The 117,022-nt window shown below is 44.3% G+C and overlaps 2 protein-coding genes across 3 annotated transcripts in view; both read left to right on the top strand.

Annotated features, from left to right (window-relative positions):
• Positions 1-25,085, top strand: part of LOC137362204 (uncharacterized) — a 130,597-nt gene extending 105,512 nt beyond the window's left edge. Inside the window, exons 13-18 of the mRNA XM_068026658.1 lie at positions 6,116-6,244; positions 9,676-9,871; positions 11,076-11,200; positions 12,325-12,512; positions 20,666-20,799; positions 24,643-25,085. Of these exons, the coding sequence (XP_067882759.1) occupies positions 6,116-6,244; positions 9,676-9,871; positions 11,076-11,200; positions 12,325-12,512; positions 20,666-20,799; positions 24,643-24,875 (1,005 nt within the window). The 3' untranslated portion in view covers positions 24,876-25,085. The remainder of the gene's footprint in view (positions 1-6,115; positions 6,245-9,675; positions 9,872-11,075; positions 11,201-12,324; positions 12,513-20,665; positions 20,800-24,642) is intronic.
• Positions 25,086-43,729: 18,644 nt separating this feature from the next.
• On the top strand, positions 43,730-114,523 carry cfap206 (cilia and flagella associated protein 206). Of its 2 annotated transcripts, none has more exons than XM_068026646.1 (13): positions 43,730-43,811; positions 43,909-44,023; positions 53,318-53,401; positions 65,672-65,762; positions 70,550-70,738; positions 79,573-79,731; positions 87,884-88,098; positions 94,873-94,992; positions 101,202-101,400; positions 101,814-101,954; positions 108,803-108,996; positions 113,018-113,149; positions 114,007-114,523. In XM_068026646.1, the coding sequence occupies exons 2-13, from the start codon at positions 43,916-43,918 to the stop codon at positions 114,238-114,240; spliced, it is 1,866 nt and encodes a 621-aa protein (XP_067882747.1). In that variant the 5' UTR covers positions 43,730-43,811; positions 43,909-43,915; the 3' UTR covers positions 114,241-114,523. The 2 variants fall into 2 exon arrangements, with proteins under 2 accessions (XP_067882747.1, XP_067882748.1); XM_068026647.1 differs by having other exon boundaries at positions 43,749-43,811; positions 43,887-44,023.
• The last annotated feature ends 2,499 nt before the right edge of the window (positions 114,524-117,022 follow it).

Raw genomic sequence — 117,022 nt, 5'->3', positions numbered from 1 at the left:
TCGCGCTCCCTCTCTCTCTCTCTCTCGCTCGCACGCTCCCTCTCTCTCTCTCTCTCTCTCGCGCGCTCCCTCTCTCTCTCTCTCTCTCTCTCGCGCTCCCTCTCTCTCGCGCGCTCTCTCTCTCGCGCGCTCTCGCGCTCGCGCACTCTCTCTCTCTCGCTCGCGCGCTCTCTCTCGTTTTCTCTCCCTCGTTCTCTCGTTCTCGTGTGTTCTCTCTTTCGTTCTCGCTTTCGTTCTCACTCTCGCTTTCGTTCTCGCTCTCGCTCTCTCGTGCGCTCGTGCGCTCGCGCGCTCTCGCTCTCTCGCTCTCTCGCTCTCTCGCTCTCTCGCTCTCTCTCTCGCTCTCTCGCTCTCTCTCGCGCTCTCGCGCTCTCGCGCGCTCTCTCGCTCTCTCTCGCGCGCTCTCTCGCTCTCTCTCGCGCGCTCTCTCGCTCTCTCTCGCGCGCTCTCTCGCTCTCTCTCGCGCTCTCTCGCGCGCTCTCTCGCTCTCTCTCGCGCGCTCTCTCGCTCTCTCTCGCGCGCTCTCTCGCGCGCTCTCTCGCTCTCTCTCGCTCTCTCTCGCGCGCTCTCTCGCTCTCTCTCGCGCGCTCTCTCGCTCTCTCTCGCGCGCTCTCATCGCTCTCTCTCGCGCGCTCTCTCGCTCTCTCTCGCGCGCTCTCTCGCTCTCTCTCGCGCGCTCTCTCGCTCTCTCTCGCGCGCTCTCTCGCTCTCTCTCGCGCGCTCTCTCGCTCTCTCTCGCGCGCTCTCTCGCTCTCTCTCGCTCTCTCGCGCGCTCTCTCGCTCTCTCTCGCGCGCTCTCTCGCTCTCTCTCGCGCGCGCTCTCGCTCTCTCTCGCGCGCTCTCTCGCTCTCTCTCGCGCGCTCTCTCGCTCTCTCGCGCGCGCTCTCTCGCTCTCTCTCGCGCGCGCTCTCTCGCTCTCTCGCGCGCGCTCTCTCGCTCTCTCGCGCGCGCTCTCTCGCTCTCTCGCGCGCGCTCTCTCGCTCTCTCGCGCGCGCTCTCTCGCTCTCTCGCGCGCGCTCTCTCGCTCTCTCGCGCGCGCTCTCTCGCCTCTCTCGCGCGCGCTCTCTCGCTCTCATCGCGCGCGCTCTCTCGCTCTCTCGCGCGCGCTCTCTCGCTCTCTCGCGCGCGCTCTCTCGCTCTCTCGCGCGCGCTCTCTCGTCTCTCTCGCGCGCGCTCTCTCGCTCTCTCGCGCGCGCTCTCTCGCTCTCTCGCGCGCGCTCTCTCGCTCTCTCGCGCGCGCTCTCTCGCTCTCTTCGCGCGCGCTCTCTCGCTCTCTCGCGCGCGCTCTCTCGCTCTCTCGCGCGCGCTCTCTCGCTCTCTCGCGCGCGCTCTCGCGCTCTCTCGCGCTCTCTCGCGCTCTCTCGCGCGCGCTCTCTCGCGCTCTCTCGCGCGCGCTCTCTCGCGCGCGCTCTCTCGCGCTCTCTCGCGCGCGCTCTCTCGCGCTCTCTCGCGCGCGCTCTCTCGCGCTCTCTCTCGCGCTCTCTCTCGCGCTCTCTCGCGCGCGCTCTCGCGCTCTCTCGCGCGCGCTCTCGCGCTCTCTCGCGCGCGCTCTCTCGCTCTCTCGCGCGCGCTCTCTCGCTCTCTCGCGCGCGCTCTCTCGCTCTCTCGCGCGCGCTCTCTCGCTCTCTCGCGCGCGCTCTCTCGCTCTCTCGCGCGCGCTCTCTCGCTCTCTCGCGCGCGCTCTCTCGCTCTCTCGCGCGCGCGCTCTCTCGCTCTCTCGCGCGCGCTCTCTCGCTCTCTCGCGCGCGCTCTCTCGCTCTCTCGCGCGCGCTCTCTCGCTCTCTCGCGCGCGCTCTCTCGCTCTCTCGCGCGCGCTCTCTCGCTCTCTCGCGCGCGCTCTCTCGCTCTCTCGCGCGCGCTCTCTCGCTCTCTCGCGCGCGCTCTCTCGCTCTCTCGCGCGCGCTCTCTCGCTCTCTCGCGCGCGCTCTCTCGCTCTCTCGCGCGCGCTCTCTCGCTCTCTCGCGCGCGCTCTCTCGCTCTCTCGCGCGCGCTCTCTCGCTCTCTCGCGCGCGCTCTCTCGCTCTCTCGCGCGCGCTCTCGCGCTCTCTCGCGCGCGCTCTCTCGCTCTCTCTCGCGCGCTCTCGCGCTCTCGCGCTCTCTCGCGCTCTCTCGCGCTCTCTCGCGCTCTCTCGCGCGCGCTCTCGCGCTCTCTCTCGCGCTCTCTCTCGCGCTCTCTCGCGCTCTCTCGCGCTCTCTCTCGCGCTCTCTCGCGCGCAGCTCTCGCGCGCGCTCTCGCGCTCTCTCGCGCTCTCTCGCGCGCGCTCTCGCGCTCTCTCGCGCTCTCTCGCGCTCTCTCGCGCGCGCTCTCGCGCTCTCTCGCGCGCGCTCTCGCGCTCTCATCGCGCGCGCTCTCGCGCTCTCTCGCGCGCGCTCTCTCGCTCTCTCGCGCGCGCTCTCTCGCTCTCTCGCGCGCGCTCTCTCGCTCTCTCGCGCGCGCTCTCTCGCTCTCTCGCGCGCGCTCTCTCGCTCTCTCGCGCGCGCTCTCTCGCTCTCTCGCGCGCGCTCTCTCGCTCTCTCGCGCGCGCTCTCTCGCTCTCTCGCGCGCGCTCTCTCGCTCTCTCGCGCGCGCTCTCTCGCTCTCTCGCGCGCGCTCTCTCGCTCTCTCGCGCGCGCTCTCTCGCTCTCTCGCGCGCGCTCTCTCGCTCTCTCGCGCGCGCTCTCTCGCTCTCTCTCTCGCGCGCTCTCTCGCTCTCTCTCGCGCGCTCTCTCGCGCGCTCTCTCGCGCGCTCTCGCGCGCTCTCTCGCGCTCTCTCTCTCGCGCTCTCTCTCTCGCGCTCTCTCTCTCGCGCTCTCTCTCTCGCGCTCTCTCTCTCGCGCTCTCTCTCTCGCGCTCTCTCTCTCGCGCGCTCTCTCTCGTTCTCTCTATTCCAGCTTGAAAGTTTTCACATCCTGCCTGTAGGTACTCCAGCTACAATCAGAAACCCCGTTGCAGGAAATCATCCACATTGCTGTCTCCAAGAAACCCACTGAACCAGTCATCTATCTCTTCAAACTAAAAGCCTCAGGACCACCGAATTCATCTAGAAGCCAGCCGAATCACCAAACTCCATAGACTGTATACCCTTTTTATCTATGGACTCTAATTCAACCAATCTACCTTTCCCCACTCTGTAACCTGTGTGTGTGTTGTGCAGTGTATGTGTGTGTTCTATTTGGTTTAGGTACAATGAAGGTAACCTCTTTTATGGTTAAATTCAAGAAAACCTGAGGGGGGGAAAAGAGGGAAGCCTTTGATCCCTCTCATTTGACCATAACAACAGCTATTTCATTAGCCTTGCTATCATTCAAGACCTGTTAACCCCCAGCTTCACAATGATCAACAGGGTCTCTCCACATTTCATCAACTCTTTCACCATCTTCATCCTCTTCTCTGCCTCTAACTCATCCACCCTCTCTGTCTATTCCTGGAGGGAAAACTCATAATTTCTGTAACGACACCCAGCGGCCTCATCGCTCTGATTTGCACACATGTTGCCATTGATCGCAATCAAATCTGTTCAATCTGCCTTTCCTCCATCTTTGATTTTTTTTTTTATTCTCACGAAATTATGGTTTCCCAGTCCCACCCATCCCCAATATAGTAATCAGCTCTGTGCTCTCAAGCTTCACAAATCTACTGGGCAAATACATGGCAGATGTAGTATAATGTGGATAAATGTGAGGTTATCCACTTTAGTGGCAAAAGCAGAAAGGCAGATTATTATCTGAACGACGGTAGATTGGGAAGGGTGGAGGTGCAGTGAGACCTGGGTGTCCTTGTGCAATAGTCGCTGAAAGTAAGCATGCAGGTGCAGCAGGCAGTTAAGAAGGCAAATAGTACGTTGGAACAAAGAAAACAAAGAAAATTACAGCACAGGAACAGGCCCTTCGGCCCTCCAAGCCTGCGCCGATCCAGATCCTCTATCTAAACATGTCGCCTATTTTCTAAGGGTCTGTATCTCTTTGCTTCCTGCCCATTCATGTATCTGTCTAGATACATCTTAAAAGACGCTATCGTGCCCGCGTCTACCACCTCCGCTGGCAACGCGTTCCAGGCACCCACCACCCTCTGCGTAAAGAACTTTCCACGCATATACCCCCTAAACTTTTCCCCTTTCACTTTGAACTCGTGACCTCTAGTAATTGAATCCCCCACTTTGGGAAAAAGCTTCTTGCTATCCACCCTGTCTGCACCTCTCATGATTTTGTACACCTCAATCAGGTCCCCCCTCAACCTCCGTCATTCTAATGAAAATAATCCTAATCTGCTCAACCTCTCTTCATAGCTAGCGCCCTCCATACCAGGCAACATCCTGGTGAACCTCCTCTGCACCCTCTCCAAAGCATCTACATCCTTTTGGTAATGCGGCGACCAGAACTGCACGCAGTATTCCAAATGTAGCCGAACCAAAGTCCTATACAACTGTAACATGACCTGCCAACCCTTGGCCTTCATAGCGAGTGGATTAGAGTACAGGAGCAAGGATGTCTTGCTGCTATTATACAAAGCCTTGGTGAGACCACACCTGGAGTATTGTGTGCAATTTGGTCTCCTTATCTGAGGAAGGATGTTCTTGCTATGGAGGGAGTGCAGCGAAGGCTCACCAGACTGATTCCTGGGATAGCAGGACTGACGTATGAAGAGAAATTGGGTCGATTAGGCTTGTATTCACTAGAGTGTAGAAGAATGAGTGGGATCTCATAGAAACCTACAAAATTCTAACAGGACTGGACAGACTAGATGCAGGAAGGATGTTCCCGATGACGGGGCAGTCCAGGACCAGGGGTCACAGTCTAAGGATAAGGGGTAAACCATATAGGACTGAGATGAGGAGGGATTTCTTCACCTAGAGAGTGGTGAACCTGTAGAATTATCTACCACAGAAAGTAGTTGAGGCCAAATCATTAAATATATTCAAGAAAGAGTTGGATATAGTTCTTAAGGTTAAAGGGATCAGGGATATGGGGAGAAAGCGGGAACAGGGTACTGAGTTTGCATGATCAGCCATGATCGTATTGAGTGGCGGTGAAGGCTCGAAGGGCCGAATGGCCTACTCCTATTTTCATTAGTCTGTGAAGAAGTCTAGATTGTATGAGTCCCACCTGGCTGTATATTTCCAGATCTTTCTGGACCACCTCCTCTTTTCCATGGCCAAATGTTCCTATTGCTTCAACATCACTCTGTAGGGCAAAGACAGCCCTATTCTTCCATTCCCTCCCCCCCCACCCCCCAGCTTCCTGCAGCCTCATCTCTAATTCAAGATGTGAGAAGCTAATTAAATTTTGTTTTACTGTCAAGGCCACCTGCTCAGCCTCCTCCATCCTCTATTTCAAAACTTGTATTACTCATGTACTTTGCAGATTCCCCATTTTAACTCCAGGCAAGGAAGAATGAGCAATGGGCAAAACATCCACCCATTCCTGCCAGCGAGAGGCCCCATTCATTTTGAACACCAGGCATCGTTGCCATGCCACCGATGAGCTAACTGCATGCCCCAAAGAGTCATCCTGCTGCATTTCACCGACTCCAGCCCGGTGCAATACTGGGCTTCCCAGCAGCCAACCTGGCCTGCGGGAGGTGACTGCAGGAGAGTAGCCATTCTGCCTAATCCAATTTCATTCTCCTGAGTTGAGATTATGGTTTGTTTTCCCCCACCCCCCTCAACACCAGCTACAGAGCTCCATCTCTGTCCTGAAATCCCCCTTTTTGAAACATTTTGCTGGTGAAATTCTTCATGGGTGATTGTGGACAATGGGGGATAGTCCATCTGTTTAGGAAGGAAAACTGGGTGGATTGTAGAATGGACTGCCAGTGTGCTGTCACGCAAGAACAATTTCACCCCCCTCATCAAAATTTTCCTGAAAGATGTTTCACCTGTGTCTTTTGGTCTGTATTTTCTTATTGTTGTCCACCTGTAACCTTTGAAATATGCTGAGACACTCCTCTATGGAAGGGGCACTATGTAATTCTGTAAATTGTTGTTGTAAGGCCCTATTTTCCAAACTCACGCTGCCCACAATTTTACAAATAGATGGATAATCCTGGTCATGTGAACTTGGCAAATTACCCCTGAACGTAACAGCCTGTCTTTAATGCCAAAGCAACCTGTTACAATCCTGTTTATTTTGTCTTCAGAATGTTTGTAGTGGGAGGAATCCGCAAGATGTTTACATTGGCCATGATGCTCAGCACATGCGAGGCGTTCTTTCCTTACACTACCCATTGGAACATGGAATTGTGACCAACTGGGATGAAATAGAAAAGGTAACGCTAGAGTGGAACAGACTGAACTTTGAAAGCTTTAGATTTCAGAATATTTACCCTATTTCTCCAAAGCTTACTGGGTAAGGAAACCAGTGTTATAACACGCCTGGGCTAGCAAGCTGGATAAAACCAGTCAGGGTTCCGATTCCTAATTGCTACCCGCACATGCCAGCTGGAAAGTGCCTAGATGTGGGTGTTTCAGGGTGGAAATTCAAATTGGTGGAGTCCAAGTATAATTGCAAAGCTATCTTATGCTACTTGGCTGTCAGAATCTAATTTTAAATGGGTTGACAATTGTGTAAAAATAATGCACACCAGAATCTACAAGGGGATTAAGCTTTCTCTGAACGTCACCAATTGAAATTTCTACACTTGGTGATTGGACTCAGCCATGGCACCCACATAGTGGAATAGCCAGCCAACACTCAGCTTAAGCTACAGCCGTTTGGATGAGGCATTTGACAGCTGTGGTCACCCATTTGAAACATAGCCCAGTGAAAGACAGCACCTTTTGAGAAATGCTAAGAATGTAATGTAAACATAACAGATAGAGATTTAGATTTGGTTCTAGAGTTTTTATGTTGTGGAATGCTCCATTTAGTTCTTGAGTTATCTTACATATGCCAACTCAATTAACCCATTTAACCTTTGACTCACCCCTAAGGCATCATTGGTTATGACACTATGGGGTGAATGTAACTAAGGGAAAAAAGAATTTTTGAAGGGATGGCGAGAGGCCATCTAGACCTAATGGCACAGCTCTGAAGAGTGTGCAGGGACAGAGTAACCTGGGGGTGCATCTACATAGACTTTTGAAAGTAGCAGGACATATTGAGAGTGGTCAGCCAAGCATATGGGAGCTTGGGCTTGATATAGAATTATTGGGTACAGAAGTAGGGAAGTTATGCCAGACCTTTATAAAGCTCTAGTTAGGCCACAACTAGAGGATTGCATCCAGTTCTGGTCACCACACTTTAGGAAGGTTGCAAGGGTCCTTAAGAGGGTACAGAGGAGATTTACCAGAATGGTTCCAGGGATGAGTGATTTTAGCTACAAGGTTAGGTTGGAGAAGCTGGGGTTGTTCTCCTTGGAGCAAAGGAGATTGCGGCAAGATTTGATAGAGGTATACAAGATTATGACTGGTTTGAATAAGGTTCACAAGAAAAACGGTTCCCGTTAGTTGGTGGTACAAGGACCCGGGGACATGGATTTTAAGCTTTTGGGCAAAAGATGCAGGGGGGTGTAAGGAGGAACTATTTTATGCAGCAAGTGTTAATGATCTGGTACACTCTGCCCACTAGGGTGGTGGAAACAGAGACAATCAATTATTTCAAAAGGAAATTGGATGGGCACCTGAGGGAAACAAACTTGTGGGGCCATGGGAATAGAGCAGAGGAGTGGGACTGTCTGGATTGCTCTACGGAGAGTTGGCATTGACTCGATGGGCCGAGTGGCCATCTTCTGTGCCGTAAATGACTCTATGACTCTATGAAATATGGTTAAAGAATCTTGGCCCGTGATTGAACTATTGAACAAGATGCGGTTTTGGCTCTAATTAATTACTTTACACTGCTTCGATGCTAACCTTTGAAAACATTTTGAATGAATCATCTGTAATACTCTTTCTAGTTGTCTTCCTGTTTTAGCTTCACTTTGGTTAACACCTAGCATGCAGTTGCACAATTATACTATGATTCTTTAACTGCCACAACCGCTGTTTAACTCCTCTGAACAGATTTTGAGCACAACCTAATGTTCGGTTTACAAGTATCTTTCTCATGAAACTTCTCTTTACTTCTGAATTAAACTTCTGAATACTAACTTCCAGAATCAAGCCAAGACCCCTCCCTTTTTAGTTTACCTGATCCATTTAATCCCTCTTCAGTGAATTTAGACATTTTATTAAAAATATACATACTTACTAAAATAAGCATTCATCATTTTGAATAATCACTTTATTATCCATAAATTCAGCTGTAAGCTTTTGCTGTTCAGAAGGAACCTTTATATAGAAAACATTTGTTTGCCAGAGCCCCCCAAAGTCAACAGTTCAGCCAAGGACCACGGCTTTTTTGATCATATTTCAGAAGTTCTCTTTTCCTCAGTTAGATTAGCCTTATAGTGTCAGGTTAGCACAGCTTTTCATACAACTGGATGAAAAATACATTTTAAAGTGTTCTTCTGCTTTTCTCTAATCCTACTGTAAATTTTACAAGAAATAGATTTGTAACACATTTTCAGAAGTTTTTTTTTTAACATGTCCCACCTTCCCATGTAGAAAATGTAGCAATCCTTCACCTACGCTGTTAGGGTTAGATAATGTAGAGTGGGAGGAGGCTCGAGTGGAGCATAAACACCAGCACCGACCATTTGGCCTGAGTGGCCTGTTTCTGTGCTGTAAATTCTATATAATTCTATGTAACTCTGTTCATCCCAAGGTAACATAATTGGAATGAATCTGGCTTTGCTAGAAATATTCCAGAACAGTATATGAACATTGTGATATCCTTGTTTAACTTGATTTTGAGCAGTGTACAGAAATTGATTTCATTATTTTCAACGTATTCAGAAAGCCTTCATAGGTATTCCTGGTAAAAAGAAATGTAACTTACGGCATGGATCACAATTCAGTACTGCGTCAATGTATTTTTGCTATTTTGACATTGGCGCTCTCACTCCTCCTGCATCCCAAGAAGGATGTCATAGGAACACCATGACCTCCAAGATCCCTTCCAAGTCACATGCCATCCTGACTTGGATAATATTGCTGATCCTTCATTGTTGCTGGATCAGTATCCTGCAATTTCCTACCTACGGCCATTGTGGGAGCATCATTATCACAATGACTTCAGGAGTTCAAGGAGAAGACCCACCATCACCTTCACAGGGCAATTAGGAATGAGCAATAAATGTGGCTTTGCCAGTATCGGCTGCATTCTTAGCACATTTTTTTAAAAAAAGTTAAATTTATGTCGGAATTTTCACATCTTCCAGACATCCCAAAGTGCTTTGTCGATAATGAAGGCACTGTTATGTGGCTTAACACAGCAGCTAGTTTGTACACAAAGTTCCCACAGACATCAAGTGAGATAACGGACCAATTATTGGTCGAGAGTTAAATATTGGCTGGGCCTTAGTGAGCTTTTCCTGCTCTTTTTCAAATAATGCCAAAAATCATTTATGTGTTGAACCGGCCTCAATTTAGTATCTCACCTGAAAGACAACACCTGCAACAATGCAACACTCTCTCAGTACTGCAGCAAATTATCAGCCTAGATTAAGCTTTGAAATTCACAGCAGTGATTGAACCCAACCTTCTGATTCAGAGGGGTTTGTGTACTGATATGGAGCCATGTTGACTGCTAAATCACATTTTATTGAATATGGTTTGATGAAAGCAAATAAAGGATTAATAAGTATATTTATTTCAGATCTGGCATCATACATTTTATCATCAACTCCGCATTGAACCAGAAGAGCACCCAATCCTCCTGACAGAAGCAGCCATGAACCCACACCAGAACCGAGAGCGAATGGTTGAGATCATGTTTGAAGTCTTTAATGTGCCTTTCTCTTATGTGGCAATGCAAGCTGTCCTAGCACTTTATTCTTCAGGGAGAACTACAGGTATATAAGAATTTTTTATTCCTTAATGTGTGCAGTCTCAGTGAGGGATGTTAGTGCTGGAACTCTTCCTATTGGAGACACCCAATGTCAACAGTCAGTGGTGATCCTGCCTCCGCCAGGCCTGGGGATCCAGTCCGTATTTTGAGGTCCCCAGTCCCTTAATTGGCCTTGGGCGTGACTTCCACCTCATTGAGGCAAGAAGTCCTGCCTCATGGAGCTGCCAGCCAATCAGCGAGCTGGCAGCTTAGTCCCAGCAGCGCCACCGGGAGCGGTGGCCACTGCTGGGGCTGCAACCCAGCTTCAAGATGAAGTGGAAGGACGGCCCTGGAAAAGAGGTGAGTTTTTGGGTCCTCGCCAGGGGTGATTGGTCGAGCCCCGGCGAGGCAAGGGGGGCCAATTGGGGGAGGGGGGGCCGTCGGGCATTGGGGGTGGTTGGGGAGTCGGCAGGTGACCCTCTATTGGACACGTGGTGTCCAATCAGGAGGCCTCCCCCCTCCCTCCCCAGGCTGTCAGATGGCCGCCTACTTACAGGTGGCTTTTCTCAGGCCGAGCCCGTCTGCTTGCCAATGGTAAAATCCCCATGACAGTAGGCGGAGACCCTTAAGTGGCTGTTAGCTGGCCACTTAAGGGCCTTGATTGGCCTGGGGCAGGCGGACCATTTTTTGCTATCGCTGCCCCGCATAAAATGGCGGTGGAGGCAGGAGCGGGTTGGGAAGGGTTCTTGAGCCTCCCCCTCCATTTTATGCTCCTCCCCCGCCCCCCCCACCTGCCCCGCTGCCACCCCCCGCCGCCACCATCCCGCTGTTTGGGGGGGGGAATAAAATTCTGGTCCAGGACTTTGCTGTACACCACAGCATTTAAGTCAATGTAAGAAGGAAGACAGTTTGCTCTCTGAAGAGTCGGGAAGTGCATATGAGAATAGGAAAGTTATTTTAACAGGAGACTTCTGTGAACTGAATATAAACTAGGAAAACCAAAGTAATTTAGAGTCAGAGTTTTGGGTTATGTTTATCAAAGAGTTCACCAACAACAACTTGCATTTATGGATTGCCTTTCATGTAGAAAAATGCCCCAAAGTTCTTCGTAGCTAATTAATGTTCTGGAATGTACTATTTCAAGACTTGATACTGATCCCAACATTTTCTGTGCCCCAAACTACTAAATCTTAATTACTTTCTGAATTATCTATTTTTTCAAATGACAGGTATAATCTTGGACTCTGGAGATGGCGTCACACACACTGTACCAGTCTATGAAGGGTATAGCCTCCCTCATGCCATACAGCGCTTAAATCTAGCTGGTCGAGATCTCACAGAATATCTTAGAAAGGTGTGTAAAATGTTTATTTTCAAATAAACAGAACATCTAACAGGTTAGGTGGGAGCTTCATCACCATAAGGACTGGGGCAGCTCAGGGAGAAGGCCCACTACACCCTAGGGCAACTAGGGTTGTGGCTTTGCTGGTACCATCCAAATCCCAAGAACAAATATTTAAAAATGTTTGCTACCCACCGTGTAGTGGCATTCATTGACCTTGGTGTAGATGCATTATCTTTTGTTAGGCAAGGGTGTTAAGAATTACAGAACAAAGACGAGTAGATTGTATTAAGATACAAATCAGCTGTGATGTGATTGAATGGTGAAACAGGCTCGAGGAGCTGAACAGCCTACTCCTGTTCCAATGTTCCTTCCTTATTATTCATCATCACAACTTTGTTTGTGATCTGTACACTAATCCAATTTTATTTTATAGTCGTATTCGCACATGACAATTGACCTTGTACGTATGGAATTAGAAGACCGAGAAAAGAAAGACCTTTCAATTTATCTCTTGCCTTATCAAATCCTCGGGACATCCCAAAACACTTCTACAACCAATTCAGTATTTTTGAAATTCGGTGACGTTGTTTGAAAGTTGCAAATGGTGGCTCACCACCACCTTCTTGAAGGCTGTTAGAGATGGGCATTAAATGCTGGCCTTGCCAATGATGCCCACATCCCATGAAGGAATTTTTTTAAAAAAGGAAAACCTGTGGCCCTTCCCTGAAGTTGTAAAGTGTGTGTCGTAAACATTGCGTGAAAATCCAGTGGGAGGGCTGAATGCTGAGCCTAAGCTGCTTACGAATGGAAATGATTACAATGGCAATGCCATTTGTATTGGGTCCCAGTGGCACTGCTGCCTGTGGAGGAGCCCAGCAACAACATTTCTTGAGATGGTTCTCTGCTGCACTAAAAGCAGCAATGCTGTTTTGGAAAATGTTTTTTCCTTATTTTGGTTTTATGTCAAGAATATGTTTATACCAGCACTTGTCTACAGCAGGAGTGAATGGAAATTAAATCTTTATAGACTGCATTGTATTTCTCAAGGCTCTAATGTAAGGGGAGCATTTTCCTTGCGGTTTGGTGGTCTCATTAAATAAAAGTTAATGTTAAATACCTTTCTGGTTTTGCAGCTGTTGAAAGAAAGGGGTTATTCATTTAATACTACTGCAGAGCTGGAAATTGTTCGAGATATCAAAGAGAAGCACTGTTATGTTGCTGAAGACTATGAAGCAGAACTGGGCAGCTCTAAAAGTGGTGGAGAATTAAACTACACATTGCCAGATGGACAAATAGTTACAATAGACAATGAGAGGTTCAGGTAACATAGAGAATGTGAATGTACCTCTTTTGTTTAGTGGTATAATAATATGTGACATAAAGTTAGGAAAATGGATCAAAGATTATTTGAATCCTATGTGTCATGTGTCTATAGACATTCTTGGTGTTACTCATGCTGTTGATACAACAGACATCTCATGCTGGTATGGCTAGCTGCATTATCGGTTCAAGTCTGTAATTCCCTAACGTGATACATTGCCAATCTCGACCATGGGAGGAGGCTGCTCACTTTCTTAAGAAATGTGTGGAAAGCAGTCAGGAGAATCATCTCTGCTCATACATCTTCTAGCAGTGTAGGTTTGGAGCAAATGGTCAATGGACAGAGAAGAAATAAAGGGAGCCCCTCTCTTTCCCCCCGCCCCCCCCCACCCCACCCCCCCCACTCACAAAAAAACACATGGTGGGGGGTGGAAATTGGTTATAGCCCGCTTTTGGATCCATAACCAGCAGCGAGGCCCGAGGCTGGCCCAAAATTATTCCTCGGACCTCATTTTGCAAGAGCTACTGGCACCTTTAATAATTTCATTTAAAAAGAAATGTTAAAATTACCTTTTGGAAGCAGTTGCTGCCTAGTCTGCAGCGACTGCTTAAGAATCCCAAGCAGAGCATAGGAACAGGAAGAGGCTGATCTGTGGCCTTTGCCCTATATCCCTTATATCTTTGGTTAACAGAAATCTATCAATCTCAGATTTAAAATTAACAATTGGCCCAGTATCAACTGTCATTTGCTGAAGAGAGTTGCAAACTTCTACCACCTTTTGCATGTAGAAGTGTTTCTTAACTTCACTCCTGAAAGATTTAGCTCTAATTTTTGGACTACGTGCCCTAGTCCTAGATTCCCCAACCAGCGGAAATAGTTTCTCTCTATCCTACCCTATCAGTTCCTCTTAACATCTTGAAAATTTTGATCAAATCACCCCTTAGTCTTCTAAATTTCACAGAATACCAGCTCTACTGTTCCTCATAATTTAGCCTTTGGAGTCTAGGTATCATTCTAGTAAATCTACGCTGCAGTCTCTCCAAGGTCAGTATATCCTTCCTAAGGTGTGCTGTCCAGACTGCTCACCAGTACTCCGGGTGTTGTCCAACAAGGTCTTTGTATAGCTATAGCATGACTTTTTTACACCCTTGTATTTTAGTCCCCTAGATATTACGACCAGCATTCCATTAGCCTTTTGATTTTTTTAATACCTGTCCATGACATTTTAATGGTTTATGTACCTGGTCCCTCAAATCTCTTCGGACCTCCACTGCTTCTAGTTTTTCACCGTCTAGACTCTGTTCTATCCTTTTATGCCCAAAAGTGGATGATCTCATACTTCCCTATGTTAAAATCCATTTGCCACAGTTTTGCCCATTCACTTAAGCTATTAATTGCTCTTTGTAAATTTATGTTTCCATCTATGCTGCTTACAATGCCTCCTATTTTTGTGCCAGCAGCAAGATTGGATATGTGGAGCACCTGCTGCTGCTCCACTCACTTGAAACCCATTTCTGCAAGAGAGTCTGAGACAGGTATTAGGCCCCTCATTGAGATGGCATGACCTAACCCCTGTTTTCAGCAGCTTCCCAGGACACCTGCAAAACTGCTTATACCAATATAGCGACACCCATAGTACAGGCACATATCGGGCACATGGTGTTTCTCCCTGCGTTTGGACCTTGATTCCCTCATTTTCTGTTTGGAGAATGAGGACTAATTTGCACTCCATGACGTTTTTGGACTTGTATTGATACAAAAGGCTCCCATTTCAGGATTGTTCTGAATTTGTAGCCAGTTTGAATTTGCATTGAGCTGTTTAACAAGCCTTATTCACACTTGCAAAGCAAGGACTGTGACTGATCATATAGTACAGATAATAATGGTCTGCTTCCGCCTTCCCACCTTCAAACATCCTTGCACAAATAGAACTCATTAGTGTGCAGTACATTGAATGTTGAATTTTAGATCAAAGTCAATTTGTTTCTATTTTCTATTAAATTCATTCAAAAATGTTATTGAAAAGATGATGAGCAACATTTCCATTGAAGATGAAATCAACAGTTACATGTAATTTCACTTGAATGTAATATTGATGAGTGTTTCCACCCACAAGCCAAGCTTAAAGTCTCAAAGCTTCAGGTATTCTGCTGGATTCAAAGTGGTCTTTGAAGCAGTCTCTGTGCCCTACAGCAAGCCCAGATCAATCCTCAATATCTAGTGATGTGCGATGTGGTAGCAGAACTGATGCTGTGACTCTGTTTTACTTGCGTTCTAAGCTTGAAAAGTTTTTACTTTTTTTATGCATGTATTTTTTCACACAGTGATTGTGTGTGTACACAGTTTGCCTGTATACACAATAGCAGGTATAAAGGGGCCACACTGTAATATGGGCATAAAAATCCTCCATTCCTTTCTTTTATTTTGTTGAGTGACCAATCTTCATGAAACTCTCTCTGTCTCGCACTCATCCTCAATACAACCCAACAAGTTTTTTGTTTGTTTTTCTTGCTGCAGCCAAATGCTGGACTGAGTTTCTGATTTTATTCTCCATTTTTCCCATCGTCGCAGGGGAGATAAAAGAAAAGGCATTGAGTTTTCTATTGGTAATAATCTGATCAAAAATCTATACAATTGATCAATTTCATAGAAGCATTAATATTGCAGCAGAGGCGAAGTGACCCACTTCAAATCCAGTTTCCCACCTGTGTATAACACAGGTGAGTGGTGTGGTCCAGGATTTCTCCCAGTTCCATAACCCCTTACCACCATTTCTTTGACCAATGGCTGCAAAGACTTGCACACTTTTAAACAGTTGTTGCCCTGAGCTTAAAAAGGAAGATAATTATTAAATTGTCAGAGACCCTTAATAAAAATTGTTTCTGTGCAAAATAAATGGGACATTACATGTGCGGCACTATAAGTGGCAACTTTGAAATTGACATCGATGCAAATGGGTAGTTTTTGTTTTTTGGATGATATAAGTGACTGTCCATTTTAAACATGGATGTTTTAAATGGTGGGGACTGTAACTTTATTTTGCAGCAAGTTGTATATTTTGTTTTAAGCAGTCAAGCACTGTTGACTTGTGCACTGTGAATATTTCAGTCATGGTAAATGGGAAGATCGTGTTTTCCGCCCTAAACACACACTTTTTACAATCATTTTCTCATTCCTGCAACTAACCTGTGACTTTGTCGGAAACTAATCCTGTTCAATATGTTGCAAATAACTTCCTGCCATAATAGGGCCAAATTACTCAGAAGGTCACAGTTTTGTTCGTTTGACCTGAAATTTGTTTGAAGGATTTGAATGAGGGAAGAATTTTTAATCTCGTGCTATTGTCAAGCCCTAGGATAACAGAACATGGAGGTTATTCTATCTGCCTTAACAAAACCATTATAGGACCATTAGTGTGTGGGGTTGTTTAGTGCTTTATTCTCAAAGTCTGGACATTGCTGTCAGTGCATTGAGACAGCAGCAATTGTTCGGAATGTAGCTCGTAACATTATGTTGGGTGTATTTTCTAAAGTGTGGCGAGTCGAAGAGACTTAGCAATTGGCAGGAAAAAAGATAGAAGCGCAAGGGGAGAGCCAACTGCGTAACAGCCCTGACAACCAATTTTATCTGCAGCACCTGTGCAAGAGTCTGTCACTCTAGAACTGGCTTTTATAGCCACTCCAGGTGCTGCTTCACAAACCACTGACCACTGGTCAATTTGCTTACAGAAAACCTGCAGAAAAGTTCAAAACATGGGTATGGCGCTGTCAGTGACTCTTATGGTAACCATGGCATCAATTATTATTGACAAGTTTGCTGTCCACAAAGTATTAAGCTGCACTATTCAGAAGGGCTATTGACTTCTTAATTTTAACCACTGGCCAACAGCAACATAAAAGTAATATTTTTACAGAACAGCTGCTTTTCCAGAACATCACCCACATCTGTGTTGCCACTTGAGCCCCTGGGCACAATCCTGCATGCTGGATGATGCAAAAGGGACTGTATCTCAAGATGGACAAAGCGTGTGACTAGCAGACAGAACCTTGTAGGGCAAAGCCTCAAGAACCTTGGATGTATCTTGGCATTTTGTTCTCCTTTAGCTTAGCCTACTTAATTAATAATTTCCTTTTATTTATTATGATCTCTCACATCTTGCTGTTAACCAATTCAATACTTACTTCCCAATATTCTCTTTTTGTAAAAAAAAACAAATTGAAACAAAATACTTGTTAAATATCCCCACCAATTTCCATTTATCATGTACTAACTCACTTTGATCCCTTCTGTAGCATCCCAGTTCACTTTTAACAATTCTCTTTTTACTGAGAGTTTTGCACGAATGACATTCTTGAATCTGCTTCCTGGGAGTGCAAGAGAGTGATCTCCAATTTTTGCTTACCTTTTGAGGAAAACCTGAATCTGGGTTTTCCTCTTCTATTGCACCCTAAATCAATTAGCATAGTGGGAAAAATGAAGCAATGGAGGCTACTATCACTTTCCTGTCCTGACCTGGATTTTCCTTGCCCCACCCCTACAGGAACTACCACTGGCCACCTTTTCCCACCCACCATGTGTCAATACAGATGGGAAGATGCGGTTTGGCATCCTGGCATACTTTCATCCCTCCCGCCTTTCTATTGCTATTATTCAGGGCCTTGGTGAGGCCACACCTGGAATATTGTGTGCAGTTTTGGTCTCCTCATGTGAGGAAGGATGTTCTTGCTATAGAGGGAGTGCAGCGAAGGTTTACCAGACTGATTCCTGGGATGGCGGGACTGACATATGAGGAGAGATTGAGTTGGTTAGGATTATATTCGCTGGAGTTCAGAAGAGTGAGGGGGGATCTCATAGAAACCTATAAAATTCTAACAGGACTTGACAGGGTAGATGCAGGAAGGATGTTCCCGATGGTGGGGGAGTCCAGAACAGGTGTCATAGTCTAAGGATACGGGGTTAATCTTTCAGGACTGAGATGAGGACAAATTACTTCACCCACAGAGTGGTGAACCTGTGGAATTCGCTACCACAGAAAGCAGTTGAGGCCAAAACATTGTATGTTTTCAAGAAGGAGTTAGATATAGCTCTTGGGTCTAAAGGGATCAAAGGATATGGGGGGAAAGCGGGAACAGGTTACTGAGTTGGATGATCAGCCATGATCATGGTGAATGGCGGAGCAGGCTTGAAGGGCCGAATGGCCTACTCCTACTCCTATTTTCTATGTTTCTATGTTTCAATACTGCTCCCTAGACTGACAGGAGAAGCGCCCGGTATAGCGCCTTTCATGTCCACAGGACATCCCAAAGCACTTTGCAGCCAATGAAGTATTTGTAAAGTGAAGTCACTGTTGTAATGTAGAAAACAAGGCAGCCAATTTGTGCACAGCAAACTCCAGCAATGTAATAATGACCAGATAATCTCTTTTTGTGATGTTGATTGAAGGATAAATATTGGCCAGGACACTGGGGAGAACTCCCCTGCTCTTCTTCAAAATATTGCCATGGAGTCTTTTAGGTCTGCATGAGTGGGAAGATGGGGCCTTGCTTTAAGGTCTCATTGGAAGATGGAAGGCAGCTGTAGGATCTAGCAGAGGCACCTCTCCCTCCATTTTGGTTCCAAATCCTCACCCCATAGGCCTTGCTTGGGTCAAGGCCTGAAAGCATTTTTTTTTGCCTTATCCTCTTTGGGAATTCTGTCTATTAGATGCCTGACTGTCTGGTCATTGGTAGCAGGGTTTCCTGCCGCCACTACAGTCAACCTTACATGGCAAACGACTCAAAACGCAAGAAAATGGGCTAGGGAGTGCAAGCAGAAATTCTGTCTTACCACTACTGTGCCAAGGAAAGAGAAATTCAACCCCTGGTCTGTTTGTAAACACAGCGGAGATAGAAACTCTGCAGGTTGGGAAAATCATATTTGCATTCCTCTGCATTAGAGCATGAGGCATTGATGCTGCCAAAATGCCTGTGATGAGCTTTAAAGAGCTGAGATTTGATGTTTCATACTCAATAATTCTTTCATAGAGTTGGATTTTATAAGCGCGACGAGCTTCAAAATGGGCTGCACTTCGCAGAGCCGCCGCAATATTAAATACAGCGGCTCATTTAAGTGGTCAGGGCAGACCACCCTCCTCCTCGAGCCCTTCCATTTAGTTTAAATATTTAAAGAGATAGTCATTTGAAATTTATTTTTAAAAATTAAATAAATGTTTCTCTCCTCTCTCCCACACCCCCAATAACCATACAATTCATTCCTTGCCCTCTTTCCCAACGCCTCTACCCCTTGCAAAATACTTACCTGGTGTACCTGACCTTCCCCCACCCCCACCACCATCCACCAAAGTTCATAAACTTTTAACTTCACACCTTCCCACCATCCCCTACACTAATAGTTTGGCCCCGCTCCCCCCGCCCCCCACCTCCCACACTGAAATACTTACCTGTTTCCCCTTCCACATCCGTGTCCCGCATCGGATCACTGATCCGAAGGTGAGAGAGTGCTGGCCACCGCCACCAATATCTGAGCGGGATGGATGGCGGGAGCGGGTAAGTGATTAATTCATTTATTTGCAATTTTTTAAATATGGAACTTCTGCGTCTGTCACCAAGCAGTGGGGGGGTCACCACAAGGCCTTGCCACTGTTGGCAATATTGGGCAAGGCCTTCCTGGCATCGAGGCCCATGGTAGGCCTCTGCCGGAGACATTTCCTGATTTCCCCCCCCACCCCACACCATGATCCCTGACGTCAGGGGGCTGTAAAATCCAGCCCATAGAAAGAAAGACTTGTTTTTGTATAGCACCTTTCACGATTAATGTATCCTCTAAATTTTTTGTAGTGCACGGGCAATTTGTTAAATTGTGCAGGCCCTTCAAATTTTTTTGCATGGCCAGGCACCCAAAGTAACTTAAAGGAGCCTACTTGTGTGCAGCCTGTGTGGCAACTTTTGGGTTGCTGCACAGCTTAGAGGGAATTTCACAATATTCCAAACTGCTTTACAGTCAATTAAGTGTAGATGTACAAAGGGACCTGGGTGTCCTCATCAATAAGTCACTGAAAGCTAACGTGCAGGTGCAGCGAGTAATTAGGAAGGCTAATGGTATGTTGGCCTTTATCACAAGAGGATTTGAGTACAGGAGTAGTGAAGTCTTGCTTCAATTGTATTGAACCTTGGTTGGACAGCACCTGGAGTACTGTGTGCAGTTTTGATCCCCTTACCTTAGGAAGGATATTATTGCTATAGAGGGAGTGCATCAAAGGTTCACCAGACTTGTTCCCGGATTGGTGGGACTGTCCTATGAAGAGAGATTAGAGAATACAGGCCCAGTTTCCCCAGAGTTTTGAAGAATGAGAGGTGATCTCATTGAAACTACAAAATACTTAAAGGGATAGACAGGGTAGATGCAGGTAAGATGTTTCCCCTAGTTGGGGAGTCTAAAACCAGGAGACACAATTTCAAAATAAGGGGAAAGCCACTTAGGACTGAGATGAGGAGAAATTTCTTTACTCAGAGGGTTGTGAATCTTTGAAATTCTCTACCCCAGAGGGCTGTGGAAGCTCAGTCATTGAGTATGTTTAAAGTAGAGATTGACAGATTTCTAAATACAAATGACATAAGGGGATATGGGAATTGTGTGGGGAAAAAGGCATTGAATGGGTTGATCAGCCATGATCGTATTGAATGGTGGAGCAGGCTCGATGGACTGAATGGCCTACTCCTGCTCCTACTCCTATGTTCCTGAGTACTTTTGAAGTGTTATCATGCAGGCAATGCAGCAATTTGTCAATTTGTGCACAGCAAGATCCCACAAGCAGCAATGTGATATTGATCAGATCATCTGGTTAGAGGTGTTCATTGAGGGATAAATATTGGCCAGGACACCAGGGATAACTCCCCTGTTCCACTTCAAATTCATGCCATGGGATCTTTTACATCCACCTGAGAGGGGAGACCAGGCCTTGGTTTAACGTTTTATCTGAAACACTGCACCTCCAACAGTGCAGCATTCACCAGGAATGTCAGTCTAGATTGTTCTGCTCAAGTCTCTGGCTCAGCTGACAGTGAGAAATGCTGTGCTAGAATTTGAGATGTTAATTGCATGGTTACTATGCTATGAACGTAGGAATTAGTTGTAATTTTTCTCCCCTATTCCAGAGCTCCAGAGATTTTGTTTAGACCAGAGGTGATTGGAAGAGATCACTATGGAGTTCATGAGAGTCTTCTCCGCGCCATTATTCTCTGTGATGTAGACCTGAGAAAAACCTTTGCTGCAAACATCATTCTTTCAGGTAAATTGGCTGGCCAGCTGCTTCAAGATAAACTAAAATTGAACTGCATCACTTAATATGGCATTGGTATATATATCGTAAGATTTTATTGATTCCTTTAGAGGGCATTCTCTTCATGAAAAATGGTTGGCAGGTTTTATTTGTTATTATGTAACCTTTCAGCAGTTCATGGTAGCAATGATTTACTTGCCTTACTTCTATTACTATGCTGGTGGAGGACAATGTTAAAGAATAATGCATTTATACACAGTCTGAGAGTACATTTGATTTCATTATTCCAGTTAGAGATATAGGTTGAACTATCTATTCCACAGAATATCATTGTCATGTTTCAGGACTTTATGATCCTTTTTCAAAAGAAAGGATTTGAAAAAGGAGCTCTTATTAATGCTGGATTTTCTAAAAGCAAGTTCCAGTCAAGGGTACCTAGACAAAGGATGGTTGATATGTGAAATGAAAGTTATTTTTCTCCAGATATCAAGCAATTTATTAGCTTGTCAAGATAATAGAAAAATATCTCTTAGCCACTGTGTTGGAATACTCTTGAATCTATGTATGTTTGTTCCTGAAGCAGGAGATAAGAAGAGGGACATGGACACTAAAGAGGTAGTCTAGTTTTGTAGCAGAAACACTTCTGGGACAGAAAAGGTCCAGAATAGGTAGGAGCTAAAAGTCAGAATGCAGAGGTGTACAGAGATAGCATTACATATTCATTGTTTCTGTTATTATGGGGATAAGTTGTATCAATTGAACTAAATAAATCTAATTATCATTCTGCATATTCACCTTATTGCAAAATAAATCACATTAACAATTTGATGGCAGACTGAGACGACACTAGATGAGGCGAGACTTTGTTCCGAGAGATTAAAGAAATGCGCGTACCTGGGAGGCGGATATTCGGTTCAGGTCACAAGGGTGGGTCAATGTTATATTGCCAGGTCATGATTCAGACAAGTAGATATCAGGCTGAGAGAGTCAACTCCCATATAAGGAAGACATCCAGACCACTTAGGGGAGCAGATGACCTCCCTGAACATGAGAATGTGTCTTTGGCAGACTCCAGTTCATAATGCATACATTCTACACTTTACAGTTTAACATTGTTCACTATCCTATACTTCCTCAGCTCCTGGTGTGGATTAACTCATTTTTACAGGTCTGAAGAACCTTGACTGTCCATATCAATTGGTATGGTGACTGGCTTGATTGTCACACTTTCTTGAATCAGCCCAGCAGGACGCTCCCTCTGTCTCTTCTAAACTACTTTCCTTCCCTGGGCTGTTCCGTTGGCTCTGTTGAGTTAGGGTTGAGAACCTGCAGCACTCTGGGATCTAAGCTACAGTCCTGCGTGTAGAACTATGTTCTGGGGGGGGGGGGGTAGGTGGGGGTGGTGGTGGCGGTCTCTATAAGCATTACCTTAGTGTACAATGGCTTTCCATAGGTACCATTCCTGGCCATGTCCCTATTCAATATCCCTCTCAATTGTAGTTACTTTCATGTACTCTTCTGGATTTTACCAAGCCCCCAACGTCGGGCTCTGTGGCAGGAGGGGCTGGAAGATTGTTCCAGCAGAGACCCACCATGGAGCCCAACGCAGGGAGGGTCAGGCCTGATCCATACTGGCTCCGTGGCCTCGTCGCCCCTCACCTCCCATCGCTGGGCAACAGGGCCTGCATCTAAATATGTAAATGAATAAAATGAGTACATTAACATGCACTTACCTGGGATCTTACAGGCCCACCTTGATCTTCAATGCGGCAGTCCGCACTCCCGCGCCTTCAATTTCCTGTCTGGGGAAAGCAGACGTAACAGGGGGAGCGGGGGGGGGGGGGAAGAGTTAAGATTTTTAGTGCCAGTGGGGGATGGGATAAAATAATCATCAGTGTAGGGGATGGTGGGAAAGGTGAACTTTGTCCAGTTTAGGGGGTGGGGGTAGGGAGATGAGGGAGGTCATATTCCAAAGGTAAGTGTTTTGGGGGGAAAAGGGCACATAATTTATTTGTTAGTGGGGGGTGGGAAAGGAGCATTAGAATTTTATTCCTTACATTTGAGGGCCGTGGGGGGGGTGGGAATTCTCTTCAAAAAGTTTAATTTACAGGCAGGGTCGGCTGCCCTTTTAAAATGGCACCAACGCCTGTGCACAGGCAGGTGATGCCATTGCTGGCTTCGGACAGCCTGCTCCCACCTCGAGATTGTGGGTGGGGGTGCAGGCCGACCCGGGTATTTAAATGAGCCGCCGCACGGCAGATCACGGCGGCTCCGCTGTTCCATTTCTTTTGCTTACTGTTCCTACTGTGACTCTTTGCGTGTGCTTCACATCAGCTTGCTGACCAGTTATCTTAGTATTTCAGTCTCCTGGGCTCCTACTCTTCTCTCCTAGCTCCAGTACTCTCTTGATTACTCCACTCACCTACGACACTCCTGGACTTCCTTAATAACCTCACAGCGGGCACTCCCCAGACTCCTGCTGTATTTTTATAGCTGTGCTGCCCAACCCTGGTTTTCTGTTGCTCAGTATTCCTGTGCTTTGTGTATTTGATTCTCCCTCAGACTTCCTGCTTCTTGTTTCCCTACCAGTGCACCCCTCTCAGCCAGCACACAAGTGTTTTGGGGCTCTCGCACATTTCTTTTCATTCCCAGACATCCCATTTCCTCTGAGATTGTTTGCAGTGCCAAAGGTTCCCTTTGATTATGTGCATACACCCTTTAATCTCCCAACCACCCCCACAAACCTTCCCATCTCTTGCTCAAATATTACAAAGCAGGCGATGAGAAGACTTGCAGGGGGAGGGGCGTGCATGACTGGTGCAAGTTGCTGCTATTAAAGGCTGTCTATCATTTCACCTGTCAAGATATTGACGAAATGTAGAACTGACTCCACGTTCAACCTTTCTGATGTACTCCCCTGATCTAACATTTTTTTTTAAAATGCAAATGTGGCATATTAACACATCTGGCTTTATTGATAACTTAATGTGAGATGTGATTGCAGTTGAAAGAATAACTGTTGCTCACTGGGTTATGAGATTTATTTTACTCACTGCAGATGTTAGGCTAAATCTGTTGGATACCAGGGCAAATCATGAAGTGTGGACAGGAAGGACCTGTTTCCCCTAGCAGAGAGGTCAATGACCAGGGGGCACAGATTTAAGGTGATTGGTAGAAGGATTAGAGGGGACATGAGGAAAAACCTTTTCACCCAGAGTGTGGTGGGTGTCTGGAATTCACTGCCAGGAAGGGTGGTGGAGGCAGAAACCCTCAATTCTTTTAAAAGATACCTGGACATGCACCTGAAGTGCTGTAAAGTGCAAGGTTATGGACCAGGTGCTGGAAGGTGGGATTAGTTTGGGTGGTTATTTTATTTGTCCGGCTGGCACGGACACGATGGGCTGAATGGCCTCCTTCTGTGCCATTATTTTTCTATGGTTCTAAGGGATCCTTGTAAGAGCATTGCTCACTAGAGCCTGATTAATTCACATGATCTTCCTTTCCCCATTTCATACTGGGTAAGAGTTATGACCTTCAACGAGTCCTCAGTTGTTTTTCTGGTATCAGTAACAGTAGCTAGCATCTTGTGACAGTCTAGTTAGAAATAGTTTTCAAGCCTTTTCCTTACTGGGTTATGAGATGACAGTTTTCAAATGAGTAACTGATCCAAGTTGGACCAGCAAGAGTCCAGGTTCCATACCCAAGTGGCTAGCTGATTTCAGTCAAGATCTCAGGAAGAGGATTGCAATTGGGTTGGAGAGGAGAAAATTGGATGAGGAGAATAAACTATGCTTAAAATGAAGTTGCTGTTGCCATAAAAAAGGCCTTTTAAATTTGTTTACTTTCTTAAAGGTGGAAACACAATGTTGACTGGATTAGCAGCAAGAATACAAAAAGAAATCTCTTCCATGGTGCCTCTGGACTTGTCAAAATATGTACACATTGCAAGCCCAGCAAATCGGGACTTCACAGTGTGGAGTGGAGGTGCTGCACTGGCAAGTTCATCTGCCATTGAGTGTGCCTGGATCAGCCGAGAAGAATATTATGAGTTTGGTCCAAAAATTGTTCATAGGAAGTGTTTTTAAATTAGAATTCCTGGACAAAGCATTTTAAGGTTTTATTTTATTGATCTTAAATGCAATAATGATTTCAATGTTAATTGAAAGCAATATCCCAAAATAAGGTCTATGCTTCTTTACAGCAGGTGACTTTTTTTTTTAAACTGTGCTTCTATTTATTTGGTGTTCTGACCAGAATCATAATTTCCCACCTGGTCCCTGTTTGCAGGGGGAGCCACAGGCCTTAACGTTTCATTGCTTGAAGCTTAATGTTTCAAAGTTTGTTTTTGCAAGTTCTGTTCTCACCTCTGCTGTTTATCGTGGACAGAAGAAAAATTACTTAGCTGCATCCTGACAGTACTGAACATTTGAGCACTAACCTCAATGCCACAGAGTGGGAGGATGCAGGTACAAATTTTGATCCCTTCATATGTTAATTTTGTATTCTTGGGTGGTTGGGAGATGGGGAAGGCAGAAGATGCTGAGTTGGAGCTGTTGACATCTATGTTGGGGGAAGGGAGGAAAAAGGTGGAAGCAGAAGAAAATGAAATAGGTTTGCCTATTCAGAAGGGGAGTTGTTAGAAGGTTTGAATGCAGGCTACATATACATCTGCCCTTTTGAAAAGGAAAAGGAGAGACTTGAGATTAGCTGAACTGAAGAACTTTATTAACTTGGAAGGAAAAATTAGCAATTAAAAAGAAAATGTATCTTCTGGAGCAATCTGTACCTATATTCAAAGAAATGTTTACTACATTCAGCATCACAGAAGAATTTTTGTTGACATAAATACATGGAAAATCCCCATTCCATTTAAAATTTGTACCAGATTCTGAATAATAGAAACAACCTTAAAATGTCCTTTACCCTGGGTATGTGTCAGTATCTGAGACACAATCATTGACTAGTTGGGAGGATTGAGGCAGAGTGCCAAAATTCTCTCTCCATGCAAAATAGTGGTTCTATTTTAGAGGCCAGTCATATGTGAATATATTTTTAAAAAATCAGTTAAAATACAAATTTTATTGATAGATCTGGGACAATACCATCACGGGCCTTTTCTGAGATTCACTTCATGAAATGTTTTAGCTAGTATAAATTGCCCTGAAACTTTGTACTGTAATACATTTGTTACTTCATGACCTTATTCTAAAAGCTGCTTCTAGAAGAAATATGCCTTAGACAGAAAGGGTAGCCAGATTTTAGGAATGTATTTTTAATGTGCCACTGATGGGGTGAAATTCATGCTCCTTTGGAAAGAATTAGAAACTGCAATGTAAATGTTGCAATGATCATCATTTTTGGGAACTGCTTTTTATTACAATTCTTGTTCCAATATTACAATATGTTTTTCGCTTTTATATCAGTATTGCTATTAAATCCTGATAATGTGAATCAAGTTTGCCAAAAGATCTGTTTGAAATGGAACCCCTGAATAACAGGAGTGTTGGGAGCAGGTTTGTGCTTTCTCAAACTCTGCCGTGATACTGTGATACAATTTACCATCTTCAAAGAACAAGGTAATTCTGAGGGAAATGGGAACCAGTTATCTGCCAATCACATCCATCTGTTTATATTTTTAAATGTAACAGTCTGATACATGGCATGTATCACTCCAAGTGCAGCACATACATGGAAGGCAAAGCATGTCACATTTTTCTGATTGGCATAAATAGCTATGTTTGTTGACCATGCTAACTTGCTCAGTTATTTGGCAGATAGGAAATGCTGCCAGTACTAATTATGAATGAGGAACACTCAAATCTAATCATTTGAATCATTTTTTTTTTGCTGGGAATCGGGAACAAGGAACTGCCACAAAATGAACAATCAAATTCCTCAACCATTTTATTTCAAGCTGCTTTTAGTCATTACTTTCCTTTCACATTCAGATTGGTATATGGCTAAAGAGATTTGATGAGATATTGAAATTGAGTAAATAAATAAAGGAACATGTGCAAGAGACATGTAGAGACATTGGGTGACGTTTGGGAAAAGGAGAAAAAGGCTTTCTGATAAACTGAGAAATACAAGTAAAAAAATGTGGGAACTTTACACAAAAAATTAGACAGAAGAAGAGAAGGACAGAAATTTATGGAAGGGGATTTTATTTGTTCTGGAACAATATACCAGCAATTATCTTTTCTAATACATCCTGTCATTGTAAAACAGCATATTCTCCAACTTGCCAAAGCAATGCCACAGGAGGTCTGCTAGTACCTACTATAAATACACACATTGATGTGATCTGCAGGAAAACAACTACTATCAATATTAACTACAAACAGAAAATGCTGGAAACACACAGCAGGTCTGGCAGCATCTGTGGAGAGAGAAACAGAGTTAATGTTTCAGGGATTAATATTACTTATTTGTAGAGTTAAACACAAATTGAAAAGGATGCTCATCATAATTTCATGAATCACAGTATTGCTGATGGCTTATTTTCTTGAGGTGACGCTTCATTTTATTATGTTGGATTACTTGGACAAAAATGTATCATTTACTGGTGAGCAAAGCATGATGAACAGGACCTTTCTTTCTTTCAAAATTGTGAAATTTTTGACTGTACCATGTTCTGAAATGATGAGGCTTAAGTATTATACAATGTACAAATTTATCTTTTGTTCTAAATAAATGTATTTTTAAATTTAAACATCAGTTTTAATGAGACCTGTGATGACTCCTTGTTGCAATGTCTCTGTCCAACTTGGAAAATATTTATAACATTCCCTTGAGACCATTATCCCTTCCATAGATACAAAACCCAGGAATGTGTCAGAAACAAGGTTACTATTGCACAGATGTCTCTTTGTTTCCTGAACATTTTAAAAAGATTTTTGCTTTTATTAATGTATCAACACTCATGGTAAGTCAGATGATGTGTTATTTTATGCCTGAGTCATTGGTATGTGCTCCATGCTGTGTAAAAAAGTACCCTTCTATTCAGCTTCGATTGCATCCTCCCAGATCCCAATTTGTCCCTCCATGTAAGACAACTCCACAGTAATGAAAAGATGAATGAGTGTTAGGTCAAAGAGAATACAGAGAGACAATCAGCTCAGCACAGAGTAACAGCTAAACTTGGTCAGTTTTTAATGGGCAGGCAACTTTTTGCTGCTGCCTGCAAATCTCTCAGCTCATTTCTGTGTCTGGCAGAGGGAAACTTCTCTGACCCATTTGAGTATCTCAATGGAATGGAATGAAATGTGCGTGGTTGTACATAACAACCACCCCTTTGTTTACCAGTTAACACTCCAAATCATTATTGTTAAAATGAAATTATAGGCTACTGGCCTAAAGAAATTGCTGTCTTGGAAGTTATTCCTTAATAAATTGCATCTCGCATTACAGGCACATACGTTTGGAAAAAAAAATCCACTCAGATGCTACAGGTAAAATCCAAATTGCATAACCTCTTGAGACCTGTGGCCACACCTGATTTTCTACTGCCTGACAAATCATGGGGGCAAGGCTCCCTCCCTACATTCATTTCCATATACAAGGAACCTGTAGGATTTTGATAAAGCAGATGGGGAGAAACTGTTTCCATTAACAGGAGGGTCAGTAACCAGATCTACAATCTTAACTACTAATCTTTATTCATTCATGGGGTATGGGTGTCACTGGCAAGGCCAGCATTTATTGCTCATCCCTAATTGCCCTTGAGAACACTGGTCCCAGCATAGTTCAGGTGCAGACCGTCCCAACAGTACAGCCTCCACTTTCCCCAGTACTGATGCCAGTGCCCCACGAACCGAAACCCACTTCTCCCACAGCAGTCTTTCAGCCACATATTCATTTCACTAATCTTATTTTTATTTATTTAGAGATACAGCACTGAAACAGGCCCTTTGGCCCACCGGGTCTGTGCCGACCATCAACCACCCATTTATACTAATCCTACATTAATCCCATATTCCCTACCACATCCCCACAATTCTCCTACCACCTACCTGCACTAGAGCAATTTACAATGGCCAATTTATCTATCAACCTGCAAGCCTTTGGCTGTGGGAGGAAACCGGAGCACCCGGCGGAAACCCACGCGGTCACAGGGAGAACTTGCAAACTCCACACAGGCAGTACCCAGAATCGAACCCGGGTCACTGGAGCTGTGAGGCTTATGTGCCCTCTGCCAATTGGCATGTGGCTCAGGTAATAATCCAGAGATTATTACCCTTGAGGTTCTGCTCTTCAGTTTGGTGCCTAGCTGCTCATACTGTCTAAGCAGAACCTCAGAACCTAGTCCTACCTGTGTCGTTGATACCTACATGGACCACGACAACTGGATCCTCCCCATCCTACTCCAAGTTCCTGAGCAGATGTCCTGAACCCTGGCACCAGGTAGACAACACAGCCTTCTGGACTCATGCACTGGGCTGCACAAAACAGTGTTAATCCCCCCTCACTCTACTATCTGAATGCACGTAGCATTCATAACAAAGTAGACGAACTGATAGCGCACATTGAAGTAAATAAATGTGATCTGATAGTCACTGCAGAGAGATGGATTGGATCCTGAATATTGAGGGGTATATGATGTTCAAGAAGAATAGGAAGCTAGGTAAAGGTGGAGGGGTAGCACTCTTAATCAAGGATGGCATTCGTGCAATAGTTAGAGATGACCTTGGTTCAGGAGACCAGATGTAGAATCGGTTCGGGTGGAGATGAGGAATAGTAGGGGAAAGAAGTTACTAGTGGGTGTGGTCTACAAGCCCCCTAACAGTAACAATAATGTAGGACGAAGTATACAGGAAGAAATATTGGTTGTTTGTGATAAAAGGACAACAGTAATCATGGGTGATTTTAATTTACATATAAACTGGAAAAATCAGATTGGCATTAGTGGCTTGGATGAGTTCATAGAATGCTTTCGAGGTAGTTTCTTACAGCAGCACATTCTGGAACCCACCAGAGAGCAGGTTATATTAGACTTGGTATTGTGTAATGTGACAGGATTAATTAATGACCTCAGAGTAAAGGCACCTCTAGGTAGCAACAACCACAATATCATTGAATTTTACATCCAGTTTGAAAGAGAGACGAGTGCATCTAAGAGTAGTATGTTAAACTTAAATAAGGGCATGAAAGCTGAGCTAGCTGAAGTGAACTGGGTTACTAGGCTAGGAGATAGATTAATAGAGAAGTAGTGGCAGATATTCAAGGGGATATTTCAGAATACTCAGGGTAAGTATATTCCCGCTATAAAGAAAAATTCTATGGAGAGGACCCTTAACTAAAGAAGTTAAGGAAAGCATCAAACTTGAAAAAGCATATAATTGTGCAAAGAAGAGTGGCAGGTCAGATGATTGGGCAGAATATCAAGAATGACAGAGAATGACTAAAATGTTAATCAGGAGAAAGAAATTAGAGTATGAGAGGAAGCTAGCTAATGAAATGTAAAAATGGATCACAAGAGTTTCTACGGGTATTTAAAAAGGAAAAGAGTTAGTAGAGTGAATGTCAGTCCTCTAGAGGGTGAGAATGGGGAGTTAATAGAAGATAATAAGGAAATGGATAAAATGAAGAAATATTTTGCTTCTGTCTTCACTATAGAGGATACAAATAACATTCCAGTAATAGCTGTAAATCAGGAGGTGGAAGGAAGAGAAGAACTTGGTGAAATTACAATCACCAGGGAAGCGGTACTGACCAAACTAATGGAACTGCGGGCTGACAAGTCCCCGGGTCCTGATGGGTTTCATCCTAGGGTCTTAAAACAGGTGGCTAATGAGGTAGTTGATGCGTTGGTGTTAATTTTTCAAAGTTCACCAGATCTTGGAAAGGTTCCATCAGACTGGAACATAGCAAATATAACCCCTCTATTCAAGAAGGGGGGAGGCAGGAAACAGATAACCATAGGCTAGTTAGCTTGATGTCTGTCGCGGGGAAGGTGTTAGAATCGATCATTAAGGAGGCGATAGCTGGGCACTTAGAAAAACTCAAGGTAATCAGGAATAGTCAGTATGGCTTTGTGAAAGGGAAATCGTGTTTAACCAATTTATTGGACTTCTTTGAAGGAATAATCTGTGCCGTGGATAAAGGGGATGTTAACATAATGTACTTGGATTTCCAGAAGGTATTTGACAAGGTACCACATAAAAGGTTATTGCGCAAAGTAAGAGCTCATGGTATAGTGGGTAACATATTAGCATGGATAGAAGATTGGCTGGCTGGCAGAAAACAGCGAGTATGCATAAATGGGTCATTTCCTGATTGGTAGGATGTGACAAGTGGAGTACCACAGGGGTCTGTGTTGGGGCCTCAACCTTTTACAATTTATATCAATGACTTAGATGAGGGGAGCGATGGCACGGTAGCTAAATTTGCAAATGACACAAAGATAAGTGAGTGGACAAAAATCTGGCAGATGGAGTATAATGTGGGAAAATGTGAAGTTCACTTTGGCAGGAAGAATAAAAAAGCAGAGTATTACTTAAACAGAGAACAACTGCAGAACTCCGAGGTGCAGAGGGATCTCGGTGTTCTAGTGCATGAGTCACAAAAAGTTAGTATGCAGGTACAGCAACTAATGGAATGCTAACCTTTATTACGAGAGGAATTGAGAATAAAAGTAAAGATGTTATGCTTCAGTTACACAGGGTATTGGTGAGACCACATCTCGAATACTGTCTGCAGTTTCGGTCTCCTTACTTAAGGAAGGATGCGAATGCATTGGAGACTTTTTGGAGAAGGTTTACTAGATTGATACCTGAAATGGGTGGGTTGTCTTATGAGGAAAGGTTGGACAGACTGGACTTGTTTTCACTGGAGTTCAGAAGAGTGAGAGGAAACTTGACTGAAGTTTATAAGATCCTGAATGGTCTTGACAAGGTGGATGTGGAGAGGATATTTCCTCTTGTGGGGGTGTCCAGAACTAGGGGGCACTGTTTTAAAATTAGGGGTCGCCGTTTTAGGACAGAGATGAGAAATTTTTTTCTCTGAGGGTTGCGTAACTTTGGAAATCTGTGCCTCAAAGTGGTGGAGGCGGGGTCATTGAAACATTTTAAGGCCGGGGTAGATAGATTCGGCAAGGGAATCAAAGGTTATCGGGGGTAGATGGGAGTGTGGAATTCGAGACCCAAACAGATCAGCCATGATCTTATTAAATGGTGGAGCAGGTTAGAGGAGTCGAATGGCCTACTTCTAGTTCGAATGAAAAGATGGTGGTGAGCTGTCTTCTTGAACCGTTGCAGTCCTTGGGGTGTAGGTAAACCCACAGTGCTGCTAGGAAGGGAGTTCCAGGATTTTGACCCAGTGGCCGTGAAGGAACAACAATTGATTTCCAAGCCTGGATGGTGTGTGGTTTGGAGGGGAACTTGCAGGTAGTGATGTTCCCATGCAACAAAAACAAGAAATGCTGGATTCACTCAGCAGGTCTGGCAGCATCTGTGGAAAGAGAAGCAGAGTTAACGTTTCGGGTCAGTGACCCTTCTTCGGAACTGACAAATATTAGAAAAGTCACAGATTATAAACAAGTGAGGTGGGGGTTGGGCAAGAGATAACAAAGGAGAAGGTGCAGATTGGACCAGGCCACATAGCTGACCAAAAGGTCACAGAGCAAAGGCAAACAATATGTTAATGGTGTTTTGAAAGACAAAGCATTAGTACAGATTAGGTGTGAATATACTGAATATAGAACATCAGCAAGTGCAAACCTGAAGAAAAACAACCTGAAAAAAACAGTGGGTAAGCAAACTGAACAAACTAAGATGAAATGAAATAAATGCAAAAAATGTAAAAAGGAATGCAAAAAAAAGGAAGAAAAAATAACTAAAAATGACTAAAAATGAAAGTAAAGTGGGGGGCTGTCATGCTCTGAAATTATTGAACTCAATGTTCAGTCCGGCAGGCTGTAGTGTGCCTAATCGGTAGATGAGATGCTGTTCCTCGAGCTTGCGTTGATGTTCACTGGAACACTGCAGCAATCCCAGGACAGAGATGTGAGCATGAGAGCAGGGGGGAGTGTTGAAATGGCAAGCAACCGGAAACTCAGGGTCCTGCTTGCGGACTGAGCGGAGATGTTCCGCAAAGCGGTCACCCAGTCTGCGCTTGGTCTCCCCAATGTAGAGGAGACCACACTGTGAGCAGCGAATACAGTATACTACATTGAAAGAAGTACAAGTAAATCGCTGCTTCACCTGAAAGGAGTGTTTGGGGCCTGGGATAGTGAGGAGAGAGGAGGTAAATGGGCAGGTATTACACCTCCTGCGATTGCAAGGGAAGGTGCCCTGGGACGGGGACGAGGTGGTGGGGGTAATGGAGGAGTGGACCAGGGTGTCGCGGAGGGAACGATCCCTTCGGAATGCTGACAGGGGAAGGTAGGGGAAGATGCGACTGGTAGTGGCATCACGCTGGAGGTGGCGAAAATGGCGGAGGATGATCCTTTGGATATGGAGGCTGGTGGGATGAAAAGTGAGGACAAGGGGAACCCTGTCACGGTTCTGGGAGGGAGGGGAAGGGGTGAGGGTAGAGGTGCGGGGAATGGGTCGGACACGGTTGAGGGCCCTGTCAACCACAGTGGGGGGAAATCCTCGGTTGAGGAAAAAGGAGGTCATATCAGAAGCACCGTCATGGAAGGTAGCATCATCAGAGCAGATGCGTCGGAGACGGAGAAACTGGGAGAATGGAATGGAGTCCTTACAGGAGGTAGGGTGTGAAGAAGTGTAGTCGAGGTAGCTGTGGGAGTCAGTGGGCTTATAATGGATATTGGTAGACAACCTATCCCCAGAGATGGAGACAGAGAAGTCGAGGAAGGGAAGGGAAGTGTCAGAGATGGACCATGTAAAGGTGAGAGAAGGGTGGAAATTGGAAGCAAAGTTGATAAAGTTTTCTAGTTCGGGGCGGGAGCAGGAAACGGCACCGATACAGTCATCAATGTACCGGAAAAAGAGTTGGGGGAGGGGGCCTGAGTAGGACTGGAACAAAGAATGCTCGACATATCCCACAAAAAGACAGGCATAACTAGGACCCATGCGGGTACCCATAGCGACACCTTTTACTTGAAGGAAATGCATGGAGTTGAAGGAGAAGTTGTTCAATGTGAGAACAAGTTCAGCCAGGCGGAGGACGGTGGTGGTGGATGGGGACTGGTTGGGCCTCTGTTCCAGGAAGAAGCGGAGAGCCCTCAAACCATCCTGGTGGGGGATGGAGGTGTAGAGCGATTGGACGTCCATAGTGAAGAGGAGGCGGTTGGGACCAGGAAACTGGAAATTGTCAAAATGACGTAGGGCGTCAGAAGAGTCACGGATGTAGGTGGGAAGAGACTGCACCAGCGGAGAAAAGATAGAGTCTAGATAGGAAGAAATAAGTTCAGTTGGGCAGGAGCAGGCTGACACAATGGGTCTGCCGGGACAGTCCCGTTTGTGGATTTTGGGAAGGAGATAGAAGCGGGCTGTCCGGGGTTGCGGGACTATGAGGTTGGAAGCTGTAGAGGGAAGATCTCCAGAGGAGATGAGGTCAGTGACAGTCCTTTGGACGATGTTCGGTGGTGGGGTCATGGTCCAGAGGGAGGTAGGAAGAGGTGTCTGTGAGTTGGCGTTGAGCTTCTGCAAGGTAGAGGTCGGTACGCCATACAACAACAGCACCACCCTTGTCTGCAGGTTTGATGACCATGTCGGGGTTAGACCTGAGAGAACGGAGTGCCTCAAGTTCAGAGGGGGACAGGTTAGAGTGAGTGAGGGGGGCAGAGAAATTGAGACGACCAATGTCTCGCTGACAGTTTTCAATGAAGAGATCAAGAGCGGGTAAGAGGCCAGGGTGAGGGGTCCAGGTAGAGGGAGAATGCTGGAGGCGGGTGAATGGGTCTGCTGGTCGGGGGGAGGACTCCTGGTCAAAGAAGTGAGCCCGGAGGCGGAGGCGACGGAAGAAGAGCTCAACGTCATGCCGAGCGCGAAATTCATTGAGGTGGGGGCGTAAGGGGATAAAACTGAGTCCTTTGCTGAGTACAGAACTTTCAGCATCAGAGAGGGGGAGGTCAGAGGGTATAGTGAATACACGGCAAGGGGTCAGATCAGAAGGGGTGGGGTCAGAGGGAAGTGAAGCGGAAGGAGGATCTGGAGGGGCATTAGTCCCCATCAGCTGCTGGAGCTTGCATTCCTTAACACCTGAAAGGAAGAAAAAAAGTTTTTTGTTAATGCATCGGATGAGACGTAAGATGAGATGAAACTGCGGAGTAGAACAGATTTGAGATAAGGTGAGACGGTGCTGCTGGAGAGAGAGGTCCAGTGTGTGCATATGGCGGCGCATAGCACTCAGTGTAGATCTCAGGATGCGGCGAGAGTAGCAGTCCGAGGAACGTTGTATTTCTCGGAGATACCTGTGATCCTGGGTGGTTTCAAAGCATGATGGGTGAAACTGCAGTTGGAATCCACGTGGAATCAGTCGGAGCCGGAGACAGTCACTGAGGAAGGAGATGTGGCTGTGAAAACGAGTTTTGGTAGATACCTTATCAAACACCAGGAGGGAAATAGAAAGCAATGAAGGTGAACAAGGTAAAAGAGACAAACGAAAATCCCGTCGGAGAGAAGAGCAGAACTTCTTCAAGGTAGGCATTCCTGGAAGAGAAGTGGCAGTGAATTAAACACTAAAATAAAAGCAAAATACTGCGGATGCTGGAAATCTGAAACAAAAACAAGAAATGCTGGATTCACTCAGCAGGTCTGGCAGCATCTGTGGAAAGAGAAGCAGAGTTAACGTTTCGGGTCAGTGACCCTTCTTCGGAACTGACAAATATTAGAAAAGTCACAGATTATAAACAAGTGAGGTGGGGGTTGGGCAAGAGATAACAAAGGAGAAGGTGCAGATTGGACCAGGCCACATAGCTGACATAGTAGTGATGTTCCCATGCATCTGCTGCCCTTGTCCTTCTAGGTGCTAGAGGTCACGGGTTTGAAAGGTGCTGTCGAAGGAGCCTTGGCCAGTTGCTGCAGAGCAGCTTGGAGATGGTACACACTGTTGCCACTGTGTGTCAGTGGTGGATGGGGTGCCAATTAAGCAGGTTGCTTTGTCTTGGATGTGGTGTTGAGCTTCTTGGATGTTATTGGAGCTGCACTCATTCAGGCATGTGGAGACAATTCCATTGTACCTTATAGATGGTGGAATGGCTTTGGGAGTCAGGAGGTGAATTTCTCATCACAGGATACCCAAGCTTTGACCTGCTCTTGTAGCCACAGTATTTATTTGGCTGGTCCAGTTAAGTTTCTGGTCAATGGTAACCCCCAGGTTGTCAATGGTGGTGGTTTCAGTGATAGTAATTTAATTGAATGTCAAGGTGAGATGATGGAAGCAAATTCAATAGCAGCTTTCAAAAGAGAATTAGATAATACTTTAAAAGGAGACATTAGCAGGGCCATGTAGAAAGAGCAGGGGAGTGGGATTAATTAGATAGCTCTTTCAAAGAGCTGGCACAGGGACGATGAGCTGAATGGCTTTCTACACCGTAACTTGTGGAAATTGAGCTGGGTGGTTTTGGGGGTAGATGTGGGGGGCAGGGGAGAGAGGAGAAACACTTGGCTCTGTAGTGGCTAGCTCCAAATATTCCCACATCAAATGTAAAGTACAACCCCAATTTTGCAGGTGTCTCAATGTCAAGGCATATCCTGTGCCAGCCAAGGGGTCAGGTAATATCCTATTGTTTGCTATCAGACTGCTCTGTGCCTCCACATTGGGAATCCATCCACTTTATTTTTACCTGGCACATCTCCCCCTCCAGCTTAGTAAAGGCTGACAAATATTTAAAAGCCACTTTGAGCCTCTTTAAAGGCTGAAACAATGAGGGAGATTTGCTGTTCTAATGTGTTGATGGTGCATGCATCCAGGGCATGGACAGCTGATTATGAATGTCAAAAATGTATCAGAAGTGCAGTGCCCAGTATTTTCAGGCAGCACCAGGGGACTTAAAGTGCACGAGCCTCACTAAACATTGAAAAGTAGGCACATTAAGTCAGCGCTGCACTTCCCTGCATTTTGAAATAGTTTCACCCAAAAAATGACCATCATTTTGCACCTGTGTAAGAACAGGTTCACTTCCAAACTGGCTTCCTGGCCTTCAGATGTATGCAAGTGATACTGAAGGTGGATTTCCTTTTTGCCTCTTTGCTTTGATTTTGCTGAACTTTTTCTTCCATTCACCCTCAAATATGTTGTCGATAGGGAAGCAGCCCCATTGGATAGAATGGTCATTCCTTGAGGAATGATTCTTGCTTAGCATTAAGGACATGGCGGGGGGTTGGGGGGGTGGCGGTGGTTAGTGGGGGAAATAATTGGGATGTCTGCCTGCAACTGAAGCAGGTTGCACATTATTGGAGATGTTACAAGTTTCTGCTTTAGATATTGTCTTGCGGACAGCAATCTTAGTTACTTCAGTAAGTAGTCAAAGCATCTTGCAATTAGAATGCACCCATACTGTTCAGGATCTAATTATATAAATAGCTTAATAACATTAGCATAACAACAGAATCCTGCTGTGATCTGAACTGGATGTCATGAGCTGGGTTTTCAAATGCTGGGGGGGTTGAGATCGGGTGGGGACACCATTTAAAAATTGTGGTCCCAGATGGTGGGAGGAAACAGAGAACCCACTCACCTCCATTTAACAGCCCATCAAGATCCTAAAGGAGCTCGTTAAGGTGCCAGGGAGGCTGGCACTACAATTATCAAATTGGATTCTGGGCAAACCAGAACAGTATAGTGAACATTAATGCACAGTTGTTGGGTTCACAGCTGGGCGAAGGGAAACCTATTTTTTGGGATTAAGAATTATGGAGCCTTGGCAATCTTGTACATATCTTAGATTTGGATGTCTGAAAGCTATCTTGTTTTATGCTGCTGGCCCTCTAAGGAGCTGCCTGCTCTCTTCGGCAAGGCTGCGCCTGGCCCCATCATGCTGCCATTTGCCTTTGCCGCTCGTGCTCTGCAGGCAGCTCCCGCCTCCTGATGACGCTTGGTGCACTAATTGGGTGGCGAGCTTGCCTCCTGCCCAATTAGGTTCTTTACATTTCAAGATGGCATCACGTGAACGACACAGTTGAGACGCGGGGTCAGGACCTGGAAATTATTCAGGTGTTGTGTTCCTTACCCAGTTTTGAAAATATGACCATGTCTTTCACATGTCTTCCGCCCCCCCCTCCCCCCTCATGTGTACACATCTCTGGTCTTTTCGATGGAGAGAATGACTTGGTGAAAACAGGGCCAGCTACAGGCCATTAAGCTTTATTTCACCAACAGAAAAGGAACATACAGAGTAACAGTCAAAGCAAGTTCAATTTACCTCACTCACTTCTCCAAAAATGTGAAAGAATCATAGAATGGTTACAGCACAGAAGGAGGCCATTTGGCCCTCCATGTCAATGCCTGCTCTCTGCAAGAACAACTCATCCACTCCCACTCCCCTATCCTTTCTCCATAGCCCTGCAATTATTTTCATTTTAGATAATTATCCAGTTCTCTTTTGAAAACCATGATTGAATCTATCACCACCACACTCTCCGGTAGCGCATTCCAGATCTTAACCACAGGTTGCATAAAAAGATTTTTCCTCATGTCACCTTTGGTTCTTTTACCAGTCACCTTTAAATTGGTGTCCTCCAATTCTCAACCATTCTGCCACTGGGAATAGTTTCTCTCTATCTACTCTGTCCAGACCCCTCATGATTTTGAATACCTCTATCAAATCACCTCTCTGCCTTCTCTTCTCCAAGGAAAACAGTCCTAACTTCTCCAATCTATCTTATCGTTTATCAGGAAGGGAATTAAATACAAAAGTAAGGAGGTTATGCTTCAGCTATACAGGGCATTGGTGAGGCCACATCTGGAGTACTGTGTACAGTTATTGTCTCCTTATTTAAGGAATGATGTAAATGCGTTGGAGGCAGTACATATAAGGTTTACGAGACTAATACCTGAAATGGGCGGGTTGTTTTACGAGGAAAGATTGGACAGGGTATGCTTGTATCCACTGGAACTTAGAAGAGTAAGAGGCGACTTGATTGAAACATATAAGATCTTGAGGGGTCTTGACAGGGAAGATGTGGAAAGGACGTTTCCCATTGTGGGAGAATCTAGAACTAGGGGTCACTGTATACAAATAAGGGGTGGCCCATTTAAGACAGAGATGAGGAGAAATCTTTTCTCCGAGTGTCATGTGTCTTTGGAATTCTCTTTCTCAAAAGGCAGAGGAAGTTGAGTCTTTGAATATTTTTAAGACAGAGGTAGATAGAGCCTTGATAAGCAAGGGGTTGGAAGGTTATCAGGGGTAGGTGGAAATGTGGAGTAATCAGTTCAGCCATGAACATATTGAATGGCGGAGCAGGCTCAAAGGGCCGAGTGGCCTATTCCTGTTCCTAATTCGTATGTATGTTTGTATGTTCATAACTGAAATTCTTCATCCCTGGAACCATTCTCGTGAATCTTTTCTGTACTCTCTCCAATGCCCTCACATCTTTCCTCAAGTGCGACGCCCAGAATTGGATGCAATGCTCCAGCTGAGGCCGAACTAGTGTCTTATACAAGTTCAACATAACTTCCTTGCTCTTGTACTCTATGCCCCTATTAATAAAGTCCAGGATACTGTATGCTTTATTAATTGCTCTCTTCAAACTGTCCTGCCACCTTTAATCACTTATGCACATACATATATATATATATATACACACACCTAGGTCCCTCTGCTCCTGTACCCCCTTTAGAATTGTACCCTTTATTTTACATTGTCTCCCCATGTTCTTCCTACCAAAATAAGTCTCTTCACATTTCTTCACATGCATTGAACTTCATCTGCCACCTGTCTGCCCATTCCACCAACTTGTCTATGTCTATTTTGAAGTTCTACACTATCCTCCTCACAGTTCATGATGCTTCTAGGTTTTGTGACATCTGCAAACTTTGAAATTGTGCCCGGTACACCAAGGTCTAGGTCATCAATATATATCAGAAAAGCAAGGGTCCCAACACTGACCCCTGGGGAACTCCACTACAAACCTTCCTCCAGCCCAAAAAAACATCCATTAACCACTACTCTTTGTTTCCTGTCACTCAGCCAATTTCGTATCCATGTTACTACCTTCCCATTTATTCCACGAGCTACAAGTTTGCTCACAGGTCCGTTGTGTGGCATTGTATCAAACGTAGCTAACCTAAACCATTCCAAGCTGATGTTTATGCTCCATTTGAGCCTTCTGCCATCCTTCTTCATCTGACTCTTATCAGCATAACCCTCTCATCCCTTCTCCCTCATATACTTATTTAAATTCCCCTCAAATCATTTACACTATTCACCTCAACCACTCCCTGTGGTAGTGAATGCCAGATTCTCACCACTCTCTGGGTAAAGAAGTTTCCCCTAAATTCTCTATTAGATTTCTTGGTGATTACCTCGTATATTGATAGCCTCTAGTTTTGGTCTTCCCTATAAATGGAATCATTTTTCTACATCTACTCTGTCAAAACTGTTTATAATTTTAAAGACCTCTGTCATGCAGGCCCTACCTGCCAAGAATGAGGCATATTGGTCTTGTCATGAACAATGATTTTTAGCTATTGCTGGAGCAAGGAAATGACTTGTTAAACAGATCAGCCGTGGCTGAAATTTTTTTTTACATACTAACAGACATTGAAGGTGAGGAAGTGCATTCCAGGGCCTGTTAAGGAGGATACAGTCCACAAGGGCCAGGACTGGTTAGACCAGTTGGTCACATGACTAACTGGCTGTTCCAGGGTTTTCTTTTGAACTAGTCACAGACAGCTTGAACTCAAAGACTGTTCCTGGACTAAGAAGATATCTCCTGTCTGCTCCCATCTCTTTCTCATAAGCCTCTGAATCCACTGAAGACACATGAACCCCAAAGGAGAAAAGTCTCCTACAGTGAACAAGGTTTAAGAAGAATACTGGGCCCCAATGAAAAACATATAATCTACAGTGAGCTCGAAGAACCAAAACAAAAACACTTCAGATATTGCCTCAAACTTTTCCACTTTTATTTTTCTTTTGCTCTTTTCTGTCTCTATTTGCATTTGTGTATCGCATATGCATGCTAGCATAGGTGTGTCGTGTATCCGTAGGTGTTAACCGAATTAGAGTTTGTTTCATAAATTTCAACCTTTTCTTTATACCTAAGAAAATGTGTTTATGCTGGTTTCTTTGCCTTATAATTGGAAAGCGGTGAACAAGGATTCACCAAGGGGGAGCTAAAAATATGGTGTGTTTAAAATTAAACCCTGTTACGGTAAGACCAGGTGAAGGCTGAAAGGGAACCCTAGACCTCTTTCTCACTGGATTGTAACACCTCTATTAGGTCATTGCTTAACCTTCTCTTTTGAAGAGGAGGCAGACCCAGCTTGCTCATCCTTTCCTGATCGGTGTAACCTCAGTTCTAGTATCATCCTTGTAAATCTTTTTGCACCCTCTCCAGTGCTTCTATATCCTTTCTATAATATGGCAACCAGAACTGTACACTGGGCAACTTTTAATTGAGATAAACTGTGGGCTGTGACATTCCACACACTGGCTCATCTTACTTTAAAGCACTTCCTGAATGTGTGCAGTTGTGGCCTTTTTCTGACAAAAACTGCAAATTCACTTGGTTTTAAAACAGAGCTCTCAAACTTAAGTCAATTCCAAAATCCTCTCCGTGAATCATGAAGGACTGTGAAGAAAAATCTACAAATATGCAAGTCCACAACACATACTTCTTCCACCTCCTGCTGATTTATCTCATTGCTATTTGTGACACCTCTCTGTGATAAATGGGTGCCAGTTTGCCAACATCATAATAGTGATTACAGAAGTAATCAATTGGCTGTGAAGCAATTTAGAATGTTTTGAGGATGCAAAGCATTCCACATAAATGCAAATTATTTGCAAAAGAACTTAAGAAATAGCAGCAGGAATAGGTCATATGGCCCCTTGAGCCTGCTGTGCCATTCAATAAGATCATGGCTGATCTTTGGCCTCAAGCCCACTTTCCTGTCTGATCCTTATATCCCTTGATTTCTTTATAGAGTCCAGAAATCTATCAATATCAGCCTCAACAACTATTCTTTAAGATATACAACTATACTTAACAACTGATGCATCCACATCCATCTGGTGTAAGAATTCCACATTCACAACACTCGAACTGAAGAAATTTCTCCTCCTCTCAGTCCTAAACCTTATCCAGAGACAATATGCACTCATTTTAGACTCTTCAGCCACGGATAACATCTATCCTGTCAAACCCTCTCAGAATCTTATGTTTCAATGGGATCATGTCTCATTCTTCTAAACTCCTTTTATGCCTCGACATTGGGTTTCTTCTAACTTCTCTTTACCAAACCCCCCACCCACGTTAAAAAAAACTGATATATCTCAAATTCATTTTGAAGCTTTAAAAAAGCTGAAATTATATCTTTCCCACTTACCTTGATAGATTTTTGTTAGGTGAGGTTATTAAGGATTACAGAACCATGGTGGGTAGCGGAACTTAATCCATGGCCGGAATTTTATGCTGGACCTGAGGTCCCATACACCGGCTGAAAAGTCAGGGGCGAGCCCACCTCTGCCAGGCCTGGGGAGCCAGACCAGGATTTTTCACTCCGCTGGCCCTTAATTGGTTGGATGAGACTTCCACCTCCTTGAGGTCGGAAGTCCTGCCTAATGGAGCTGCTGGCCTCTCAGCAGGCCGGCAGCCCTTAGTCCCAGCAGTGCCAATAGGAGCGGAGTCAACTCAGGAAGGAATTCAGGTAAGTTTTTAGGGCCTCGCTGAGGACAATTGGCCGTGCCCCAGCGAGGCAAGGGAGTTCAGTTGGGGTGGGGTGGGGGGAGGGGGAGTGTTGTGCGTTGGGGGCAGTTGGGGCTTTGGGGTCTGCCCTCCGTGAGGCACAGGGTGCCTGATTAGGAGGGTGCCCCCTCCCCCCCAGCTGGCAAGAAGGCCACCTGGTTTTACCAGGCAAGGTTCTTGGGGCCTTTGCCGTCCGATGGTCAAAGGTAAAATAACCGTGGTGGCGGGAGGAAGCCCTTAAGTGGCAGTTAATTGGCCACTTAAGGACCTTGATTGGCCTGGGGCTGACGGGCCTTTTCTTGCCGCTGCCCCATGTAAAATTGCAGTGGGGGCGGGAGTTGGTAGGGAATGGCACCTCTCATGCCTCCCACTCAATTTTATGCCCACTCCCATCAGCCAGCTTGTTGGGGGGCCCATAAAATTCCGGCTCGTGTCTAATTGAGGGGTTGTATGGTCTACTCCTGTTCCTACCTTCAAGTGTGCACATCCCTCTAATTTCGACCTGCAGCTCAGATTATATCATCCAGCATTACACTTGGCCTCCGCATAGGCCAAAACTCTGGTCAGGTATGAATTAATCGAATGAGCTAACCACAGAAAAATTGAGGGCAGCCTGTTCACTGCATGCTATTGGCTGGCTTTACCCCAACCACGAGGCAAAAATGTCTACATGTCAGCACCAAAAAGTCTCCCATTGACTGACCCAGCTGCAGTCCTTTAAATCTGAGCTGTGAGCCAGCACAAAGCTGTGCTGGGAGCTCCAGGCTCCCTTTTTGAATTAACTAATCTTGAAAACTAGCAGGCAGGCAGGCAGTTTAGAACACTGTAGGCTGGTTTATTTTTTGCTACCAACTAGCTAACCATTGTGGGTGCTTCACCAAGGAATGCATCATTGACTCTCATTAGAGATTCATTTAGTATGTGTTAACCCTTAAGTGCACCATCAACTGCCGTACAGAAAACCAGTGAACCAAATGCAGTAAAGGGAAGGCTAAAGGTGCCATGTTTAAGTGGAACCTTTCACTTCTGAGTTGCGGTGACGTTGTGCGTAGGAGCGTCAAGAAAATTGACGTCGTCCAATCAGGGTGGTCGGTCGATGTCTGTCTCCAGGGTAACCGAACAGTTACATTAAACAACATGAGGGAAGAAGCGGAGAATAAAAGTATCCGTGAACTCGTAGTGAGTGTCTGTTTATAAAAGCAGGTACTGAAAGGCTGGATTGAACAGACTGGTATCAACAGTTAATTTGTGTCTTCCTTCTAATGTTTCCATTCTTAGCCTCTTGTCTTTTATTTTAAAGCTGCAGAATGGCTTACACCCAGGCTGAATGTGTTATTAAGAATATCATTCGGGAAATAGCCCAGGAATGCGCTGATAGGGGACACTCCATCTCTGAGACACTTGTAGCATTCATGGTGAGTGCAATCAGCACATTTGGATGAGTTGTTACTTGTGTGTGTATTTTCCCCTACTTTGAATTAGTCTTCATTGTCGCAAGGATTGTACATTGTTTGCTAAAACAACAAAACAAATCAAACTTCCTTAACAAAAGAAAATATAATCTTCTGCCTTTGCAAAACGTCACACTGTACCTAGCGCATATTGGAAAGTCGGCTGCTGGGCAGAGCACATGAATTATGAAGCGGGCATTGTAATATTGCACTCCCATTCCCCATCAAAGCGGGTACACTGGGGCTCACAACCTGCTTGATACACCTCAGTGCCTCAATGTGGCGGGTGAGCGCAAAGGAGGCTGAGAGCCCGTGTGCTGGCCTCATTCGGTGCCTTCACAAACCCTCAGTTAATTGCTTTCGAATAGGCATTGAAGGGAACACCACAATAAAATATTTGATAAGATCAGCTACCTCTCCTGTCATCTTCCTCATGCCAAAAAGGTGCACAGCTGGCAATGTCTGACCATATAGTCCTGGGGCATCATGGGAGACAGCCAGAGCTGAGTAGATTTTGCATTTGGCCTTACTTTGCTTTAGCTGATGAGGTCAGCCCATTTGTGTAGAGAAATTATTTCCTCCGGTGGAGGCATCCAGAACTATCTTAAAGTTAGAGCTAGATCATTCAGGAATGAAATCAGGAAGCAGGTCTTCAATTAAAGGATAATAGATATCTGGAACTGTCCCTCAAAGGCAATGGCTGTCAAGTTCACTGAAATTTTCCAGACACAGAGTGATCGATTTTTGTTAGGTTAGGGTATTAAAGGATATGGGCCAAGGGTTAGTAAACAGAGTTGAGGTACAGATCAGGCATAATCTAACTGAATGGTGGAAGAGGTTCCAGGGGCTGAGCGGCCTACTTCTGTTCCTATGTTCCTTTTTAGTTTAGTTTAGTTTAGTTTAGAGATACAGCACTGAAACAGGCCCTTCGGCCCACCGAGTCTGTGCCGACCATCAACCACCCATTTATACTAATCCTACACTAATTCCATATTCCTACCACATCCCCACCTGTCCCTATATTTCCCTACCACCTACCTATACTAGGGGCAATTTGTAATGGTCAATTTACCTATCAACCTGCAAGTCTTTGGCATGTGGGAGGAAACCGGAGCACCCGGAGGAAACCCACGCAGACACAGGGAGAACTTGCAAACTCCACACAGGCAGTACCCAGAATTGAACCCGGGTCGCTGGAGCTGTGAGGCTGCGGTGCTAACCACTGCGCCACTGTGCCGCCCCTTGTATTCCTGTATTCCTCTGTCCCTTAAATAGTGAATTTCAGTAAGTATGGAAACTGTAAACCTGTTTGATGCCAAAATGTTTGCACTTAAGAGATTGATGGTGCCAAATAATGTAAGTTACTTATTTGTGAAAATCTGGGACAATACTTCTCCTTTTAACTATTCGAAGGTATAGTTAACTATTTATGTACAAACTTTTTATTTTTTCTTTAACTCCCTTTTGACACTCTAAAGTTTCTGTTGATGCTGCTCTTTGATTGATTAGGAGGTACTCATGAATCAGAGAAATACGATTATTAGCTTTTCCCTATCGCAAGATGGTGAAGAAATGCTCCCAACAATGGCAGGGCCTCGAGTGATAGACATCCAAAGATTTAAAACAACAGCCATCTGCTTAGGAGACAGGTGGAATGTCATTGGTGGAATCTTTTTTGGTTCTTGGGATGTGAGTGTTGCTGGCAAAGCCAGCATGTGTTGCCCATCCCTAATTGCCCCTGAACTGAGTGGCTTGCTCGGCCATTTTGGAGGACAGCCACATTGCTGTGGCTCTGGAGTCACATGTAGGCCAGACTAGGTAAGGACAGGATTTTCTCCCCTGAAGGGCATTACTAAACCAGATGGGTTTTTATAACAATCAGTAGTTTCATGATTATTATTAATGAGACAAGCATTTTATTCCAGATTTGTTAATTAATTGAAATTAAATTTTCCCAGCTGCTGCAATGGGATTTGAACTTATCTCCAAAGCATTAGTCCATGTTGCTGGATTACTAGTGTAGTAACATTACCTCTATGCTATCATCCCCTCATGTCAGTTGTGACATGGAAAATAATTTAAAACCCTGTAGGGTCAAAAATTGGCACTTTTTCCACAGTTTATTGTTCTTCACTCAGAGAGCAAGTAGAGCAACTTTAGATCCAGCCCTGGAGATGCATAAAAACATTCCAGCTTTCCACCTCCTCCCAGCAACACCCCACCCCCCTTTTCTCTTCCCTTCCCCCTCTCTCTTTTCTTCCTGTCTCTGTTCACCCCATCTGACTCTCATCTTGCCCATTTCTCTCTCTTCCACCCCTCTCTTCTTCCACCCCTCTCTTCTTCCACCCCTCTCTTCTTCCACCCCTCTCTTCTTCCACCCCTCTCTTCTTCCACCCCTCTCTTCTTCCACCCCTCTCTTCTTCCACCCCTCTCTTCTTCCACCCCTCTCTTCTTCCACCCCTCTCTTCTTCCACTCGTCTCTTCTTCCACCCTCTCTCTTCTTCCCCTTTCTCTTTGCTTCCCCTTTCTTCTTCCCTCCTGCTCTTTTCTTCCCCCGTCTCTCTCTTCTTGCCCCACCTCTCTCTTCTTCTTCTTCCTCCCTCTTCTTCCCCTCTTTCTTTCCCTCCCCCTTTCTTCTTCCCTCCCGTTCTCTTCCTCCCACTGTCTCTGTCTCTTCATTCCCTCCTCCCGCACATGGAGGCCCAAGGAAGAGTCAGATTTTCTGTTTGAGATGTTTGATCCTATCAATCCACGGTACATGCTCAATGACACCTGTACATCTTACATTGAAAAAAATAGAATTCATCTTCCCATCTGTACATTGCCCTTAGAGAGCTGGGTTGAACATATTTTGCAATGCTAGTGGCTGCCCCTTAGCCCCCATAATTTGAAAAAATACGTCTAGGAACTTGGCCTGTAGCACAGGTGTTTGATGGGGAGGGTGGCTTGGGTCTAAAATTAAAGAGAATTTTGTCATGGTGACTGAAAAACTGAATAATTGTTCAGACTGGCCCAAAGGAATATGTGGGCAAAACTGTTGCCTTTGATGCTTAAGAGTTGGAGGTCTGCAGGAGATTGGTCTTGTAAAGGCCCAGGTGGATTGCATGAAAGGAGATTGACAACTTGGTCTCGCATTCCTGGTTGCCAACAAGGAAGACATTTCCTGGTATTAAGAGGAAGGTAAGCTAGGTGGGGAACTCCCACACCTTATTGAAGGTTCCATTTCAAATATTGTTCACAACTTTTGCTCTTGTGTGCATATTCTTTCATTGTGCAAAGCTGCATTGTACACCTTTCCTGTCGATGGAATTTGTGCACGTGGAGCAATAGAAAGATTCTTTGCTGTTCCACGATTTCTCAATGGGATTTGAAGAGGATAGCCCTTGTTTCTTCTGCATCATGGATTGCTGCATGATGTAGGTATCCTGTCCTGTTAATGACACCATCCACAGGGAAGATGATAAATTGTTGCCCTCTGTAAACATAGTTCTTGTCACTTGTTTGATGTATGATTGCATTGCAGAGTGCCTGACTTGGCAGATGATCTCTTGAGTGGATTTGAAGGATTCAATGGCTTGGAAACTTTGTGCTATTGTAACCTTTATTTCTACAGCAATGGTCGTCCCTTTGCTGAATGTATACAAGTCATCCTCCAGCACATGGCACAACTCTTGCCAACCTGCACATGGTGAAGACTGATTCACTCTGACATATCATAGAAACATAGAAAATAGGAGCAGGAGTAGGCCATTCGGCCCTTCGAGCCTGCTCCGCCATTCATTATGATTATGGCTGATCATCCAACTCAGTAACCTGTTTCTGCTTTCGCCCCATACCCTTTGATCCCTTTAGACCCAAGAGCTATATCTAACTCCTTCATGAAAACATACAATGTTTTGGCCTCAATTGCTTTCTGGGGTAGAGAATTTCACAGGCTCACCACTCTTTGGGTGAAGAAATTTCTCCTCATCTCAGTCCTGAAAGGTTTACTCCATATCCTTAGCCTATGACCCCTGTTTCTGGACTCCCCCACCATCGGGAACATCCTTCCTGCATCTACCCTGTCAAGTCCTGTTAGAATTTTACAGGTTTCTATGAGATCCCCCTCACTCTTCTGAACTCCAACGAATATAATCCTAACCGACTCAATCTCTCCTCATACGTCAGTCCCGCTATCCCAGGAATCACTGCACTCTCTCGATAGCAAGAACATCCTTCCTCAGATAAGGAGACCAAAACTGCACATAATATTCCAGGTGTGGCCTCACCAAGGCCCTATATATCGATGTATGCATGGAGGGGTCTATTAACACATGCCCCACATAAATCAGCAGGTTGCAGAAATGCTTCAACTCTCTTTGTACCTACATTTGTAGGCGCTTCATGTACTCCTCATGATCGTCTAACACATGCAGCATGTTCAGAACTCCCAAAGAAATTATTGGTGTGATTTAAATTGCAGCAGCAATCAAGTATAATGAAGGAAAATAGTGATAGGAAAGGGAACAAAAATGCCTAACTGGCAAACTATACAGCAAAAACTGCTAATGCATTGAACAAAATTCACCAAAGTATCATTGAAAATGCAAAATCAATCAAAGATTTTTAACAAAAGTTCAAGCTGCAATTTCCCTTAATGCAGCCTGTTTGAGCAGGCCAAGATCTCAGACTCCTGTGTGTTCATTTTGTCTGAGCGAGGAGGGTGCTTTAGATGGAGCCTTACAGGAAATTGCAAGATTTGACTTGGAGGACTTAGGGGAGGTAGTGGTGTAGTAGTATTGTCACAGGACCTAATAACCCAGAGGCCCAGGGTATTGCTCTGGGGACATGGGTTTGAATCCCACCACAGCAGAAGGTGGAATTAGAATTCAACCAATACATCTGGAATTAAAAGCTAATCTAATGATGGCCATGAAACCATCGTCAATTGTTGTAAAAACCCATCTAATTCACTAATGTCCTTTAGGGAAGGAAATCCGCTGTCCTTACCTGGTCTGGCCTATATGTGTCTCCCGACCCACAGCAGTGTGCTTGACTCTTAAATGCCCTCTGCAATAGCCCAGCAAGCCACTCAGTTGTATCAAACCACGACAAAGTCAATAAGGAATGAAACAGGACAGACAACCTGGCATCGACCTTGACACCAGAAAAGCAAAGGCAAACCCAGCCCTGTCGACCCTGCAAAGTCCTCCTCGCTAATGTCTGGCAGCTTGTACCAAAGTTGGGAGAACTGTCCCACAGACTAGTCAAGCAAACGCCTGACATAGCTGTACTCACAGAATCATACCTTACAGACAGTCCCAGACACGCCATCACCATCCCTGGGTATGTCCTGTCCTACTGGTAGGACAAACCCAGCAGAGGTGGGGGCACAGTGGGTTACAGGCAGGAGGGAGTTGCCCAGGGAGCACTCAACATCAACTCCGGACCCCATGAAGTCTCATGGCATCAGGTCAAACATGGGCAAGAAAACCTCCTGCTGATTACCACCTACTGTACCCACCCATCCCTCAGCTGATGAATCAGTACTCCTCCATGTTGAACACCACTTGGAGGAAGCACTGAGGGTGGCAAGGGCGCAGAATGTACTCTGGGTGGGGGACTTCAATGTCCATCACCAAGAGTGGCTCGGTAGCATCACAGCTGGCCGAGTTCTGCTAGACTGGGTCTGTGGCAGGTGGTGAGGGAACCAACAAGATGGAAAAACATACTTGACCTCATCCTCAACAATCTGCCTGCGGCAGATGCAACTGTCCATGACAGTGTTGGTAGGAATGACCACTGCACAGTCCTTGTGGAGATGAAGCCCTGTCTTCACATTGAGGATAGCCACCATTGTGTTGTGTGGCACTACCACCATGCTAAATGGGATAGATTTCATACCAATCTAGTAACTCAAAACTGGACATCCGTGAGGTGCTGTGGGCCATCAGCAGCAGAATTGTATTCAACCACACTGTGTAACCTCATGGCCTGGCATATCCCCCACTCTACCATTACTATCAAGCCGGGGAACCAACCCTGGTTCAATGAAGAGTGCAGCAGGGCATGCCAGGATCAGTGCCAGGCATACCACAAAATGAGGTATCAACCTGGTGAAGCTACAACCCAGGACTACTTGCGTGCCAAACAGCGGAAGCACCATAGACAGAGCTAAGCAATTCCACAACCAACGGATCAGATCTAAGTTCTGCAGTCCTGCCACATTCAGTCATGAATGATGGTGGACAATTAAACAAATAACTGGAGGAGGTGGCTCCACAAATATCCCCATCCTCAATAATGGGGGAGCCCAGTACATCAGTGCAAAAGATGCTGAAACATTTCCAACAATTTTCAGCCAGAAGTGCTGAGTGGATGATCCATCTCAGCCTCGTCCTGAGATCCCCAGCAAAACAGATGCCAGTCTTCAGCCAATTCGATTCACTCCGCGTGATATCAAGAAACAACTGAAGTCACCGGATAATGCAAAGACTATGGGCCCTGACAACAGTTCAGCAATAGGACTGAAGACCTGTGCTCCAGAAATTGCCACGCCCTTAGCCAAGCTGTTCCAGTACAGCTACAACACTGGCATCTACCGACAATGTGGAAAATTGGCCGGGTGTGTCCTGTACATAAGAAGCAGGACAAGTCCAACCCGGCCACTTACCGGCCCATAAATCTACTCTCAATAATCAGTAAAGTGCAGGAAGGTGTCATCAAGCAGCACTTGCTTAGCAATAACCTGCTCAGTGACATTCAGTTTATGTTCCGCCAGGGCCACTCAGCTCCTGATCTCATTACAGCCTTGGTTCAAACATGGACAAAAGAGCTGAACCACAGAGGTGAGGTGAGAGTGACTGCCCTTGACATCAAGGCAGCATTTGACTGAGTATGGCATCAAGGAGCCCAAGCAAAACTGGAGTCACTGGGAATCAGGGGGAAAACTCTCTGCTGGTTGGAGTCATACCTAGCGCAAAGGAAGATGGTTGTGATTGTTGGAGGTCAATCATCTGAGCTCGAGGACATCACTGCAGGAGTTCCTCAGGGTAGTGTCCGAGGCCCAACCATCTTCAGCTGCTTCATCAATGACATTCCTTCAATCATAAGGTCAGAAGTGGGGATTTTGGCTGATTATTGCACAATGTTCCACACCATTCATGACTCCTCAGATATTGAAGCAGTCCATGTAGAAATGCAGGAAGACCTGGACAATATCCAGGCTTGGGCTGATAAGTGGCAAGTAACATTCGCATCACACGAGTGCCAGGCAATGACCATCTCCAACAAGAGAGAATCTAACCATCTCACCTTGACATTCAATGGCATTACGATTGCTGAATCCCACACTATCAACATCCTGGGGGTTACTATTGACCAGAAACTGAACTGGAGTAGCCATATAAATACTGTGACTACAAAAGCAGGTCAGAGGCTAGGAATCCTGCAGCGAGTAACTCACCTTCTGACTCCCCAAAGGCTGTCCACCATCTACACGGCACAAGTCAGGAGTGTGATGGAATACTCTCCACTTGCCTGGATGGGTGCAGCTCCAACAACACTCAAGATGCTCGATACCATGCAGGACAAAGCAGCCCACTTGATTGGCACCCCATTCACAGACATTTAATCCCTCCACTACCGGCACACAGTGGCAGCAGTGTGGATCATCTACAAGATGCACTGCAGTAACGCACCAAGGCTCCTCAGACAGCACCTTCCAAATCCATGACTTCTACCACCTTGAAGGGCAAGGGCAGGAGATACATGGGAACAACACCACCTGCAAGTTCCCCACCAAACCACACACCATCCTGACTTGGAACTATATCGCCGTTCCTTCACTGTCGCTGGGTCAAAATTCTGGAACTCCCTTCCTAACAGCACTGTGGGTGTCCTATCCCACATGAACTGCAGCGGTTCAAGAAGGCAGCTCACCACCACCTTCTCAAGGGCAATTAGGGACGAGCAATAAATGCTGGCCTAGCCAGTGACACCCACATCCCATGAATGAATAAAATAAAGACTGGTTTTAATTAATTTAAACATTTTGATCATGGGAATTTTCCAGATTTCCCCCACCTGCGCCACCCCCTGCCCCCCCCCCCCCCCCCCCGAATTGGTCTAGGTCTTTATCTGGTTCCTTCACCTCTCCCAGGTGAATACCTGGCTTCTGGATGGGGTGGGGAGTGTACGTGTTATGTAGAATCACAGAATTGTTACAGCACAGAAGGCCATTCAGCCTGTTGTGTCTGCACTGGCTCTTTGAAAGAGCAATTTACCCAGTGCTACTTCCTGGCCGCCTTCCTGTAGCTCTGCACATTCTTCCTTTTCAGATAACAATCCAAATCACTCTTGAAGACCTTGATTGAACCTGCCTCCACCACCCTGTCAGGTAGTGCATTCCAGATCCTAACCAGGAAAGGTCAGGATGAATGGACAGGGTGGATGGACCAGTAGGTCTTTTTAGTCTGTCTTTTTTTGTATGTTCGCAAATTTATTAGTGAGGCACATGTGTGCTGGTAGCACAGCCTTAATACCACCACCACTGCCCCCCACAACACTGACCCAGTCAACATGCACAAAATGTAATATGCAACAACAAACTGCATTCACACACCATTAATACAGAAAAATGTCCCGAGGCACTTTACAGAGGCGTAAGGAAAATGACAAACTCCTGTGCCCAATTTTTTTTCCACCTGCCACTAAATCAGCCCCTTGAATATTAACAGATCTGAGAGTCAGATCTTGTCCTCACTTGTACACTTACCCATAAGGAACACAGGATAGTGATAAGTAGTGAGAACGCTGCCTGATTTCCAACCCCACTCACACACACACCTTGCTTGCAGAGGGAAGGCTGAGATTAATTTCTGTGCTAAGTGACCAGCTTTGCTGATTGAAACTGGGACCTTCCTGTCTCTCTGTCCTGTAGCACACCAGGTAACACATTTACCATCAAACCATCTTCAGCAGCTATAATTTTTACACCAACTACATACTGTGTATTTGTAGAGGACAGTTAACGGGCATGCTGCTGAATTCCTAATATGTACTCCTGACAGTACACTGCTGTGCACTGGGAGCACTGAAGATGAAAATTTATTCTAGTGAGTGTGTTTTTTCAGAGTTATGTATCTTTACTTATATTGTTTTACTAAGCAGCCTAAGCTGTCTCTTTGAAAGCTGATATACAGGAAAATCTTGTATGATGTAAATAAGATGCAGAATGAAATAAGCTAAAAGTTATATGATAAATTTGTTTTCAAACAGGTTAAAGCTGTTGTTCTGGATCCAAGATATGAGTTTAATGTGGATAGAACCCTCACAAAGACTGATGTTCGCAAGCTCATCTCGGTAACTATTGATGTGTACTAATATTGCCTGTGTGAAGACTATCAGTATTTTGCCCACTTCGGTTTTCTTCCTTTTCTTGTCCTCCCCCAAAGGTGGTATCTTGTGCTGTGTTACAGTCCCATCTCCTTCATACATCATTCAAGTGACCATTTTTCATGTGAGCTTAAGCAGTGATTCGAGGTGTTTATTCAACCTAAGGAGCTGACCCCAAATATATCCTTTCCCATTGTTCACATGCATTCCAGCTCCAGCAGAGGTCACTAGATAGTTATCATGCGGGACCACAGTAAAGCCAATTTTAGTATCTCAACCATTGCCTTTATTGAGTTCAACTAACTGAATGCATACTTGGGATGGAACTGGCCTGGTGTATATTGCCCACTGCAGCACAACACAGTGATTTTACTAACCAAGCCAGTAGGGGAATTGAAAATATTTTAAATACATGAATCGTTAAAAAAAGGGGATAGTGTTTGACAAATTTAATTGCTGCAACCTGTTATACAAATCGTGCAAATTATTAAGGAATCTCATGAGTTACAAATTAATTAAGATACAAGGGGTCATAAATGCACAAGTGTTATACCATGTGTAAATCATTGAAAGGAATGAATGGTGAAAACTGTCATGCTGTCTGACCTCTCGGGGGTAATTTTAACTTAACCTGCCAGGCAGGAACAGAGCAAGTTGAAGTCAGCTGCATTGAAGTCAATGAAGAGTAAAATTTAGCAGGGTGTAATGCAGGTTAAATTAAAGTTATCCTTCTAGTTTTTCTGTTTCAGCAATTATAACTGCCTGGGTCTGCAGACTGCTCCCTGACTGTCTATTTAGATCAATGAAAAAAAATCATTTTTGAACCAATTAGGAAGCAGCCTTTTCTAATTAGAATTAGAATTAGAACATTACAGCGCAGTACAGGCCCTTCGGCCCTCGATGTTGCGCCGACCTGTGAAACCATCTGACCTACACTATTCCATTTTCATCCATATGTCTATCCAATGACCACTTAAATGCCCTTAAAGTTGGTGAGTCTACTACTGTTGCAGGCAGGGCGTTCCACGCCCCTACTACTCTCTGAGTAAAGAAACTACCTCTGACATCTGTCCTATATCTATCACCCCTCAACTTAAAGCTATGTCCCCTCGTGTTTGCCATCACCATCCGAGGAAAAAGACTCTCACTATCCACCCTATCCAACCCTCTGATTATCTTATATGTCTCTATTAAGTCACCTCTCCTCCTCCTTCTCTCCAACGAAAACAACCTCAAGTCCGTCAGACTTTCCTCGTAAGACCTTCCCTCCATACCAGGCAACATCCTAGTAAATCTCCTCTGCACCCTTTCCATAGCTTCCCCATCCTTCCTATAATGCGGTGACCAGAACTGCACGCAATACTCCAGGTGCGGTCTCACCAGAGTTTTGTACAGCTGCAGCATGACCTCGTGGCTCCGAAACTCGATCCCCCTACTAATAAAAGCTAACACACCATATGCCTTCTTAACAGCCCTATTAACCTGGGTAGCAGCCTTCAGGGATTTATGCACCTGGACACCAAGATCTCTCTGTTCATCGACACTACCAAGAATCTTCCCATTAGCCCAGTACTCTGCATTCCTGTTACTCCTTCCAAAGTGAATCACCTCGCACTTTTCCGCATTAAACTCCATTTGCCATCTCTCAGCCCAGCTCTGCAGCCTATCTATGTCCCTCTGTACTCTACAACATCCTTCGGCACTATCCACAACTCCACCGACCTTAGTGTCATCTGCAAATTTACTAACCCACCCTTGTACACCCTCTTCCAGGTCATTTATAAAAATGACAAACAGCAGTGGCCCCAAAACAGATCCTTGCGGTACACCACTAGTAACTAAACTCCAGGATGAACATTTGCCATCAACCACCACCCTCTGTCTTCTTTCAGCTAGCCAATTTCTGATCCAAAGCTCTAAATCACCTTCAACCCCATACTTCCGTATTTTCTGCAATAGCCTACCATGGGGAACCTTATCAAACGCCTTACTGAAATCCATATACACCACATCCACTGCTTTACCCTCATCCACCTGTTTGGTCACCTTCTCAAAAAACTCAATAAGGTTTGTGAGGCATGACCTACCCATCACAAAACCGTGCTGACTATCGCTAATGAACTTATTCTTTTCAAGATGATTATAAATCCTGTCTCTTATAACCTTTTCCAACATTTTACCCACAACCGAAGTAAGGCTCACAGGTCTATAATTACCAGGGCTGTCTCTACTCCCCTTCTTGAACAAGGGGACAACATTTGCTATCCTCCAGTCTTCCGGCACTATTCCTGTCGACAATGACGACATAAAGATCAAGGACAAAGGCTCTGCAATCTCCTCCCTAGCTTCCCAGAGAATCCTAGGATATATCCCATCTGGCCCAGGGGACATATCTATTTTCACACTTTCCAAAATTGATAACACCTCCTCCTTGTGAACCTCAATCCCATCTAGCCTAGTAGCCTGAATCTCAGTATTCTCCTCGACAACATTTTTTTTCTCTACTGTAAATACTGACGCAAAATATTCATTTAACACTTCCCCTACCTCCTCTGATTCCACACACAACTTCCCACTACTATCCTTGATTGGCCCTAATCTAACTCTCGTCATTCTTTTATTCCTGATATACCTATAGAAAGCCTTAGGGTTTTCCCTGATCCTATCCGCCAATGACTTCTCGTGTCCTCTCCTTGCTCTTCTTAGCTCTCCCTTTAGATCCTTCCTGGCTAGCTTGTAACTCTCAAGCGCCCTAACTGAGCCTTCACGTCTCATCCTAACATAAGCCTTCTTCTTCCTCTTGACAAGCGCTTCAACTTCTTTAGTAAACCACGGCTCCCTCGCTCGACATCTTCCTCCCTGCCTCACAGGTACATACTTATCAAGGACACGCAGTAGCTCCACAATAAGCTCCACATTTCGATTGTTCCCATCCCCTGCAGTTTCCTTCCCCATCCTACGTATCCTAAATCTTGCCTAATCGCATCATAATTTCCTTTCCCCCAGCTATAATTTTTGCCCTGCGGTATATACCTGTCCCTGCCCATCGCTAAGGTAAACCTAACCGAATTGTGGTCACTATCACCAAAGTGCTCACCTACATCTAAATCTAACACCTGGCCGGGTTCATTACCCAGTACCAAATCCAATGTGGCATCGCCCCTGGTTGGCCTGTCTACATACTGTGTCAGAAAACCCTCCTGCACACACTGGACAAAAACTGACCCATCTAAAGTACTCGAACTATAGTATTTCCAGTCGATATTTGGAAAGTTAAAGTCCCCCATAACAACTACCCTGTTACTCTCGCCCCTGTCGAGAATCATCTTCGCTATCCTTTCCTCTACATCTCTGGAACTATTCGGAGGTTTATAAAAGATTCCCAACAGGGTGACCTCACCTCTCCTGTTTCTAACCTCGGCCCATACTACCTCAGTAGACGAGTCCTCAAACGTCCTTTCTGTTGCTGTAATACTCTCCTTGATTAACAATGCCACACCCCCCCCTCTTTTACCATCTTCTCTGTTCTTACTGAAACATCTAAATCCCGGAACCTGCAACATCCATTCCTGCCCCTGCTCTACCCATGTCTCCGAAATGGCCACTACATCGAGATCCCAGGTACCACCCATCCTGCAAGCTCACCCACCTTATTCCGGATGCTCCTGGCGTTGAAGTAGACACACTTTAAACCAGGTTCTTGCTTGCCAGTGCCCTCTTGCGTCCTTGTAACCTTATCCCTGACCTCACTACTCTCAACATCCTGTACACTGGCACTACAATTTAGGTTCCCATTCCCCTGCTGAATTAGTTTAAACCCCCCCGAAGAGCACTAGCAAACCTCCCCCCCAGGATATTGGTACCCCTCTGGTTCAGGTGAAGACCATCCTGTTTGTAGAGGTCCCACCTAGCCCAGAAAGAGCCCCAATTATCCAGGAAACCAAAACCCTCCCTCCTGCACCATCCCTGCAGCCACGTGTTCAACTCCTCTCTCTCCCTATTCCTCGCTTCGCTATCACGTGGCACGGGCAACAACCCAGAGATAACAACTCTGTTTGTTCTCGCTCTAAGCTTCCACCCTAGCTCCCTGAATTTCTGTCTTAAATCCCCATCTCTCTTCCTACCTATGTCGTTGGTGCCTATGTGGACCACGACTTGGGGCTGCTCCCCCTCCCCCTTAAGGATCCCAAAAACACGATCTGAGACATCATGAACCCTGGAACCTGGGAGGCAACATACCAACCGTGAGTCTCTCTCGTTCCCACAGAACCTCCTAATTCTCCAGGCCCAGGAGATTTGAACTGCTCTCCTAAGTCTCCTCTTGCAGACAGAGCACAAGGGGAGAGAACTACAGATTATGAGGATGATATGCAGTGATTACTACATGTGGCTGAGCAGCCCATCATGGATGTGTATATGTATCTTTACGATCTTCATTGCACGGCAAATCCAAGAAAAATGCAGGGTACAATGCCAACCGCTGTACATGGCCTTTTTCAACCTCGCAAAAACCTTTGACGCTGTCAACCGTGAAGGCTTATGGAGCATCCTGCTCAAATTTGGCTGCTCTCAGAAGTTTGTCACCATTCTCTGTCTACTTCACGATGACATGCAAGCAATGATCCTCATCAACAGAACCACCGCAGACCCTATCTTGGTAAAGACCAGGGTCGAACAAGACTGTATCTTTGCACCAGCCCTCTTCTCCATTTTCCTTACTGCAATGCTACACCTCACCTCCAGCAAACTACCAGCAGACATGAAGATAACCTGTAGAACAGATAGGAAACTATTCAGCCTACGCTGCCTTCAATCCAAAGCCAAAATCACTCCAACCTCAGTCATCGAGCTTCAGTATGCAGATGACGCTTCTGTGTGCCCTTACTCTGAAACCGAGCTCCGGGACATTATCGACTCCTTCTCCGAAGCATATGAGAAAATGAGTCTTTCATTAAACACTCGGAAAACAAAGGTCGCCTTCCAAGCAGCTCCCACAGCACAACAACTCCCCACATCAATCAAGATCAATGGTAAGATCCTGGGAAATGTGGACCATTTCCATATCTTGGGAGCCTCCTCTTGGCGAAGGCAGATATAGATAACTAGGTTCATTATCGTCTCAAATTTGCCAGCTCAGACTTCGGCTGACTGAAGAAGAGAGTATTTGAAGATCAGGATCTCAAACCTGAGAATAAGATCACGGTTTACCAGACAGCAGTGATCCCTGTGCTTCTATAGGCTTCATAGGACAACCTACAGCAGGCACTTCAAAGCACTGGAGAAGTACCACCAGAGGTGCGTCCGCAAGAGCCTCCAAATCCAGTGGCAAGAAAGGCGGTCCAACAGCAACCTCCTCTCCCAAGCAAGCAGGCATGAAGGTAGCAGCTCGTAACTGAGTGCAGCTTGAGACAGGTGTGAGCTTGGGAATTTGGTAAATGTGGCAGTCTGCAGATCATGCAGATCCATTGGACTTATCAGCCATCTCAGAACCCATCGAACTGAAATGGAAGCAAGTTATCATCAATCCTGAGAGGCTGCCTTATGTGGAAGCATTAATTTAGGGATGTGAGTTAAGGAATGTTGGGAGTTGTTAGTGGACAGTGTACCCTGCTGCGCAATGTGTATTCATGGTAAACATTGTAAATAAAGTAAGACATTGTGAGTTGGTGGATCATTTGTCAGTAGGAGAACATTTAGGGAATGGCGATCACTGTATCATAAGGTTGAGGTTAGCCATGGAAAAGGACAAGGAGCAATCTAGAGGAAAAATATTTAATTTGGAGGAGGGCCAATTTCAAGGGGGTGAGAATGGATTTGTCCCAGCTAAATTGGAATCAAAGATTGGAAGACAAAACTGGAATGAAATGATGGGCTGCCTTTAAAGAGGAGATGGTTTGGGTACAGTCAAAGTACATGCCCATGAAGGCAGAGCTCCCTGGATGATGAAAGAGATAGAGAGTAAGATGAAGCAGAAAAAGGGTACATATGATAGATGTCAAGATGTCAACTGAGAACTAGACTGAACATAGAAAGTTCAGAGGGGAAATGAAAAAAGAAATAAGAGCAGCAAAGGGAGAGTATGAGAAGAGACTGGCAGCTAACATAAAAGGGAATACAAAAGTCTTCCATACAAATATAAATAGTAAATGGTCGTAAGAGGAGGAGTGGGATCCATTAGGGATCAAAAAAGGGAGCTACGCATTGAGGCAGAGGACATGGCTGAGATAATACTAAATGAATACTTGCATCAGTCTTTACCAAGGAAGAAGATGCTGCCCAAGTCCTATTGAAAGAAGAGGTAGTTGAGACACTAGAATGGACTAAAAATTGATAAAGAGGAGATATTAGGAAGGTTGGCTGTACTTAAAGTTGATAAGTCACCAGAACTGGATGGGGTGCATTTAAGGATGCTGACAAGAGTAAGGGTGGAAATTGCAGAGGTACTGGCCATAATCGTCCAATCCATCTTAGAAACAGGGGTGGTGCTAGAGGACTGGAGAATTGCAAATGTCACACCCTTGTTCAAAATAAGGGTGTAAGGATAAACCCAGCAACTACAGGCCAGTCAGTTTAACCTTTGTATGGGAAAGCTTTTAGAAACAATAACTTGGGACTAAATTAGCAGTCACTTGAACATGTGTGGAATAATTAAGGAAATTCAGAACAGATTGGTGAAAGGCAAATTGTGTTTAACTAACATAATTGAGTTTTTTGATGAGGTAACAGAGAGGGTTGATGAGGGTAATGCAGTTGATATAGTGTACGTGGACTTCCAAAGGCATTTGATAAAGAGCCACATAATAAGCATGTCAGCAAAGCTGAAGCCCCTGAAATAAAAAGGACAGTAGCAGCATGGATACGAAGTTGGCTGAGTGACAGGAAACGGAGAGTAGTGGTGAAACAGTTGTTTTTCCGACTAAAGGAAGGTTTGCAGTGGGGTCCCCCAGGGGTGGGTACTAGGACTGCTTTTCATGATATATATTAATAAACTAGACTTAGGTGTACAGGGCATAATTTCAAAATTTGTAGATGCCACAAAACTTGGAAATATTGTAAACTGTGAGGTGGACAGTGATAGACTTCAAGAGGACATAGACAGGCTGGCGGAATGGGCAGATGTGTGGCAGATGAAACTTAATACAAAGAAGTGTGAAGTAATCTATTTTGGTAGGAAGAATGAGGAGAGGCAATCTATAATAAAGGATACAATTCTAAAGGGGTGCAGGAAAAGAGAGGCCTGGGATTTTATGTGCACAAATCAAGATGGCAGGGCAGGATGAGAAACTGGTTAAAAAGGCATAAGGGATCCTGGCTTTATAAATAGATGCATAGAGTACAAAAACAAGGGAGTTATGGTGAACCTTTTGTATAGCATTAGCCTCAACTGGAGTATTGTGTCCAATTCTGAGTATCACACTTTAGGAAGGATGTGAAGGCTTTAGGGAAGGTGCAGAAAAGATTCATGAGAATGGTTCCAGGGATGAGGAACTTCAGTTATGTGGATAGAGTATGGGGAGGCAGTGGTATATTGGTATTGTCTCTAGACTAGTAATCCAGAGCCCATGGCAGATGGTGAAATTTGATTAATTAATAAATATGGAATTAAAATCTAATCTAATGGTGACCATGAAACCATTGTCGATTGTTGTAAAAACCATCTGGTTCACAAATGTCCTTTAGCGAAGGAAATCTGCTGTCCTTACCCGGTCTGGGTACTCCAGACCCACAGCAATGTGGATGACTCTTAAATGCCCTCTGAAATGGCCTGGTTGTGTCAAACGGCTGCAAAGTCTAATAAAAGGACTGAAATGAGACAGACCATCCAGCATCGATCTAGGCACCGGAAACAACGGCAAACCCAGACCTATCAACCCTGCAAAGTCCTACTTACTAACATCTGGGAGCTTATGCCAAAATTGGGACAGTTGTCCCACAGATTAGTCAAGCAACAGCCTGACATCGTCACCGTACGCTCAGAATGATACCTTACAGACAATGTCTCAAACACCACCATCACCATCCCTGGGTATATCCTGTCCCACCAGCAGGACTGACCCACCAGAGGTGGGGGCACAGTGGTATACAATCGGAATGGGGTTATCCTGGGAGTCCTCAACATTGGACTCCAGACCCCATGAAGTTTCATGACATCAGGTCAAACATGGGCAAGGAAACCTCCTGCTGATTACCACTTACCGCCCACCCCACTCACCCCCAGCTGATGAATCAGTGCTTCTCCATGTTGAACACCAATTGGAAGAAGCACTGAGGGTAGCAAGGGCACAGAATGTACTCTGGGTGGGGGACTTCAATGTCTATCACTAAGATTGGCTTGGTAGCGCCAATACTGACTGAGCTGGCTAAGTCCTAAAGGACATAGCTGCTAGACTGGGTCTGCGGCAGGTGGTAAGGGAACCAACAAGAGGGAAAAACATACTTGAACTTGTCCTCACCAATCTACCTGTCACAGATGCATCTGTCCATGACCGTATTGGTAGCAATGACCACCACACAGTCCTCGTGGGGATGAAATCCTGTCTTCACGTTGAGGATACCCACCATCTTGTTGTGTGGCACTACCACCGTGCTAAATGGGATAGATTTCATACCGATCTAGCAACTCAAAACTGGGCATCCGTGAAGCGTTGTGGGCCATCGGCAGCAACAGCAGAATTGTATTCAACCACAATCTGTAATCTCATGGCCCGGCATATCCCCCACTCTACCATTACCATCAAGCCAGGGGACCAATCCTGGGTCAATGACAAGTGCAGGAGGGCATGCCAGGAGCAGCACCAGGCATACCTAAAAATGTGGTGTCAGCCTGGTGAAGCTACAACACAGGACTACTTGCATGCCAAACAGCGGAAGCAGCATTCGATAGACAGGGCTAAGCGATCCCACAACCAACAGATCAGATCTAAGCTGCCACATCCAGTCGTGAATGGTGGTGGACATTAAACAACTAACTGGAGGAGGAGCCTCCACAAGTATCCTCATCCTCAACAATGGGGGAGCCCAGCATTTTAGTGCAAAAGACAAGGCTGAAGCATTTGCATCCATCTTCAGCCAGAAGTGCCAAGTGGATGATCCATCCCGGCCTCCCCCTAAGGTCCCCAGCATTACAGATACTAGTCTTCAGCTGATCTGATTCACTCCACATGATATCAAGAAACAGCTGAAGGCATGGATACTGCAAAGGCTATGGGCCCTGACAATATTTCAGCAATAGGACTGAAGACTTGTGCTCCAGAACTACCAAGCTGTTCCAGTATAGCTACAAAACTGGCATCTACTGGCAATTTGGAAAATTGCCCAGGTATGTCCTGTGCAGTAAAAGCAGGACAAATGCAATCTGGTCAATTAGAGCATGGCTACCCGACCCGAACCCGACAGGACCCGACGACGTGTCGGGTTCGGGTCGGGTCGCTCTTCTGGGACAGGCATTCGGGCTCGGGTCAGGTTGGGCCAGGTCGGACCCAGTGACAGCCAGAACATCAAGGCAGGAAACACTCCGCACTAGTCTGCAGTGAGCGATTCCATCCAAGGTAGAGCACAACCTCTTCTATAGAGTTGATTATATTCCGGTGGTCGGGTCCGGTCGGGTGCAGGAAAAAAATGAAAGGACTCGGGCCGAATCGGATGTGGTTCTGTCTGGTTCGGGTCGGGTTTCATTTGCAGACCCGAGCAGGCCTTGACGGCCAATTACTGCCCTATCAGTCTACTCTCAATCATCAGCAAAGTGATGAAAGGTGTTGTCAACAGTGCTATCAAGTGGCAGTTGATTAGCAATGAACCTGCTCACTGACACTCAGTTTGGATTCCACCAGGGCCACTCAGCTGCTGACCTCATTACAGCCATGTTCCAAACATGGGCAAAAGAGCTGTACTCCAGAGGTGTGGTTAGGGTGATCGCCCTTGACATCAAGACAACATCTAACCGAGTATCAAGGAGCCTGAGCAAAACTGGAGTCAATGGGAATCAGGGGAAAACTCTCTGCTGTTTGGAGTCATACCTAGCGCAAAGGAAGATGGTTGTGGTTGTTGGAGGTCAATTATCTCTGCTCCAGGAGTTCCTCAGGGTCGTGTCCTCGGCCCAACCAGCTTCAACTGCTTCATCAATGACATTCCTCCATCATAAGGTCAAAAGTGGGGATGTTGGCTGATGATTGCACAATATTCAACACCATTTGCGACTCCTCAGATACTGAAGCAGCCCATGTCCAGGTGCAGAAACCTGGACAATGTCCAGGCTTGGGCTGATAAGTGGCAAGTAACATTTGCACCACACAAGTGCCAGACAAGAGAGAATCTAACCATTTCCCCTTGATGTTCAATGGCATTACCATCATTGAATCCCCTACTATCAACATCCTGGGGGTCACCATTGACCAGAAAATGACTGGACCAGCCACATAAATGCTGTGGCTACAAGAGGAGTTCAGTGACTAGGATTTCTGTGGCAAGTAACTCACCTCCTGACTCCCCAAAGCTTGTCCACCATCTACAAGGCACAGGTCAGGAGTGTGATGGAATAGTCTCCACTTGCCTTGATGGGTGCAGCTTCAACAACACTCAAGAAGCTCAACACCATCCAGGACAAAGCAGCCCGTTTGATTGGCACTCCATCCACCACCTTCAACATTCACTCATTTCACCACTGACGCACAGTGGCAGTAGTGTGTACCATCTACAAGATGCACTGCAGCAACTCACCAAGGCTCCTTCGACAGCACCTTGCACACCCACGACATCTACCACCTAGAAGGACAAGGGTAACAGATACATGGGAACACCACCATCTGCAAGTTCCCCTCCAAGCCACACACCATCCTGACTTGGAACTATGTCGCTGGGTCAACATCTTGGAACTCCCTTCATAACAGCACTGTGGGTGTACCTCCACCCCAAGGACTGCAGAGATTCAAGAAGGCAGCTCACCACTAACTTCACAAGGGCAATTAGGGATGGGCAATAAATGCAATGCCCACATCCCACGAGTAAATAAACAAAAAGATTGGATAAGCCAGGGTTGCTCTCCTTAGAGAAGATAAGGTTGCGAGGAGATTTGATAGAGATGTTCAAAATCATGAGGATTTAGATACAGTAGATAGAGAGAAACTGTTCCCATTGGCAAGAACCAGAGGACAACGATTTAAAGTGATTGGCAAAAGAATCAAGGTGACATGAGGGAAAACTAACGAGTGGTTAGGATATGGAATGCACTGCCTGATAGTGTGGAGGAGGCAGATTCAATTGTGGCTTTTAAAAATGAATTGGATAATTATCTGAAGAGAGAACATTTGCAGGGCTATGGGGAAAGGGCGGGGGAGTGGGATTAGCTAAATTGCTCTTGCTGAGAGCCAGCACAGACACGACAGTCCTAGTGGCCTCCTTCTGTGCTGTAACCATTCCATGAGTCTAACTATGCCACTGATTTAATATATGGTTGTTATTGGCTATTTTACTTGGGCTGCTCTGGTGATCACTGAACCTTTTCCAGCATTGCTGCCAAATCTGCTGAATAGTGCCTATTGCATTCACTTTTAGGACAACCTCTTCCCTTTCACCCTTGGGATTCAGGAGCAATCAGCCCTGTGGAGTTCCTTTCCCTTTTCTGCTTCCAATAATATTAGCTGACCAGAAAAGTGGGCCATGCTGTGGTGAACAGAGGTAGAAACAGACATTACCAGATTATCTTCTTTCTGCTTGCAGTAGAATAACAAATCTAAACGCACCTTTCAATTGCTGTAAGCTATTGAGTCCTTGCACATGGGTTCCCACTTTACAGGGAAGCTCGTTATAACTAAGCAGAGCCTAGAAATTCAGATAGGGTCAGTTTACTGGCACTTGTCAAGTTATGTTTAATCACTCCCAAAGTGCCTTGTGACTTTTTACTATGTTAAAGGTGCTATATAAATGCACGTTGTTGGTTTTATAGTGTGCACATGTAAGTTATGCACCACCCAATCATAGAATCTGAACTCATGAGTCCAGGTGTTTTAGTCAGTCAAGAAATCCACAGTTTCTGCCACATAGGGAGGGATAAATGTAACAAACTTTGAGTCCGTTGGGTCAGTTTTCCACTGCAGGCTCCTGTCAACTTCCCGTGACCACATGGAGCACGTATCATGAAATTACAGGTGCAGTCTTATTTTCTGGCCAAATGGATTTTTCAATATCATTTTTATTTCAGTGTTGCTTTTTAACAAGACTTCACCAACATTTATTTTCTAGACTTGTGTGGACAGATTGCTTGAAACACAACGACCGTCTCTTGACACAATCAAGATGCAAGTTTACTTTGATATGAATTACACAAGTAGAGGTCAGTTTCTCTAATTACCTTTTCCAGGAAGACAGTATTAAATTGTTAGGATTGATAAATATTGAAAAGCATGAGCACAATTTTTCCCTGGGCTGTAGTGTTTTTTTTAACGTCAGTGAGTTTGGGTTCTCCCAGTATACATGCTGACCTTTTCATATCACTCTTGGAAAGGTCAAACACGATTAAAAGGAATGTACTCCCTATCTCCTTTAGCTGTTTCAGAGATTTACCAGTCAAAACCCAGCCCAGTTACTCAATACCCTTATCTGTAAGAAGTACTCAGTAGGCATCCATAGAAAAATCAGTAGTGAACATGTCAAGCTCTTGCCCCTCCCTCAAGAGAATTATGCTCTTGAATCAAGCTTGCCCCCATAACCCGTGGCTAGAGATGGAAACCACATCGAGACAACCCGTTAAAACACGCAGTTCTTTGGAAATGCCAAGAAAAATGCCAACCAAATACCACTGACTGCTCGGATGGAGGTCTGTACCTCCCTGAAAATCCCTCAGGGCCAAATAATCCATTCCCTAATCTGGCAGAGTGGGCCAGCTCCCAGATGCACTTGCTGCAGTCAGGTTCCAAACATGTTGGGCTGGAGCTCAAAAAATGGCGGCCTGCACACACGGCTGCATGCCAAAGAACCGCCGCAGTTTCAAGCGTGGCAACTCATTTAAATAGCCGGGGCAGCTCGCCCCCCCCAATTTCATGACAGAGCCAGGTTGTTCGGCCCGGCAATGGTGTCAGCTGCCTGTGCACAGGTGCTGGCGCCCTTTTTAAATGGCAGCCAGCCCTGCCGCCTAATCTAAATTTTTAAACACATAACCCCCCAAAATTAAATAAATAAAATTCTTATGCCACTTTCCCACCCCCCCCCCCCGTAACAATTACTATAACTATTTCCCCTTACCCCCCACAAAACACTAACATTTTACATCTGACCGTCCCCTCCCCAAACTGCACAAGTTTTAAGTTCAACCCTTCCCAGCATCCCCTCCACCCATTACATGTATTGACCCCATTTCTCCCCACTGCGCACTGAAAATCTTACCTCCTCCCCCTCCCCACTAGTGTCGCGCCGTCTTTCCACGGATGGGGAATTGAAGGCGTGGGTTCGCTGGCCGCTGCGATCTCCCTGAAGATTGGAGGCAAGTCTATGTAAATTTATTAGTTTTATTCATTTGAATATTTAAATATTTCAGGGGTGCCGCCATGGAGCCTTGCCGTTGCCAGGAGGATCGGGCCGGGCCCTGCCAGTGCGAGGTCTATGGCCCGCCTCATCTGGAGCCATCTTCAGGCCCTCTCCCCCGCCACGGATCATAACAAAGGGCTTGGTAAAATCCAGTCTGTTATGAAAAAGGAATCATCAGACTTTAGATACTCACAGCACATAAGGAGCCTGCTCATCCCATCATTTTTGGACTAGCTCAATCCAAAATGTATTCCCATGCCCCCTTCTCTTCCTCTAGCCCTGTTTATATCTCTGCTTCAAATTTGTATCCAACCTTCCCTTCAAAGATGCAATAATCTCTCTCGCCCACTCTCTGTGGCAATGTATTCCATACTCCTACAATTGTCTCCTAACCTCTTCTCACTCTGTTACTGATAAACCCCAGTAATGACTCCCCAGCCAAAGGAAATTGACTTTCTGTATTCACTCTATCAAAATCCTTCATAATTTTTAAAACTTCAAAAGTGTGTCAGGGTGGAAATAATAACTTAAAATTAAGAGGGGTAAGAACAAAGGTCAGGGTACAGAAAGAGATCAAATTAATGGGCTGGATTTTATAGAGACCTCGATGTCGGGATCCCTGGCAGGGGGTGCATGAAGATTGCCCCGGATGCGGCCTGCCACGGACCTCGACGCTGGCAGGGCCCATCCTGATATTGCCGGCGGCGGCGAGGCCTCGTGGCGGCCGCACTGCCGCTTGACGACAGGACTGTAATTTAAATATTACCTGCATTAATGACTTTCCAGTCACCACCTGAAGTGCTGCCACGATCTTCATCCCCGGCGGCCGGCACTATTGCGCCTTTGGATCGCCGTCCAGGGAAACGAGGCGCAACACTGGTGGGGAGGGGGGAGGAGGTATGTTTATCATTCTGGGGGCTTGGGGGACAGGGTCAAACAAACGTCACGGGTGTAGGGGATGGTGGGAAGGGTTATGGTTGAAAGTTTATACAGTTTTGGGGGGGGGGTAAGGTCAGATTGTGAAGGTAAGTGTTTTTGGGGGGGAAAGGGCAAATAATTAATTTAATTGATCTTGGGGGGATGGGAGAGGGGCAAAAGAAATGTATTTATTTTCTTTCAGTCAATCTTTCTTTAAATATTTAAATTTACTGGTCGGGTTAACAGCCCTTTAACAAGGGTATCAGCGCCTGCACGCAGGCAGCTGATGCCATTGCCATGGACGGACAGTCTGCCCTCGCCACGTGATCAGGGGATCGGCCTGTCCCAGCTATTTAAATGAGCCGCCGCGCTTGGAATTGCGGTGGCTCTTTGGCATGCCGCCTGCACGGGCGGGCCGCCACTGTTGGTGGTGGGCTTATAAAATTCAGCCCAATAGAAATACTCTGAGAGCGTAAACGTTTATAGGAAATGATAACAAACATCTGTTTTGAAAATGAAGCAGGAGTGATATTCAAAAATTAGAATAAATATTACATTAAATTTGCCTGCGTGTACAGAGCATCAGTATAAAGTGTGATATGTCAAAAAGTGTGAGAAATATTCCCAGTGCATATAGGCAGAGTGGGGAGAGTCACCTAAATAAAAGTCATGTCCAAGAATGCATGTACCATCAGGGCAATTAGAGATGGGCAATAAATGCTGGCCTTTCCTGCTACCCCCTCCCCCCCCCATCCCAAGAACAAATAACAAATAAAAACAAAAGAGCATGAAAGGATGTAAGACTCTGGTGAGAGTTTTTGACAGATGTTTTGACAGTAGTAATTTAGTGGGGACATGTATAAATATGGATATCAGAGAAGCATGTAGCAGAATCAATGTGATTATACTGAGAAATTTTAACTCAAAGGGATGAGAAATAAATTCACCACAGTAAACTGGGATTTAATGGGTAAAGCTACAGACAAACAGTGGGAAATATTCAAATACATTTCAGTACAATACAAAACCATATAGCACAGAGGCTGGATATTAGTGGGGTGGGGGAGGGTGTTGTCAGGGTGGTGGTGTTTACATGGGGGGTGTGGGGTTGGAGTTTTGGACCGGAAACCTAGAAGTTCAGGTTTCAGGCAGTGCACCTTTTGGCCAGGACAGGTTCCATACCCAGAAACCAGCCTGATTGACAGGCTTGACTTCCAGTCAAGCAGTGAGCACTCTGTGGAGCAGGCTGCAGGACCAGGTAGGTCTGTTCTCCAATCCTGGGGGAGGGGAAGGGGAGTGTCCAATCCCTGATCCCTTTGTATGGGGTGGGACAATCCGATAGGGGGTCGTAGCATGGGGGTGCCAGAAGGAAGCACTCCTGATCTGCATGCAGTGCTGTGAAGACACTTCTGTACAACAGCCTAAATTGTACAAAAACAATATACTGTGGATGCTGGAAATATTGAATGAAAACAGAAATGCTGGAAATACTCAGCAGGTCTGGCAGCATCAGTTGAGAGATAAACAGAGTAAATGTTTCAGGTCAATGAACTTGTGACAGAATTGGTAAAAAGGTAGAGGTGTAACAGGTTTTAAGCAAGTATAGAGGCAGGGAAAGGGGGCCGGGAAAGGGGGAAGTGGGGAGCACAAAATGGAAGGTCTGTGAGAGCGTGGAAGGTACGAGAGATTAAATGACAAAAGGAATGATGGTGCAAGACAAAAGGAGATTTTAATGGGGCAAGTAAAGAAACAAAAGATGGGTCTAGCGAGGTGTAAATGGGAATAATCACCAACAGCTGCTGTCTGAAAAAAATGGGGGCAGAGGTTTTGAACTGAAATTGTTGAACTCAGTTTTGTGTCCAGAGGGCCATAAGGTGCCTAATCGAAAGATGAGGTGCTGTTCCTTGAGCATGCAATGAGCTTTATTAGAATAGTATAAGAGGCTGAGGACAGAGAGGTCAGACTGGGAGTGGGGCAGAGAATTAAAATGACAGGCGACCAAAAGCGCAGAGTTATGCTTGCAGACTGAATGTAGGTGTTCTGTAAATCAGTCACCAAATCTGTGTTTGGTCTCTCCAGAGGGACCACATGATGAGCAACGAATACAGTATACTAAATTGAAAGTAGTAGAAATAAATTTCTGTTTCACCCAGAAGGAGTGTTTGGGGTCTGGATGGTGCGAAGGGAGGAGATAAAAGGGCAAGTGTTGCATCTCCTGCACTTGCGTGGAAAGGTGTTAGGGGTGATTGAGGAGTGGACCTGTGTCTTGGATAAAATGGTCCCTTCAGCATGCTGAAAGTGGAGGGGAAGGAAAGTTGCGTTTGGTGGTGGCATCACACTGGAGGTGGTGTAAATGGTGGAGGATGATCCATTGAATGTGGAGGCTGGTTGAGTGGAAGGGGAAGACAAGGAAACCCCATTGTGCTTCTGGGAAGGAGGGGAAAGGATAAGACCAGAAGTGCGGGAACTGGAACAGACACAGTTGAGGAAAAAAAAACTTAAGTTGTCATGATCACTCAAGCATCTTGGGTTAAAGAGTGTACTTTCTCCTTATGGTAATGTTACATTCACTGGGAAAAATAATAAAACAAAATCTCAGTTGTCACTTCTATGTATAGCTTGTATGTTTTATGACATTATGAATTGGTAATGTGCTGTTTCCATTACCTCACTGTACAGCGGAATTCCTCACCGAGCATCGCTGTGTCTTGGAATCTAGGTTGGCCCCTGTGTGTAGAGAAATCACAGACTGCCGCTCTAAGACACGAGACGAATTGGAATGTCTTTACCGTAAAATCGTCAGCTACATGCTGCTCCACTCAGGCCTTGGATCCCCCACTGAATTAAGTGTAGTAAGAGAGGCAACTGGTAGGTGATTTGGTTTCTCTTCACATTTTAGCATGTAACACCCATAATAAAAATTTACACTTGTATCATCCTTAAATGTAATAAAATATCCCCCAAAGCACTCTGTAGGAGTGAAAACTGAGACTGAATTGTGGGTTGAAAGCATGGTCAAAGTAGTAAATTTTGAAAGGAGAGAGGAGGATAGCCAGGCAGAAGGGTTTAGGGAGAACATTCCAAAGTTTTAACCAAGATGGTTAAAGGCATTGGAAGCAAAGACACAGAGAGAAGGATGCAAGGAAGGTCGTGGTCAAAAGAATGAAATCTGATATATAGGGCTGAAGGAGGTTGCAGCTGTAGGGGGAAGGTGAGGTCTTTGCAGCCCTTTAGATGAAGGTAAGGATTTTGATATTGATGCATTGAGGGATGGGGAGCCAATGGATGGGGATGATAAAATGGTCATACTTATTGTAGGATTGGTAGAACTTTAAATTAATTATTCATACAGTTGTGGAACTTGGGAGACTGATGAGGAGAACATTGAGATACTCAATACTCAGATTTCCAGCATCTGCAGTATTTTGCTTTTATTGAAATACTCAAACCTGGAGGTGATGAAAGAATGGTTGAGGAATTTCAGCACCAGTGCAGGTGAGGTAGGAATTGGATCAGTCAATATTGGAGGTGAGCAACGTTGCTTAGGTAGGACCTAAGGAGATGTCTGAGCTGTGAGCTTTGAAGCTCAACCCCGGGCCATACAGGACACAGAGGTTGTGCACTGTTGAGTTCAGCCCAAGCAAACAATTAAGGGGCGAGATGAGCTAAAATATGGTTTTGGTGGGAGCTGAAGAGAATGTCTTGATCTGACACTAAATTGGAACACGTTTGTGCTTATTCATGACAATGTCTGTCCGAATGTCCAATGGCTGTCTCTGTGCTGGTCCTGAAGTCAAAGGTAGGTTGGAGAAATAAAGCTGGATGTCGTCAACATATGTGCAAATTGACCCCGCGTGTATTGTTATGACCTTCTGGGAGTGGAGCGGACCTGGGGGAGAACGGCGAGAGCGGAGCCTATAAATCAAACCCGAGGATCGAGGCCCAGTCTCTTACCTTCCGGCAGAGCAGTCCAGGCGCTCCGGAGTTTGAAAAAAACGTCAACAGTGACATCACAGGAAAGCTGCAAGGTGATTGGTTTGTGAGAACTGCTGTTAGGGAATAGCTCTAAATAGCTGGCTTAGCAACTAAGGTAAGAAAGGTCTACAGTTTATTTTCATATATAGTAAATAGTGTTTTTTAGGGAGTTCTGTAGTAATGAGGACCAGGGAAGAAGGGCCCCAGAGTAATTGATATTATTTGATATTAAGCATCTTCCAAAAGGTTTAATTTAAAGGGTTAAGTCATGGCAGGAGAGCTCAAAGCCGTAGTGTGCTCCTCGTGCTCTACGTGGGAAGCGGGAACAATTCCAGTGCCCAGGACCAGCATGTGTGCAGGATGTGTCTCTAGCTGCAGCTCCTGGAAGCCCGGGTTTCAGAGCTGGAGCATCTGCTGGGGACACTGTGGAGCATCCGCAAGGTGGAGAGTATCGTGGATGGCACATATAGAGAGGTGGTCACACCGCAGACTCCGACTCCACAGGCAGGAAAGGAATGGGTGACCACCAGGCAGAGGAAGAGGACTAGGCAGGCAGTTGAGGAATCTCCTGTGGCTATTCCCCTGCAAAACAGATATACTGCTTTGGATACTGTTGGGGGGAATGGCCTCTCAGGGGAAAGCAGCAACAGCCCAATTCATTGCACCGGTTGGCTCTGCTGCACAGGGGAGGAGTAAAAGTGTGGGAATGCAATAGTTATAGGGGATTCAATTGTAAGGGGAATAGATAGGCGTTTCTGTGGCTGCAAACGAGACTCAAGGATGTTATGTTGCCTCCCTGGTGCTAGGGTCAAGGATGTCTCAGAGCAGTTACAGGACATTCTGAAAGGGGAGGGTGAACAGCCAGTGGTCATGGTACACATTGGTACAAATGACGTAGGTTAAAAAAAGGGATGAGGTACTAAAAGCAGAATATAGGGAGTTAGGAAGTAAGTTGAAAAGTAGGATCTCTAAAAGGTAGTGATCTCAGGATTACTACCTGTGCCACGTGCTAGTCAGAGTAGAAATAGCAGGATATATCAGATGAATACGTGGCTGAAGAGACGGTGTGAGGGGGAGGGTTTTAGATTCCTGGGACATTGGGACCGGTTCTGGGGGAGGTGGGACCAGTACAAACTGGACAGGTTACACCTGGGCAGGACCGGGACTGATGTCCTAGGGGAAGTATTTGCAAGAGTGGTTGGGGAGGGTTTAAACTAAAATGGCAGGGGGACGGGAACCTTTGCAAGGAGTCAGAGGAGCGGGGGATCAAGGACAAGAACAAAAGACAGTAAGGGGAATAAGAAAAGTGATAGGCAGAGAAATCAAGGACCAGAATCAAACAGGGCCACAGTGAAAAATAGTGGGAAGGAGACATGTAATGTTAAAAAGACAAGCCTTAAGGCTTTGTGCATTAACGTGCGGAGCATTCGCAATAAAGTGGATGAATTAATCGCTCAAATAGATGTAAACGGGTATGATATAGTCGGGATTACAGAGACATGGCTGCAGGGTGACCATGGGTTGGGAAATGAACATCCAGGGATATTCAGTATTTAGGAAGGACAGACAAAAAGCAAAAGGCAGTGGAGTTGCATTTCTGGTTAAAGAGGAAATTAACGCAATAGTGAGGAAGGATATTAGCTCTGACGATGTGGAATCTGTATGGGTAAAGCTGAGAAACACTAAGGGGCAAAAAATGTTAGTGGAGGTTGTATATAGACCCCCAAACTATAATGGTGATATTGGGAATGGCATTAAACAGGAAATTAGAGACGCATGCGATAAAGGAACATCTGTAATATAGATTGGGCAAATCAAATTAGTCACAATACTGTAGATGGAGTGTATATGGGATGGTTTTCTTGACCAATACGTTGAGGAACCAACTAGAGAACAGGCCATCCTAGACTGGGTATTGTGTACTGAGAGAGGAATAATTGACATTCTAGTTGTGCGAGACCCCTTGGGGATGAGCGACCATAATATGATATTATTCTTCATCAAGATGGAGAGTGACGTAGTTGATTCTGAGACTAGGGTCCTGAATCTTAATAAAGGAAACTACGAAGGTATGAAGCGCAAGTTGGCGAGATGGATTGGGAAACGTTACTTAAAGGAATGATGGTGGATAGGCAATGGCAAACATTCAAAGAGCGCATGGTTGAACTGAAACAATTGTTTATTCCTGTCTGGCGCAAAAGTAAAATGGGAAAGGTAGCCAAACCATGGCTTACAAGGGAAATTAGAGATAGCATTAGATCCAAGGAAGAGGCATACAAATTCGCCAGATAAAACAACAGACCTGAGGATTGGGAGCAGTTTAGAATTCAGCAACAGAGGACCAAGGGATTGATTAAGAAGGGGAAAATAAAGTACAAGAGTAAGCTTGCGGGGAACATAAAAACTGATTGTAAAAGTTTCTATAGGTATTTGAAGAGAAAAAGATTGGTGAAGACAAATGTAGGTCCCTTACAGTGAGAAACAGGGGAATTTATTATGGGAAACCAAGAAATGGCTGACAAACTAAATGCATATTTTGGTTCTGTCTTCACAAAGGAACACACAAATAACATACTAGAAATGTTGGGGAACACAGGGTTTAGTGAGAGGGAGGAACTGAAGGAAATCAGTATTAGTAGAGAAATGGTGTTGGGGAAATTGATGGGATTGAAGGCCGATAAATCCCCAGGGCCTGATAATCTACATCCCAGAGTACTTAAGGAAGTGGCTCTAGAAATAGTGGATGCATTGGTGGTCATCTTTCAAGATTCTATAGACTCTGGAACAGTTCCTACAGATTGGAGGGTAGCTAATGTAACCCCACTATTTAAAAAGGGAGGTAGAGAGAAAACAGGGAATTATAGACCAGTCAGCCTGACGTTGGTAGTGGCGAAAATTCTAAAGTCCATTATTAAAGATTTTAAAGATTAAAGATTTTATTAAAGAGCACTTGGAGAACAGTGGTAGAATCGGACAGAGTCAGCATGGCTTTACGAAAGGGAAATCATGCTTGACAAATCTACTAGAATTCTTCGAGGATGTGACTAGTAGAGTTGATGAGGGACAGCCAGAGGATGTGGTTTATTTGGACTTTCAGAAGGCTTTCGACACAGTCCCACATAAGAGGTTAGCATGTAAAATTAAAGTGCTTAGGATTGGGGGTAGCGTATTGCGATGGATAGAAAATTTTTTGGCGGACAGGAAACCAAGAGTAGGAATAAAAGGGTATTTTTCCAAATGGCTGGCAGTGACTGGTGGGGTACTGCAGGGATCGGTGCTCGGACCCCAGCTATTCACAATATATATTAATGATTTAGATGAGGGAACTAAATGTAATATCCCCAAATTTGCAGAAGACACAAAACACAAAAAGGGTGAGTTGTGAGGAGGATACAGAGAGGCTTCAGGGTGATTTGGACAAGTTGAGTGAGTGGGCAAGTGCATGGCAGATGCGGAATAATATGGATAAATGTGAGGTTATCCACTTTGGTAGCAAAAACAGGAAGGCAGATTATTATCTAAATCGCTATAAACTGCGAGAGGGGAATATGCAACGAGACCTGGGTGTTCTCATACACCAGTCACTGAAGGTAAGCATGCAGGTGCAACAGGGGGTAAAAAGGGAAAATGGTATGTTGGCCTTCATAGCGAGAGGATTCGAGTACATGAGCAGGGATGTCTTGCTGCAATTATACAGGACCTTGGTGAGGCCACACCTGGAATATTGTGTGCAGTTTTGGTCTCCTTATCTGAGGAAGGATGTTCTTGCTACAGCGGGAGTGCAGCGAAGGTTTACCAGACTGATTCCTGGGATAGCGGGACTGATGTATGAGGAGAGATTGAGCCGGTTAGGATTATACTCGCTGGAGTTCAGAAGAGTGAGGGGGATCTCATAGAAACCTGTAAAATTCTAACAGGGCTTGACAGGGTAGATGTAGAAATAATGTTCCCGATGGTGGGGGAGTCCAGGACCAGGGGTCATAGTCTCAGGATATGGGGTAAACCTTTCAGGACCGAGATGAGGAGAAATTTCTTCACCCAGAGAGTGGTGAGCCTGTGGAATTCACTACCACAGAAAGTAGTTGAGGCCAAAATATTGTATGCTTTCAAGAAGGAGTTAGATGTAGCTCTTGGGGCGAAAGTGATCAAAGGATATGGGGGGAAGGAGGGAACAGGTTACTGAGTTGGATGATCAGCCATGATCATAATGAATGGCGGGTCAGGCTCGAAGGGCTGAATGGCCTACTCCTGCTCCTATTTGCTATGTTTCTGTGACCAGGTGAGAAAGGTGTCTAGGGGTCTGTAACTATCTTCACCTGATCTTATTGTAACAGGGTTTTAATTTTAAATGCCTTGTGTTTTGAGCTCCCCCTTTGTGAATCCTTGTTCACAGCTTTCCAATTATAAGACAAAGAAATGAGCATAAACAGGCTTTCTTCAGTTTAAAGAAGAAAAATTAAGTTTATTAAACCTTAAACTTAAACTCTAATACAGTTAATGACTACAGAGATACGACACGCCCACGCTAGCATGCACACGTGATGCACACATGCAAATAGGAACAGAAAAGAGGAGAGGAAAATATAGTAGAGAGGGGTTTGAGGCAATATCAGAAGAGTTTCTTGTTTACTATGCTTGGAGCTCACCTGATTGTAGCTAGTCTTGCTGTTCATCGGGGCCCAGTGTTCTTCTTAAACCTTGTTCCTGTAGGAAACTTTTCTCTCTTTGAGGTTCAAGTTTTCACAAAATTCAATTCCGGGGGAAAGAGATGGAGGCAGGCAAGACTGGAGAGGAGGCTCTGTTCCAACTGGGAACATGCGACTTTCTCAGTTCAAATCCTCTGTTGGAAGTTCAAATCTCAACAGCCAGCTAGTCATGTGACTAAAACTGGTCTGACCAGTTCTTCTGTGTTTGGGGATTCTGCTATTTTAGCAGTTAACCTGGAATGCTAGCTTCCCCCACCTTCAACGTCTAGTAAGAAAAAGTCCATTGTTGGTTGAGTGAGTTAGGGCATGGCACTTTGTCCCATGTTCCTACACTGTCTGTTACCATGCAAATGTTTTTCCAGTCAGGAGCTTGCAGTTTTAGGTTGTGGCGAAATAATGTGTGCCTCAGTCTTGGTAGGTGGGGGGCTTGCCTGACAGTATGGACAATGTCATCAAGGGGCAACATGTAGATGAGAAAAAGAATGCCAAGTATGAAACCTTAGGGTGCATACAAGTTCACTGTATGCAGGCAGTAAGGATAATCTTTAACCAAGATATGCTGCCGCATTGAGACAGGGAGGAGTGATACTAAGTGAAGGCAGTGTCCTGAAGCTGAACCACAGATAGAAAAACAACCGAGCTGAAAATACATTTTGTGATTCCAGCTTGGCTCAGGTTGTGGTATGGAAGGATGGGCTAATATTTGGTGGTGTATTTTCCATATATGATTGGTTGCTAACTTTTGTTCTTTACATTTTATTAATTTTTAAAAAGGTTTTGTGCTTGAATGAATGTAGAAATGTAGGGTTCCTCCTGGCTATCAGATTGACCTGTGCTACCAATATAACATCACATGGTTAACAGGGATTAATTTAAAAGTTGCAAATGAAGGTTTAAATAAGTCAAAACAATTGTTAAAAATCAATCCTAACTTATATTTCAATTAAGTTGAAGTTCTGGGCTACTGGACAAGTCTGGGACTTGACTCATGAACAAGTCAAGTCAGACATTTCTGAGGCCTATTCAATTCCAAACTTTTCTTCATTATAATGTCTGAGCAGTACCATAAATGCTCAAATTAATGCCATTAGCATACTTACAGAGAGAACAGTGATGGAATATGAAATGAACTGGAGGAATTATGAAATAGAAATCAACTGTTGAACTGAACTACGAAAAATGGGCACATTTGTGCTACAGGCAAGATGGAGTAGAGGTCAGGTGACCTCTCCTGTACTGTCAATAAACATGTTTGTCTGTTGAAGATGAAACCCATTATCTATGTCTGAATTAACTTTGGGGAATACACACTGAAATTGAAAACAACCCATTCAATGCTAATAACTCCTATCTGCAGGAATGCAGCTAACAAAGACTTTTACAGACAGACTGACTTCGTAGACAAGGCTAAAATAATAGGTGTGAAATAGCACCACTTTGGCAGAATGGACCACGTTTAGATGCCATCATGTAACAATGGTTCCCATATCCTGGAACATTGTATGAATTACCCCAGGGAGAGAGCCCTCAGTCACCTGAACAACATCCCAACCTGACAGGTTTCTACCTTAAAAGGTATCTCTCTGGGGAGAGAGAGAGGCAGAAAAGCAAGAGAAGGACTTTTCCAGCCAGGACAGTTGAGAGACAATTTCAGCTATGCAGGATCCTTGCTGATTACATGTTTAACTACTGCAGCAGAGAAATTGCAAGATGACTTTGGAATTCCCCCATCTGTGAAAGTGAACCAGGATTTCCACCATCGACTTCAGATTGAGGCTTAGCGACAAGGAAATCGCGATATTTCATCCTTTTCAAGTTAAAGATTTCCTCCTGAAAAGTTTCTAAAGGTTTTTTAAAACAACGACCTATTTTACAACAATTGGACTCTAACATCTTTGACAAGTGGTCAGCTTCGTATATTTGAGCTGACTGTGGAATTAAGTTGTCATTCAGTAGAGACTGCTAGGCTGTAATCTTATTTTGTGGCTCAGAAATTGCACGCTACCCTGTACTCTATCTTTTCTTGTGTATGTGTATGTGAATGAATGCGTGAGTGGGTGAAGTCACGAACATTTTTTGATTATTGTATGAAGAGTAAATATTTATCTTTTTTTAACCAACAAGAAAACCTGTCATTTGTCTATTTATTTGACCCTTAAAATGCTCAGGGACTAAAACGCTTTTTAAAACACTATCTGTGGTCAGTTGAGAGGTAAAAAGTGGAATCACTCACACCATTTCCTATTTGTCTGTAACATCATATAAAAATGTAACACATTACCTGTTTCCAATTCCAATAATGAATTCCACCCACTTTCTTGCTTTTACAATGTCGAGTTTTATATTACCATTTCTGGTTTACAATAATATCATAATTGTACAATTTTATAAATCATGCACTTAAAATCCTTGTTTGTGCAACCAATTAAATATATGAATTAGTACAAAAGCGGGAAATAATGTTTAGGCTAGTGTGTATTATCTTTTTCTACAAACATCTTTGATAAGTGGTCAGCTTCTTATATTTGAGCAGACTGTGGAATTAAGTTGCCATTCAGTAGAGACTACAAAGCTGTAATCTTATTTTGTGGTTCAGAAATTGCTTTCAAGAATTAAATGATTTGCAAAAGTCATCAGAACTCTTGAGATTAGATTCCTGCCTTACAGATTTGCTCTACTACCTATTATTTGTTTTATACATTGAACTTTGCTGGATGTGACTGACAATCTACTGCAGGTAATGGTGCATTGTGTAATGGTGTTCCACTGAAATGGGTATTGTTTTTCCAGAGTTATCAAAACATAATATGCTGAAAGTTTCAATGTGAACTATACCATTATAAAATCCTAGTTTTCCTGGGGAAAAAATTCACTGCAAAATTACAAATATTTAACATTTATGAGATAGCGGGTTATGCGGGAGGAGGTACTGCTTATTTGCAAGATTATCACATTTACATTTTTGACTACGACATGATGCCCGTTTCTTTTGTTTTTCCCTCTCTGTTTTCTTTGCCTTAGCTGCTCTGCAAAGTGTCTTTCCACAGTCGGAACTGGGTACCTTTCTTGCCCTCACAAAAAAGGACAAGGAACGACAACTGAATGAGTTAAGCATGATTGTCACTGGCATTCGTCTATTTAACAAGAACTGTAAGAAGGGTGGCGAGGGCATTGATGACTGTAAGTATTGCAGAACAGATTTCGAAACACCTTGTGGCTCCTTATTTAGGTTTCTAGATTTGACTGTTAAGTGAAAAAAAATTCCTTTTAAATTAAGCTCTTTGAATATTACTGGATAAACGCTTTATACAATTTCTGTGTGAAATTCCTTTCTATGCTACTGTAACATAATACCTAGCACAAAGGAGGATGGTTGTGGTAGTTGGAGGTCAATCATCTCAGCCCCAGGACATCACTGCAGGAGTTCTTGAGGGCAGTGTCCTAAGCCTAACCATCTTCAACTGCTTCATCAATGACCTTCCCTCCAACATATGGTCAGAAGTGGGGATGCTCACTGATGATTTCATAGTGTTCAGTTCCATTTGCAATTCCCTACATAATGAAACAGTTCGTGCCTGCAGGCAGCAAGTCTTGGACAATATTCAGGCTTGGGCTAATAAGTGGCAAGTAGTATTTTCCCCAAACAAGTGCCAGGCAATGACCATCTCCAACAAGAGAGAATTTAACTAACTACCCTTGCCATTCAATGGCATTACCATCATCTAATCCTCCACTATCAACTTCCTGGGGGCCACCTTTGACCAAAAACTTAACTGGACCAGCCACATAAATACTGTAGCTACAACAGCAAGTCAGAGGCTGGGTATTCTGCAGTGAATGACTCCCCTCCCATCTATAAAGTACCAATCAGGAGCATGATGGAATACTTGCCTGGGTGGGTGCAGCTTCAACAACACTCATGAAACTCGACAGCATCCATGCTTGTTCAGCACCCTATCCATCGCCTTAAACATTCACTTCCTCCACCACTAGCGCACGGTAGCATCAATGTGTACCATCTACAAGATGCACTGCAGTAATTCAAATTAGCAGCTTTAGTGAAATCTTAAATCAAAAATATTAGTGATTCGAAGGAAGTTTGTTACAATCAGAATATGCTAGAAAAGGTCAGTCAGAATCTGAAAGTCAAAGGTAACATTAAACGTAAATAATAGCAAAATACTGCAGTTGCTGGAAATCTGAAATAAAAACAGAGTACTAGAAATACTCAGCAGGTCTGGCAACATCTGTGGAGAGAGAAACAGAGTTAATGGGCTGGATTTTACCGAGCTCCTGATGTCGGGCTCTGTGGTGGGGAGGCTGGAAGATCGTTCCGGGCAGAGGCCCGCCATGGAGCTGGCCGCTGGGTGGGCTGGGCCCAATCCTCCTGGCGGCGGCAAGGCTCCGTGGTGGCCCCCCCACCACCGGGTGACGGGTCCTGCATCTACATATGTAAATGAATAAATTTAAATACACTCACCTTGAATCTTCATATCATTTTCATCAAACCAATTTTGGTTTCTTATGGTTGAAAAGCCAACCACTTCTGCAGTTGTGTCTTGTAGGATTTCAACTGTTCCCACTGCTCTGCTGGGTTAATATCACTGCCTGGAATTGGTTCACTGTGGAGCCTGTCTTCAAGCTTGCTCTGGAAAACTGCTTTTGCATCTGGTACATACAGTCTATGGACTTGTAGTTTTCCTTGTTTGCAGGCCCTTCCTTTTGGGTGATGGTTTGATTCTGAAGACAACGTTAGCTCAAACCAGCCTGTGGTCGGTGTAACAGTCACCACTGGGCATAACGCTGGTTTGTAGTACGTCCTGTATGTTACATTGGCCCACCAGAATATAATCCAAGAGGTGCCAGTGCTTTGAGCGTGGATACCTCCAGGTGGTCTTAAATCTGGCTTTCTGCTGGAATAGAGAATTAGTGATGTTGAGTTCATGCTCTGTGCAGAATTCCAACAAAAGTTGACCATTATCGTTACAGTTGCTAATGCCATGTCTGCCCAAGACACCTTGCCAATGAAATCTCCATGTAAGATGAGCTTATTCTTGGAGTCAACCTTTAAATAGAAGGTTGTGCAGGTCACGGTAGACGCCTTCTTTGGTTACTATATCAGGTAGTAGGGTACAAGCATATATGCTGATAATGGTGGCAAACTGGTTTTCCTGGATTGGTAGTCGTAGGGATATGAGTTGATCAGAAAAACCAAAGGGCAGGTTCCGAAACCTGCTGACAATGGAGTTCTTAATCATAAGTTCAATCCAATTTACGTACAACAAAGTCCCACAAACAGTAATGTGATGATGACCAGTTCATTTTTTGTTGTGATGTTGGTTGAGGGATAAATATTGGCCAGGACACCAGGGATAACTCCACTTCTCTTCTTAGAAATAGTGCCATGGATCTTTTAGGTCCACCTTAGAGAGTGGGCTGGGCCTAGGTTTAAGGTCTCATCTGAAAGACAGCACCTCCGCAGTGCAGTACTTCCTCAGTAGTGCACTGCAGTGTCAGCCTAGATTTGTGCTTGAGGCTCTGAAGTGGGACTTGAATGTACAGACTTATGACGCAGAGGCAAGAGTGCTACCAACTGAGCCACTACCGCCACCAGGCATATTAATGAAAGACATAAAGGGAAGTATCAGTGGAATCCTGTTACAGATCATCAAAATCAAGTAATAGAAATAAACAACTACAACAATTAGTTAACAATTAACACATTAATGATTCAAAACTTGTGCTTGTGTGAAGTGAGAGTTAAGGAGGTGAGGGGTGAGGACATTATAATAAAATTGATGAAAATGGAAACCTGGATCTAAAGTCACTGTTTAGATCAGAAAGATGCAGGGTGCCTAGAAGAAAGATGAGATATTAGCCTCAATTTTAACCCTACCTACCTGAACTGAATAGAGCGTGCAAGAGGTTAAAATAGCAATAGAGCAATTAATGCGATGTTACCAATGTGCTCCTACACGCTGCCATTCTAATTGCACACTTTTCATCAGCAGCCAAGACATTTTTAGTAAATGCATGATCAAATCCATTTTAGACCTTTTAGTTAATAGCACTTGTGCATACCAGGATAAACATTTCAAAGTGAGGCTTGTTAACAGAGGGTCTCGCTCAATGTGTAAGTGATTTGGAGAATCGGCCAAAATGATTAAAATCAGGGGCTTGACAAATTTTGAGCGCTCACTTCCATCCCTGATTCTCTGATCCACACTTGTATCTCGTGAGGTTTTGTGCTGGAATTGTGTGGAGCAACATATATCCTATTATTTTCAGGCACTGCTGTTTTTACTACTAATTTCCCACAATTAAGCTGCCATTTGTATATTTTGTTACTTCAGCTGAGCCCAGTGATAGTAACATAGGAACAGGAGTAAGCCATTCAGCCCCTTGACCCTGTTCTGTCATTCAATGAGATCATGGTTGATCTGCATCCTAATTCCATCCAACTGTCTTGGCTCCATATCTTTCATACCCTTGTCTAGCAAAACCTATCAATCTCAGATTTTAAATTATGAATTGAACTAGCATCTGCTTTTTTTGGGAATGAGTTCTACACTTTACCATCCTTTGCGTGAACAGTCAGGCTCCAATTTAAGGTTATGACCCCTTGTTCTAAACTCCCCCACCTGCAGATATAGTTTCCCTCTATCTAGCCCATCATTCCTTTTAAAATCCCATAGTCCTCAATCAAATCAATCACAAACCTTCTGTATTCATGGAAATTCAAGCCTATTTTATGTTATCTCTCCTCATAATATAACTGTTGGAGCCCCAGTAATGTTCTGGTGAATCTGCACTCCACTCTTTCCAAGGCCAATATGGTGCAGTCCCTAGGACTGTACAGAGTACTCCAGATGTAGTGTTAGCAGGGTTTTGTATAGCTGGAGCAAAACTTCCTCCCCATTATATTCTAGGTCTCTAATTATATAAAGGCCGGCAAAAATGAATGGTGTAAATATAAACTGGAATGGGAAGACTTGTGAGGCATCTCATTCTGCATTGAAAGGATCTGATCTTTATTGCACTTTATGAAATGTCCAATTTGAATTGCTTTATAATGTATTTTTTTAAACAAATTTTATGAATAAAGTATATTTTTGGAAAAAAATAAAGGCTAACATTCCATTAGTTTTTATGATTATTTTTTGTACCATTTTAGCGATCTGTGCACATGGACCCCTAAATATCTTTGGACCCCCATTGTTCCCAGCTTTTCACTATTTTTAAAAAATACTCAGATCTGTACTTTTTGGTCTGAAATGGATGAGCTCACACTGAAATCCATCGAGCATGGAAATCCATCTGCACAGTTTTGCCCACTCACTTAGCCTATCAATGGCTGTTTTTTGTAATCTTATGCTCACGTCTGCATTACTTTACTGCCAATCCTTGTGTCAACGGCAAATTTGAACATCAAATATGATTTCCTATTGTGTTATCAAATAAATGTAGTGAATAACTGAGGTTGAAGCACAGAACCTTATGGGACACTCGTCACTTCCTTCCGATTTGAGTACAAACCCATTACCCATTCTCTGTCTTTTGCCACCTAAACCAATCTCCTAACCAAGCCAATAATTTGCCTTCAATTACATTTTAGCTAACAGTTTCTTATGCAGAACTTTATGGAATGCCACTAGAAGTCCTGATAAGTGACATCTAGTGACATTTCCCTATCTACTACTTCAGTTACTTTCTCAAAAAAAGTCAATTATGTTCATCAGGTATGACCTATCTTTTACAAATCTAAGTTGGCTGTCTCTAATCAGCTTAAATTTCTCCAAGTGCTTAGTCACTCTGTCTTTAATTATAAATTCCAATACCTTGCCCACAGCAGATGTTAGACTAACAGGTCGATATGTTCCTGGTTCCTTGCTCTGTCCTGTCTTAAATAATGAAGTTATATTTGCAAATACTCAGCAGGTCTGGCAGCATCTGTGGAGAGAGAAACAGAGTTAATGTTTCAGGTCAATGACCTATTGTCAGAACTCCTCTTAGTCTTCTCTGCTGTAAGGAGAATAACCCCAGCTTCCCCAGTCTAGCCATGCAACTGTCATTCCTCATTCCTGGAACCATTCTTGTAAATCTCTTCTGTAATCTTCCCAAAGCCTAAAATGTGGTGCCTAGAATTGAACACATAGGGCTGGATTTTGTTCCCAGCACGACGTCGGATTCCGTGGCGGGGGGTGCCGGAGAATTGGAGCGGCAGCAGCCACTACGGAATCTGATGCCGGGATTGCCGTTCCCGATCTTCCTGGGGGGAGGGGGGGGGTGGGAATAGGCTGACATCAGGAACCACTGCACATCCCAGGAACCCCCCTTCCCCTGGAATGAATGCCCACTCCCCCCCCCCCCACTTTGCCGGGGCCTTCTGGACGGGGGATCCCCGTCTCCTGCACAAAATCCAGCCCTATACTCCAGCTGAGGCTGAACTAATATTTTATATTCTATGCCTCTATTTATAAAGCCCAGGATTCCATGTGCTTTGTTAGCTGCTTTGTTAACGTTCTTGCTGTCTTCAAAGATCTGTCCACAAACACCACCAGATCTCTCTGTACTTGCACCCCCTTTAAAAATTGTACCATTTAACTTGCATTATCTCTCCTCATACTCCCTAACAAAATGTATTACTTTAAATTTACTGCGCTGAAATCCATCTTCCATGTGATTGCCCATTCCACCAGCCTGTCAATGTCCCCTTGAAGTCTGTTACTATCTTCCTCGCTGCTTACTACACTTCCAAGTTTTGTGCCATCTGCAATTTTTGAAATTCTGCTCTGTACCTCCAAGTCCAAGTCATTGAGGTATATCTAAAACAGTAGTCATCCGAGCACTGTACCCGGAGGAACTCCATTGTATACCTCCCTCCAGTCCAAAAGCATCTGAAATTTCCGCCGCTACTTCCTTTAAAGCCCTCGGGTGGAAACCATCAGGTCCTGGGGTCTTTAGTGCCATTATTTTCTCTAATAATGTTTTCTTGCTTATATGTGAAAGGGATATGTGAGAATATTTTCACCATGCAGACTGTAGTGGTTCAAGAAAGCAGCACACCAGCACCTTCTTAAGGCCAGTTAGGGATGGGCAACAAATGCTGACTTTTCCAGTGATGCCCACATCCCATAAATGAATAAAGAACAAAAATAGTGAGCTCTAGTCCATTCAGCTTGTCGATCCTGTGCCGCCTTTCACTTAGGACATGGTTACTCTGTACCTCAGTTCCATTTACCCGCCTTTGCAATATATCCATTCATACCTTTGTCTAATAAAAATTTATTGGCTGGAATTTAACAGTGAGGTGGTGGCCCCACCCACCGGCTGGAAAGTTGGGGGCGAGCCCACCTCCGCTGGACCTGAAAGTCACGCTCCTATTTTGTGTGGCTCAGGCCCTTAATTGGCCTCGGTCAGGGCTTACACCCCTCTAAGGCAGGAAGTCTCATTTCCAAGAGCTGCTGGCCAATCAGAGGGCCAGCAATTCCTCAGTCCCAGTAGTGCCACTGGGAGCAGTGGTCACTGCTGGTACTGCACCCAGCAACAAGAAGATAATGGACATTGCCAATCAAAGAGGTATGTGGGGGTCAGGTCTTGCCGAGAACAATTGGCTGGGCACCGGCCAGATGGGGGTGGGTCAGAGAACAGGGTAGGGGTCAGGGGGGTTGTTTTACCGGGGCGGCCCATGCTGCTGGGGGGGGGGGGCCCTCTGTGGGGCAAAGGGTGCCTAATCAGGAGGGCGACCTCCCAGCCCGCAAGGAGGCTGCGAGGTATTACTAGGTGGCCTCCTCAGGTACCGAAGTGCCTGCCGGCCGCTGGTAAAATACCAGCAATGGCGGGAATAGGCCTTTAAGTGTTCATTAATTGGCCACTTAAAGGCCTCAATTAGCCTAAGGGTGGGCGGGCTGTTTGCGACCTTCCCCATCACTGATAAAATAGCAGCAGGGACGGGTAAGTGATGGGCACAGCATCCCTGGTCTCCCACCCTATTTTATGTCCCCCCCCCCCCCGCCTCCTAGCCCACTCCCAGAAGGGCGGGAGAGGGGTGGTAAATTGCAACCATTGTGTGTAACTTGTAACTCATATATGTTAATCATAGTGGTTTTTAAAAAAATCTTCAGGTTTGCAAATAACTGGAATGACCATACATTTAAGTTTACACACAAACAATAACTTTAACTGTACACAGCAACAACTTGCATTTATATTGCACCTTTAATGTAAAATAAAATGTCCTAAGACAATTCACAGATTCATTATCCATCAAAATTTGATGCAAAGCCACATAAGTAGATATTAGGATAAAGGTTTGGTCAAAGAGATACGTTTTAAACAGCATCTTAAAGGAGTAAAGTTGGAGCGGTTTAGGAAGGGATACTGGAGGGAAGGGCCTAAGCAGCTGAAGACACGTTTGCTATTGGTGGAACGAAGAAAATCAGGGATGTGCAAGAGGTCAGAATTGGAGGAGCACTGAGATCTTGGAGGGTTGTAATGCTGGAGGAGGTTATAGAGGTGGGGAGCGTCAAAGCCTTGGAGCAATTTGTAAAAAGGATGAGAATTTTTAAATTGCGGTGTTGCCCTACCGGGAGCCAGTGTAGGTCAGTGAGCACAGGGGTGATGAGTGAACGGAACTTGCTGTGAGTTAGGATACAGGCAGCAGAATTTTAGATGAGCTCAAGTTTACAGACAGTGCAAGGTAGGACGTGGGCCAGGAGAGCATTGGAATGGTTGAATCTAGAGGTGATAAAGGTATGGATGAGAGTTTCAACAACAGATATTCTGAGCCGAGGTGGAAACAGGCAAAGTCATGGAGGTGGAAGTAGGCGATCTTGGTGACAGAGAGGGTATGGGATCTGTAGCTCAGCTCAGTGTCAAATAGGATGCCAAGAGTTAACAAGACCAAAATGGTGGTCGTGCTTCAGGGAGAAGTTAAGAAGTTTTTAACTACTTTTACACAGACAATTATTAGGACATGGAATTTCCCATCCGAAACAGAAACCAATAAGAAATTATAAAAGGGAAATGAATAAATATTTGAAAAAACAAAATGTGAAAGGATGGAAGAATGAGACTGTTGATAGCTCTTTCAGAGAGCCAGAACAGATAGGCTGAATGGCCTCCTTCCATGCTATAAAATTCTAATTTCTGCTGTGCAATGGTTCAATGTGTTGAGTGGCGAGTCCACTAAGACTCTTGCATCTGTTTTAACTTCAACGTTGGGTATTTCGGTTAGCCTGTAATTTACCTCCAAGTCGTTACTGTATTTTAAATACTGCCTATGGTTATCTGACATTGCTTTTGTGTAATTGAAATACATTTGCAAACACAGTGCCTGCCATTCTAAATGAAGCTGTACCAGCAACCAAACAAAATGTTGAGTCTGAGCTACAAGCCACTCAACAGCTAATCTACCACTACACAGCTATTATCGAGAGACTGGAGAAAAGTCGTGAACAATGCTACGAGGAAGATGGGTTGCATGATAAACTGAAGGAGGCTTTATACAACGTGAGGCAGCATGAGGTCTTTCTACGCATTATTATGGTAGGAAAATAAGACCATGTGGGTTTTCGCCGGGTGCTCCGGTTTCCTCCCACTGCCAAAGACTTGCAGGTGATAGGTAAATTGGCTGTTGTAAATTGCCCCTAGTGTAGGTAGGAAATATGGGATTACTGTAGGGTTAGTATAAATGGGTGGTTGTTGGTCGGCACAGACTCGGTGGGCCGAAGGGCCTGTTTCAGTGCTGTATCTCTAAATAAATAAACAAATAAATATTATTGCTGTTGCAACTGAAGAAATATACTTTCATATTTTTAGTTTTAAATGGAAAGCAATGCAAAGTTTTTTTCTTTCTCTCTCTTTGTCTTTCTCGCTGTCTCCCTCTCTCTGTCTAAAATGATCTATCGTATCTTTTGGAAAAACTTTTGGGCTGGAAATTCTGGTCTGGGCCTCAAGCAAAAAGTGGGTGGACTGCTGCCAATGGCTGAAATTTGGGACAGAAATTAATTTCCTGCTATTCCAACCTATTTCTTGGTTGCCATTTTCCACTGGAAGTGGAAAGGACAATTCGTTCTCCCACCTCCCCATATCAAGGGACTGAGTTTGTGTAGGGTGTGTTTCTGGGCTACTCCAGGAATTGTACCCATTCCACCCATAAAAGGTTTCAACAGTATTCTCACCAGAAGTCTTTTGAAAAGTCTCATGGCTTCAGCAGCCTCCCACTGGAGTTGGATATCTTGCTGCAGAGTCTTTTCTTGAACCTGTGAAAGGCCTGGGAACCTCTTGGCAGAGATGTGGCACTGGCAGACTCTTGCTTGCCGACTGGGAATCCACTATGAATGCATAATTACCTTTGATCCAGGAAACTGGGCCGGGGTCGGGGCAGAGTGAGGGGAGGTCCCGCTCTAACACTGTTGAGATGGACTAAAGGAAATGAATATACAATTTAAGCCAAAAATAAAGAAATTATAAAACTTTATGTGCTTACTCTGCTGTGCCATTTCCCAATTATTCTTTTTTACTATTCTCCTCTAAGCAACAAAAATGGCAGTTTTCTGTATACTCTAAATAATTTTAAACCTCAAATCTTTTACTTTTTTTATTTTTAATAAAACATCCCACCTGCATTTCCTCCAAAATGTCCGTCGCTTGTGCCCAAGGTCCTTGTCAACTATAGTCTTATTCTGTCTGATTCCACGAAGCATCATGGTTTTGACAAAAATCTAGCTCACAGGTGGCAACACCTTGCCCCTTATTAAAGCCTCCCCACCTGAATAAACTTTCCACCATTTCCTGTGCCCCTTATCACCAAATTACACTGTGGTTTCTACCCCAATTCATTTGGCACTTTCTCCTCACTTAAGCTCCTATCTATTAAAGATAATCAAGGGAGATGGGGATAGTGCAGGAAAAGAACGTTGAGGTAGATCAGCCATGATCTAGTTGAATGGCGAAGTGGGCTCGAGGGGCCAAATGGCCTTCTCCTGCTCCTATTTCCTATGTTCCTATCTAGTTCCACCCCTCATATGGCAGCCATAATAGGCCACTATTTTGAGTATTCTTTAAAGGGATCCTCAAGCTGCAGTCAGGGAAAGCTGTTCAGGTTTGGTCAGCTATTTTATGCATGTCCAATCTTCTGGAAGTATGGGAAAAATCTTGCCTGCTGTTCAAAACCGATGGTTCCATTCACTTGCAACACATTGAAAGGGAGGAAGTATTAGCAGTTTTAGCGGGCTTAAAAGTGGATAAATCCCCAGGCCCAGGCTGTTATGTGAGGCAAGGGAGGAGATTGCAGGGGCTCTGACACAAATTTTCAAATCGTCTCTGGCCACAGGAGAGGTACCAGAGGACTGGAGGACAGCGAATGTGGTACCATTGTGACCAGTGGTGTACCGCAGGGATCGGTGCTGGGACCCTTGCTGTTTGTAGTGTACATTAATGATTTAGACGTGAATATAGGAGGTATGATCAGTAAGTTCGCAGATGACATGAAAATTGGTGGTGTTGTAAATAGTGAGGAGGAAAGCCTTAGATTACAGGATGATATAGATGGGCTGGTAAGATGGGCAGAGCAGTGGCAAATGGAATTTAATCCTGAGAAGTGTGAGGTGAGGCATTTTGGGAGGATTAACAAGGCAAGGGAATATACAATGGATGGTAGGACCCTAGGAAGTACAGAGGGTCTGAGGGACCTTGGTGTACTTGTCCATAGATCACTGAAGGCAGCAGCACAGGTACGCAAGGTGGTTAGGAAAGCATATGGGATATTTGCCTTTATTAGCCAAGGCATAGAATATAAGAGCAGGGAGGTTATGCTGGAGTTGTGTAAAACACTAGTTAGACCACAGCTGGAGTACTGTGTACAGTTCTAGGCACCACACTATAGGAAGGATGTGATTGCCCTGGAGAGGGTGCAGAGGAGATTGACCAGGATGTTGCCTGGACTGAGGCATTTCTGCTATGAAGAGAGACTGAAAGGGCTAGGGTTGTTTTCCGAAGAGCAGAGAAGGCTGAGGGGAGATATGATTGAGGTATACAAAATTATGAGGGGCATTGATAGGTTAGATAGGAAGAAACTTTTTCCCTTAGCGGAGGGGTCAATAACCAGGTGGCATAGATTTAAGGTAAGGTGCAGGAGGTTTAGAGTGGATTTGAGGAAAAGATTTTTCACCCAGAGTGTGGTTGGAATCTGGAACACACTGCCTGAAGAGGTGGTAGAGGCAGGAACCCTCACAACATTTAAGAAGTATTTCGATGAGCACTTGAAACGCCGTAGTATAGAACAAAGAACAAAGAAAATTACAGCACAGGAACAGGCCCTTCGGCCCTCCAAGCCTATGCCGATCCAAATCCTCTATCTAAACCTGTCGCCTATTTTCTAAGGGTCTGTATCTCTTTACTTCCAGCCCATTCATGTATCTGTCTAGATACATCTTAAAAGACGCTATCGTGCCCGCGTCTACCACCTCCGCTGGTAATGCGTTCCAGGCACCCACCACCCTCTGTGTAAAGAACTTTCCACGCATATCCCCCCTAAACTTTTCCCCTTTCACTTTGAACTCGTGTCCCCTTGTAATTGAATCCCCCACTCTGGGAAAAAGCTTCTTGCTATCCACCCTGTCTATATCTCTCATGATTTTGTACACCTCAATCAGGTCCCCCCTCAACCTCCGTCTTTCTAATGAAAATAATCCTAATCTACTCAACCTCTCTTCACAGCTAGCGCCCTCCATACCAGGCAACATCCTGGTGAACCTCCTCTGCACCCTCTCCAAAGCATCCACATCTTTTTCGTAATGTGGCGACCAGAACTGCACGCAGTATTCCAAATGTGGCCGAACCAAAGTCCTATACAACTGTAACATGACCTGCCAACTCTTGTACTCGATACCCCGTCCGATGAAGGAAAGCATGCCGTATGCCTTCTTGACCACTCTATTGACCTGCGTTGCCACCTTCAGGGAACAATGGACCTGAACACCCAAATCTCTCTGTACATCAATTTTCCCCAGGACTTTTCCATTTACTGTATACTTCACTCTTGAATTGGATCTTCCAAAATGCATCACCTCGCATTTGCCCTGATTGAACTCCATCTGCCATTTCTCTGCCCAACTCTCCAGTCTATCTATATTCTGCTGTATTCTCTGACAGTCCCCTTCAGTATCTGCTACTCCACCAATCTTAGTGTCGTCTGCAAACTTGCTAATCAGACCACCTATACTTTCCTCCAAATCATTTATGTATATCACAAACAACAGTGGTCCCAGCACGGATCCCTGTGGAACACCACTGGTCACACGTCTCCATTTTGAGAAACTCCCTTCCACTGCTACTCTCTGTCTCCTGTTGCCCAGCCAGTTCTTTATCCATCTAGCTAGTACACCTTGGACCCCATGCGCCTTCACTTTCTCCATCAGCCTACCATGGGGAACCTTATCAAACGCCTTACTGAAGTCCATGTATATGACATCTACAGCCCTTCCCTCATCAATCAACTTTGTCACTTCCTCAAAGAATTCTATTAAGTTGGTAAGACATGACCTTCCCTGCACAAAACCATGTTGCCTATCACTGATAAGCCCATTTTCTTCCAGATGGGAATAGACCCTATCCCTCAGTATCTTCTCCAGCAGCTTCCCTACCACTGACGTCAAGCTCACCGGTCTATAATTATCTGGATTTTCCCTGCTACCCTTCTTAAGCAAGGGGACAACATTAGCAATTCTCCAGTCCTCTGGGACCTCACCCGTGTTTAAGGATGTTGCAAATATATCTGTTAAGGCCCCAACTATTTCCTCTCTCGCTTCCCACAGTAACCTGGGATAGATCCCATCCGGACCTGGGGACTTGGACACCTTAATGCCTTTTAGAATACCCAACACTTCCTCCCTCCTTATGCCGACCTGACCTAGAGTAATCAAACATCTGTTCCTAACCTCAACATCCGTCATGTCCCTCTCCTCGGTGAATACCGATGCAAAGTACTCGTTTAGAATCTCACCCATTTTCTCTGACTCCACGCATAACTTTCCTCCTTTGTCCTTGAGTGGGCCAATCCTTTCTCTAGTTACCCTCTTGCTCCTTATATATGAATAAAAGGCTTTGGGATTTTCCTTAACCCTGTTTGCTAAAGATATTTCATGACCCCTTTTAGCCCTCTTAATTCCTCGTTTCAGATTGCGCCTACAATCCCGATATTCTTTCAAAGCTTCGTCTTTCTTCAGCCGCCTAGACCTTATGTGTGCTTCCTTTTTCCTCTTAGCTAGTCTCACAATTTCACCTGTCATCCATGGTTCCCTAATCTTGCCATTTCTACCCCTCATTTTCACAGGAACATGTCTCTCCTGCATGCTAATCAACCTCTCTTTAAAAGCCTCCCACATATCAAAAGTGGATTTACCTTCAAACAGCTGCTCCCAATCTACATTCCCCAGCTCCTGCCGAATTTTGGTATAGTTGGCCTTCCCCCAATTTAGCACTCTTCCTTTAGGACCACTCTCGTCTTTGTCCATGAGTATTCTAAAACTTACGGAATTGTGATCACTATTCCCAAAGTAGTCCCCTACTGAAACGTCAACCACCTGGCCCGGCTCATTTCCCAACAGCAGGTCCAGTATGGCCCCTTCCCGAGTTGGACTATTTACATACTGCTCTAGAAAACCCTCCTGGATGCTCCTGACAAATTCTGCTCCATCTAGACCTCGAACATTAAGTGAATCCCAGTCAATGTTGGGAAAATTAAAATCTCCTATCACCACCATCCTGTTGCTCCTACAGCTTTCCATAATCTGTTTACATATTTGTACCTCTATCTCACGCTCGCTGTTGGGAGGCCTGTAGTACAGCCCCAACATTGTTACCGCACCCTTCCTATTTCTGAGTTCTGCCCATATTGCCTCACAGCTCGAGTCCTCCATAGTGCCTTCCTTCAGCACAGCTGTGATATCCTCTTTGACCAGTAATGCAACTCCTCCACCCCTTTTACCTCCCTCTCTATCCCGCCTGAAGCATCGGTATCCTGGGATATTTAGTTGCCAATCATGCCCTTCCCTTAACCAAGTCTCAGTAATAGCAAAAACATCATACTCCCAGGTACTAATCCAAGCCCTAAGTTCATCTGCCTTACCTACTACACTTCTTGCATTAAAACAAATACACCTCAGACCACCAGTCCCTTTGCTTTCATCATCTGCTCCCTGCCTACTCTTTCCCTTAGTCACGCTGACTTCATTATCTAGTTCCTTACAGGCTTTAGTTACTACATCCTTACTCTCCACTAACCTCATTTGGTTCCCATCCCCCTGCCACATTAGTTTAAACCCTCCCCAACAGCGTTAGCAAAAGCACCCCCAAGGACATTGGTTCCAGTCCGGCCCAGGTGTAGACCGTCCAATTTGTAATAGTCCCACCTCCCCCAGAACCAGTCACAATGTCCCAAAAATCTGAACCCCTCCCTCCTGCACCATCTCTCAAGCCACGCATTCATCCTGACTATTCTTTCATTTCTACTCTGACTATCACGTGGCACTGGTAGCAATCCTGAGATTACTACCTCGGAGGTCCTACTTTTTAACTTGGCTCCTAACTCCCTAAATTCTGCTTGTAGGACCTCATCCCGTTTTTTTACCTATATCGTTGGTGCCTATGTGCACAACGACAACTGGCTGTTCACCCTCCCCCTTCAGAATGTTCTGCAGCCGATCTGAGACATCCCTGACCCGTGTACCTGGGAGGCAACATACCATTCGGGAGTCTCGTTTTCGACCACAGAACCGCCTATCTACTCCCCTTACAATCGAATCCCCGATGACTATAGCCATTCCACTCTTTTTCCCGCCCTTCTGAAGAGTATACAAGGCTACGGGCCAAGTTCTGGAAAATGGGATTAGAATAGCTAGGTACTTGATGGCCGGCACAGACACGATGGGCTGAAGGGCCTGTTTCTGTGCTGTCTAACTCTTTGACTCTATGACACCTCTCCCTTTTTAGAGTGTTGCTGCCTGTCCTTCAAAACCAACTGCCCTGCTGGATTTCCCATTCTGTAGATTGGCAAGCTACCTTCAGGAGGAACCTTTTGCATTGTCAACATCCTGTGAAAACAATGTCAAGCATTGAAAATGGCATGAACCTCACACTGAGCCTTGCAGGTGGAGGGCACGCACACATGCTCCACCCACCTGCCTGATACTCTACCAAAACCGAAAATCTCCCCATAGCCTATCCTGCAGCTTGTTCAGTGTACGTGTAGAAGTACAATAGGTCAGGGGTTATTGCCTGCTTTTTATTAATTTTGTGTGGCGCTTCTTTCTTCTGCAGACTGAAATTGTCACATGCGCTAAACAGGTAGAAATGCTGCAGTATCAAATGAACAAACGAATGTCGGATCTAAACGCTGTAGTCAAGTCAAAGGCAGCAGTACCCACCGCACAAGTGTATGTAAGTGTTGGCTTTATAATCTTCTCACTTTTAAACCTTGTAAAACTCTGGTACGAGTGCACTTTCGTTTCATGTTATTCTGTGTTACTATTAAATGCAAAAGGATAAAAGAATCATATGTAAAAATAAGAAAACTAGCTCCATTAAGCACTCTCATTTCTCTTTGGAGCCGGCTACAGAGGGCAGGATGGGAGAAACTCTTGAAGAGTCGGGGTAGCATTCCTACACATGAACCCTGCATTGCTCAGAGCCAACAAATCTCCTGATGGAATTGTCATGCAGGCTCCCACCTGCCAAGAATGAGGCACACATTATTTCGCCACATGAACATTAAAACTTAAAATTGTTGCTGGGAAGAAAAGAGGGCCTATCACAAGGAATTGCCAGGCCCCTCGCCGGAAAGACCTTTTTTGCATACTAGCAGACAGTGTTGGAACAAAGGAACCAGTCCCTGCTTCCCCAATACACAGAAGAGGTCAGACTAGTTTAGTCACATGACTAACTGGCTGTTGGAGTTTTGAATTTGAACTGAGAAAGCTCTTGGCTCCTGGACTGAGAACATCTCTCTCCTGTCTGCTCCCATCGCTTTCTCACGGAATTGAAAACCCATTGAAGCCACATGAACCCCAAGAGAGAAAAGTCTCCTACAGTGAACAAGGTTTAAGAAGAATTGTGGGCCCCAATGAAAAGTAAGAACTACCTACAAAAGGACTACAGTGAGCTGGAAGCACAGTAACAAGAAACTCTTCTGATATTGCCTCAAACCTCTCTATTTTTTTCATCTGCTGTTTTCTGTCTCTATTTGCATGTGTGTATCGCTTATGCATGTTAGCGTGGGGCGTGGCGTGTATCTGTAGGCGTTAACCGGATTAGAGTTTAAGTTTGAATAAATTTCACTTTTCTTCTTTAAACCTAAGAAAACCTGGTGTGCTCATTTCTTTGCCTTATAATTGGAAAGCGGTGAATAAGGATTCACCAAGGGGAAGCTCATAACACAGTGTGTTTAAAACATAAACCCTGTTACAATAAGACCAGGTGAAGGCGAAAAGGGACCCCTAGACCCCTTTCTCAACTGGTAGTAACAGCATCCATCCAACTGGTGTTTAGGCCCCTAATTTACATAATTAAGAAGCCTACTGCCTACTTATGGCGCCAATCCAGGATGTCTAAAAAGGCCGCACAAGTTTAGCAGTAGGACCAATGTTATCGCAGATTGGGCACAGGCCATCCCACTGTTGGATTGGCTTTTCTTACGCCCCAAAATGAGTGTAATGCATACCAATTACTACTACATAAATCTTTTACTTGTCATTGTGTTTATTAAGCAGCTCTAACCACAGCTCAGAAAAGATTACAGCTTGCAATATGACTTTTATATTTGTTCAGGGGATAGAGCATTGCTGGCAGGGTCAGCATTTATTGCCCATCCTTAACTGATCCTTGAGAAGGTGGTGGTGAGCTGCCTTCTTGAACCACTGCAGTCCATGTGGGGTGGGTACCCACAATGCTGTTAAGAAGGGAGTTCCAGGATTTTGACCCAGCAACAGTGAAGGAATGGCGATATTATTCCAAGTCAGGATGGTGTGTGGCTTGGAGGGGAACAAAGAACATTACAGCACAGGAACAGGCCCTTCGGCCCTCCAAGCCTGCGCCGATCCAGATCCTCTATCTAAACATGTCGCCTATTTTCTAAGGGTCTGTATCTCTTTACTTCCTGCCCATTCATGTATCTGTCTAGATACATCTTAAAAGACACTATCGTGCCCACGTCTACCACCTCCGCTGGCAACGCGTTCCAGGCACCCACCACCCTCTGCGTAAAGAACTTTCCACGCATATCCCCCCTAAACTTTTCCCCTCTCACTTTGAACTCGTGTCCCCTAGTAATTGAATCCCCCACTCTGGGAAAAAGCTTCTTGCTATCCACCCTGTCTATATCTCTCATGATTTTGTACACCTCAATCAGGTCCCCCCTCAACCTCCGTCTTTCTAATGAAAATAATCCTAATCTACTCAACCTCTCTTCATAGCTAGCGCCCTCCATACCAGGCAACATCCTGGTGAACCTCCTCTGCACCCTCTCCAAAGCATCCACATCCTTTTGGTAATGTGGCGACCAGAACTGCACGCAGTATACCAAATGTGGCCGAACCAAAGTCCTATACAACTGTAACATGACCTGCCAACTCTTGTACTCAATACCCCGTCCGATGAAGGAAAGCATGCCGTATGCCTTCTTGACCACTCTATTGACCTGCGTTGCCACCTTCAGGGAACAATGGACCTGAACACCCAAATCTCTCTGTACATCAATTTTCCCCAGGACTTTTCCATTTACTGTATACTTCACTCTTGAATTGGATCTTCCAAAATGCATCACCTCGCATTTGCCCTGATTGAACTCCATCTGCCATTTCTCTGCCCAACTCTCCAATCTATTTATATTCTGCTGTATTCTCTGACAGTCCCCTTCACTATCTGCTACTCCACCAATCTTAGTGTCGTCTGCAAACTTGCTAATCAGACCACCTATACTTTCCTCCAAATCATTTATGTATATCACAAACAACAGTGGTCCCAGCACGGATCCCTGTGGAACACCACTGGTCACACGTCTCCATTTTGAGAAACTCCCTTCCACTGCTACTCTCTGTCTCCTGTTGCCCAGTCAGTTCTTTATCCATCTAGCTAGTACACCTTGGACCCCATGCGCCTTCACTTTCTCCATCAGCCTACCATGGGGAACCTTATCAAACGTCTTACTGAAGTCCATGTATATGACATCTACAGCCCTTCCCTCATCAATCAACTTTGTCACTTCCTCAAAGAATTCTACTAAGTTGGTAAGACATGACCTTCCCTGCACAAAACCATGTTGCCTATCACTGATAAGCCCATTTTCTTCCAGATGGGAATAGACCCTATCCCTCAGTATCTTCTCCAGCAGCTTCCCTACCACTGACGTCAAGCTCACCGGTCTATAATTACCTGGATTTTCCCTGCTACCCTTCTTAAGCAAGGGGACAACATTAGCAATTCTCCAGTCCTCCGGGACCTCACCCGTGTTTAAGGATGTTGCAAATATATCTGTTAAGGCCCCAACTATTTCCTCTCTCGCTTCCCACAGTAACCTGGGATAGATCCCATCCGGACCTGGGGACTTGTCCACCTTAATGCCTTTTAGAATACCCAACACTTCCTCCCTCCTTATGTGACCTAGAGTAATCAAACATCTGTCCCTAACCTCAACATCCGTCATGCCCCTCTCCTCGGTGAATACCGATGCAAAGTACTCGTTTAGAATCTCACCCATTTTCTCTGACTCCACGCATAACTTTCCTCCTTTGTCCTTGAGTGGGCCAATCCTTTCTCTAGTTACCCTCTTGCTCCTTATATATGAATAAAAGACTTTGGGATTTTCCTTAACCCTGTTTGCTAAAGATATTTCATGACCCCTTTTAGCGCTCTTAATTCCTCGTTTCAGATTGCGCCTACAATCGCGATATTCTTTCAAAGCTTCGTCTTTCTTCAGCCGCCTAGACCTTATGTATGCTTCCTTTTTCCTCTTAGCTAGTCTCACAATTTCACCTGTCATCCATGGTTCCCTAATCTTGCCATTTCTATCCTTCATTTTCACAGGAACATGTCTCTCCTGCATGCTAATCACCCTCTCTTTAAAAGCCTCCCACATATCACATGTGGATTTACCTTCAAACAGCTGCTCCCAATCTACATTCCCCAGCTCCTGCCGAATTTTGGTATAGTTGGCCTTCCCCCAATTTAGCACTCTTCCTTTAGGACCACTCTTGTCTTTGTCCATGAGTATTCTAAAACTTACGAAATTGTGATCACTATTCCCAAAGTAGTCCCCTACTGAAATTTCAACCACCTGGCCGGGCTCATTCCCCAACACCAGGTCCAGTATGGCCCCTTCCCGAGTTGGACTATTTACATACTGCTCCAGAAAACCCTCCTGGATGCTCCTTACAAATTCTGCTCCATCTAGACCTCTAACACTAAGTGAATCCCAGTCAATGTTGGGAAAATTAAAATCTATCACCACCACCCTGTTGCTCCTACATCTTTCCATAATCTGTTTACATATTTGTACCTCTATCTCACGCTCGCTGTTGGGAGGCCTGTAGTACAGCCCCAACATTGTTACCGCACCCTTCCTATTTCTTAGTTCTGCCCATATTGCCTCACAGCTCGAGTCCTCCATAGTGCCTTCCTTCAGCACAGCTGTGATATCCTCTTTGACCAGTAATGCAACTCCTCCACCCCTTTTACCTCCCTCTCTATCCCGCCTGAAGCATCGGTATCCTGGGATATTTAGTTGCCAATCATGCCCTTCCCTCAACCAAGTCTCAGTAATAGCAATAACATCATACTCCCAGGTACTAATCCAAGCCCTAAGTTCATCTGCCTTACCTTCTACACTTCTTGCATTAAAACAAATGCACCTCAGACCACCACTCCCTTTGCGTTCATCATCTGCTCCCTGCCTACTCTTCCCCTTAGTCACGCTGACTTCATTATCTAGTTCCTTACAGGCTTTAGTTACTACCTCCTTACTGTCCACTGACCTCATTTGGTTCCCATCCCCCTGCCACATTAGCTTAAACCCTCCCCAACAGCGTTAGCAAAAGCACACCCAAGGAACTTGAAGGTGGTGCTGCCTTTGTCTTTCTAGGTGGTAGAGGTCGCAGGTTTGGAAGGTGCTGTTGAAGGAAGCTTGGTGAGTTGCCGTGGTGCATCTTGTAGACAGTACACACTGCTGCCACTGTGCGTCGGTGGTGGAGGGAGAGAATGTTTAAGGTGGTAGATGGGGTGCTGATCAAGCAGGCTGCTTTGTCCTGGATGGTGTGGAGCTTCTTGAGTGTTGTTGAAGCTGCACTCATCCAGGCAAGCAGAGAGTATTCCATCACAAACATGACCTGTGCCTTGTCGATGGTGGACAGGCTTTTGGGGAGTCAGTTGAGTTATTGCTGCAGAATTCCCAGTCTCTGACCAGCTCTTGTAGCCATAGTATTTATATAGCTGGTCCAGTTAAGTTTCTGGTCAATGGTAACCCCCAGGATTTTGATGGTGAAAGATTCAGCGATGGTAACGCCGTTGAATGTCAAGGGAAGATGGTTAGATTCTCTCTTATTGGAGATGACCATTGTCTGGCATTTGTGTGGCATGAATGTTACTTGCCACTTATCAGCCCAAGCCTGAATGTTGTCCAGGTTTTGCTGCTTATGGGCACAGACTGCCTAAGTATCTGCGGAGTTGTGAATAGTACTGAAACTGTGCAAACATCAGCAAAAAACTTCACTCCTGTTTTTATGATGGTGGGAAGGTCTTTGATAAAGCAGCTGAAGATGGTTGGGAATAGGACACATTTTCCTAAATTATATTTTGAACTGTGTCAGTAAGGTGCGTCGTTATTCACCAAATAACATGACTCAAATCCAATTGTTGTTCAAAGTTAAAGCTATAGTGAGTTGATTGTTTTTTTTAAAACAGGATGCTGCATTTTCCATACTTCAGTTTCTTTACTTTGGATGCCAGCCATCGGCAGTTGCGTAAGCACAAACTAGTAGTTCAGAAGTGTGACTCACCAAAAAAAAAAAACAGATTTTCCCTCACCTTTAATTTTCTCCTGCCTCTCCTGACGGCATTGACTAATTCTGTTTATAGTGGGTTATCAACAGATGGTCAATGGGCATCACTGTTGATCTCGATACTGTCCTGACCAATGTCTACATACACACACTGTCTAGCAAGGCTCACTGACTTTGGAATCGGGGCAACAGCTCCAGCTGATTTTCTTTTGGCCCTCTTAAGCCCACTGGCACTTGTATTCTACTTTAAAAATCTATTTAAAACAAACTGGGTAACACCTCCACTAAAATCGCAGAAAGAGGATTATCATATTGCAGGTAAGGCTTTTGTCCATAATATTAACAGCTGTAATTTGTAGGTTCTAGATGCTTCCTGATCTGTACGAGGAGTGAATTTACCCATTAAACAATTGGGAAGGTGGGGGGAGGGGTGTTTAACCACTTTTTTCACCATTAGAAAATGTCATGCTTTTAGGTGATTAATAATAGCCATTACTTTCTCAAACAATTTCATATATATAGCATTACGTAAAATATTTTTTAAATCCTTCTATTCTATATTGAACCTAATGTAGATTTAATTTTTACCTATTTTGCCAGCCTCATTTTATTGCTCTCTCCAACCTGTGGACCTCTTTCCAGGATGAGATGGTGCTGCTTAGTGTCTACAGCAACTTAGTAACCAATCTAGATCCGTATTTGGGAACTCACTCACAGCTATTTCCAGATGGTGTCATTGGGCCTTTGCTGGAGGGAGTGGCTGTGAAAACTGATGAACAGAGGTTAAGTGAAGTATCAGGTATGTCGGACAGAGATGGAAATGTCATCAGTCCAGTGAATTTTACAAATTTGAGCTCCCATCACAGTGCTTTGCTTTTCAGGAAGGCGTAATTGGGATTTGGGCACAGGGGTCAGTAAACTTGTCAGGATTCTCCTTTCATGATCACTGGGAGTGTTAACTCATGAAATGTATCCTGTATGGGGTTTTTATTTGGTTTCCTTTCCTGGCAAATAACTGAGATTTGCGAATGAGAATCTGTTGCAGCACCTCAATTACAAACTCTTGGAGATAAATTTCTGATGGACAACTGACAGGATCAGATTGGCATTCCGTTTTAGTCCTATGAATAGGGCAATTACTTAACGTCTGCCTAGTGACAAGTGATTACACTGAATAACACCAATTGTTCCTTGAATTGTTTTACTACTCAGAGCAAAGAATTGATCCATGTGACTTCAAGAATCGGGAGTGGCTCTTTCCAGAAGACACACTAATGTATCGCCAACTGATAATGCAGTATCGAGGATTCTGTGCCTACACATTTGGGGCAAGACATGGTCTCCTTCTGAGAGGTATACAATATATACCAGTCCTGTTTTGAGTTTTGCTTAATTTATGAAAAGCGTTCTGCTTGGTCTGTATACTATCGTGTTTGATAAGGCAAGTAGGCAACCAGCCCCTCCCAAGTTCTTATGAAGTGACTGTTAGGTGATATATAGGTTATTATTAGTTCTCCTTGTATGGTAGTCGTAACCCCAACAACTAGCATTTATATCGTATCTTTAACATAGTAAAATGTTCGTAGGCACTTCACAGGTGCATTATCAGACAAGATTTAATATTGAGCCATGTAAGGAGATATTAGGTCACGCAATCAAAAGCTTGGTCAATAGGTAGTTTTATGTTGTGTCTTACAGGAGCTGGAGAAGTTTAGGGAGGAGATTCCACAGCTTAAGGCCTTCGCAGCTGAAGGCATGACTGCCAGTGTTGGGGCGAAGGAAAACAACTCACCATGTTGTCAGTCTCTGTAGGGAAAACCTGAACTTTGTTTGATACAGTCCCATATCAGCATGCCTGAGATGAGAAACTCAGTATTGTGGGGGGCCATGGGTGCAAATTTAGGTCCCACCACTCCATGGTGTTACAGTATATTGTGTCACTATGCTACCAGATGTCATCATTCTAACTTTTTTTTAAACTTTACTGATCTTTATCTTTTGCTGCCAGGGCTCTGCACAGTTAGGAGCCAAAAGACTTGGCTGAATATATAGTTCCCTCCCATAAGCTTATTCTGACCAATAACTATCCTATCATCTATTTAGTTTAAAAAGGGAAAGTACTTTCTACTTGGATTGCCAAATAATCTGAAAATTGAGAGCATACACATATCAGTCACCTCCTGTGTAGGGGTTTCTGCTGTTATGACATGATGAAGGCAATACATTAGGTAGAATCACCTACTCTTTGTTGCAGCAAGATGCTTGATGGCATGGGAGAGCTCTTCTGCACAAAAGGATGTTCCTGGTGCAGGCATTTGTGCCCCAGTGAAGAGATCATGCATGATAATGCAGTGGCCTTTCATTTCTATATTCTTCTGGTGCTCTCAGTGATGCTGTGGTAGGAACGCCACATGGATTCAGGGCCTGAATCAGGTGTCTGTAATCTTTGGCTGATTGCCTTTACAGTGCCATCATTTTTTTTTCAGCCATGGAGCACAAAGTCCTCAGAGGAGAATTGGAATTTTCTTGGCTGTTCTGCCCACCACCAGCTCCCCACCACTGACTTTGCAAGCTCCAAAAGGGCCAGCACTGGTGGGCACCAATGGACATGATCTCGACAAGGCCACAGGTTTTGATTCCTTTGCTTTGGAGACTGCGGCAGATGAGGGCAGCAAACTAAAGGAGGCCTTAAGATTGAAAAATGATTCCTCCCCTCAGCACCCAATGGCTGAAGTGCTGTTTAGATGTTCCAACCATGTTACAGCGAGGCCCCTTAAACAAGTTAATGGGCCAGATATTGTTGGAGTGAACAACGGTCGTTGGCATGTTTTTGTCTGCACCCTTTAACCCAATTTTATTTTGCGCAAGAACCTGCTGGGAGTGCCAGCTGATAGCGAGGGCAACTGGGACTTTAGGGAATGATGGCACAAACAATGTATTTCCTTAACCAAAACAGATTTAAGTATTGAGAAAAAAGCAGAGGAGGGGTAAATTAAAATGCAATCAGGTGCAGAAAGAGAAATAGAGAGGGAAAGATTTGATAAAAAGAGAAAGAAAATTAAGAACTAAAATTGAAAATTAAAAATGTGACATTTTAAAAATCGCTAACACCAGTTTACCATCTGCAGGAATTTTTAAATTGTCCTCTTTCTGGGCCAGAGAGATTGATTGACTAACAACTATCACAACGTTAAAAGGGTGCTTGCATTATTGGTTATGAGCCCTAAATTTCTGTGGCAAGTTCAACGGCCAATTAATGTGCAAATCCAGAAAATTCTTAAAAGGAACAGGCAGCTTGATGGAGAGATGGGCGGCACAGCGGCGCAGTGGTTAGCACCGCAGCCTCACAGCTCCAGCGACCCGGGTTCAATTCTGGGTACTGCCTGTGTGGAGTTTGCAAGTTCTCCCTGTGTCTGCGTGGGTTTTCGCCGGGTGCTCCGGTTTCCTCCCACAGCCAAAAGACTTGCAGGTTGATAGGTAAATTGGCCATTATAAATTGCTCCTAGTGTAGGCAGGTGGTAGGAGAATTGAGGGAAGGTGGGGATGTGGTAGGGGATGTGGGATTAATGTAGGATTAGTATAAATGGGTGGTTGATGGTCGGCACAGACTCGTTGGGCCGAAGGGCCTGTTTCAGTGCTGTATCTCTTAAAAAAATAATGCCATTAGTGCGATGCAGACAGAGTGGCATAAATTGACCAGAAAATTCTGAAGCTTCAAAACTCACCATGTATATCTTCATCCCTGAACTTGCTGGTCAGTTTGCACATGAATAATGACATGCATCATTACACCACCATTATCTTTCCAGGAAGATTTGAACCAATATTTGGGGCTTTAAGCAGCAATAGGTCTGCTATCAGACTGCCTCAAACCTGAAATTCTAAGACATAAAACTAACCATCACATGTTGATGTCAGGTAAACGTACAAATCTATCCTGCCAGGCCAGCTGCCTCTCAAATACTGCAAGTGGTCAACTGAATTTCAGGTGCAGAACACCTGAACACCTCTGATGGAGAATTTGCATGCTTGATTTGTATCTTAGTGTAATGTGAAAATAGCTGTGGTAGATTCATCTACAGCAGAGATGGAGGCCATTCAGTCCATACCATCCATGGGTGTACAATAGATTTTTGCTAATTGAAAGTTTTTGGCATGCAGCTTCATTACGGAGCTCAGACAGATAATGCAAGCACTTGGAATTCAGTGAGTGTCGTTGGTTTTGCCATCAGTGAAGTATTAATGGGCAGAAGGTCCTGCGACATGAGCCAGCCTCCACACCTGAATTCCCTGTATACAAACGGTGGACCTGCAATGTGAATTCATAATATCTATTCATCTTTGCCAGTGGGATGCCCTGCCAATAGGAAACAGAAGATATAACCAAGAACATAATCCTTCGTCATAAATTTTATAACTTTAGTCACAGTAAAGTAGATTTATTAGATAGAAATACACCAAGGGAATACTGTAGGTAGGTGGGCTAGATGTCTACAAAATTTATGCTAATCAATGTGACCGTTAACTTTTATCTTTCTGTGGATTCTGATTTTGCTCCAATCCCAAAAATACTTCAGTCAAACTCCATTAAAAAAATTGTTACAAAACCTGCCTAAGCTATTTTCCACAGCTCTGTCTGCATCTCTAGTCTACCACAAACAGTGAAGAAGCTCACCACTGAAAGAAGTTCAGATGTTTCCTAATGGAAAAGTGAGCATTCACAGATCAGAGGTGACAGCAGCATTGTTTATCTAGGACTAAGGAACATAAGCCACACCATTCCCATCTTACAGGACAAACCTTCTACAAAGCCTTTGTTGATGTTACTTTATAACCAAACATTAGAGGCTACATGAAAGCAGCAAGAGATGATTTTCCTAAAGGTTCCCTGCCTTTTTGTTGGTAATTGCCTGAGCTCCTCCCAATGATACTAGCATTGGATGAAATCAATGTCTTGTGGACAACAGGAATAATATTAAAATTTAGTTCATGTTTCTCTTTGTCTTTTTTTAAAAAAAGGAAAAATATCTGTACTTTGGGCAGCGCATTACCATTGTTCCATGTCATAAGCTGATTTAAAACAAAATGAAGAAAGTTATGTACCCTGTGACCAACTATGAGGCTAGATCCCCGTTTCCTTCTATTTAAAAAAAATTCTGATTTAACTGTGGCTGTTCTAGCTGATTTTATTGGAAGTCAAGTACTGCTGTGAATCTGTGATTTAAATGTATAGATACTTTTAATTTCATTTCCTGATGTTCAGTCATAGTCGTACAGCATACAGCCCACCGCGTCCATGCCGACCATAATGCCTATCTATACTAATCCCACCTGCCTGCATTAATTCCATATCCCTCTATGCCTTGCTCATTCAAGTACCTGTCCAGAAGCCTCTTAAATGTCACTACTGTTCCTGCCTCCACCACCTCCTCAGGCAGCTCATTCCAGATACCCACTATTCTTTGTGTGAAAAGTTTACCCCTTTGATCCCCTTTAAACCTCCTCCCTCTCACCTTAAATCTATGCCCTCTAGTTTTAGTCACCCCTACCATGGGAAACAGACTCTGGCTATCTACCCTATCTATGCCTCTCATAATTTTATATACCTCTATCATGTCCCCGCTCAGCCTCCTTCGCTCCAGGGAAAACAGACCCAGCCTATCCAATCTCTCTTTTTAACTCAAGCCCTCCAAACCAGGCAACATCCTTGTGAATCTTTTCTGCACCCTCTCTAGCTTAATCATATCTTTCCTGTAGTGCGGCGATCAGAACTGCACACAGTACTCCAAATGCGGCCTAACCAACATTATGTACAACTGTAACATGACGTCCCAACTCTTGTACTCAATGCTTCGGCCGATGAAGACAAGCATGCCATACGTCTTCTTCACCACCCTGTCTACCTGTGTTGCCACTTTCAGGGAACTATGTACTTGCACCCCAAGGTCTCTCTGCTCAAGAACACTCCCCAGAGCCCTGCCATTTACTGTATATGTCCTGCCCTGGTTTAACTTCCCAAAGTTTAACACTTTTTTCTATTAACCTTTTCAAAGAATAGTACAGCACAGGAGGCCATTCAGCCCATCGAGCCTGCATCAGCTCTTTTGAAGAGCAATCCAGTTAGTCCCACTCCCCCACTCTTACCCCATATTCGCGCATTTCTTTCTCTTTCAAGTACTTATCCAATTTCCTTTTGTAATTACTATTGAAGTTGTTTCCACCTTCCTATCAGGCAGCATATTCCAAATCCTAACCACTTGTATAAAAAAGGTTTTCCCTCATGTCGCAGAGTCATTAATGCAAAGAATGAGGCCATTTAACCCATAGAGTTCATGTCGGCTCTCCGTAGAGCAATTCAGTCAGTTCCATACCTCCACTCTATTTCTGTAGTCCTGCAAGTTTATTTCCCTCAAGTGCCCATCCAATTTCCTTCTGAAATCATTGATCATCTCTACTTCCATCAACCTCGTAAGCAGTGAGTTCCAGGTCATTAAAAGTCACTGCATAAAAAAGTTCTTCTTCACATTCCTCCTGCATCTCTTGCCCAAAACCTTAAATCTGTGTCCTGTCCCCTAGTCCTTGTACCATCAGCTAATGGGAACAGCTTTTCTTTGTCTACCTTATCTAAACCTGTCATAATCTTGTACACCTTTACCATATCAAATCTCCCCTCAATCTCCAAGGAAAACAAAACCGATTACAGGACAATATTTTTTAGATTTAGATTTTAGATTTAGAGATACAGCTCTGAAACAGGCCCTTCGACCCACCGAGTCTGTGCCAACCATTAACCACCCATTTATACTAATTCTACACTAATCCCATATTCCTATCACATTCTCACCTGTCCCTATATTCCCCTACCTATACTAGGGGCAATTTATAATGGCCAATTTACCTATCAACCTGCAAGTCTTTTGGCTGTGGGAGGAAACCGGAGCACCCGGAGGAAACCCACGCAAACGCAGGGAGAACTTGCAAACTCCACACAGGCAGTACCCAGAATTGAACCCGGGTCGTTGGAGCTGTGAGGCTGCGGTGCTATAGATGGGCTGGTAAGATGGGCGGAGCTGTGCAAATGGAATTTAATCCTGAGAAGTGTGAGGTGATGCATTTTGGGAGGACCAACAAGGCAAGGGAATATACAATGGGTGGTAGGACCCTAGGAAGTTCAGAGGGACCTTGGTGTACTTGTCCATAGATCACTGAAGGCAGCAGCACAGGTAGATAAGGTGGTTAGGAAGGCATATGGGATACTTGCCTTTATTAGCCAAGGCATAGAATATAAGAGCAGGGAGGTTATGATGGAGCTGTATAAAACGCTAGTTAGGCCACAGCTGGAGTACTGTGTACAGTTCTGGTCACCACACTATAGGAAGGATGTGATTGCCGTGGAGAGGGTGCAGAGGAAATTGACCAGGATGTTGCCTGGGCTGGAGCATTTCAGCTATGAAGAGAGACTGAAAAGGCTAGGGTTGTTTTCCTTAGAGCAGAGAAGGCTGAGGGGAGATATGATTGAGGTATACAAAATTATGAGGGGCATTGATAGGTTAGATAGGAAGAAACTTTTTCCCTTAGCGGAGGGGTCAATAACCAGGTTTAAGGTAAGGGGCAGGAGGTTTAGAGTGGATTTGAGGAAAAGATTTTTCACCCAGAAGGTGGCTGGAATCTGGAACACACTGCCTGAAGAGGTGGTAGAGGCAGGAACCCTCACAACATTTAAGAAGTATTTGAATGAGCACTTGAAATGCCATATTATACAAGGCTACGGGCCAAGTGCTGGAAAATGGGATTAGAATAGTTAGGTGCTTGATGGCCGGCACAGACACGATGGGCCGAATGGCCTGTTTCTGTGCTGTATAACTCTATGACTCTATAACCTAACCTTATAGCTAAACTCCCTCATCCCTGGAAGCATTCTGGTAAAATGTCACCTTTGGTTCTTTGTTTCTTTTGCCAATCACCTTAAATCTGTGCCCTCTAGTTATCAACCCCTCAGTCATTGGAAACAGTTTCTTTATATTTGCTCTATTTTGTTACTATTCACTCAGGGAAATACTGTGGACTTTTAGCCATTTCAAATATAAATATAAAAAGATACTAAGAAGAAAAATAAATCTGATATGTTATCTAAGCAGCTGAATAATTGGATGTAAAATATTTTATACGAATGTCATAAATAATCTGTTTTTATTTTGCAGGAAATCCAAATATTGGAATTCTTAAATATCAAGAAAAGTATTACACATTCTCCTCAAAGGAGGCTGCCACAGCTTTTGCTCAAAAGCCTGATTATTACATTGCTATTGCAGCAGAGGAAGCTAAGCACTCTGCAGAGCTTATTCAGCTGCTGGAGCTCCATCAACAATTTTCCTCAATCACTCCCTATTCAAAGGTATAGCAACCTTAGATGCTACTTCTAAAGTGACAAAAAAACATGCGTTTGCAGTCTCTGTCTCGTTCCAGTGGGATCGCGATTCCAAACTCCAAACTTTAGTCCAATAAATAGAAAATAACCTTAATATTACCAGCATTAAGAGCAGAAAAATGATGAACAAAACACCCAAAATACTGAGATTCTAGTAAAAAAAAAGTAGGTTTTTGAGTGGGTTAAATGTATGTTTAGACTCCATTCCCACTTTCTCACTTCTCCCTCTTCAGATAAGAGGCCATTTCTCTTAAAGCATTTTTGTTTTGTAGACAGACATTTTTGTGCACCTTTTAATTATCATACTTCAAATATTCAGTGTTTTGGAACAAGGTCCTGATGATGATCATATGCACAAAGTAGGTAAGTGGAATAAAAGAGATGAGCTAGAGACAGCAGAGAGGAAATAAGTAACAGCAACAGAGAGAAGAAGAAGAAGTAAAGAAAAGGTAAGAATGGGAAGCGAGGAGTACTAGAGACAGTAGAGAAACGAGTACAAATCTTCTGTTACTTCTGTTACTTGCTAGTCAGGATAGCTTGGTCTTGGATACACATAAAGTTCAAAAGTCAGCTTTGTCGTTAAACAAATTGAAATAAGTTAGAATATTTTTTGCACCTTCAATCTAAACATTTCCTTACCATTCTATCATAAAAACATCTGTATATCATACAGCGCCTTTCAAGACCCCAATACATCCCAAAGCACTTTATAGGCAATGAAATACTTTTGAAGCATTGTCACTGTTGAATGTAGGAATCAGAACAGTGGGAGGAAATTTTAAAATTAGGAAGACAAACTAAATGATTAATTTCATTTGTATTTGCACCTCAGGGCAAAATAAAGTTACTAAAGTTGCTGTTTGCATTGTCCCAAAGCTGCTATGGGTATGGACAGTGGGCAACCTTTCTTAACTCCAGATTCACACAAACTGTCATTGACACAATGCACTGTGACATGTGTCTGCAAGTTTCTTTATATGCCAGGTGTATACTGTGCTAATATTAAAAACAACCTTCAGTGCTAAATGTGATTAAAATTCCTTTTTGTGGTCAATTAATTTGTGGAGCTCTTTCTGCTCCTGCTCCAGTTATTATTGATTAACTTCTTTTGTTGTGTGTCCATTTGTCAAGTCACCTACATCAAAGTACCGGGCACTTTGCCATTGTTTTCTAAAAAGTAGGAACAGCTCAGATTGATAACTGTGTTTTTGGGAAGTTAATAATGAATCAAGAACTGCAACTCACTGAAGATAAAGTAAGCACAAAAACATTATTAGAAAAAACAATGGTACTAAAGACGGACAAATCCCCAGGACCTGATGGTTTCCACCCAGGGTTTTAAAGGAAGTAGGTGAAGAAATTACAGATGCTTTAGCCATAATCTTCCAAAACTCTCTCAATTCAGGAATTGTCCCTTTAGATTGTAAAACTGTGAATTCATCTTCTGATGAAAGGTCATTGACTTGAAATGTTAACTCTGCTTTTCACACCCCAGATGCTGCCTGACCTGAGTATTTACAACATGTTCTGTTTTTGTTTCAGAAAATTATAGATCTGCTAGTCTATCATCTATTGTGGGGAAGTTATTGGAATCTATAATTAAGGACAGAGTTTTGGTTTATTCGTTCATGGGATGTGGGCGTCCCTGGCTAGGACAGCATTAATTGCCCATCCCTAATTGCCCTTGAGAAGGTGACTGAGCACTTATAGAAATTTGGGCTGATTAGAGAGAGCCAACATATATTTGTAAAGGATGGGTTATGTGTAACGAACCTAATAGAATTTTTGATTAAATAACTAAAGCAGTAGACAGGAATCTCTATGGATGTAGTTTATATGGACTTTCGAGGAATTTGACAGGGTTGCATATAAGATACTGGGCTGAATTTCACCGCCCCCTCGATGCTGTGGGTTGCGGCACGGGGGCCAGTAAAATTCTGCGGGGAGAGGCCCGCCTTGGCCCGCGACGTCGAGAAGGGCCCTCCGCATATTACTGGTGACGGGGGGATCTCAGTGCAGCCCCCTGCTGCCTGGCGGCAGGCCCTTCATCAGCATATGTAAAGTAACGTTAATCATATGTAAATAAACTTACCTGCAGGCTGCGGCCATTCCACGCTGATATTACGGCCGCCGTTCATGCTCCGCACACCTTCGGAACTCCGCATGGAGTTTCGAAGTGAGAATTTGGTGGGGCCCCAATAAAATTCAGGCCACTGTTAGCTAAAATTAAAGTGCATGTAATTGAAGCCAAATTATTGACATGGTTAGGAGATTGGTTAGGTGGCAGAACACAGAATGTAGGGGTAATAGATGTGGACTCAAATTGGATGGAAGTGACTAGTGGTTTTCCAGAGGGATCTATGCTGGGCCTCAACTATTCACCATATTTATTAAGGACTTGGATAACACAATGAGGGGGCCATATATCCAAGTTTGTCGGTGACATAAAAATTGGTGCTATAGTAATTAGCGTAGACGAGAGCATAAAATTACAGAGACATTGATAGATTAAGTGAATGAGCAAAACTGTGGAAGATAGATTTCCACGCAGCTAAGTGAGTTCATCCAGTTTGGACCAAAAATGGATAGATGAGAGTATTATTTAAATGTTGTAAAGCTAGGAACAGTGGAGGTCCAAAAGAATTTGGGATCCATGTGCACAGTTTACTAAAATGTGGTAATCAGGTACAAACAATAATCGTAAAAGTTTCATAACTAGAGATCGAGAATATAATGGCGGGTGGGGGGGGGGGTGTGGTGGGGGGAGGATATTGCTATAGCTATACAAACCCTTGGTTAGATCTCTGTACTGTGTATTGTTCTGGTCACTGCACCTTAGAAAGGCTAGTTAGAAAGTTAGCCTTGGAAGGAGTGCAGTATAGATTCACCAGAATGTTACCAGGGCTATAAGGGTTAGATTATGAGGAGAAATTATATAAACTAGGCTTGCAGTCCCAGGAATGTAGAAATTTAATGGGTAACTTGATTGAAATTTATAGGATTTTGAAAGGAATTGATAGATAAGATAGAGAATTTTTTTCCGCTGGTGGGAGCACCAGGGGATACAACCTTAAAATCAGAGCCAGGTCATTCAGGAGAGAAGTCAGAAAATACTTCTTCACGGAAAGAATTCCCACAAAAAACAGTAGATGCTAACTCAAGGATATGGAGCCAAGGCAGGTTAAGATGCAGATCAGCTATAATCTCATTGAATGATGGACAGGCTCAAGGGGCTGAATGGCTTACTCCTGTTCCTATGTAACTAAATTCCTGGCTTTCTGCCTGGAGCTTCTCCTGCAATCCAGTTAGGGTCCGAAAGTCTTTGGTGAGAACTGGTGGGATGTGGGAGGAACCAGAGGACAGAATCCAGAGCACAAACTGATATGTCATAAAATTCCACTTGTAAGATTTGTAGCGTTTAGACTACCAGTAGCTCCAGGAAACCTCAGCACTTGGACGATGATGCTGAAGCAACCTTATTGTTACCATAATATAAACTTTATGCTTCTAAAATAATGAAGGTAATTTTAACCAAAAGCTTTACATTGGAAAAAAAGGGTGCTGTAGTTGAATTCATTGCCCCCTAGACCAGGACAGAAAAAAAAATCGTGTTCCCACTCCTTATTTCTGTCTAGTGTCCTATGATGGAAGATGTGCATGTGTGGACAGAATCAGACTTAGTTGTGAGGCAATCTGTAATTCCACAGTCTACTGAAGCTCATTATTCGGGATCACACATGGCCATTTAAGCAAGATACTGAAGAGCTGCTAGCATCATTCTTCAAGACAGGAGGAAAATTTTAATACACTTGATTTTATATCCTATTTATATTTTCTTTAAAATAATATTTGGGGGAGAGCATTGAAGACTAAGACAAGTAAACTATTTCTTACAATTCAGGCATTGCGGAACAAGTAATTTTTCTACAATTTGTCATCATTTTGCAGTTGGGTCTTACCCCTATTTTCTTTGTTTTCTAAATTCTAGGCAGTCAAATGCGTGAAACCTGCCACAAAATGTGACAGCAGCACACAAACTGACACTCACATCCTGCAGCCAAACCTTGTTAAATCATATGAATGGAATGAGTGGGAGTTGAGAAGAAAAGCAATTAAATTGGTAGGCATGCTTTTTAAAAAAAATGACATTTGAACTCATAATTCACCAACCAAAGCTACTATCAGTTGGCAACATCTATATCCATTTATCTATAAAAAGGTACACCAAGCATACATAGGTGACTCACTACATCGCACTCACACGTCACTTTGTTATAGATGCAATACAATCTTAAAACACTGAATACTGAATACAGTTGTAACTTAAAACTGACAAGCACATTTTCATTGTCAGTTTCCTCCACAAACAACAGATAATTCGGATGGATTTGACTCTATTTAGTCTACTAACAAAGTGAATTTGTGGCCTTAGCAGAATTAATATATATATATTATATATAAAATACATTATATGCTATAACACTCCTTCCTTTATAAAATAGCATAACACCTGCCTTATAGTGTGCAACACAATCGGAGAACCATAAGTATATCCATAATATAGCAAAGTCTTGCCTATAGCATGTAAGCGTAAGTATCAGCCTCACTTCCTTTAACACTTTCCCTGACATATTTTGTAACAGCTCACCTGTTGTAAAACAACTTACCTTCGGACTTACCAGGAGCAGTGTCACAACCAGACATATTTACATTACTTACACCTGATCTATGAATATCAAATTTGAGCCAATCAGAATGCAACAGATAAGCATAATTTAAATCAGCAAGTAGCAGGCAGGAATAATGAGTACTGTGGGCAATGACTGATGTCAAAAGTCCAGTTGCAAACTACTGAATATAACTTTTTTTTATAACAAATGTTATCTCCATGTAAAATACTATTAACAACATTGTGGTTGACATTAAATGTAATTAGGCTACAGAATAATAGCATTTTGAATTCTTCAATTTCTCAAGGCAAACCTGCGGCAGAAGGTCACACGCTATATGCAGACAAACCTCAGCCACATGAGAAGAGACAACACTTCCCAAGTCTACCTTCCAAAGAACAAGGCAATACAAACAAAACGAGAGAATTCCAGCAATGTACCCAAACCACAGGTCTTCTATGCTGGCTTGCGTGGAGGAAAAACTACAGAACCTACGCATGTGATCAAATACAACTTAACAAGAGCTATTGATGAAACATAAAACCGAACTCCCCTTATAAAAAGGAAAGCTTGATCTGTCTAACTACATTTTTATATTGGCTTCGACTATCAATTTTACAATTAAACTATAAACATGTTGCCACAATTTTTTTTTATAATGCTAATGTTGTGGAGATGGCACATTTAGTAGTTATATATTAATATATCCTATGTTAATTCCTGTTATTGTATTGCAGACATTTTAGCAGCATGTAACAGCCTGACAAGTACTAGCACAAAGTTATGAGTTTTTGAATAAAATTGATTAAGCTTGTTGATGTTGACGATGCCAGCTGCAGCCTGGGACTATTAAATTCAGGCATGCAGCAAAACCGCTTGAGGAACTTTAGATCATAAGATCATAAGAACTAGGAGCAGGAGTAGGCCGTCCGGCCCCTCGAGCCTGCTCCGCCATTCAATAAGATCATGGCTGATCTTTTCGTGGACTCAGATCCACTTATCCGGGCTCCCACCGTATCCCTTAATTTCTTTATTGTTCAAAAAGATATCTACCTTAGCTTTAAAGACGTTTACTGAAGAAGCGTCAACTACTTCACTGGGCAAGGAATTCCATAGATTAACAACCCTCTGGGTGAAGAAGTTCCTTCTTAATTCAGTCCTAAATCTGCTCCCTCTAATCTTGAGGCTATGCCCTCTTGTCCTAGCTTCACCTGCCAGTGGAAACATCCTCTCTCCTTGTATCTTATCTATTCCCTTCATGATTTTATATGTTTCTATAAGATCCCCCCTCATTCTTCTGAACTCCAATGAATATAATCCCAATCTACTCAGTCTCTCCTCATAAACCAACCCCCTCAACTCCGGAATCAACCTAGTGAACCTCCTCTGCACCCTCTCCAGTGCCAGTATATCCTTTCTCAAGTAAGGAGACCAAAACTGCACACACTACTCCAGGTGCGGCCTCACCAGTACCTTATACAGCTGCAACATAACCTCTCTGCTTTTAAACTCAATCCCTTTAGCAATGAAGGACAAAATTCCATTTGCCTTCCTAATTACTTGCTGTACCTGCAGACCAACCTTCTGCGATTCATGCACAAGGACACCTAGGTCCCTCTGCATAGCAGCATGCTGCAACTTTTTACCATTCAAGTAATAATCCTTTTTACTGTTACTCCTACCGAAATGAATGACTTCACATTTATTAACATTGTATTCCATCTGCCAGACCCTTGCCCACTCACTCAATGTATCTATGTTCCTCTGCAAAGTTTCACAGTCATCTGCACACTTTGCTCTGCCACTCATCTTAGTGTCATCTGCAAATTTTGACACCCTACACGTGGTCCCCAACTCCAAATCATCTATATAAATTGTAAATAATTGTGGTCCCAACACCGATCCCTGAGGCACACCACTAGTGACTGATTGCCAACCAGAATAGCACTCATTTATCCCCACTCTCTGCTTCCTGTTAGTCAACCAATCCTCTATCCATGCTAATACTTTACCCCTGACGCCATGCATCCTTATCTTATGCAGCAGCCTCTTGTGCGGCACCTTGTCGAAGGCCTTTTGGAAATCTAGGTACACCACATCCACTGGGTCCCCATTGTCCACCTTGCTCATTTGTCATCATAGAATTCCAAAAGATTTGTCAAGCATGACCTGCCCTTCATGAACCCATGCTGCGTCTGCCCAACGGGACAATTTCTATCCAGATACCCTGCTATTTCTTCCTTGATAATAGACTCAAGCATCTTCCCCACTACAGAGGTTAAGCTGACCGGTCTATAATTCCCCATCTTTTGTCTACCTCCCTTTTTAAACAGTGGCGTCACATCTGCTGTTTTCCAATCAACTGGGACTACCCCAGAGTCCAGAGAATTTTGGAAAATTACCGTCAGTGCACCTGCTATTTCTCCCGCCATCTCTTTTAGTACCCTGGGATGCATTCCATCAGGGCCAGGAGACTTATCAATCCTTAGCTCCATTAGCTTGCCCAACACTACCTCTTCCGTAATAATGATTGTTTCCAGGTTCTCACCTAGGTTCGTCTCTTTGTCAATTACTGAATTACTGGAGACTAAATTCACTAGCACCTTATAACAGATGTCAAAATGATTGGTGTGCCAGACTCGCATGCAAGAGAGAGGCCGGAGTCCATTTAAATTGGTCCTTGGCCTCATTGGAATAAATGCTATGGGTGCTCCAATACAGCTCGCCAGTCCCGAAGTGGTGGTGAGTGGCAAACAGCAGGAGTGTGAGTGCGAGCCAGCAGTGGCCTGCGGTATTAATGTGGAGGAAGGAAAAGCACTCTCGTTTCCTCTGGCTCCACAATAAAGTTTTTTTTAAAAAACTGCCAGTTTATTTGGAGGTCTCCAGCGATCCATTTATGGTCATCTCGTTAGGCCGTTGCAGAACTTGAAAATCTAGGTAAAACCTGTGCAGTACAAGTTCTGATTAGTTTAAACTAATTTAGAATATGGGTCCTGAAGTGGGCGCAGGACCCTCTTTTTAGTATTGAAGTCAACAGAAATGAAAACCGGAAGAGATGTGTAACGGGCAGCTGAATTGATATCGTCTGTTCTGCACTATCACCCAAAGTCAAAATCTATCTCAATGTTTTTTTTTCCAAATGAGCCTGCCTAAAAACTCTTGCTAATGTGCAGATATGTGTTAGGGATCTTGGTCCAGGTTGCCATCTGCCTGCTCCATGTCAAGGCTCCTTATATGGTGATTTATAGTGCTAATAAATTCAGTGGCTTAGTCAAATAATGCATCTGGTGCCTGGATGATGCAACTGCAGGTTGGGAGGCTTG

The sequence above is a fragment of the Heterodontus francisci genome, chromosome 3 (genome assembly GCF_036365525.1).
Source record: "Heterodontus francisci isolate sHetFra1 chromosome 3, sHetFra1.hap1, whole genome shotgun sequence".
NCBI classification, from domain to species: domain Eukaryota; kingdom Metazoa; phylum Chordata; class Chondrichthyes; order Heterodontiformes; family Heterodontidae; genus Heterodontus; species Heterodontus francisci.
The sequence above is the reverse complement of the archived record's forward strand: the minus strand, read 5'-3'. Positions and strand labels throughout refer to the sequence as shown.

Coding starts and splice junctions, on each gene's coding strand:
- cfap206 (XM_068026646.1), top strand. CDS start 43,916: ATGGCTTACACCCAGGCTGAATGTGTTATTAAGAATATCATTCGGGAA. Junction 53,402..65,671: donor ATGTTCGCAAGCTCATCTCG/GTAACTATTGAT, acceptor TTTATTTTCTAG/ACTTGTGTGGACAGATTGCT. Junction 70,739..79,572: donor TGTAGTAAGAGAGGCAACTG/GTAGGTGATTTG, acceptor TCTTTGCCTTAG/CTGCTCTGCAAAGTGTCTTT.